Source organism: Emys orbicularis, chromosome 1, assembly GCF_028017835.1.
Source record: "Emys orbicularis isolate rEmyOrb1 chromosome 1, rEmyOrb1.hap1, whole genome shotgun sequence".
In the NCBI taxonomy this organism is placed as follows: domain Eukaryota; kingdom Metazoa; phylum Chordata; order Testudines; family Emydidae; genus Emys; species Emys orbicularis.
The window spans coordinates 130542132-130686310 of NC_088683.1; the positions used below are offsets into that span (position 1 = coordinate 130542132).

Genomic DNA, 144179 nt, shown 5'->3' on the forward strand with positions numbered 1-144179 from the left:
AGATACTAGCTGTATAACAAGGAAAACGATTCATTCTTTTGAGCAGAATTCTGGTTTAGAAGTTATTCAGTGATTCCTTAAAGTAGTCGATTGCCTTTGATAAGTAATACGGTACCTCAATCTGCACTATTCCCCATGGACACTAAGTATAGGACATATTGTTTACTGAAATAAACTTAGTAAGGGTCTGATTTAAAGCCCTTTAAAGTTAATTGGCATCTCTCAACTTACCTCACTGGGCTTTGGACCAGGCACGTACTTCCCAACCACAAAACTGGAAAGTTTTTAAGGGTGACCACAGTAGATCAATCTATTCCCCTACCCCACCCCCAGGGTACTTCAAACCACTAAGCAAAATGTTCTCTTACCCAACCATGTCATTTTACACCCTGAGAGGCAATTAAAATGCAAATTAAAAATGGTAATTAGAACAGTTTCAACATCTATTCTAATGTATGAGATTAAAAAGATGGGAATTGAGTATAGGGTACAGAGAAAGATGCATTGTTCCCGAGGCAAAATCAACTTTCCCTTCATGTGCTAGTTTGAGCAGAAAGAGCGGCTACTTTCTGAGAAACTCATTTCAACGGAAAGAACATCAAATTTGTGGGCCTGATTCCAATCTCATATACATTGGAGTAAACCCATCAAAGTCAATGGAGTTACAGTACATTGATGTTTTAATGAGATCAGAATCAAGCCCCATAAACATATTTTCACTGAAAGTGGGTGTGAAAGAATATTTACAGCACAAGGAGTATTGTGTTATCCTATTTTTTCATAGTTTATTTTTTATTGTAACCAAGCTCTAAGTGTGGTAATAAGACAGATACTAGCTAAAGCAAAACTCAAAACACATTGGACTGCAGCCATTGGATACATGATCCATATAGCTGAAGGAGCAAAGTACAGAAATCCTGCCAGACCTTAACCTCCAGAACTGACAATGCTCCATCTAAACAAGAAAGGAAGAGGCCGCTGACAGCTATAGAGCAATGACAAGCTAAGACTGAAATGCAAGTTCAAGACAGAGTGTAAGACTTTAAAACCAACAGGAACCAGGGACTAGATCGCTGTCAATATCACAAAGTAGAGGTCCTTGACACATATGACTGAATTCAACTTTGGTGTAACACTACTGAGTTCAAAGGTGTCATGTCAGGGATGAATTTGGCCAGCCTGATGGTAAGCAGTGAATCTTTCTCTCTGGATGTATTTTTCACACCAAAGTGAGATGGCCAGTGTTGTCAGTCATCAGAGGAGGTGCCACTTCCTCAAATAACAGCAATGAAAAATAGGCATTTCCAATTGCTTGCTTTGAGTAGCCTTATGGCAGCTCATTCCTTAAAAGGAAACACCCTAATGGTATAATCCCCACCTGTACTCACACAAGGCTGTTCCCTGTCACCCTTTACTCAGTGCTATGACCTCTACACACAAGCTAGCCCTCTGTTGCTCTACAGAAAGGGAAGAGGCACCTGGGAAGGCAGTTGCAAGAGATGCAAGATGACAAACATTCCCTGCTCTCCCTTAAATTGAGGCAGATTAACTAATCCTGGCTGTAAAACCCAGACACCCTCTTTACAGGCAAATAGTTTTCCATTTAGAAATACAATTTTCATACGGCATTGGCAACGGTGTCAGCCTCTGTACACACAGCGGTGTGCACACTCATCAGTGCAGTGGAGCTTTCCAGCGGCAACATGAATTAATGCTTAAAAAAGGCAAAAGTATTTGCCTTTTACATTGTAAAAGTAAGTGGTCTGGTTCACTCCCTCACAAACCTGGCTTTAAAAACCAGAGAGCTCTGCAATGGGCCAGCCAAGGCTGCAGTACCATAGTGCTGGTTGGATGGAAATCAAGGAGTGCAGCACTCTCTGTCCCTGGTATGCTTTCTGCAAGTTTCTTGTTCATTTCTGGAACCAAGGTTGCTGCCATTGGCCCCATGATGAACATTGCTGGGACGGGATGGGGTGTGCACTGGGAGCAGGTTGTGTGTATATTTCAGGTTGGAAATAATAAATCTCATGTGTTTATTTTGATTTTTCTTCTGATTTTTGATCTCTGGGTTTAACAACACTGCAATTAGCCAACGGGGCATCAGTGCTAAGGGGCTGGCTGGGGATGCATAAGTGGCTGATGCTGCAAACAGGCTCACTCATTGACAAATTCAGAGCCAATCAATCTCGTATCCTCTGCTCCTGCTACGTAGTATTTAAAACATGCCCAGTACCTTGCAAAGAAACCATAACACTGCAAAAGGATTTCACCAGCTAGCTGAGCCATCCACTTAAGTTCTGAACTAATGATAATCTATTATTGGACAATGAGAGACTCAGCTCTTCTTTGCATATATATATATATATATACATATATATACACACACACACATTAGCAGCTTGCTTTCTAGATCAGGTTAAATATGCAGCAGTTCCTCTAAAAGCTGACCTCAATACTTGTTGATATTAACAGGGATTTGTTTGTTTTCCCTGTCTTTCTATTCCTATTTAAAACTACCTGCATCAAAGGATGAAATCTGCTAGAGCAGTGCTAATAGTAAATGGATGCTTCTGGAACTGTGATAAGGTTGTTTTTACAGCTACTTGAGCGGCATGTTATACCTGCTTATTTGAAGATGATGATATTTGTGTTATTACTAAGAATTCATGCCAAGCATAATTTTTGGGGCATTGTGAAGACATCATATTTGCATATTTTAAGTATTGATATAAAAAGAATTTTGTATTGTGTCTCTTTTTCACAGCATAATAATGCTTTTTCTATTGCATGACAGCTTTTGGCATAGAAAAGTTTAGAAACTCAGAGATTTTCTTTAAAAAAAAATATTTTTGATTTGATTTTCATTCTGCAGCATTTGGAGCTTCCCTTACAACATGTGACCCAATGTATATCACTCAGCTAAAAACAGTAATTGTGTCTATATCAGCTCACCTCAGTATTTTAATCAAACAGAATTGAAATGGCTGTGTTCCAGGTACAAGATTTTAACATGCTGTATCTCCTTCTCTGTCCTTATAAGGCAGGCTTCAGGCTAAGCCTTTAGAATTAAAATTAAATAAAAGCTAATAACATAAGAGAGAAATGGGTGATCAGCATGGATTGTGTGAATTCCCTTCTCCTGCTTCTTCCTCATCCCCAATTTCCTATTTCCCTTCTAGCCCTTTCTCTTAGCCCAGAAAACCCATCCCTGCTTACCTATATTTTCCTACAGGTAGCCTTCCTGTCTTTCACTAAGGTACTGTTCTAAAAGGACTCGGGAGCCCCATATCCAGCTAAAAATAATAGTCATTAAAACTATTCCCTTGCCCCTCACTACTCCGGCCCCTGTTTACAATAGCAGCCACCTGGCCTGAGGTCAGGGTTTATAAAGAAGCAGAGCAGTGCAGGTGAACTTGAGGAAGTGCTAATGAGCAACAGATGTTTACAGTTAAATTCTTGATTTAACGGCTCCCTTGAGTTAGGAAAAGCATAAGGCAGGGGAGTGTAAAGCCCAGCCTGGCAGATTAGCTAGGAAACCTGTCTGAGGGTGATAAAAGCCCAGCTCTCCTGGACTCTTACTGTGTGTGAAATTCACCACTGGGCAGGATGATGGCTATGTTCCCACTTAGAGCTGCATAGGCCTTAAAAATGCTCAGTTTGTGTAAACTGATGTAACTCCATTGGCTTCAACAGAGCAATAGTGATATACACTAGCTGAGAAGCTGACTCCTTGTGCCGTCTGCCAACATAGAGGTGAATTTTCCCTTGTGAGAGCAGCTGATTACTGAGCATGCTCAGCCCTTCAGCCAATATTTGGGGTTTGGTTTACTGAAGTATATCTAAATATTTTTTCCTCCTGTGTGGTAGTCTTGAATAAGCAGAGACCAATCACCTTCAGCCTCTCCAATGCATGAGTCTTTTCTCTGCATTCTGTGTCTCAGCCTGTTGGGATCCTGGAAGTGTGTGGGAAGAAGCCCGCCCACTGCTAAAGGACTTCCCTCAGCCTAAGGGGAGGATCCAAAAGGTCCAGGATCTCAATTAATTACAGGGGATAACTAAAGATATAACAGGGACAGAAGTGAGGTCACAGGGCTAAACGAAGGGAACCTGACAGGGACACCGAGCAGAGAACCCTGGATAGCGCCCGCTGCTCCTCAAAGGCATCAAGGGAGCCAGCGGACACCGCCCAGAGGAACTCTGCCCAGATGCATGAGACCAGGGAGGAGTGGAAATAGGCCTTCCAGTCACAGAGCACCCCCTCGTCTAACATCCTCCTCCTGGTGGTGTAGATGGCTACTTTAGCTAGGGCCAGGAGGAGGTTGATGAGGAGATCTCTCGACTTAGTGGGGCCACGGATAGGGTGTGCAAATATACACAAGTGTGGGGGAGAAGTGCAGCCAGAACCTCAGCAGGAGGTTCTGGAGGAGCTGGTATAAGGGCTGCAACCTGGCGCACATTCAGTGCCTCAGCCTGTATTTAACAGATAAGAGAACACATCGGTAGGACAAGCGGAGGTATCTGGTGGATGGATGAGCAGTCGAACAATGGTCTGATTACGCTCCTTTGCACCGGTTATAATTTCAGTCACTTCAGCCTTCTTCAGACAATTTAGGAGACAAGAATGAGGAAAAATAAACTCATATTGATATTAAAACTATACTGCAGAGGTGGCACATTCACCCGCTGGCTGGAGGAGGGAATTCCCATCAGTTTCTAGCAGACCTTCTCTGTCCAGTTCAAGAGCAGCAGAGAGAGACTGCAGCAAATCTTCTTGGATGGTCTAGGAAGGGACTGGGTGAGGAAGAGTCAAACTGTCAATGGGGCCTGGAAAATGTCCTCTGAAAGAAAAACACATCTTAAAATCTTCTATTTGCTTTAAACCTGAATTCAGTAAATGACTTTGCAGCTTCATGTTCTGCCTGGACAAGCCTCAAAGGCTCTGTCCATCCAAGCCTTTCCTTTTTTGAAAGTCTCCTGCCCTTGGACCAGCAGTGGTGGAGTATTAGTACAGACTGGTGCCATGTCTGCTAGACCTGTCTGAGCAAGGCTAGATGTCATGGTGGTGAAAACACCAGCAGCTGCCTGAGCTTGGGCTACACTGACATTCCCACATTTGCTGCCACAGGTGGAGCTGCACCTGCAATGGTGGGAGATTTCCAAAAAGAGCCTAGAGGACACAAGTCCAGAAGTGGCTGTCAAAGAACATATCAGCCCCAGTCACTGAAATGGGCATTGCTGACTTACCTTAAGCACTTCAGAGCACCTAGCACATCATGGTTTCTTCATCCGATCAGATGTTGGATGACCATCTATTGCAAGGTAAACGTTACGGGCTAGATTGTGACGTGGACAATGTGCCCAAGCAAGTATGAGTAAGAACCCTACCACACCTATGCAGATTACCTGGGTGGGTGTAAATGCAGCTACTCACCTGCTTATTCCCTCACTGGAGAAGGCAAACTGGGAGGGGAAGGGAATGGGTGGAGCCTTTGCTCCATACCTCCCAATCACTCACGAGAGTGAGTGGTGCAACACAGAGAGCAGGGAAGGAGGTGGTAGTTTACTATTGGTGTAGGCCATCCACGGAGGAGCAAGGAAGAAACAGAGAGGGAATTGTGCCTTAGAAGAGCATCTGAGGCACTGCTACAGCCAGACTCAAGCCCTAAAACTTCAGCCTACAAACTAAGTTTGTATTTTATAGAGGGGGATACTTTAAAAAACTCATTACAATGGACAAACTACTCTGGCTGGCTGAAACACCTCAGCAAGTCAATGCAGCAGGTCAATAATAGCACAGGGAGCAATCAGTGCAGCATTATCAGGCTGATACTGGTGCTGTTAGAGTGACAGCCGATGGCATAAAAGAAGTAAAGATATTGTAACAGGCACAGGATCAATGTCTTCTGCTTTGAAAATAAATTTCTGAGCTTCGCCTTGACATTTATTTTCATAACTGCTTCGGCTTTGCCTCACCATTTACATGTAGCAGCAGGAGACCATTATCACGGGATAATGTTCACAATTCCATTGACATTATCTATCTCTTAGCGAAAACAAATGGAATCAGTGCCAGCCAATCATTGCTGAATGGCTGACCATTGTTTACTGATAATAGTTACAAAAAAACACCAAAGAAAGCAAACCCTCTTCTATTGCAAAGTTTATGTATGTAGCAGTTTACCCAGATCATTTCAAATTGCTGGCAGTGGAAATTCAGTTTGTTTTTGAGGTTGGGTAAACAGTTGGCAAATGCCATCCATGCCTTTAAGAACTCACTAAAAAAAACAGCATGATTTGATTTGTTTTTACAGCAAAAAGATTGTTCTTTAATCCCTTTGGAGTTGTTGAGTCTGATTTTCCTGCCAGTAGCACTAATGAAAAATACACCGGCATAAAGTGTCAAGAAATCCTGAGACACCCCCTCCCGGAGCCATTTCTCCTGAAGACAACAGAGATCCTGAGATGATTGGAAGCAAGGAGATGACTCCTGAATCCGACATGAATCACAGTAGCTGTGCTACATGCCATAATGCAGCACAGAGATGGAGGTGTTCGTATTGCTTTTGATCTAAAATCGCACCAAATTATCATACTCCCATCCTAGGAACACGAAAGAAAATTTACTGAACTTCTAGTTTTGTTCTTTTCTTACTAGTAATATATCCTAAAGAAACATCCCTACTTCCAAAAGAATTACTCCAAGTTTTGATTTTTATTATACTTTGTTTAGGTATACTCCAAATAGTAAATTTGGTGAAAATTGATTCTTTTACAACTGCAAACAGCATAGAAATAACAGAACTCAATACAGGTATATTGCATTTGAATTTCATTGACTGACGTACATTAAGTGTGGAAAATATTCATAAAAAAGGAATGTCTTGAGATCAGTTTTCAGAATAAAATTAAAGATAAAAAGGTTAAATGGATTTTAGATTCTTTTATTTATGTGAATCCGTATAAATTACCTGTAAATGGAACTTGGAACTTTTGCACATTGGGTTGGTAGAGGAGAACCCCTTACATCATTCTAGTTATATACCTAAGCACTAAATGCAGTTCTAATTGAATGGATTTATATGTGGCAAATACTTTTCAAAGAAAATGTAACAAAGTATCCTTTGTGTTACTATCTCAAGTGTATCAATTTTCAAGTATAATTCCTTGAATATATAACAAGTGTTCCTGAACTGTGTGTGATAAACAAAATACAGATCATATTGATATGAGAGATCAAGAACCAAAATCACCAAAGCCAAACAACCCCAAGTCTCATTAACACTTTTCATTTAAAATCCACCAAACATCTTCTTTGAAGTTTCAAATGAGATTAAGTATTTCCTCAGATAAAGCCTGTTTCAAAGCCCATTAAAGTCAGTGGGAATCTTTCAGCTGACTTAAATGGTCTTCGGATCAGACCCATAGAAATGGCTGGCAAGTTCACCAGCAATAAGAGAAATTGTTTGGATGTGCATTACCCCAGTTAGTAGTTACTCTGCTTGTATTGAAATCTTTGATGCTACTTTACCAACTCTTTTTAAGATGTTGCTGTAAATGCATTAAAAATGTTAGGTACAGAAAATGTTTGCACCTTTTATGCCTTCATTCAAACATCCTACCACAGATCACTTTCTAGACAATGACTGAAGAGACTCACTTATAAATGTAGAACTTGTTCTTTGAGAGGTTTCTTTCCCTTTTTTAAAAATAACTTTATTTTTGATTTGAAGGAAAGCAAAGAAACATGGAAAGTGACATAGAGCTCTTCAGTAGATCAGTGAAAATGACCGGGTGGCAGAGAACAGATCCAAGACGCCACAAAGAGATGTACTGACCTAATACTTACTGAATGTACCCATTTGAGTCTTGATATAAGCCCAGAAAACAGAACCTGATGATCATAAGTTCACTGTTTTCCAAAGAGACTGGCAGCCAAATTAATTATCTTTTAATTTCTCTTTTAAAATCTACATATGTCAAGACACAGCTAGTGTGTCTGTGGTATGTTATCTTTTTCCATTTAAACCTTTCCCCATAATTTTCTAATAGGTGCTCAAACTATTCACTTTCGCAAAACCAATAAATCTAACTGGATATTTTACTTTTAGTGCACTATACATTATGAAAAATAGTTTATCCATAAAAAATTCATAAAAATAAATCTCGGGTTAACATGAGGAGACACAAGTTAGAGGTATACACTTCCACATTTGCAGTGACAAATACAATAGTGAATGGCAAATTAGCTCTTTCTAATTTTATTTTTAACTTCCATTTTTATGTTAAAATATGGGAAAATTATGGGGAAAGGTTTCATTGGAAAAAGATGACACGTCAAGGCACAGCTAGTGTGTCTGTTCAGAGTATAATAGCTGTTCCATGTCAACATATAAAGCTACTGGAGATCTAAATATGTCACTGCATGATCAAGTGGGAGGAAAGACAGATTGTAAAGCAGACAATTTTCTAATAATGAAGGATAATATAATTTTCCACATGTATTATTTCTATTATATCTTATAAAAGTGAATAGTAGGCCTTTCAAATCTTTATTGAAATTAAAAAGGGGGGTTAATTAATAAAACTTTAATTACAAAAAATATTTTCTTAATTGTATTTCTTTTGCAGATGCCTGTAAGGTCTTCGGAATCATTACTATAACAACTTTAAGTGGTATCATTTTTCTCAGACAAATGGATTATGTGAATATTAATAGTTCTGTCATGTAGATTTGCTCTACAACCTATGGCCACTATATTTGTCAGAATTGTAAGTATTTTGAGATTGCTGATGCAAAAAAAGCTATAGTTGGTTAATTTATTAATTAGAAATTATAAATCAGTCATTAGCTCTGTTATCTATAGTTTCTTGCATTTGATGACACCTTCCATTTCCTATTGCAAGAATGCCCGGAGGAAATCATTATAGGAAATTTTTGAAGATAATGATTTATCATAAAATTCCAAAATGTGAAAAAACTCTTCCTCAGTCAGGTTGATGTGATACTGACGCAGCACCTGCAAAATACACAGAATGTTATAAAATCATAGCGAGGTAGGGCTGGAAGCAGGGTCGGCTCCAGCGTTTTTACCGCCCCAAGTGAAAAAAAAAAAGCCACGATTGGCAGCACTTCGGCGGCAGCTCTACCGTCGCTGCTTCATTATTCGGCGGCAGGTCTTTCCCTCCGAGAGGGACTGAGGGACCCGCTGCTGAATTGCCGCCGAAGAGCCAGATGTGCCGCCCCTTTCCGTTGGCCGCCCCAAGCACCTGCTTGCTGCGCTAGCGCCTGGACCCAGCCCTGGCTGGAAGGAACCTCAAGAAGTCATCTGCTCCATCCCCCTGGGCTCAGGCAGGATGAAGTATGCCTAGACCATCCCTGACAGGTGTTTCTCTGAACATAAAAACCTCCAGCAATGGGGATTCTACAACCTCCCAACACCCACATTGCTCACGTGAAGTTAGGAGCCAAGGGTGAAATTCAATGCTGGGCACAGGGCTTGCACAAGGCCAATGCACCACATAAGTCTCACTTAAACCCTTTGCAAAACTGCCTGAGGGTTCAGCCCCACGGTCTTGAATTTCATAAAAATTCTGCGAAGACCAGAATCTTCCTATTGCCTCCCAGCTTTCCTATGCCAGCATAGCTCCCCTGGCGGCTGCTCCTGAATCCTCCCTCGGGTAGTGATTTATTGTATGTTGGCCCAAGCAGCAGTTGCGCTCGGATGCCCTGCAGGGATCCACGTGATAGTGCCATTGAGAATAGCTAGCACCTACCCACCTTCTCACCACAGGTGGAGGTTGAGTCACATAATACACCCATGACAGGGCTTCCACATGAGCAGGAGATGATGCTAACCAGCTGTGGCTTCTCCCTTTGCACCCTGCTTGGGGGATCTGGGTCCCCTCCATCCAAAGAAGTGGAAGGAACAAGCCAGTCCAATATATCTACTCACTCCACCTGTGAGAACCCTTATGTATGGGGCGATATGCATTTCTGAAGGGGCACTTTAATGAGAGCACTACTGACCAAGTGGTACCTGATGCTACAGACATTAAGGACCAGATTTTTAAAGGTATGGAGGTGCCTAAAGCACAGACAGGTGCACAGTGGGATTTTCAGAATTAGGTGCCTAATTCCCATTGAGTTCAGTGATTGTTAGGTGCCTAGGTGATTTGAAAATCCAACCAGGCATCTATCTGCATCTTTAGACACCTAAACACCTTTAAAAATCTGGCCCTTAATGCCTTTGACACCAAGGCTAATGAGATGTTCATTTCTGAGTATTACTTTTAGTTTAACGTGCTTCTAAAGCATACATCCTTGCAGGGTACCTGTAGGTGCTGTCCACAGGCTCTGCAATAGTTTGTTGTCCAGCAGGCTCTCCACCAGCACCTGACATCTTCTGATCTGAGTAACTCCTTTTGTATTTTACTGGTTGCCACGGATTTTATGTGAAACTCAGATAAGTCTGAGCCAAGCCAGTATCTGAAATCACTATAGTGCTGGTGTTACAGTAACCACATATAAGTATGTGTGTCTACTTCAGTGCTTATGCAGAGCACTGGCATCAAAAGTGGTTGGTCTGTTCACTCCTCCCTTTCCTATATCTCCCAGCCTTGATAACTGTGAGTGCTGATAGCAGAGAGCTTTTCCCTACTATAAGTTATCCAAATATCTCTCTGCTCACTTCTTCCATCTTACAACATCTCACTTCAATCACACCTCACTGCAACCCCGTTTCTGATTTCTCCCTTCTTTTGGGGTTTATTTGACTGTCTTAACAAAACATTACCTGGCACACAAATGCTCAATGCGTATTGTTTAATACATATAAATGCACTTCGATTGCTTATGCTGCAGTTAATTCCTGACCTCATGAAATCAACTGAAATCTAAGGAGCCGCTGAAGCCAAGTACTTGCCAAGCACACCATCTTTTATGCAACACATTTATTTTGTGTCCGTAATCGCTTAAGGAAAACTTTTTAGAGTAGCACTTAAGCATTGTAGGGGAAAAATCAACTTACCTAATAGATCCTATCACAGAAATGGACTGGTTTCATTTTTCTCTTAATGTAAATAAATTGCTTGAGATAGAGCGGCTTAAGTTAAAAAGTTATTACTAAATGCTTGACAAATAAACTTGACATTACACAAAAATTAAAAAAAAAAAAAAATACAGTGGGCCAGATCCTCACCCCTATTCCAGTGACTATACACTCCTGAGATAGTACAAAGCAGCCAGAAAGCTACTCTCATATAGGGGAAACCTCAGGCCTAAAGCTGATATAGCTCTATGTATCTTGCTCCCCAACCTTCACGTAGGGGCATGTCTGAAGAACGTATATGTGGTGATGCTGGACCACACCTTGCTCTAACTGATCCCAGACAATTAGAGCAATTTCTATGGGGTCTCTGCCCTTAGGTCTTCAGTTTGCTTTAAGTTACACCTGGGGACGTTTTGGCTCCTGGCAGCTTCAGGAAGGGGGGAGCAGAACGATGGCTAACTACTCAGTGCAGTTGAGGACTGGCCCATTATTTTACCAGATGTTTTGAGTGGCAGAGACAGCAGGTGGAGAAGGTCACTGGTATCTCACTTGGACTCAATGTTAATTAAACAGCTTTATGCATCTTTTTTTTTATCCTTGCAACGTGACTGGTAAATGTAGGTAGTTACTGTAGTTCATATTATGAGTTTGATTTCTATTTACAGAAATGTCAAGGATCTTGAAACAAGAAGTAAAATGTATGCTAAGCAGCAATCAAACTCCCCAGAGGTCTGAATCCAGGAGTACAGCACTAATCCCTGGCCTCACAGTGCTATAAGGCACTGCAGGTGAGGAGCAGACTTGCAGACACTGAAAAAGGTGTGGTTCTGCTGTTTGGCGAGGTGCTGGATCAAAGAAGCCCATGCAGAGGATACGTATCTCTATGTACCACAGATCTGTGTTCTACTGGCAAGGACAGGGGCAGAAAGAGGGGATAGAGTCATTCCAACTATACAAGGATGTCTGGCTCCTGTAGTGAAGCAGATCCAGTGGCCTTGTGCCAGAACAGTTTGGCCAATTAAAGGTGTGTGGCAGCACCTGGGAGCAATAAAAGATCAGCAAGAAACCTAGTGAGTAAGAGGTAGATAGGAGAAGCCAGGAGACTGGTAGAGGTGATTTCTAGGAAAAGCTATAGTGAGTAGAAGACTCTCAGTAGGCCCTCTTGGGAAGGAGGGAGGAATTATTATGAAGTTACTGGAGAGGCTAACCTGCTGACTTTCCAGACAGGCAGAGCCAGTGCTAGGAGACATGACCAGGGCTGAGGGCTAGGAGGGGCTTCTTGACCAGGGCAGAGCCAGTGGAGGGGCTACTTAGCTGTCTATCCTGAGCCAGGGAAAGCTGGAGAGTGATGAAGGCTAAGAGCAATAGAGGGTGATACCTAAAGGCTCTTGGAGTCAGAGAACTGAAGCCACTGGGCCAGAGAGGGCTGTGCTGGAGAGCTGGGGTGTGGTGAGAAGTCCTGGTGCTGTATTTAATGTATAGCCTGGATTACAGTGTTGGGATTATGTGTATGGAGTTTTTTTTCCTGTAACAAACTAACCCACAAGGGCCATTTGCACTAAAAAAGACTCTCTGGGCTGTTTGGGGGGGGGGGGGAGGGGACTTGAAGGGGAAACTGAGACAGGTGTCCCTGTCAAACTGTGGCCTGCAACAGGATGGCACTCCAGCTAGGCTGCCTTATGATAAGGAGGAGTATGCAAGGCTACTTCCCCCTTCATAAGCGAACATACCAGCTGGTGGGTCACTGGAATCCTGAGGCTGTAGTAGTGACTGCACAGAGGCATAGTAGAAAGCATTTCTCCTCATCAACCTGCTTCCCTCTCTCCCTCCCGGGCTTGTGAAGCCCACTTTTCTCAGTTCTGGTGTGAAAGAAGTTGTGAGCTTGCATATGCATTGGAAAGAGGGTGATTATTATTATTATTAGCACTTAGTATTAATGTCACAGGAAATAAGTCTGCAAATGTACAGTTGCCATGATTTTAGAAACTGCTTCAGTAAGGTTATTTAGAGACTTTGGTTTTCAGTTTGTTAGTTTTAGATTAGTAAATGCAATTTACCTGCCTGAAATCCTGAACACTTAACAGCCCGCTCCCACTTTCATCATAGGATTTAAACGTTCGTCTCATCGGTCTCCAGCAGTGCAAGATCTGGGGTTGAATTCTTAGCATTGCATTGAAAAATGTCAGGCTCTGTGGTCCAGGACTCCTCTAGCAAAGTGGAGTGGGTGCGGGAGAAAGATGGGCAAGTGTTAATATAAAGAACATGGTAGATGAGTGCAGTCATATGCTGAAATGTAAAGGTGTTACAGTGAAATTCTGGTGCAGAATAAATGCTATTAGATTCTCTTCACCTTTTAATATTCTTCAGCAGGTGAAGTTGAAACACTTAAGCACTATCAAAGCCCAAAATCTGTGTTTGTAAAATTAATGTAATTCTTTATCAGATTTTTTTTTTTTTTTAAACAAAGGCCTCAGTGCTTTTATACATGTTAGAGAGAAGCAGCAATTAAAGTCACACAGCTGCTCCCCTTCCAAGCCTCTGTTTTCAGTTACTTAACTCTTTGGAAAATTCACTGTTCAGGTTGCAAGTTTTCATATTCAAATTTTGCCAATGAATTAGAGTACAGTAGGAGGGTAAAAAAACCACTTATACAATATTTCTTGTAACCAGGTTCTGAACAGTTCTATAGTTGAAATAGCTGGGGCAGGACAGTCAAAATCTAGTATGGGAATAACTGGGGAAGTATTTATTGCCTCTTGTTGTTTTTGACTTTGGTAGGGGCTGCTGTTTGCCCCACACCCAGCTGTTATTCCAGCCAGCGGGCAGTTGCTTCATGTATGCTGCACAGGGTACTGGAAACTCCAGTTCTATCACAGCATGCAGGGAATGCACAGACAGCACTGTACCGCTGCTATGTGGGGCTGAAGTGGTGTGGGCAGCTGGAGCAATGCCCTGAGCACCGAGCGTGAAATTCACCTTAATCTCAGGAAGTCTAGAGCTAAGGAAGGATTTGCTGTCCAATCATGACTAACTCAGCTGCCTAATGTAAACTTCTGTCAACTATTGTGAGGGCCCCTGTGGACCCTCTTACAGTATAAAGAGCCCTTCACCTTGGCTGTAGGGACCCAGACTGTTCTCTGTAGCTCAGAGTCTGCATGTCTCCACGGGAGCTAAAGGCCCAGCTTCTCATAGATTCTAAAGCCAGAAGGGACCATGGTGATAATCTGTCTGATATCCTGTATAATATAGACAGTAGAACGTCCCCAAAATAATTTCTTTTGAACTAGACGATATCGTATTTTTTTTAAAACCCACTGTTGATTTTAAGATGGCCAGTGATGCAGTATCCACCACAATCATTGGTAAATTGTGCCAATGGTTAATTACCCTCACTTAAAAATTTACACCTTTTTTCCAGTCTGAAGTGTTTAGCTTCAACTTGCAGCCATTCGCAGCTAGACTGAAGAGCCTATTATCAAATATTTATTCTCCATGTAGGTTCTTCTCTTTTAAGCTAAATAGAGTGAACTCCTTGAATCTATCATTATAAGGCATGTTTCCTAGTCCTTTAATCATTCTCATGGCTTTTCTCTGAACCTCTCCAATTTATCAATATGCTTCTGGAATTGTGGACACCACACCTGGACACTGTATTCTAGCAGTGGTCACACCAGTGCCAAATGCAAGGTTATTTTACCTTTTACTCCTACTTGATATTCCCCAGTTTATGCATCCAAGGATTGCATTAGTCCTTTTGGCCACAGCATTGCACTGATTTTCAGCATTTTCAACTGATTATCCACCCCCCCCCCAAATCTTCAGAATAACTGCTTCTGAGGACAGTGTCCCCCCATCTTGAAAATATGGCCTACATTCTTAAATTGTTGCTCAATGTATACTTTTACATTTAGCCATATTAAAAAACTCAGATTGTTTGCTTAAGACCAGTTTACCAACCAATTCAGATCACTCTGTATTAGTGACCTGTCCTTATTTACAATCCCTGAGTCTGTGTTGCCTGCAAACTTTATTTGGCTTTTGAGGAAAGGAGGGGGTTGAGACCCACAGGATATTTTTATTATTGTTCCTGGCGTGGAAAGGGTTTTATTTTTTTTATTATTATGCCTATTGGTGTGAATTTGTATACAGTGGAGTGGGTGGAGCAATCTCTTATAAAAAAATTTATTGCGAAAATTACTTTATGTAAAGGTGCCCAGAAGATGGGATGGGCACTTCATTATACTTTATAAACTTAAATGAATAAATAGAAAATACTAGACAAGGGCTCAAATTATGGCTCTATCCATCCCACGCTCTGAGACAGAATTTCACAGTTTCAAATCTGTGCATAAAGGGAACTTCATGTGAAAAATCTGAAATTGTCTGAAGCAAAAGGTGATAGTTTTGCCTTAGTTTCCCATTCTGATAATGAACGATTGATAGTTCCTATGAAGCCAGATATACCAGGGGGTGCCATTGCATGTTAAACAGCCTGTAACTTTCCTGGGGGGGATTCCCAGCTGGGAACAGCTAGATTCTATGCATCTCTCTTCCCTGTATCTGGTACAAGGGGCACGCTGGAAGCATGTGTGCTGGTGGTGGGGATGCAGGTCAGGAAGAGTAGACAGAGTGGAATGCATACTGGCTATCCCCAGCTGGCAGATTGAGACCATTGACAAGAGGCACAGATTAGAGCTGCTCTCCGCTCTGGCTGGGCTGGGGCTGAAGCAGAGACTCGGAGTAACCAGCTTCCTGACAGTACCCCCCACTTTCTGTTGCCTTCAGACAGAATCTAACCCTGAAACTCATCAGCCCAAACTGTCTTCCTCTAGGTCTTTCTTATACCCCTCAACACATTTTTAAAAAAGTTTACAGATATGGTCAATTGCTGATAATTAATCAAACTGTATCTAGATTGTACTATGAACTGGACATGCAGGGCCTGATTCTGGAGATGCTCTGACTAAAGTAAATACTACATGAATAAAATAAGTCAACTGAAGTAACTGGATTCCATGGAAAGTCACTGGGATTCTATGCATACAATGACTAAAGCCTCAGGCCCTAAAATACTCTGTTTCTGCATCAGAAACTATCCAGAAACAGTTAGACAAACCCCTGAATGTACCGGTATTCGTGGCTTCTGAATGATCATCCTTTGTAGCAATGAACTTTCTTGTGGTTTCATTAATAGGACACAGCTTTGGAGAAAGTCACAGTATGCAAATTTGTCATTGTTCTTAATGTCGTATTTTGTTGCTATTTGGCTAATCTCTTCTTTACTTAAATCCAAACTGAACTTCTCTGCTATGGCTGAAAGAAACACAGAAATAACAAATGATAGTCAATTTGCTATCCTTGCAAATAGGTGACTTTTGTATCAAAACAAAATTCGGATTGACTAGTTATTAGGGATATGTTGACAGGCCACCAGTTCCAGTGACTGTCACATAAATGGATTATCTGGATCCTGCTATACATGGGGGGGGGGGGGGGGGGTGTGGAGGAAACAATTCCCATTTAGCAGGATAACAGGTAAGTGATAAAACTTTAATTAGCTTTAAAGACAGCGCAAGAAATAAGCCCAATATTAGTGGAGCTGTAACTGTTCCTATACGAATGGTATACGAATCTATATGCTATTATTTAGGCAAAAAGTCTGTCCTGTCCATGCAGATACCCTGATTGGGGAAAGAGAGCACAGAGAATTGTCCCCCCACAACTCCACAGCAGAAGAGCAGCATACCTATCTAAGAATGAAATTCTGCTCCCATTGAAATATATAAAAGTCTTGTCATTCACTTCAATAGGACCACTTGAGGGAGCGCTAGGAAAAAGGTCCGGGGCCTGTACTTACTATCACTCCCCAGCTCCACAAGGGAGTATTCTACTGGGGAGTGTGGCCAGTCTTCCAGTACATATGCTATGCTGTGTAGCAAACACCAGCTAAAACCATGCTCTCCCTTTCAAATGAGCAGCGAAGTCTGCCTAGTAGTGCATTCCCCCAAACCTCACTCGAGCAATTCTGCATTACAGAATTGGATCGCTCATGCAGCTGATACCACTTGTTGAGGGCAGTGTTTTCCCATAGATTGGCACCTAGAAAGAAACTGGAGCACATTTTAACATGAGGGAACACAATTTTCAGATGGCAACAAACCTAAGAAATCGGATGTTGAGATTTCTCCTAGTCGGTCAACATCCTTCTCTCTACAGTCTTTCAGTATTTCTCTCCAGGAATGTTGAATGATCTTTCTTATTTTATTTTCTATTGGTTCGCAGTTCAGTAAAGGTGGGGACCATGCCATTGCAGTACGAGGCCGGCTGGACATTGGAGTCTAAAGTAACAGGCAAATTTGAATATTTAGGTAGACAAAACACTAAAAAAATCCCAGTTCTAGTGCTTCAGAACTTTAGCATACCTCATGCATCCTTATTTATGATCTGATTTGTGTCAGCATTAAAGTAAAAATGCTTCTACTTGGATGAACATATTAGTAGGCTGGAAATTGATCTACCTTGAATCTACCGAGTGTTTTTCTGTCTGTAATTTCTTGAGTCTGCTCAACTCATAGCTCAGTTGTATATATTCCCCCTTGAACCTATTGTTCCTTAAGTGGCAGATATATTTGTTTTTAAAAGATATGTAATTTGATGTCAATCTCACAATAAATAGATCGATGCACAAGTTCTTGGATAGCGACAATTTAAAGCAAGTATACTAATTTGCTTACTATAAATTTTAACAGTAAGTACAAGAACCTTATAATTAGACTTGAAAGTATTCGATTATCAGTAAGTGTCAGTAAACGACGATTTCACCATATACACATAACCCAACAAAAATATTGTCAGATTATAACTGAAATTTACAGACAGGCAAAGTAAGAAAAATGCTGCTTGAGAATTTAATAGAGTTTGATATAGGAATATTTATTTTGTAGATTTCAACATGTAGTGTTGACAATTTGTGTTTTAATGGTTATAAAACTAACTTTTAAAATCTCAATATCTACTGTCATAAATAACTGCTGTCTGACCCCTCACTTTGTATGTTCTCCCTATAATTTCCCACAACTGTGAAAATCTAAATCAATAGATGTCAAAAATGCTTAAAAATAAACATCAATATTATCTGTCAATTACAAAAAAAAACCCGAATTCTGCCAAGCCTACCTATAATGTGATCATATATTCCCCTCTCTTTAGGCAGCATGGAGAGGAACAGTAAAGCCCCATTCCAACAGAAAAGAATTGGAAGGGTGCAGAGTATGTTCCCTGTATATTCTCCAACCACCTCTTTCCCTTCAGAGATCACCACAGGGGAGCTCTCCTCAGCAGCAGAAGAGGGTGTGACCAGGAGAAGGGGAACAATTATTCTTTGTAGTAGGTTCCTTACTCAGTAGAATTTATGATTCATTCTGAGAATAAGGAGGGATTAAGCATGGGCTTGTAAGACCTCAGCCTTTAGCAGTATGGTGTGAGCTGCACTGACATTTGTGAAGGGAGCCAGAGTATAATGCAATATTCACTGGGTCTTTGCTGTGTATTCTTGCAGATCTCAGGCTTGCATCATAAATCTTGGCCATGATCCCCATACCCCTTTTATGCACAGCCATGAGGGCACTTCTAGGGAGATGCATGGTGATGAGGTTGAGCTGGGGCTGTTCCAGAGATGTGCATTTTGGGGGGCCTGTGTTCCTCTTCTATGATCTTTCTGGGTCCAGATCCAATTCCCACTGAAGTTAATGAGGAAAGTTCCGTTGACTTCAGTGGGAATTTGATCAGTCCCTTAGTCAAAAATGAAGCATGTGACCAACTGTCAGGCCTCTCCAATGCAAGGACTTACAGATCAATCATCAAGTTCACAACAGGCCAATGCTTTTAGACTTACCAACTGTGGGAAGTTTGTTGCATCTTTAAATCTATTCAATTGGCTACTGCTTTTTCAACAGCTAAACATCTAAGTATAGTCAGCAGTAATATGAATCATTTTTTCCAAGCACTGAAGAATTTATAAGCTGCTGACTAGAAGAATATACAGCCAAGAGATTCAAACTGTCAGGAGGAATATTGGCTAACTTTCATTCTTTCTCCTTTTAAGATTTTCATAATCTTCTATGAATGTTAGTGCTTGGGAGAGATGCCAGAGAGATATTCCAGGAGACTGCAGTCCTGGAAAGCTGTAGTGGAAAAACTCCCCTACATTGCCCTGTCAAGGTGCTTCTAACCAAAATGGGAGATGGGGCCAGGTTAGTCCCTCTGTCCATTCAGTCTTTGGCCTCCGTGCTGAGTCTGAAGAGAAGGCTGCCAATTGTGATGGTAGATTTTGTGACCCAAGTAAACATTCACCAAAAACTGGACTCAGACCACCAATACATTTCCTAGAGACTGCCTGTGGCGGGTTTTGTACCTCGTCAACCCCTTTGATTCAAGGGGGGGGGCAAGGTTAACCCCACCTCCCTGCATCTACGTCGGTCTTACTACCTCCCCGGTAGTCAGGGCTGTATGGCCCAATGTCCAGAGTCCCTCAAATCCACCTTCCCCAGTGGCCAGAGTCCCTATAGTGCGCTCCTAAAGCAGTGGGGCCCAATGGCCAGAGTCTCTCTACACTCTCTTCGCCCGGCGGGATAGTGCAGCCTAGTGGCCAGAGTCTCTCTAAATTCTTCCCCTCGGGGGATAGCGTGGCCCAGCGGCCAGAGTTCATCTACCTCCTTTGGGGTAAGAGAGAGGGGTCAGTGAACTATGTCATCCCCCAAAAGGGGAGGGGGGTTAGAGACCCCCAGTAGGGGAGCCCAGGCCCACCCGCCTTCACCGGGCTCTGACCCAGGGCCCTGTCAGTGATGGCGTGATCCGCCACGGGTCAGCGGGGAATCCTACCGCAACACGCTGCCCTCAGAGTGGTGGGAGATACCACTCCCTTCCCTGAGTAACTTCCTACCAGTCCTCCAAACGTAGCAGTCCTTGTGGCATCAGGGTCTCCAGGTTCCTCAGCACCCGATGCTCCCTGGGGTTCCCACAGCTGCCAGTCTCTGGGCCTGCTTCCTGGCTCCTCAGCTCCCTCCTGGAAGGGTTGCAACTGCTCCTGGGCTGGAGCTTCTGCTGGGCATCCTCCTTCCCCAGCCGCCAGCCCTGACTGAGCAGTTCTGCAGGCTTTTATGCTTGACTCCCGGTTGGAGCATGCCCAGCAGAGCCTCAGGGGCGTGGCTTCCTCTGCCAGCAGGGAAGGGTTAACTCTCTCAGTCCCAGTGCGGGGCCAGTCTGCCCCGTCACACTGCCTAACAGCTATCAGAGGTTAATAACTTTTGGTCAATACTAGCTTGGGCTGGTGACCTACAGTTAAAAATCTTACATTTTTTTATGTTGCTTTTTCAGCATCTGAGCTTTTATGGCTGGGCCTGTTTACTTTGTTCCCACAAATGTGACTGTCCTATGTTAAATAACAGGTATTTATTTGCAATATGACTCATTTGTGAGTTAGTAGGACAATGGCCAAGATCCCCAGCAGGTATAAACAGCATAACACCATTGGTTTCAATTGAGCTACTCAGTTTATATCTACCGAGGATCAAGTCCATTTTTTTTATCATCCCAAATTCTCTGCTAAGTGCCAAAGCTTCTTATCAACAAACATTTGGACCTGATCTGATGCCCAGTGAAGTCAGTGGGAATATTTTCATTTACTTCTATTGGTATTGGATCAGGCCCTTAATAAACGTGAAAACCTAGAAAAGTCCTTAAGTGATCAAACACCTACTTTTACTTGACCTAATGGAGAAGATGCTGTCTTGGGACGTGAAGGTTGAGAAGGTAACCGTGACCCAGGCTCAGCAGGGGTAGTGGGCTTGGAGGAACATGGAGCATTGTTTGTGGATGGAGTATCTGATGGCATTGTCACTACTTCGGAGTTGAACTTCTTCAAAAAATCACAGTACTTCAGTTTTCCATCGGCATCAACAGGCACTGTATTCCAGAGGTTTTCAAACTAATGGAGAAGCAAAAGACCATTTTTGTAAATGCTAGCTGGAAAAGTATATTATGTACTAAGACTGTTAAAGAAATTGTTGAAAGTGACTTGGAATCCTAGGGCCTAATTTAATAAAAAAATTTACAGCTTCTCTGCAGAAGTCTGTGTAAGTCTGGGAAAACAATGAAAAAGGGATTTCTGTAGGACATTTTTTAATTGAACTGGGCCCTTAGTGAGCTGTTTAAGACCATTAAACCTTCTGATTAGACACTGACTGAGCTACAGTATATAAGAATGCTTTAACAGAAAATGTAAATCAAATGCACGATGCACCTGCATCCTGTCTAAGTACCATGAAGCAAGTTTCTCATTCTATCAGGTGCACCTAAATTCTACTAACATCTCAACAGGCTGTTCAGATTTTTCAGTTATTGTATTTGCATCAACAATTTTATTTCACTCTGAGGGCAAAAATGTCTCATTGCAAAACTTAAATGAATGCCGTAGGAAAACTTTACAGCCTCTTACAGCCTTATATAGTTAAAATATAGTGTCATGAACTGCATCAGTATAATACACAGTATTACTTCAGAAGAGATGGGGCCAGATTCAGATACCCTTATCATAGGTGCTGGAACTAGGGGTGCTGGGGGTGCTGTTGCACACCCTAGCTTGAAGTGGTTTTTATCATATACAGGGTTTACAATTTGGTTCAGTGGCTCTCAGCACCACCACTATACAAATTATTCCAGCACCCTTGACCCTTATTATTCATGCTGAATAGCCCCTCACTGCATGAATGGTCCCATTGATTCCAATGGGATTACTGGTACAGTAAGTTAGTTGAACTACCTCTATATTCCAGACTTGTCTCTTTCTGTCAAAACTAAAATTTCAGCCTTTCTCACAAGTCCTCATGAATGTCTAGCCATCAGCTCGGGCTCACCATGGCTAAAACAGAATTCTTGATCTTTCACCTCATAGACTCCCCCATCTCCTTTCCTGATCACCGTGGATAACACCACTATCCTGCCAGTCACCAAGGACCAAAACCTGAGTGTCATCTTTGACTTGGACCTCTCTCTAGATCCTCACATCCAGGCTATATCTACATCTGGCAAATTCTCTCTGCATATCATCTCTAAGATATAGCCTTTCCTATCCATCCACACACACTCTTGTCCATCTCACCTCTTGATTACTGCAACATCCTTCTCTCTGGCATTGACCAATCAAATCTTGCCCTGCTCATATTAATTCAGAATGCTGCTGCAAAGGCCATGTTCCTAGCCTGTCACTTTACATCTTCCCACTGGTTCTGTCTTTCCTGTCATACCAAAAAATGCTATTTGTCTTCACTCTGAAGGCCCTTCACCCCACCCACCATCTCTCATTCATTATCGAGACATCACACCTGCCTTTGACAGGCCCATTAAGTCAACATCTATGGTCCATTTGTTAAATTTTCAAACAGGCAACTTGTGGTTTCTCCCATGCTGCCCCATATATTGAGAGGAGCTTCCCATAAACAGCTGCAAAACTATCCTTAAAACTTTCCATTTCTGTGATGCTGACTAAAAAAAATAACGGGCTGCTGGTATTCTGATACTATTGCCTTGCATGCTGACCAATACCGTCTCATTGTTTCCTTGTATTCTCTAGTCCAGGGGTTGGCAACGTTTGGCACGCGGCTCGCCAGGGTAAGCACCCTGGCGGGCCGGGCCAGTTTATTTACCTGCTGACGTGGCAGGTTCGGCCGATCGCGGCCCCCACTGGCCGCGGTTCGCCGTCCCGGGCCAGTGGGGGTGGTGAGAAGCCGCGGCCAGCACATCGCTCACCCGCGCCGCTTCCCACTGCCCCTATTGGCCCGGGACGGCGAACCGCGGCCAGTGGGGGCCGCAATCGGCCGAACCTGCCACGTCAGCAGGTAAATAAACTGGCCCGGCCCGCCAGGGTGCTTACCCTGGCGAGCCGTGTGCCAAACATTGCCGACCCCTGCTCTAGTCTATCTGTATTCATCTGTTGTCTCTTGTCTTATACTCAGATTGCAAGCTCTTTGCGGCAGGGCTCTTTTTGTTCTCTGATCAGACCCCAAGTTGTGAGTCCAATGGGGTCTGATCCATGACTAAGGCTCCTAGGTACTACCACAATCAAATAATAATAAAGAATCTGACCCAATGGCAACTTACAGAATTCTAAGGGCCAGACTGCAATACACTTATCCACACAGAATAGTACTTTATTCCACAAGTAGTTCCATTGACTTAAATGGGACTACTCATGGTATAAACTACTAATCAATGTAAGTAAGGGTATCACACTTCACAGTCAAATGAGTCACATTAAACCATGCTTCAGTAGGCAGTAGCACTCCTTTTAAAGCCTTCATTTCTGATTTTTTTTCTAAATATAATCAAATTGTGAAACTTAAACTGCTCTTGACTTAAATCTTTTTTTCAGCAGAAATGTAAACCCTCAAGGAAGCTAGTCACCCCTAGGGCTTTGGTGGATATGGCAAGCTTGCAGTCAAACTTCAAAGGGCAAACGTATATTTTGAACGTTCTTTCAACTTTCCCCCATTGGCCTGGCTGCTACCATGTCATGAATTATAAAAAAAAAATACTTCACATTTCATTTGAGGATCTCGAAGTGCTTTACAAACATTAAATATTACAGCCACTTTTGGGATGGCATACAGCAACAGTTGAGTTCAAGAAGAGAAGAAGCAGAATGTTCATACAATGGAAACTGTAGAAAAGGAGGGAGAGAGTTTTAGGTAGATACACTATAAATACCTGCCTGGAATTTGGCAAGAGCACCATGGCTAAGCCCTCTACTTTTACAAAACGGTCCATGACAACAGAGTCTTGATTTTTCCATTGCTTCACGAAGAATGACCAGACCATGTGAAACTTATTTTTAATATGAAATACTCCATCTATAGCAGGGGTGAGCAAACTTTTTGGCCCGAGGGCCACATTGGGGTTGCAAAACTATATGGAGGGCCGGGTAGGGAAGGCTGTGCCTCCCCAAACAGCCTGGCCCCCGCCCCCTATCCGCCCCCTCCCACTTCCCGCCTCCTGACTGCCCCCTTCAAAATCCCCGACCCATTCAACCCCCCCTGCTCCTTGTCCCCTGACCGTCCCCTCCCACGATCCCCTGCCCCTAACTGCCCCCCGGAACCCCACCTCCTATCCAACCCCCCTTTCTCCCTGTCCCCTGACTACCCCGACCCCTATCCACACCCCTGACCCCTGACAGGACCCCCGGGACTCCCACGCCTATCCAACTGCCCCCTGCTCCCTGACTGCCCCCCCAGAACCCCTGACCCATCCAACCCACCCTGCTCCCTGTCCCCTGATTGCCCCAACCCCTAGCCACACCCCTGCCCCCTGACAGGCCCCCGGGACTCCCACGCCTATCCAGCCCCCATTTGCCATTCCCTGACCGCCTCCCCAGACTCTCCGCCCCATCCAACCGCTCCCTGTCCCCTGACTGCATCCCAGTACCCCCCTTCCCGCCCCCTTACCATGCCGGAGCCAGCCACGCCGCCCCGCTGCCCAGCAGGAGTGATGTGCCAGAGCGCTGGCGGCGCAGCGAGCTGAGGCTGCGGGTGAGGGGCCGGGACCGAGCCTCCCCAGCCGGGACCTCAGGGGCCAAGCAGGACGGTCCTGCGGGTCGGATGTGGCCCGCAGGCCATAGTTTGCCCACCTCTGATCTATAGTGTTACACGGATTCCAACTGAGCCTTTCTAATGTAATTAAAAGTTGGGCATCATCCAGAAAGGGATAACGGTGAGGTCCTTTGTCTCTCTATCCTGGCAATGACCATTAGTAACACTTGAGTAAAGACTTTGAGCAATAACAGCCTTAACAGCAGGATCTTGTATTAGGAGCAGAAATTGCTGTATACAGATTGGAAAGATCTGCCATGGCAACATCATATAGATGTATGTACGCATGGCTTTGCAGGGCCTGTCAATATCAAAATATCACCTGAAGAGACAAAGCTTGATTCTTTCTTACATAATATCTGGCAGTACAAAGGGGCCTTTGTGTAAATGAGAATCAGGCCCACCCTGCTAGTTGCTATCATGGATGGCAGAGTTTCCATCCCATTATTTTTATTTTGTCATCTGCTTATTGAGCTTTATTAGCTGTAAAACAGCTACCACTCCCCTTGACTGCTTTTTTACTCTAAAGACTATGGAATCCAAGGTGGAGGACTCTTCAGGTGGAGAGGGGAGGCTTTTTGCTCCTAAAAAGGGAAAGTGAAATACTTCATACCTTGATTCTGGGCGCTGCCCATTCTCCCTCCCAACCTAGGGTCTGGTTTTAGGCCCATTCTTTAGCTGTCGTGTTGAGTGTTTTACTTGGAATGAAGAAGTGTTTTGGGTTTTCTGTCAGGACTTTCCTCTGGGGTTGATGTTCCTGGCTCATTTCATAAGTCATATTAATTTTATATCATTCTAGTTTTTTAAATCAAAATGTTGTCCAGGGCACAGTCAAATGCCTCACCGAAGTCTAAGTATTACATCAACACTATTACTTTTGTCATCCAAACTTGATATTACAAGTTGTTTCACAGAATTTATTTCCCATAAACGCATGTTGATTGGCATTAATTATATTACCCTCCTTTAATTCTTTATTAATTCAGTCTTGTATCAGCTGCTCCATTATCCTTCCTGGGATCAATGTCAGGCTGACAGGCCTATAATTAAGGCTAAGATTTTGTCACGGATATTTTTAGTAAAAGTCACAAGCAGGTCAGGGCAATAAAGAAAAATTCACAGAAGCTGTGATCTGTCCATGACTTTTACTAAAAATATCTGTGACAAAATGGGGATCTGCAGGGCAGCTGTACAGCAGCTAGGAGCTGTGGGGGTCCCCACCGCTTGCAGCAGCTGGGGGCTGCAGGATATCTCTGCTGTCCTCAGCTCCAAGGGGTCCCCCCGCCAGCTGCAGTGGCCAGGAGCTGCTGGGTACCTCCTGCAGCTCTGGGGGCCCGCAGTGGCTGGGAGCTCGGGGGTTCCCCCCCACCTGTGGCAGCTGGGAGCTCAGGGGTTCCCTCACTGCCCAGGAGCTTGGGGGTTCCCCTGCCACCCACGGCAGCCAGCAGCTCGGGGGTTCCTCTGTCACCGGCGGCAGCCAGGAGCTGTAGGGTACCCCCACCACCTGTGGTACTCTGGAGCTCCCTGCCCCCGTGTGCAGCGGGGGAAACCCCGGGCTCCCGACCATCACAGGCTGAAGTCACGGAGGTCATTGGAAGTCACGGATTCCGTGACTTCCACAACCTCTGTGATTAAATTGTAGCCTTACCTATAATTACCCAGGTCATCCCATTTATACTTTTTAAATACTGGCACAATATTAGGTTTCTTCCAGTCTTCCCCATTGTTCCAATGATTGTTATCTGGATGATAGTTACCTGCTGATTCAAACACGTCTAACGTTAGTAACTGCTGTTTAACATCCTCCTGAGATGGAATGGAAAGTGTTCTCATATGATATGACTACATCATCTGTTTTTTTCTCACATACAGAAGAAAATTATTTATTCAACACTTCTGCCTTTTCTGCATTATTATTGATAATTCTACCATTTCCATCTAGTAAAGGACCAATACCATTGTTGGGATTCTTTTTGTTCCTAGTATACTTAAAAACCTTCTTGGTGTCATCAACTCTGTTGGCCATTGATCTTCTTGTGTCCCTTTGCTTTCCTTTTCAATTGTCTATAATTCCTAGCTTCTGACTTATGTTCATTACTATCAACTTCCCCTTTCTTCCATTTATAACATATTATTTCCTCCACTGTTGGATTGTGGCTTTTGGAGCATCTAGTAAAGTGTCCGTAAACAATTCCCTCTTATCATTCACATTTTTCTGTTTAAATTCTTCCTCCCAGCTGATTTGGCTCACAATTGTTTTCAGCTTTGTGAAATTGGCCCTTTTAAAGCACCAAGTAGAGATAGTTCTGATCTGGACTTTATTCTGTTTGCACATTATAAGTATGATCAAGTCGTGATCACTCATATCTAACCTGCCATAAATTTTTAATTCTGTGATCAGTTCCTCTTTATCTGTCAAGGCAAGATCTAATATAGAATCCCCCCTTTTTGAGTTAGGAAATTGTCATCTAGAACATTTAGAAACTCCAAGGATGTTTTAGTACTGGAGGCCTGAGACATCCAGCATATGTTACTCTACCTGAAGTCCCCCAAGATCATACAGCCTTTTCCCCTATACATTATAGATAAGTGTGTGAGAAGTCAGTTTTCTTGTTTCCTAGTGTCATCTGGTGGTCTGTAGCAGACACCAACTCATTCCCATCTTGTGCTTTATCTCTAGGACATTAATCCATAAGCATTTAAGACAATTTCTTCTGAGTTACCAGTAACATGGAAACAGATAATGCCATTGTTGACATAAAGAGCCACTCCTCCTCCCATTTTTCCCACTCAATCCTTCCTAAATAGGTTATAACCATTATTTTAACATTCCAATCATCCAAGTCATCCCACTAGACTTCAATAGTACCAACTAGATCAAATTTATGCCATAGGGCCACAGTCTCGGCCACAGTTTGGAGTCTAGCTGTGAAATGCGGGGACTTGGAAATCCATGGATGTATCTGCTACGAAAAAAGTCACTCGGGACATTTTGTAGAAAGCAGTGAGGAACTCTTTATTGTTTAGAGGATCCACATTTTTCAGGTTGTCGCATCATGACATGGCTGCTCTTGTGAAGCAGGAATGTTGGACAGCTGCTGAGCTACTGAAATCTCTGCTCAGGCTGCCTTCTATTTTTCTGTCCACCCTGCCTTTGGGGCAGAAATCCCATTCTGACAGAATAACGATAACTCCAGCCAAGGAAGCTGCAGCACTATTCACATTTGGTTTAGCAGATATAGAATCTGGGAGGAGGGTGAGGGGCTGGATTCCATTGTCTCAGCACTGCAGGCTAATCAGAGTCATTCTTGCCAAATTCAAGCTGCAGTCAGGGCATAAAAAGCTCCACTGAGGCTGCAGCTGATCCAGTGGGAGCTTTAGAAATGTAGCTGAGCAGTGGAAGAGATTTCCTAGAGAGAAGCTCCAAACCACTGTCACTTCCTTTGCCCCAGGAGGATGAGAGACCAAACAGCTGCCGAGAAAGAAGATTAGTTGCTTAGCAACCAGCCAGCAACTAACTCTTATGCCTGCCTCTGTTGTTATTTATTATTTGTGTTATCATAATGCCTAGGAGGCGCAGTCATGGCTCAGGATCCCATTGTGCTAGGCACTGGACAAACACAGAACAAAAAGACAGTCCCTGTCCCAAAGAGTTTACAATCTAAAGTATATGACAAGAGACAACTGATGGATACAGACAGATCAATAGTACAAGAAAACAATCAGTCTAAAGAAGCAGCAACAGAAAACTGAAAGTACCTGCAGTACCTTTATCCTGCATGACAGCAGGATAAAGAGCACCAGTTTCAACTTCAGAGAACCAACGAACTAAGGGCACCCCAAGCAGGTGCCAAGGAACCTAGAGCAAAACCTCACACGACACCCCAGCCAATGCACCTCAGCAGAGGGGATTGAAGATCAGACATAGCAGCATACCCCATCTGCAAGGAACCCAGATCAAGACCCTTGACCAGATCTCACTGAAAACACGCTAGCTCGGGGGCCTGTATGATCAGGAACATGGCCAGCGACTAGATGGTTTTCTGTTTACAAATCACTTATCATTTCATGGGGAACATCAGTACAATCCAAAAAAGAATCTGCAGCAGTGTCCATCCAAAAGAGGTTAGCATGGAGCTGCTGAATTGTGCCAATAAGTCTTGGTATTAGAAGACTTTCAACTTTTATTTGTCTTTTCCCGATTGTTAGTTTTCTCCCTGCTAAGGGGAGCATGGAAACCAAAGCCACCAGCTTGCTGACTGATGCTGGTGAAGCTTCCTCTGGAAGCTCAGTCAGACAGTAAAGTTATTAACACAAGCAAATGACAGAAGACATTTATGAAGACTACTATAAAGAAAATGAAGGAGTCCCTGTGTACCACTGTCAGACAGCATGGATGAATTTGCTGACATAGTTTCCTCTAGCAGCTGATCTCCTAGCCAGTGCCTACAGAAGTAATCTGACTACTCTTGAGTCATTCTCAAGAACAAGAAATATGGTTATTCAGCATATCCGAATATGAAGAGTCAGAGAACTGAAAAATTGCAAGGAACTCAGCTGTCTATGAAGTGGGTGAACTGTAGTTACTTTGGCAACAGTAAGTCAGTGCAGCAGGTGGTCCTATGGAACAGAGTTCTGAATCGGGGGCTATCAAAAGCACATCTTGCACCTGAAAAAATATTCACTGAAGCAGTCAAGCAAATGTTGGAAAATACAGTGGCCAAGAGGGTATCTGTCCAAGAGAAAAAAGCCTCCTGGCAAACAAAAATCACAAATGATAGAAGGACTTTTACAGATTTCTCTGTTGATATGGAAGTACAGGACTTTAATGGAATCAAGATGGGATAAGCTCTTCAGTCAAACTGTGTGCAGGTTTTGTAGGGAGCAGGGCAGTAACTTGCCACTTGAGCAGAAACTCCTGGAGTCCTTGTGGCTCCGATAGATACAATGTATTCAATGTCCATTGGATAGCAAGGCCGTTATGCCACCCTTGCAGAGGATGAAGTCTCTGTCTCTGCATGACCAAGTCAACTCAGCTAATCCGTATGATGGCTGATGTGAGCACAGCAATACAACTGGACTTGAGAAGTCCTTGGCTCAGGGAGATGTAAAGACTACTACTGTATCCAGACACTGCACAGGGCACAAGGATGAAGGATTTCTTGCATCCTCTCCCCATCTCGTGTGCACCAATGTATAGTCTAGACCTAATAAAGTCCTTTGAATACAACACTTACAGCCAGATCCTCAGCTGGTGTAAACTGATATAGCTCCATTGCCTTAACTGGAGCTATGCCTCCTTACACCAACTGAGAATCTGACCCTTAGACCAAGCTGTTTTGACTTCCAACCTGGCTTGCAGGATCTGGCACATAGAAAGCTTTAAAAATGGTCAGAAGATGCAAAAGAAAAAAGTAGACTTGGAGCCCAATTTTCCCTTGTATAAATGTGTGTAACTTCCACTTAAATCAATAGGAGTTGTGACCATATATTTTAGGGAAAAATTGGACCCAATGGACCAAGTTCAGCTTTCAGCTACACGCATGCTATTCCCGCTGACTTCAATGAAAGCTGCACTGTATATCTGAGAACAGAATTTAACCAGTGGAGATCCTGTTGAGGGACCAGAAATGAATGGTTATGCAACAAAGACAGACAGACTCCTCATCAGGACTGTAGGCCTAAGAGTGTGCCTAAAGATTTGTGCAACTGACATTTGAATTTATTCTGCTGGTATCCTAATATAGGTATGCACTACGTACTGCTTACCTTTAGGGAGCTTGCAATTATTGTAGTTCACATACATACTCAGATATTATTGAAACAGCAATCCCTCGTAATTGCAGCAATAAATATTTATGAAATAATATTCTCCAATCCCTTTTGTTTTGCACCAAAAATATCAGGTTACTTGCATATATACACTAGCATGTATACACACATCCCTATACTCTATGCCAATCTAGTTAGTTGTACACTTAAATAATCAATACTTTTCTTACTTGTTCATCTGTCAGAAGCAGAAAGTGACGGTTGCAAATACCCCGGAAGTCCTCTTTTGATACTGTATTAACTTTCTCACAATCGATATCTTTAAACTCTTGTGCAATGGTGTTAAAGCGAGCAGTCACTACTTCTTGTATACGTGTAAGGATATCTTTCTTTGACAGCTCCTGAGAAGATTTAGGCTGAGCGACTTTCTGCCCTTCCTCAGTCTAGACAGAACATACACACAAAATCAGTGATGGATTCACAGAATAAATTATAAATCATGGTGCGGCCTTCAGCCAGTCATAGTGGGGAAAGTCTATGGAGAAGGCAGCCGTATAGTTCAATCTATTCCAAGTAATGCTCGCATATACCATGAAAGAGAAAAAGGGTCATGTTAAAAAGAACAAAAACCTAAACTGACATAACATAAAGGGTGAAACTTAAGCCAATAAAAGCAAAGAAATTCAAAGCTGAGTTTTACAGAGGTCTAAAAAAATGTCTGAGCTTAGGGTAGTATATCCCATAACCTCTGATGGAGGTGCCACTGGGTACAAACTACAACATCCCGTTATGAATTCTAAACATTCTTGATAATACTTTATCTTGAAAAAGTAACCTATAAACTTGAAACCATGTCTGCTGTAAAAAATTGGTCAAAAGAAAAATGGTATATTGCAGAATAACCCTAGATAGAGTTCCCATCTTGTATATATCATTGTATTTATTACTGTATGCTTTTGTGGGCAAACCATGGGTCAGATCCTCAGTTAATGGAGCTATACTGGTTGACATCAGCTGAGGATCTGGCCCCCACTGTAATCGAGTGATAAAATACAAGATTAAAACTTTTTATGTAACCATGGAATCTTTTAAACATAGTCCTAAAATCAAAATTTGCTATCAGATGAGGTGGAGAATGCTTTGCTGGTCATTTGAGCACTAGTACACAAGCATTTCCATCCAATTACAAGCCTAGACAGCTAACTCAGCTGCTCCCACACATCTTATTGAAAAGTACTCTTCCCACAAATTAATAGAACGATGCATTTTGTTGTAGTAACTGACAGACCAATCGTGACCCCAGTTGTCATGGATCTCTAGGGCACGTAAGACCCTCAGACTCTGTAAACTGTACAATGGTATGCTCAATGCTAGTAAAAGTTAGCTCGGTGTGCAAAGTTCATTGCCTCAGTGGTTAGGGTGAAAAGACACTGTCTTTGGCCCATACAGATTCTTTAAAGTTCCCCCAGATTCCTTTAGGAAAGCCAGTGAAGCACCCATGTCTTTCTGGACATTGGAGAGACACTGTCCATGCTCAGCACCTTCCCAGCATCTGACTGCCATATGAGACAATCATGTGGGCCCGGCTATTCCAGTATCTAGGAAAGAATTTGGCAGCCCATGTACGTGCTTCATGGGTGCCCTAGAGCGGTGCTTCCTCCTTAGGAGTTTTCTGGGCTGCAGAATCCATGCAATCTGCAGAGCTCCTGGGTCTGGGCTTGGGCTCTGAAATCCTAGAGGAGGTTCGTGAAGCAAACCGCAATTAATAGTGGCAAATCAGTATACAAAATAGTACTTGTTCCTATCTAGCACTTTTCATTAATAATCCAAAAGCATATTACTGATATGAACTATGCTGCACAGCTGCTCTCTGTTATCCCCTTTTATACAATTGGGTAAACTCAGTTACAGAAAGGTTAAGAGACTTACTGAAATCACACAAGTTAGTGGGAGAGCTAGGAAAAGTATCCAGGACTCCTGACTCCCAGTCCAATTTTTTAAGCATTGGACCACAACTCCACTGTATAAAGCATTTAGATGTGTTCAAGGTGGGACAATGAGATGTTTATTATAGATTGTCATAGCTGGTGCATTAAGTTGTAATTTTTTCAGATTTTCCAGTTGTCAGTGTGAGCTTTGCAAACAGATTTAGTAGCCCTCTTTTTTGTTGCTGTTATTCTAATTTTCCTTAACATTAAGATGGATCGAGTCTTATGTAAAACAAAATTACATGAAAGTTCTTGAAATAAATAAGGAAAGCTAGCCTTCCAAAATGTGTCATTCTCTCAAACACTCCCAAGCAGTTAGATTTTTACTAATAATGTCCTTTGCCTTATTACAATAATTAAAAACAGAAGTGCAGTGCTTTGCAGTTTTCAGAATGTTAGAAACCTAGAAAGATCTATTGTATAATGCCTGGCAGTCTTCATTCCCTAACAGCAGCATGGACTCGATTCAGTGTCTGCATGAATAATTCCACTTCTCATATTTCTTCTCTTAATAATACAGCTGTAATTCTTATCCTGCGGGTACATTTTATGTAAAGTGTGGTTAATATTGAAAAGTGTTATTTGCATCTGAAGATAGTGGTGTCTTTTCTGATTAGGTGACAGGTTTCTTGTAGTTATGGAAGAAACATATTTTCTTTTCCATTCAGTTATAATGATCATGTGAGAAGTGACAAGGAAACTAGAGTATAAGACCAAAAGCCATCTGTTCCTTTTTTTGGTATTTAGTATTGCTTAGAGTAGCAAAACTTGTACTTTTAAACTTATAAATGTATAAAATAAAATACTAACATTTAACATATTTTTAAGAAATGTCCTTGAATTAAAAATGGAAGTGTTTATAATAGCTTTTTTTTATATTAGCAGTACTTGCTTGCATAGCTATAGTAAAGACAGTTGCCATTTGTGTTATGAAAATCCTGCTTTCAAGAGTTTAAAAATTGCACTGGATTGAAGCTTGGCATGTAACCCCGAAAACAAAGTATTTCCTCTTTAAAAATAATTCAATTATTTTAACTATAACTCCATATTTTGTAGTCGCTGAAATTGAATTTATAAAGAAGACTTGACTTCATCTAAAAACTGAAGTTTGCTGCTGCTTTTTAGAGGTAAAATTTGGAAGTGTTGAATAGGATTTTAGCTGCACAGTTTTAATTAATTTTAACTTTTTGAAAATGTAACTCTTTGGCAGCAAAATGGACTTCTGTATTCTGTTGTTCATAAATAAATAACAAAACACAGCAGTTATTTACTCTGAAAACTGGCTACTCCAAATTCATGTTTGGTGCGTTTTATTACTATGCATCAGTCTTCCACTATATCTACCCCACAGTGTAGATTTTCAGCTTGCAGAATGCTACTGATCTGAATAGGAGTTTAGATATAGTAATATGTACCAAGGGTTAAGAGTGTGTCAGATTTGAAAATGATACATTGAAAATGAAAGTTTTATGCACCTCATACACTTGTTTTGAACCCAGTTGCACTGACACCCACCCACACATTCCAGCTTAGCAATGTTTAGATGCAGTATTACTACTATGGAAGATCAGATAAAAAAGAAACACAACCATTATACTACAGACTTTAAAATAGGGGAAATAATTGACTATGGGCCCAATCCTGCCCTCCATTACAGTAAATGTGTACAATCCCTTTTTAAATTAATGAGATTTACACACAATCAGCTGAGTGCCTAAAATATTTTTACATAAGAAGAACATATTAATAGGTTTGGGCTAATCAGCCCTTACCTCATTCCTCATCCTCTGATGGAGGTGTCCCTGAACTCCTCTCTCACCTGAGGTAAGAGAACCCCAAGTTCCTATAAGTTTAACTAAAATAATTATGGAATTAAATAACAATATTAGTCAAATTTTGCTCTTAATCCATTTTCAAAGCATTTACTATGGGCTAGATCATGTCACAATGATCTGCACCTGTAAAAGGAGGGGGATCAGCAACCTCTACTATGTTTTTTGACCACTAAGGGCTATCTAGAGGTTCAGGATAAGAATATGGAGGTGTTGGGCAGGCAGGGGGTGAAATTGTAGGTAGGTGGAAGATGAGCTTTGCCTCACTTAGCAGCTTGTAGGAATGCCACCGGAATGTTAATGCAGTCTGAGGTTGTACTAACTCTCCCGCAGTGGCCTCTCAGCACTGGAGAACCCCTTGGCTCTTTAAGGAGGTCTGGGGGAATGGAGGCTGCCACAATGAAGATAAACCTTGTGAGTGCCAATGTTTCCAGGAAAGGAAGCCCCAGAGCCAGTGGAGTAGCTAATTGCAGAAGCCCCGACCTGTTGGGGGTAGTAGGGAAGAATTCTGTCTTCCTAAGCACTACACAGGTCCTCTGAACAAGGGCTATTGCCCAGAGGTCAAGGTCATTTGGTCACAAAACAATATCTGAACTAACATGATAGACTAGATGGTTCTCAAATCTCATACCTTTGTGTTTATGTATGCATAGGATTAATATACCTGTTTCACCACTCCATTAACCTCGTTATACTGGTGTAACTTCCAAGTTACACCAGCATAAACCCCCTTTAAAAAAGTAGTTTTTTGGGTTTGTCCAGAGACAGTTTTTATAGCTGTGCAACTCTTCCCTCCAGATTCTCCCTCTCTTCTCCAGCATTTCTCTGTCTCCCCTCTCCGTCCATTGTGAACCCTGCTTGTTGCCCCTGAATCTCTCTTTCTAGATCTTTCATAACCTCTCTCCTCTTCTTTTCCTGCCTTATGGGTAGTGAAATCTCTTATGCGGACCCTGTCAGTCACCTCCACCTGTCCTGGAATCCTCAAGGCCCAACATTCTGCCAGCCAGCTTTAAAAGGGTCATCAAGGTAAGAGGGGTGAACTTTTAGAAATCTTCCATGCAGGTAAAAACACTGAGTGAGATGAAGGCTAGATGGACCTTTGGTCTGACCCAGTATGGCCATTCTTATATATGTTTTCACTTTTCCTCCCTGCAAATCACTTTACTAGTTCAGCAGATCTTCATATATTTTATCCAGGGCCTGATCTTGGTCAAATGAAGTTCCCATGAGGTAAATCCTGAGTGGTGCATTACTCCCTTCTTCTAATGTAGGGGAGCTCCAACCTGGCCCTATTAGCCCTGAGACTGGCAGGCCAGCACAGAAGGAGTCGTGGAGCATATCCTCAGCTGCTCCATGGTCTAGACCAGTGGTTCTCAACCCACAGCCTGCAGGCAGCCCAATCAGCACACAGCTGAGGCCCATGTGACATCCTCAGGGCTGTAACTAGGGTGGGGTGGAAGGGGCACTTGCCCCAGGCACAGAGCTGGCATGAGGGTGCAAAAATGGAGTGATGCAGGATTGGGCCCAGCATCAGCGCCCTCCCCTAGCAGGATCAGGCCCACCAGCATCAGCCCTCCCCTGGCAGGATTGGGCCCAGCAGCATTGGCAGGAGGCCAGGGTGCTCAGTGCCCCCACACTCTGCCAGTCCAGTGACCCCGGCTGGAGCAGGCTCCCAGCACTAGGACTGCAGCAGCAGGGGAGCAGGGTGGGCTGCACGGCTGATCTACCTGCAGCTGAGGTAGGAGACCAGCAGGGGAGGGGAGGGAGGTACAGGGGGCTAGGGTCATGGGGGGTGAAGGGAGGAGGTGCAGGGGGCTAGGACTGCATGGAGATGGGTGCAGCGGGTGCATGGGGCACAGATTTGGGGGGGGGATGGGACTGGTGGCAGTCCCTGGATGGGGGAACTAGATACTGGGGCAAAGTCCATGGATGGAGGGGTTGAGTGCTGGGAGCCAGTCCTTGGGGTGGGGAGGGTGCTGGGGGCAGTTGCCGGGGGGCAGTCCCTGGGTGGGGGACTGGATCCTGGAGGGGGAAGTTCCTAGGGGGGCTGTTCTGCCGTGGACAAGGTACCCTGTCTCTGCAGGGCAGGCATGTGTGCCAGCCCAGTGTTGGGGAGGTCTGGATGCTGGGGGGACAATCCCAGGGGGGTTGGGTGATGGGGGGCATTCCCTGGCTAGGGGGGCAGTCTGAGGAAGGGCTGGGAGACAGTTCCTAGCTGGGGGGATCGGAGGGGCTGGGTTCCTGGGTGTCTGGGTGCCTGGGGTAATCTCTGGCTGTGGGGATGGCACACCACAACGGGTAGGGCTCCCCATCTTTGCAGGCAGACTCCGCAGCCATGCTCTCTGGGTGCTCAGCTCAGCCACACCACCCTGGCAGCAAATTAATTAACAATTAATTAATTTTAACAGTTAATGTTTTGTCTTATTTTGCTAATTTAAAATGCTCTTGGTAGACATTTGCCAGTGTTGAAATGAAAGGTACTATATCAATTTGAATCACGTTGCTATCATATAACAAATACTAACCCTTCTTTTTTGTAGATGTTCAGGTAATATATTGTGTGGACACGGCTCACGTAACACATAGAGAGCTGCGTATGTGCCCACAGTGGTAAATAGTCCACTGGTCTGGACACTTTACTAAAGGCCCTAAGACGTGTTCTTCGTTGGTTAGCAGTATCACAACATAAAATGTGACCCCTTTCTCAGCTATTGCTGTACCATCCACTCACTTTTAGGTAGCTGCTTAGTAATATCAGAGGTAAATGGCCCAATCAGAATTCTCTCTCACCTCCTTATCTTTATCACACTTCAGTCATAGTGCTTAAAATGCTTTACATTTCTTTAATCTTATTTTTGACAGTATACTCATGCACCTCTACAGAAAACTCTAATTCAGTTGACATCTCACTCATTTACATCAGATCAGACCTATTGTTGTTTGTATTATAGAGAACTAATCAGAATATAAATCTCATTAGCATACATCAAAACCATCCAAAGACCCTAACGATGAATAAAATTTTGAAATAATTTCCCCAAGATGTTCTCACCTCCTCTTATTCAGCAGTTTTCTAAGCATAAAATATATCTTAAACCTGTATAGCTTCTGGGCTTGTAAATGTTTGCCTTTGTGGTTGAGGGTTTTATTTATGAGGTGCCATTTGAGACAAAAGTCATCCCAGGCCCATATTTTACTAGTTCAGTAAATTTTCCATACTTAATGATCAAGCTGAATACTTTACTACTTACTTTTGCATATATTTCAGTGATCAAGTTGTATAACATAATAAGATTTCATAATGTGATTGAATGAGTTGCATACCTCATTAATTTAGCTACATACTTTAAAAGTCAAAATTATTGCATATTTGGAAGAGGTGAATAGTTTAATGATCAGCCTCCCCTTGCAACTTGTGCTCCAGCCCAGATATGAATGTGGGCCCACAGCGGGATGAAATTGCAAAGGAACAGAATTTTCATTTGAACTCAAATTGAAAACATCAGATTTGATGGGATCTAGAAGCTGATACTATGGATCTGGTTCATATTACTTTTAAACAAAATTCTCCCATCTGGAGAGATTTGGAATTTTACTGATGGTTTTCTCTCATCTATCCCACACACAGCACATTCAAGTGCCAGAAAAATATTGATTCACTGAGAAAAAAATGCTGTTCAAACAGAAGCAATTTAAGGTTCAATCTTGTGAAATACTAAGCACCTCCAGCAAGATATTGAGCATCTTAATTTCCTGCCGAAGTAATTGGCTTAGCAACTTCCAGGAGTTACTCAGCATCTTGAAAGATTCAGCACTAAAGAAGTTTCTGATGCAGAATTAGTCTTGTTAAGGGCCTGATCCTGTGAGGTGCTGAGCTTTTTCAACATGAGTTAAGGAGGGTGGCCCCTTGGAGGCTCAAGATATACCAGAAACAACCCTAGGTATCAAAAATAGTTATCTAATGTTAAAGCTTGCTAAAGGACCATTATTGCTGCATACAAATACACTCGTAAAACTAATACATTATTGGGTCTGGATTAACAGAGGTGTGAATAAGGTGTTTTAATTCTATGCATACATGAACACAAATGTATCAAATCTGAGAACCAGATAGTCTATCATGTTAGTTAGGATATCATTTTGCTAATATGATGAAAATGTAAATATTTAAAAATCTTATTTTTTTAAAGAACTGTACTTAAAACTACTTTTATTCTACCCATACTTAACTAGGCTTTTCCTGCCATTACGGACAGAGTAACAGACACAATACTATAAATGTGAATGCTAAATTTACAGACAGTAAAATGTGTTAAACTATGGACACAGTTGCACTTATAATAAACCCTAGAGTGAATCTAAATATTCCTATTGACAACTGACACATACATATTACAAACATTTTGAAGCTGTTTGCGGGTTCTCCTTCATTTGAAAATTGCAGTCCTTTTCTTCCTCTTAAGAAAGAAACTAATCCTGCTATTCTTTAATGCCTAACAGATTTTTTGATTTGGAATATAAACAGACACAAAGTAGAAATCTCATTGGTTTTTCAGTTGCTACATTATGACATAATATTTAATTACCATATAGTTCTGTATGAATTTGTTTTGCACAACATTCTATTATTGCCATGGTAATAAAGTAAAAAGGCTTTTTATATGGTTTTCCATTGGATGACAATTTTTTTTTTTTTTTATTGTCCTGCAAGCATATATTTTGCAAATGAAACAGTCGCTGCTTTTTAAGGCATAAGATGCAAGTTATTCTATTTTGTTTAAGGACTACTATATTAACTGATACAAATAGTTTTTGATTCTCTTGGCCAAATTTAGAAGTGAACTGCAAAGGGGCATAATTTAGCCTCCCTTGCACTCAGTTAGACTTACTTATAGCCATTTATCATTGTGTAAGGGAGTCTATGGTAGGACATGCAACTGGAAGAAGGTGTAGGAATGTGTAAATTAAATAGAATGGAAACCTCTGTATACCGTCTTTACCTGTTCTTAATTCCTACATTTGGGTGGGGGGACAGGGAAGTTCCAAATTGTTAAGTGGGTGTGAGTGTAAATCTAAGGTCCTCATCCTATGTCTGTGTAGAGTCCCATTAACTTCAGTGGAGTCTGTGCGGGTGTAAGTGTCAGATAACATGACTGGGCCACAATTAAATGTAAGTGAATCTTAAGTAAGTCTAGAGTGAGGCTAAGTTTGTGTAACACACTCATTGAGGGTGTCAGAAGTTGTAAATTTCACCAATTGAAATTTCCTTTATATTTACTCAAACTCACCTCTCAATTTGGCCCTCTGTGGTGTATACATTTCACTCCCATTTTAATACATTTGTTCAGAGTAAAACATTGGCTTAATCATTGAAAAAATGAATGAATTAAATAAGCCTGTTCAAGACCCAAAATCAGTCATCTTTCTGTAATTCCCCCTCCTTACTAGTTACTCTATTCTAGCAAAGCCCTCTGTTCCCATGGAGTAACTTGAAGAATCAATGCCATAATTTGCTAATTCTAATGAATGTTCTTTCTTATATGAGAGACCCTATTCACTTGTCCTTACTCATTGCTTACTCAACAGAAATTCCCAACATCCCATTGACTGCAAGAGATATTTGACGGGAGAAGCTGCACCTGACCATTTATTTAGAATTAGCAAGCTTATTGAATTCATTCATCTTAAGGCATTTGAGTTCATTTTTAAAAGAAACAGCTTACAGCTTGGTAGCTAGACTTACCTCTAAGAGGAGATTAATATTTTTCAGGAAAAATTTCCAGTCTACTGTATGATTTTCATAAATCCTTAGCTTCTTGAGTAGGTGCCTGAATTGCCTGTCCGATAGTTTAAAGCAGAAATGGTCAAGTACCTGGCGGAATTCCAGTGCTTTAATTGCCCCAGTGCCTTCTTTATCAAACAGAGAAAATGCCTGAGAAAGCAAAAAGGAATGTTACTTTAAAGACACTGAATATTTCAGAAGAGATTTATCTTTAGCATGGCCGTTACTGGATGGCTACATTGTATAGATAAAGGCATATGTGATATGTATTCCTCTTATCTGCAGGTATTTTAGATGTGAAGAAATGAAAGAAGTTTACAAGGATTTTATTGAAACCCCACTGGAAATGAAAAGTTTATCATTGTATTGAGATCCAACAAGTTTAAAAATCAACCAAATTTATCCTATATTTTTGTGTATTAAATAAATAATTTTTTCTCTAATCAATAGACTCTTCCAAAAAATAAGCATTCAGTGAGAACAGATAGACATTTTATATTTGATTGCTTGGATTCCCAAATATACAGCCCAGGTACAAGTTAACATGACTTCCTATCAGCCAAACAAGAAAGGATACAAACAAAAATGTTTCAGACATCCACCCCCTGTAGAGTGCCCCCATAGAGAAAATTTGAGCTGGCTGTGCATACTAGTTTGTTTCCTTTCTCCCAGCAGATGGAAACTTTTGACTGGCTAAGCTAATGTTGCCTTTTTCCATTCTCCCCCCTCCAAAGCACTCTGTGGGAAAGATTAAAAAAAAATTTAAAAAAATAAAATAAAACAAAATTAATGGAGATATCCTATCTCCTAGAACTGGAAGGGACCTTGAAAGGTCATACAAGTCCAGCCCCCTGCCTTCACTAGCAGGACCAAGTACTGATTTTGCCCCAGATCCCTAGGTGGCCCCCTCAAGGATTGAACTCACAACCCTGGGTTTAGCAGGCCAATGCTCAAACCACTGAGCTATCCCTCCCCCCATCTCCATTCTCAGTATCTCTTGGAGATGCAGAGGTCAACCTGTGAGCAAATAACCTCTCATCTTGGTTTCCACATTCTTGCTCTTCCAGGCATTAGGGTTGCCATCTGTCCAGGTTTTCCTAGTTTCATTCCTTTTTTGAAGGTAACTGTCCTGGGAAATCTGGAAGGGTGCTCAGTACACACTGTCATCTGTCCAGTTTTATAGGCACAGGATCTTCTCGGATGTTCCAGTTTTTTGTACTTTAGAGGTGGCAACCCTATGAGTTCCCAAAGACTCTTTCCACAGGAAATGTATTAGACTGAATTCTGCTTCAGAAGCAGACACTGAAGAGAGTGCAAAGAACCAGAAGAGGCATCGAATGCTGTAAGCAACTGGTGCAGTGAGAGTGGATACTGGAGTGTAGAGGAGCCACTGTGTGTGGAGCACTGTGACTCCACTCAACTAACAACCACTTACCCAACTTTATCTTTGCCCCCTTGTTTTGTTTTACAATAGAAATATGCAGTTGAATATATAAACATTGATTTTACATATGCAAATGTTTTGTACAAATTTGAAAGGAATATAGTCCTAGTCAAAGTTCTATAGGTTCACAATTTAAACATACCTAATTCATTTGGTGGGGGCTTGTAGTCTTATTGGAAACCCGAGAGGTGGGCGGGCACAAGCCCGCCCACTTCTAAAGACCCCTCCCCCAGCCCAGCGGGAGGGACCACTGGACCCAGGGACCAAATGAACGCGGGGGACAACAAATGAGAAAACCAGGGAGTGAGGTGAAGGTCATAGGTTTAAAATGACAGTACCGGATGGGGACACCGAGCAGAGAACCCCGGACAGCGCCCACTGCTCCTCAAAGCTGTCCAGGGAGCCAGCGGACGCTGCCCAGTGAAACTCTGCCCGGATACGTGAAACTAGGGAGGAACGGAAATAGGCCCCCCAGTCGCAGAGCACCCCCTCATCCAGCATCCTCCTCCTGGTAGTATAGATGGAGAGCTTGGCCAGGACCAGGAGGAGGTTGATGAGGAGGTCTCGCAACTTCATGGGGCCACAGATAGGGTGTGCGAAAAGGAACAGGTGTGGGGAAAAGTGCAGCCAGAACCTCAACAAGAGGTTCTGGAGGAGCCAGAATAGGGGTTGCAACCTGGCGCATTCGAGATAGGCGTGCGCCAAGTTCTCCCTCACACCGCAAAAGGGGCAGGCCTCGGGTATGGGTGTGAACCGCGCCAGGTACACGCCCGTGCTCATGGCTCCGTGAAGGAGCCGCCAACCGATGTCCCCGGCGGGCCGTGGAACCAAGGTGGAATAGAGGCTGGCCCACCGGGGCTCCTCACCCTCTTTAGGTAGAAGACAGTCACGCCATTTGGTGTCTGGGCAGGACGCGAGGGTGAGGAAATGCAGCGTGTGGAGCACAAGCATGTACAGTTGGTCTCTAGGCGCGGTTCGGAACCGGACCGGCTGCAGGGTACGCAGCCGGCTTGGAGTGTGGGAACGGTGAGGCCAGGGGGGCTCGCTCGCGGAACAGGGGCCGAATAACAATGTCTGGAGGCCCAGGGTGAGGGGTGGGCAGGGAGCGCCCTCTCGCAGGGCCCGCTGCAGGAAGATGAGAGAAACGGGTGACAAGGCGGCCTCCACCTCCTGGAGTACGCGCGCAGGGGGGTCGTAAGGGTGGAGAGCCCCATGCACCCACCGAGCACATGGGGATCCACCCAGTGCCCCCGTCATAGTCCAGGAGGTCTCCGACCCTAGTGGTTTCTGCCAGGACCAACCTCCGGCGCACCAAGGGAGACTCCGCCACCTGCACACGCAGATTGGGGTTGTGTAGCTGGGGCTCCGTGAGGAGGTCCGCCCCCTCGGTGGCCACAAAGGACCTGGTCGCTGAAAAAAGCTTCCAGGTCTGGAGGAGGTCCTGGTAGGAGACCGGCAGCTCTGAGGGGTCTCGCGGAAGACCCCTCGGGTGGACAAAAAAGAGCTGCCAGTCGTATCGGAGCCCTCGGAGGCGGCAGAGAAAGGTGTGCGCCAACGTGCTCCACGCCGGACTACCTGCACCGTAAAGGAGTCACTGCAGGGCCTGGAGGCGGAAGACATGGACCTGGCTGCGAAGGCAGACTAGGCCCTGTCCTCCCTCCTCCAGGGGAAGACTCAAAACCCCTGCAGGGACCCAGTGCAGCCCCGGCCAGAAGAACTCCAGGACCGTCCTCTGGAGCCTGGCCAGGGTCCCCAGGGCCGGGCTCAGGGTGTTGAACCGGTGCCAGAGCATGGACAGGACTAGCTGGTTTAGCACTAGCGCCCTCCCTTGCAGGGAGACACCGAAGCAGTCCTGTCCATCTCCGCAGCCACTCACCCACCCTGGCCTCCAAATCCTGCCAGTTCGCCGGCAGAGAAGGATGCGTGGCGCAGAGATAAACGCCGAGATAGAGCAGCGGACCCGCGCTCCAACGGATGGATTGAAGCGCGGGTGGGAGGGAGCTCGCCTGCCACCCGTCCCCGACCACCAGGCCAGAGCTCTTGACCCAGTTGACCCGGGCGGAGGAGGCCGCCAAATAAATGGCCTGGCAGGTCTCCACCCACACCAGGTTGCCCGGGTCCTGGACCACAAGGAGCACGTCGTCGGCGTACGCCGACAGGACCAGCCGCAGCTCCAGCTCCCGAAGCACCAACCCCGTCAACCTCCGGCGGAGGAGACAGAGGAAGGGCTTGATCGCCAGAGCGTACAGCTGGCCCGAGAGGGGGCACCCCTACCGTACTCCCCGGCCGAAGCTGACTGGCTCAGTCAGGGTCCAATTGAGCCTGACCAGACACTCCGCCTCAGCGTACAGCACCTGGAGGAAGCCCACGAACTGGGGCCCGAAGCCGAACGCCCGCAGAGTGCCCAGGAGATACCTGTGGTCCATCCTGTCGAACGCCTTCTCCTGGTCCAGGGACAGGAGGGCGAACGACAGACCATCCCTATGCCTCAGCTCCAAGAGGTCCCGGACCAAATACAAGTTATGGAAAATGGTCCGGCCCGGGACGGTGTAGGTCTGGTCGGGATGGACCACGTCTGCCAGCACGGACCCCAGCCGCAGCGAGATGGCCTTCGCTACGACCTTACAGTCCGTGCTGAGGAGCGAGACGGGACGCCAATTCCGTAGGTTGCGGAGGTCCCCCTTCTTTGGCAATAAGGCAAGCACGGCTCGCCTGCATGAGAGAGGGAGGACCCCGCTTTACAAGGACTTGGCCCAGACAGTGACGAGGTCTGGGCCGAGGACGTCCCAGAACACGCGGTAGAACTCCACGGTCAACCCGTCCATGCCCAGAGATTTGTTGGTGGGCATGAGACAGAGGGCTCCCGAGAGCTCGGCCAGAGAGAGAGGCAGCTCCAGCCAGTCTTGGTCGCCCGCGCTGACCATAGGGAGCCTGGTCCAGAGCACTCTGCAGGCTTCGGCGTTGGTCGGATCCAGGGAGAAAAGGCTGGCGTAGAAGGCCCTGGCCCTTCCACGCATCTCCTCCAGATCCGTGAGGGGGGTGCCGTCCTCCGCCAGGAGGCAGGTGACATGCTTTTTAGCCCCCTTCTTTTTCTCCAGGGTGTAGAAGAAGTGGGAGCCGTGATCCATCTCCCGAAGGAGATGGATGCGGGATCGAGCGAACGCGCCCCGGGCCCGATGGTCCTCCAGGGCCCGGAGCTCCTCCCGCTTCTCCCGGTAGGCTGCGCAGAGGGGTGATCCTTGGGGCCGGAAGCCAGACGCCTCTCTAGCTCTAAGACCTCCCGCTCCAACTGCCCTATCACCACATCCCTCTGCCGGCTGCCGCCCCGGGAGTAGTGGTGGCAGAAGAGCCGTGCGCGCACCTTCCCCACATCCCACCGCCTCGCCGAGGGAAAGGCACGCCGCTGTCCCCGCCAGGCCAGCCAGAACTCCCGGAAGGACGCCACGAAGCCCACGTCCTCCAGCAAGCTGTTGTTAAAATGCCAATAGGCCGGCCCCGGCCTCTCCGAACTGAGAGAGGCCGTCACGGTCACCAGGCGGTGATCCGAGAACGGGGCTGGCCGGATGCCGGAGGCGTGGGCCCGTGCCAGATAGAAACATGAGAAATAAATGCGGTCCAACCAGGAGTGGCGTGACCGATCCTCCTCCACCCGGACATAGGTGAAGGTGGTGTCGTCGTCCGGGTGGTGGTCGAGGCAGACATCCACCAGGGAGTGATGATCCACCATCTCCCTGAGGACACCTGCGGCCGCCTGGGAATTCTCGACTCCTGAGCGGTCCTGGTCCTTGAGGGTGGTGTTGAAGTCCCCGCCCAGGACCAGGCACTCGTGAGGATTCAGGGTGCCGAGGAAGGCCGACGCCTGCCGATAGAAACGCACTCATTCCGGGCCCGTGTTCGGGGTGTAAACATTGACCAGGTTTAATATCAGCCCCTCCACACTGGCCCAGACATGCAGCAGGTGACCCAGCACAACCTCGGCGACCCCCAGCACCTCGGGCCGTAGCTCGGGGGAGAACAGGGTGGCCACCCCAGCTGAGCGGGTGCCGAGGTGGCTAAAATATACCCCGTCCCCCCACTCCAGCCGCCAGCTAGCCTTGACGGCTGGAGCCGTGTGGGTCTCCTGCAGGAAGAGCACAGAGTACCCCCCCTCCCGAAGGAAGGAGAGCACCTGGCTCCTGCGGAGACCCACCCTACAGACCCGGGTGTTTAAGGTGGCAAAGATGACGACTTTCATAGGGAGGGCTGGGGCGGATCCTCACGGGCAGGGTGATCTACAGCCTCCAGCGCTCCCCGCAACAACTCATGTTCGACCCCAAAGGTCACGAGGGAGTTGCGGAACTTGCGGGCCCGCCGGTAGGCCGCGATGTCCTGCCTCTTGGTCCCTTTCCCCTCCCCCAAAAGGGCCCTCATGGCCCGGAGGACACGATGGAAGTCCCCCCCCCAGCGCAGGAGAGCAAGTTGCACCTTGCTCTTTGAGCCACAGGTGTCCTTCAGGAAGCGGCGCAGCTCATCCCTCAGCGTAGAGGGGGATGCAGCGGCCAATCTGCTGCCGTCCTCCAGTTGGCCTCCCGAGAGATCTTTGCGGACCGCGGAGACGGGCAAACAAGGGGCTGAGCCCCTGCACTGCTGCGCCGGGCAGCCCGTCTCCATCCCCGGCAAGGAAGGGGGCAGTGGAGGGAATAGTGCAGCCCCCATAATGTCGGGAAGGGGAGACACGAAAACCGCCCCCTGAGGATTGTCCGTGGATAGCGGGAATGAGACAACCTCAGGGGTGGTAATAGAATGGGAAGTGGAGGGGAAGGGGACAGGCGATGCTTTGGGGGCAGGATCAGGGGCAGAGGCAGGATCTGGAACAAGGGCAGGAGGAGGGGCAGGAACGGGAACAGGGTCAGGGACTGGAACAGGAGTTGGGACTGGGACTGGGACAGGAGAGGGGACAGGAGCAGGGGCAGGGGCAGTAACGGGAGCGGGGACAGAAACGGACGCCGTGCCTCCTGGTCATCGAGGGGAAGGGGCCCCGGCCACCAGGGATGGTACTGGAGGTGGCAGTCGGGGCGAATGGCGCGGTGGCTCGCGGAAGGGCGGCGGCCACCTGGGCGTACGCTCTGGGGGCTTGAGATGGAACGCCCCCAGAGCTTGTGGCAGGAACGGCAGGGCAAGGAGGGGCCGCGGCAGGTGTCGGAGCCGCAGCAGGGAGGGTGGCCCTGCCAGCAGGAGGTTTCAGTTTCCGGGCGGGGCCTTTGCACTTTTTATTCCCCTGGCCCTTTCTGCCTGTGGAAGGGGCGGCCATGGCAGCGGCAGAGTCTGGGCTAGTGGTGGCCGAGAGGTCAGCCACTGGGGCGGGCAGGGGTGGTGGCAATGGGGGAACCACAGGGTCAGCAGGGGCAGGGACAGGAGCAGGGCTGAGGGTCGAAGCAGGGGTTGGGACAGGGGCAGGAGCAGGGTCCTCCTCCATGGTGGCAAGGGGAGGCCCCAACATGGGGGTGAGGCGATAGGCAGCCACTCCTCCCTGCTAAGCAACATGCAGGGGAGGAGGGTCCAGCGGTGGGGTATGCAGGGGGGATGGGGGAGAGGGAACGTGGCTAACCACTCCTCCCTGTTAGGCTGTGTACAGGGAAGGAGGGCACCAGTGGGCAGGGAACAACAGGGGGAACCGGGGGAAAGGGAAGAAGCAATCGCACCTCCCCGCTAGGCTGCAGGGGAGGAGGGCGCCAGCGGCGGGGTACGCGGGGGCAAAAGGGGGCACTGGTACTGGGTAGGGATACCGGCTCCTCCGGCTGCACTGGGAAAGGGAGGGACTACAATATCAGTGGGGAGGCTGTGAACAGTGGTGGGGGCACAACTAAAAGGGGGCAAAAGCGCTTACGGAGGGGGCATGGGCGCACGGGTAAGAAGGACCAAACTGGGAGGGGGGGGCAAGGGAGGGCAGAGGAAAAAACAAGGGGCCAGGTAAATCTCAGGGGGGAACTACAAGGATAAGGGCAGGGCAGGCAACCTAACCAAAGCCCAAAGTTTGGGGCGGGACAGGTAACAAATACTGAAGGGCTAGGGCGGGGCAGGCAAATTAACAGAAAGGATCAAAGCAGGTAGTGGGCGGGGCAGGCTGCAGGGGGGAAGGGTCAAACTAACACAGGGGGACCGGAGGGCACAGCAGGGAGGGGACCCCACCAGCCAAATGCAGCTGGGGGGATAGGGTAAGCTGGAGAGCGACGCGGGCTCAGACTCCAACCAAGGGCGAGACAATGGGCGGGACACCACCAGGAGAGGGCGCTCCACTAGACTGAGCTAATTCCCGGAGGTAACCAGCAGGAGGCGCTGGGTGGTGAGTCCCAACCCTGTCAAAGGACTCTAAGATCCTGTTTTCCCCTTTTACTCACCAACCTCTATCCTCACATGGCCATATGCTGCAGAGTTGTCATTGCTGCGTCATGTAACCACCACAGGTTGATGCTACAAAGATGCTATAGAAAGTGCTTTCTCTGATGGGGGCTGACCATGCCACTTTTATAGTTATCCCCACTCTTGCTGGCCTGGGATTGGGGAACCCCAGTTAGCAGCAGAAATGCTTCTAGACAGCTGGGCTAGCCCCCATCCAAGCATAAAGAAATGAAATGAAATGTTATGTCCACATGTAACCTACCTTGTATAACAAATCATAAGAAGATGTAACTATTTCTTTTATCTTAATTAGGGTCTTTTCTAAGCTGAGCATTGCAAAGCTTGCAGGTGGTGCAGCATGCTTTTGTCTCTGCTGGTATTTAGATGCTCTGCCATCATCAATCGCTCTCAGGAAATCAAAATAAGAGAGCTTGCTGTCATGAATACTGATTCCTAAACTAAGAGAAAAAGCAGAATAGTATATCAACATTTTGTAAAAAAGTATATCACTACTACAACTGCTACTAATGTATTATTATTTGTATTGTGGAAGTGAGACCCAGGTCTGGGTCAGGACCCCATTGTGGTAGGTGCTGTACGAACACAGAACAAAAAGATAGTCCCTGCCCCAGTTTTGCGCTTTGCAAAGTGCCTTTCATTCCAGGATCTAAAAGTGCTGTTAAAGTATAACATAAATCTCACAGTATCCCATGAAGTTTTGCTTCAGTATAGTCCCTGCCCCAGCATTACAGAAAAGGGAACTGAGGCAAAGAGAGATTACTGGACTGACTTTTAAAAGTGCTGAGTCCCTGCGGTTCCTGGTGGGCTTCCGTGGGAGTTGTGGCTGCTCAGCATCTCTGAAAATCAAGCCCTAAGGTATGTCTACACTGCTGGTGGGAGGGAGCCTCCCAGCCTAGGGACACAGATTTGTGCTAGCCCAAGCTCGGGTGCTAAACAAAGCACTGTGGGCACTAAGGCTCTAGCAAAGCCGCAGGATAGCCACCCAAGCTCGAACATAGGGGGTCAGGTGGGCTTGAGAGCATGAACCACTGCCCGAGCCGCAAAGTCCACACTGCTGCTTTTAGTATGCTAACTTGCTGCCAGCTGCTGTGTGGACATATCCTTAGTAACTTCCCCAAAATCACAGTGTGCCAGCTGCAGATGGAACTCAGAGTTCTGGTTCCTGGCCTCCTGCTATAAACACTGGATAAACTGCATTCTATTCATCACATGGTAGGAAACTAGATCAATTTCCATGCAAAGCTTTTCTTGAGTTTATAACTGAAGGGCTTGACTGTCCCCTGCATTTGCGCTCCACTGGGCATAGGGTGGCAGGCTATCAGGGAACAATTGCCACAGCTCCTGATCCTGCACGAGCCTGGCTCTGGTATCCATGAGAGCAACATAATGGCTGCTCTAACCTAAGCCACTGGCATAAGGTGTCTGGGGGATGTGGAGGACTGGTGTAATGAAGTTCCCCTTCACTATTCCTCTGATACATGCCGTTCCTCCCTTGGCACACCCACTGAGTTGAAGGGTGATATGTCTGGCCCAGCAGATGCCATCTCCAACCAGTGAAGAGTTCCCCTCCACAAGGGGAATTTGCTGCTAAGATTTCATGGTCAGGTTGCACTGGAGAGTCTGGCCTGAAGTCTCTCAAATCTCCTCTCAGACCTTTTAAATATCTGCTTGCCAACTGTAATATCTGGTAGATCACAGAGACTATGGAGTTTTGTACTTCATCATATAAGAAATTCAGTGAGCTGCACATCTAAATATAGATAGCTCCAGGTATAAACAGTGAATACATTTTTGCGTCAAATATCAGCATGGGGAAAGAGGAGTTCTAACATATGATTTTGAGGTTTTTTTGCGGAGGAATTTGTTACAAAACCAAATTCATTTTTACTCAAGGATGTTTCACCACATAAGATGAGAATTAAGTCATGATTTACATATGGAGAGAAACTGCAAAAATAAGGGTTATTTAGTACAGGAAGGAGAAGAGTCGGGGGGGAGGGAAGCAGATTGGAATTATTTTATTTATTTATTTATTTATTTATTTATTCCACTGCCCCATCAGACAAGAACATTCAATTAAATGATATCAAGTAGATTTAAAACAATCAGAGAAAAGACTTCAGACTTGTGTGGTCAACCTGTGGAATTCATTACCATAGTAAATCATAGCATCAAAGGGCAGCTTCTGCTCTCAGCTACCCCAGTGGAAATTCAGTGTAGTCAGCTTATGGAATTTATTACCATCAAAACTCAGTCAGAGAGATTCTGCTCACTTAACCTGGTGCAATCCGTTGGCTCCATTGGAATTATTCCAGATTTACACTGGGCTAATTGAGATCAGGATCTCGCTCAGAGACTGTACATGGAGTTTTAATAGGCCTAGATAATTTTATGACCAGTAATCACATTTGTAGACACTATGCATGCTTTGATAGAGGTAAGCAAATCTCATACCACAGGGGCCGGGGAGGACTTTTTCTGTCCTGCATTCAGCATTGCACCCTTGGGCTACGGAAATGTAATGGCTAACGTATGCTCTGAAGCATCAAGAACTGGCCAGTGCCAGAGTGGATTGCCCTATAGTCTGACCCAGCGTGGTGAATGAATCTTATATTCTGTATGTGAAAGTGAATTACTGTGATGTACTTTTGTCATCTTTTTTCACAGTAAATCACTGAGGACCACCCCCAATCACCAGAATACCCTCTTACTAGAATGTCTGATTATTGAGGAGAGCCAGTTAAACAAAAAGGAAGCTTTATAAAAAGAGGCTGGAACAGAAATTAACCATAGACCCAATATCCGTTACTAAGAAAAATACACGCAAGAGCCCTGGTTTTGTGTCTTGCAGCTGCACAGCACTCCCACATATTACCAATGTCAAGCTGGCTCCAATCCTGGGGACGCTGTGGAAGAGGAAATAATCAACACCACTTCAGCAGAGAAATACATTGCCAAGTTGGTATGAAAATGTTAGTAATGAAACCAAATGCAAATGCTAATCTACTCTGTATTATTTAGAAAAGTCTGTTTTGGATCTAGAAAGGAATAATCTGAGCAAAATTACAATGAATGGAGGTGTTTATCATCAAGAGGTCTTTGAAGAAGAAACAAGCAGAAGATTCTTATTAGGGTTTCCATTCATAAAAAGTTGATCACTCAACAAAAGGTGAACTGAGAAAAGATTTTGTAATTTCTTTTTAAAGAGTCTGGTCTAACAGTGTTATGAGAACATAATGCAGTGCCACATAGGGATGTCACTTCTGTGGCTTGTGAAGTGCAGAAAGCTATGGATATCTTCTACTAGATTAGGTCCTTTGTGTTCTATAGACCTTATAAAAGAGATTCTATTTCTTGATATTACTTGATGATATTAAGACACAATACAGAATGTATGCCTTTGCATAGCAGTAGCATTTGAAAATTAATACTTTTTAACCCGATATGATTCAATTTCTGGTTTTGCAGGGTTTTTCCCCCCACTCTTTTTTGTTTAATTAAATAAAACTACTAATTTAATTACAAATTTTAAAACACACTAAAAACCTGACCTATTTTCAGATCTGCTTAATTTCCTCAAATAATCAGCTTGATTTCAAAAGCCTTTAAGTTGTTACAACACTAATGTTATGAAGAAGACAGAGTAAATTAATCTGTTTTTAATTTTATCTAAAAATCAATTACCACCCTACTTATCCTCAAATCAACCCTGATCGAGCATAGCGCTTCAGCACATGGGTACCTTTAAGTATGTGTGTAATTGCATGGGCTTTAATAAGACTACTTATTTTCTTAAAGTAAAGTGCATACTTAAGTCCTTTATTGGCTTGGGACAAAAGAGAGACCTATGATATAATCATAAAAACCTGTTTAGAAGACTGGTGAACTGTTCATCATCAAGATAATAGTTGAATTCTTGCAGCATCCTGCGTAGGTCATCTACTGTTATATAGCCATCTTTATTTTTATCCAGTCTATAAAAGGCCTTGTTGAAGTCTTGGAAGTAGTCCCTAAATTTATCCCTGAAAGAGAGCAGCTGTTTGTTTTAGTTCTCCTGTTAAATATTAGAAAAATAAATACAAATATACAAAAATAAAAGGCAGAGCAAGAATCACAGTTTCCTTGCATTTGTTAACTTGGTATCATTTGTCCAAAGAGTGATACAAAAATTATTAGGATGTCTAATTTTCAAAAACCACTTTTAAATTTGCTCAAGCAATTTCAGGGCTAAAACCACCCAGATATATGTGTACAAATGACATTTGGATTTGTAAATCAATTAGTTAGATGGTTTAACTACCTGCTTTTGACCATTCAAAATTAAAGATACAAAATCTAGATCCCTCTTTGAAAACCTGGCCCTAAAGAAGATATACAATGTTTAATATAGCTGTTATGACAATTGACTTCCAGCAAATTACCCTCTGCAATATTGGGCTGATAAAACTTTAACAAGAACAGAAAGTCTTGCTGTTTAATTGGAATTATTATATCAGAGCAAGAACTATACTATTTTAGGGACAGAGCCAAAACTGACTGAAGTCAATGGAAAAACTCCCAGTGATTTCATTGGGCTTTGGATGAGTTCATTAGAGCTGCTACCAGGTATTTAAAACATCATCTGATTCTTCACAGATTAATCAATTCAGACCCAAGACTCGTTTCTCCCCCATTTATTTTGTCATTTTCATCCCAGAGAAGTTGGGGATCTTTTGAATACCTTTTGGAGCCCAGGCATCACCCCTCGCTTTCCCTTTACTCTTAGTTTACCACCAACCTGTCCATACTTTACTGCTGCCTCCACAACCTGTCACTGACTCTCAACTGGCTGGAGGAGTCACTAAAGATTAATGCAAGGTTTAAAATAAATGAGAATTATGGCCAGATGTAGATTATGAAACACTGATCAGGCATGTAGTGTCAGAATGTGACGGGCTCTTACAGAGGTGCATGGATGGAGAGCACTAAGGGTCTTTCCTGCCTTGCTTGACACGTGTTAAGGGCCAGACACAACTGCAGGCTGGATGGAGGAGGTGGGGGCATGGTCTACTTCTCCATACTGGCCTTCAAAGCAAGGTAGGTGCATCAGGGAATCCTTTAGGCTGCTGCCACCTGCTAATAAAGCCTGCACCCCCTCAAGGGTGTTCAGTGAGGAATCCCTCCCCATGAGACAGTGCGGCTCCACACTGCCCACAACGAAAGGCTGTACTTTAAAGGCACCATGAGGCCCTTAATCTATCACAACAGCACCATTATTTTGGAATCCTTTACAGGGGTATGTTACATTCCGACCCATGCTGCTAAATGATAGCTCTTCATCACCACTATTATCTTCCACTTAAACCTTCAAAATGAAAGTAAAGGAAGATGTAAAATCAAAACAGCTTTTGAGATTCATATTTTTAGAAAATTGAGGCATTCATCATTTCTTGGACTGAGTAATGGTTTCCAAGCAGTAATTATTCCACTTGCAGCAGTAAATATGTGCACTGAGTAAATGAGGATTTAAACTATGGATACAGCTATGCTGCCAAAAAATAATCTTGTCTTGCAAATGTTTTGTATTTCTCTTGAAGCGCTGGAGAGCTGCTGCTCAATGTCTGTTTCTAATTTGGGGTATTTGTTCCTGTGAGTTAAAACAAAACCAAAAAAATTATATATCCAGCATTATATTTTGAATGTTAAGATGCTCAGAGTCCTTGTCAGTTTTACTGTGTCTAATCACAGGGCACTAAAACTGCTACAAAGAATTTAGGGTGAAATTCACAACACTTTCAGAAAGCCAGAGTAAATGGGCTGTGTAAACTAGCCTGAGCCAGGCTTGGACAGATGGAAGGAATGCATTTCCCAACCCTCAGGGAGTGAGGTAAGGGCGAGGACCATTGTATACCATCTGTGTTGGATTTTGTAGCCACTGGAACCACTAAATCCTGTAGCCATTGTATCTGGCCTCCCTCCACCTTCAAATGCCTTTATGCTGACCAACATGGTGGAATGGGCATGGTACCCAGCTCTGCTGCCCATGACCCTCTCATGAATGGGAACATTGGTGGTTCTGCTGGATCACTGCCTTCCAGTGTGTCTATACACACAATGCACTTCATTTTTAAAGCAATGACTCCAACCTGTGGCTCAAGAGACACTTACAGCCTTCCTATGTAAAACTTGAGGCGTCCCAGGGGTCTGGGTTCAACTCCTCTTGCACTGCTTGCTTTCAGACAGAGCAAACTGAATGTGAAGGACCAGTGGATGTGCAGAGCAAACAGACTGGAATTGCTACCGGAGGATAACTCCCGGCAGTCAGGAAGTAGGCAAGGAAAGCGACAGAGAATAAGGACATGGTCAATGAAATTAACAGGTGTGAAACTCAAGGCTGATAAAAGGAAACACTTTTTCACACTGCTTGTGATTGAACTGTGGAACTCATTGCACACAGGGAGTCACTGAGGCCAAGAACATAACAAGATTCAAAAAGGGACTGGACATTTATATGGGTATCAAGAATATCCAGAGTTATAATAATTAATAACAAAAATTGTAGAAGGGATATTAAACCTCATGCTTCAGGTCTTAAGCCAATCTCTAGCTATTAGAAATTGGGATAAAATCTAATGAGGGAGGGGCTGCTAACATCTTCCTCTGAAGCATCTAGACCCAGATCCACAAAGATATTTAGCTGCCAAAACTCCAGATTTAGTTTTAGGCACCACTGCAACCCCCCAAACTGGTGTTTGGCTGCTGCCTGATCCTATGGACAGCTAAACTCGCTCAGCACCTAAAAGTTGGCAGTAAAGGTTCCCCAGGGGCCTATGTTTCCGCCTCTGGGCGTGCCTACTGCTGCCTCATGCTAGGCATCTGGATGCCTATCTCTTGCTCAAGCTCCACAGCAATCCATGAACTGGAGGAAAATAGATGAGAGAACCAGAGGAGAACCTGTGGGCCCAAACGAATAGGTGTACTCAGAGGCTGCCTGCCAGATCAGATCCCATTCAAAATCTGACTAGAAGATGAAGTGATCCCCACCTTGCAACTTTGATCTTGGTGGTTAGAGCATTCACGCAGGATGTGGGAGACCCAGGTTCAATCCTCCCTCTGCCTAAAACAGAGAGAGGATTTAAACAGGGGTTCCCAGCACTAAACACAAGGCTATGGGATATAGCCCTCAGTCTCTCCTGTTGAAGCTGTTCCACTGTGTATGAATAATTAAAGAGTCACTGGAGCAAGGAGACTGGACTCTAAGTCTCCCACCACTTAGGAAGGTGCCTTAATTACAAGGCTATAGAGTCATCTCTCATGACCCAGCAACTCTTTAAGTATTTATCCAAGGTGGAACAGCTTTAGCAGGAGAGATTGAGGGAGCCCCACACCAGAATATCCCATTGCTCAGTGGTTAGAGCACTCTCCTGAAAGGTGGCAGGCAGATCCCTGTTCACAGCCTTTCTCCCCACCTGGGAGAGGTGGGTCTCTCACAGCCCAGCTGAGTGCTCTAAGCCACTGGGCTAAAAGTTATAAGGTGGGCACACACCCCCAGCCATTGTGTGGTTAGGTGCCTGTTTCACTGCTTCTCACATGTCTTAGGCACCTAAGCCATCTGACTCCTGGCTGTGGATCACTAGCAAAGACAGGTGCCTCCCAGCAGCCTGGACTAAAGCACCAGTCTCCCTCAGAGGGGTGGGGTTTATGACACACCACTCTCATCAGCATCTCCCACTGGCTAACTTAGGAGGGTCCCTGCCTAGCATGCTGGCTTTTGTGGTTTGCATTCTTAGGCACCTACGTCTCCCCATTAATTGTATGGGGAGCCTGGGCACCTAACTCAGGCTTTCTGGATCACAGTGTTGTTCCTGTGATTTTCTAGGTGCCTACAAGTTAGGCATTAAAATGCTCTGCATCACAATGCCTAAGTCCCTTTGTGGATTTGGGCCCTAGTTCTGGCCACTGGCCCAGGCAGGATACTCGACTAGATGGATCTTGGGATTCCATCTAATATGGCAATTCCTATGAGAGGAGGACTAAACAACCACAGTGCAATGGCCTAGTGTGTTTTCTAACGCGAATGATATTTTTGTGATAATATCACAAAATGAGATGATTCAGAACAATGCAAATATTGCGGTGTGTGTCCAAATATCACACCCCAATTACTTTGTGGCCCTCTGTGACTTCAATCACTGTCTTGGATGGTGGACCCACACTGCAGAGCTCCTACTTGCAGCACGGGCCTCTTCATTATTAGTAGCATTTTTTTATTATTTGTATTGCAATAGCATCTAGAGGCCAAGGTCCCCTTGTGTGTGGCAAACATATAACAAAGAGACAGACCCTGACCAAAAGAGCTTGCAAGAAACAAGAGACTACAGGTGGACATGACAGAAGAACTCCAGGTAATAGTCAGACAGTCATGGACAGTGTAATAAGCAGCGATTGCAGCACATCACCTGCCAAACCACCTCTGGGGCATATTATGTAGTCTTTCCCTGATGCCAATGGGAGTTCCATTATGTAATGAGTGCACAGCATGCCTCAGAGATCCACAATGCAGGAAAGAGATCTGCAATGCAGATCAGAGAGGAGAGTTTTGCCCTTAATTTTTAAATTCCTGCTTGGGCCACAGTAAAATATATTAAAAAGGGGCAGGAAACAATAGTTTAGCTAGCATTTTTCTCCTTTTTTTCTGTTATGTTGTCGTTTACCTTCTGAGCAAAGTATGATTTCTCCCCTTTTGTCTGGAAGACAATGTGGCTCATCTTGGTTTACTTTATTGTGGGTACATCCCCTTCATTGATGATGTGAGCAGGAGGTATTACTATTAATAATAATACTTCGTTAGCACCCACAAAATGCTAGATGCTTTCCTAACCTAAATAAAGCAAGGCCTCTGCTCTCAAGAGCTTATACACACTCTCTCTCTCTCTCCAAAACAACCAATGGCTGGAGGGGAGGGGAAATGGGAAAAACAAATAAGTAATGAGGCCAGGTGGTGATTGACCATAACCTGAAAATACATAGCTTTAATGGTATTGTAAGAGGGCAACAGGATTCTCCTGTTGCCTCGTTCTGTTAACAGTACTGGAACTCTACAGGGAGCTGCAGGTTAATTCCTTCAGACTCATTGGGGCAAATGGGGATCATTAGATTCTCCTCTGAGTCCAAGGGAGATGGGAATAGCCTCCTCTAGTAGAGAGAGCTAAAACCTGAGATGGTCTTGTCCTGAGAGAAGGAGTCCGGAGCAGAGTTAGGTGGCAGTAAAGGAAGCTTAGGCTATGGCTACACTACAGAGCTTGCAGCAGCACAGTGCGCCGATGCAGCTGCACCGCTGTAGCACTACTAGTGCAGACACTCTAAGCCGACAGGAGAGAGCTCTCTCATGACTTAATTACTTCACCCCCTGCAAGCAGCAGTAGCTCTCCCGCTAACATAGCACTGTCCACACAGGCGCTGAGGTCGGTGTAACTTCCATCGCTCAGGGGGGTGGCTTATTTACACCCCTGAGTGACATAACTTATACTGAGGTAAGCTGTAGTGCGTACATAGCCTTAGGAGCAGCAGCCCAGAGGAAAAGACTTAGGCTTGGTCTACACTCACCCCCCAAATCGAACTAAGGTACGCAACTTCAGCTACGTGAATAACGTAGCTGAAGTTCGAAGTACCTTAGTTCGATCTTACCTCGGTCCACACGCGGCAGGCAGGCTCCCCCGTCGACTCCGCGGTACTCCTCTCGTCTAGCTGGAGTACCGCAGTCGACGGCGAGCACTTCCTGGTTCGACTTATCGCGTCCAGACAAGACACGATAAGTCGAACCCAGAACTTCGATTGCCAGCCGCCGAACTAGCGGCTGGGTGTAGACATACCCTTAGTCTGCAATAATGGAATCCTCCAAGCAGTCAAACCAGAGAAGATGGCATCCATTTGCTTTACCTTTTTGTTTGTCGGCCAGATCTCCCAGGACAGATGTCTTATCTCTGAGAATATAGAGTTTGATAGAAATTAAGTGGGGACTCCACCAGTTTAGAGGCAAGATGTTTGTTGTTTGCTTCTCTTATATAGGACCACATTTTGGCCCCGGCTATGGCGTTTTTTTGTGGCTGCTCCAGAGACACAACCCTGCCATAATTTTATTTTAACAAATGTATAGATTCCAAGGCCAGAAGGGATGACTGTGATCATCCTCCTGTGTAACACAGGCCATAGAACATCCCTAGAATAATTGCTAGAGCAGATCTTCTAGGAAAACATCTAATCTTGATTTTAAAATTGCCAGTGGTGACGAGTCTGGTGGAGGATTCCCAATAGCATAGCAGCTCTTATGCTTTCCACCCACCTCCATGCATTAAGCATGGTAATCGGGAAGGGTGTGTGACTAAGGTGTCCTCATGCCGCACTGATCCCAGCTACCAGAAATGCCCCTTTGGGTCAGATACAGCTGGGTAGCTGCTCTAATTTTTACTGGGACCAACCTAGTCCCAGCCACCTCTAGGATCAGAGAACTGCAAAGGAGGCTTGGCTTAAAGCTACCTTTGCTCTTCTCCCCCAATCTCTGTCAATAGTAGCTCTGACACAGCCCAGGATTGGGGCCATAAATTCTACAAAATGAATGATATACTGCCAGGGAGAATATTTTAGAATTGCCTCAAACAACTGAATGAGTCAAATTTATCCCCACTGAAATCAATGGAGTTACACTGGGTATAAATTTGGCCCAGTATCTAGTAGGATTTATCTTCAGAGAAGGATTGTAAATACATATATGTATGCTTAGCATTACGTTTTACCACAGTAACAATAAACACAGCATGAAAGTTATTCACTTAACTGATAAATAACTTACTTGATCTGCTTTTTAATCTCACTGACATGTAGGGCTTTAGTTTGCTGTTTCTGCTGCTCTTCCATCTCCAAATGCTTCTTTTGCTGATTACTGTAATGCTCCATTAAACTTGCATAATTGTCTTCCACAATATGTCTGCTTAGTCCAGTGTCAGCTGGTGCAAACTCTAACCCCAATTTCTGCAGAAATTCTTGGTGAGTAAGGTAGCCTTTTGCAACTGTATCATACCTTTTAAAAGAAATATTCTTGTAAAATGAAATATTCATATATTCATCACTGCAAGGCATTACCATAAATTTTTCAAAATGCCTAAGTCACTTAGCTGCTAAAGTCTCATTGATTTTCAGTCCTTTTAGATGCCATGCCAAAAGTGTGTAAGAGTGACTTTCAATGGGACTTGGGGTACATCTACACACTGCAAAAAACCTCCCACAACAGTGAGGCTCAGAGCCTGGGTCAACTGCCTCGGGCTCACGCCTCAGGACTAAAAATGGCAGTGTAGACATTCCCGCTCAGGCTAGAGCCTGGGCTGTAAAATCCAGAAAGTGGGGTGTGTCTCAGAGCCCAGGCTCCAGCCCAAGAGGTGAGAATGTTTCCACTGCTATTTTTAGCCCTGTAGCGCGAGCCCCATGAGTGCGAGTCAGTTGACCCAGGCTCTGAGACTCGCTGCCGCAGGGCTTTTTTTTTCCAGTGTAGACATATCCTTAGGCACTTTTGAAAATTCTACTCTAAGGACCAAGTTGACTGAAATATTCTCTACCTCATGGTACCTTATTTTTAGATGTCTGACTTGAGATACAGAGAGGCTGACTTTCAAGAGGTGCTGACCACTGATTTCAATAGGAGTTGTGACACTTCTAAAAATCAGGCCCTAAATATCAAGTTGGGCACTCAAAATAGAGGTACTCAAAATTAGAGGCCACTCTTAAAAATCTGGGCCTAACTGTATTAAAACTGTTTATGCCTTTTTGGATAGAGACCTTGCCGTAGGAGTGCTCCGTGCAACCCCTTCCTTCTCCAGTGCACCCATGCAGGGAAAGGCCTAATTTAGGCTTCGTTGTTATTCCAATTCCTTTATTCTACATACAGTCACAGAAGGTAAATAAAAGATTTTATGTCCTATAAATGCGTGATGGTTGGGAATGAAGTTGTGCAGCAGATGACTGAATGGAAGGGACATATTGTAGTGTGGCATGACATCCATAAGGAATAAGAATAGAAAGTAAAATGTAATGAAGTAGAAAATAGTCCAGAGATGAATCAGTGCTAGGAAATAAACCATATAGTTAATGCAGTTTGAAACCAAGACACTATACACCGGAGCCTTATACCATAGAGAGTCTGTGTTTTTAAAGACTTATAATGAAGGTGGATTTTATACAATGTCACATGCATCTGACATTCTTCTCCTGTTTCAGACACAATTTATAGTACTGCTGCTCTCACCTGACATAGGGCTAGTGTTTTTCCCCCTTCACAACAAATTGCTTGTCTATAAAAACGTATCATGGTATTACTCACAATTTTTACACAGCATGAAACAATCTTACTTTTCTTTGTTATGTGTTTGCTACATATCATATTTCTTTCCAGTGAATCATTTTTATTTAAGTTGAAAATTTTGTGAGTGAATTTAGTCTCATGAAAAGAAGCAGCTGATAGCATTGACTTCAGACAGACCTATAGTATAGACAAGCTTCCTTCGAAAGCTCTACCAATGCACTTCCAGTCTGATCTGGAACACTCCTGCTGTTCCAGTCCTAAGCCTCTCTGCAACTGACTGCCAACTAGGGAGAACTGGCGGGCATCTGTGTATATAAATAAGGTCCTAGCAGAAAACCAAATTTACTTCACTTGTAATGCAAGTGATCATCAGAGTTGAAAGGGTAGCTCAAATTAAAGGGGACAGGCAATACCATTAAACCCAATAGAAGTTAGACTCGCTGACTTCACTGAGAACTGATTAGGCATTTACCTTATTGTGATAGTGATCTTGGTGTGATAAAAGGCCGTATTTTGGAACACGGCATCATTATTATTATCAACATAATAAAATAAGTTTCCCTTAGAAAGTAAACAATTGTAATTCACTGTCCTCAATAAGACTCCTGTGTCAGGTTAAATAGATACATTGTTGCTGAAGAACTAATATTTAGAGCCACTTTACCTTGCCCAAAGCTTTTCAAATTCTTTTGGGGTGATTGGAATGGCAAATCTGAACAAGACAGCTCTCAAATCCTCTGGCTGCACAATGCCATTGCCTTCGCTATCAAACTCACGGAAAGTCTAGAATTTAAGAAACTTTTAATAACAAGAGCGAACAGGCTTTACAAAATAGTCTCTTTATATGCATCAGGAATAATAGGAATTAGGGAAGAATGAAAAAACATACAAAGATTAATTCCATTTTGAATGAGTTTTTGGGCCTGATTATCTCTTGGTGAAGTAAAACATATGTGTGCTGGCCAGGTGTTTTGCATATAAAACTTCTATTACCTGTGTACACTGGGATTTGAGCATTAAAAGTGTGCATACGGGTGTGGGTATGCACGACCCTTGATGCATAGAGGTGGAAGGTACTGAAAATCCACACTGAGGTGTCCAATTCTGCAGATGCTGGCTCCAGCTTATTGTGCCATAAACTAATATGAAGTATTCTTTAGTTGCAGCTGTACATGCTCATCTAGCAAATTTTAAGTAGCAGCAGTATGGACTCATTTACTGAAATTTTATAACAATGTAATGAAATAACAAAGTTTACTCTCCCCAGTCATCCTTTCATCAATCCATGACTACTGCCCTCCACTATCCTCAGAGTATACAATAATTGGTTCAGATACATGAAATTTTAATTATTTAGTTTTTATTAAGATTGTTTATAAGTTTCTCTTTATATAATTATTGGTATTTTGGCACAAACTAATTGCCTTAATGAGGACTGTGTTGCGAGTGCAATTTTCTGTGTGTATGTACAGTACCTAGCACAATGGATCCCGTGATCCATGATTGGGGCCTCTCGATACTATTACAATACATATATTTAATAATAAATAATAATAAATAACAATAGTAATATAAAGAAAATTTTAGAAACAATTCTAATAGAAACTACTAAATAATTAAATTTTTAAAAATCAAATACTCCAGCAGTTTAGTTTTCTACATATAAGTTTTTATCATTAATGAGCTACTTTACAAATGCCTTTTTTGAATATTTGTATAATCTGAAAATTGACATTGCATAATGTTCTAAAATCCATTACTGCAGCTTATTTATTTAATGAAAACGTTTTTCTTACCCTTGCTAGGTCATGCCATCTGGTCTGTGCTTTGATAACAAGATAGTAATGAGCCTGATCACAAGCTAGTTCTGCATCCATTATTGTCTGTTTTGGTCTCAGAAAGAAAAATAAAATAATAACTAACTGTGTTTTACACTTAATGGAATCTTTAATCTCTCACAAGTTTGTGGAGGTTTTTTTGTTTTAGTTTCTAAGAAACCCTTAAAGACTGCCATTTCACATCTGTGTAAACTTAATTCTTTAAATACTGCCTTATTTCCCCAGCTGCAAGTTAGGGAAGACATCTTAAATTTTTGTAATTCCCTGTTTATTTTCAGATCAATGTTGTTCAACTTGCCTGCAAACTTAATAGCAAACACGGATCATTTATCCAGCCAGAAGGAAATGTTAACTATCTTAGAAACAAAAACAATTTAGTAACATATCACAAGACCTGGAGTGACTCCACTAAAGGCATTCCTGATTTACTTCAGTAATTTAGACCAGAACCTGGCCCACTGAATCTACAAAGTTGGTAGCTTTAGAGAGACAGACTTATATAACGTTCTAGTCCACATCACTGGTAACTGGATTTCCATTATGCGAAACTACTGACCAATTAAATGAAATAAAGAGTTAACTGGAAAAGTTTCAACGTATTTTCACCTCTTCTCTAATGAGGCTGTGTCAACAGTTAGACTTTTTATAACTGGCATTTTAAAATAGTAATATCATATGATACATGATGATACCCAGTTGCCGGAGGAAAGTGGTATCGCTCTCCATTGCTAATCAATAATTGTTGCTAATCTGTTGAAAACGAGAGCATCTTTTAGCTACACTCAACATATTCCAGTGCTGACATGAAATGAAAGGGAAACATTAATTTGTCATGAGTTCTACTGTTACTAGAATCCCAGTAATGATCCCTAGAATCCCTCTTCCCTTTTCAAATGGTGTCCTTGATTTTCCCAGTTGTACAATTAAGAAAAAAAGTGGCAGATAAATATTAGTAATGTCAGAACCATCAGTAACTCTATAGCAGACAAATTAAAACTGGGAAGTAAGCCTATGTGTATATCATATCTTTGAAATCCACAGCAGAGCTGACTTGCTGATCAGAAGATTTTTTGGTTCTGCTCTGTCTTGTCATTACTTTTATTAATTTATCTCTGTTTGTGTAGCTAAACTGAGGATGGATTCTTTTCACACTGAATACTTAGAAGGAATCTTAAGTGCCTGATAGTTATTTATTTTTAAACATAAAGCCAAATTTTTAAAATGCCAAATCTTTGAGACACACAGTATTACTTTTCAGAGGGGAAAAGAAAAAGCCATCTTCCTGATGCTGCTGTAGCTCCCCTATTGCCCTTGTACGCTGTTGCAAAACAGCTTGTCTACTTAGCTAAAGTGCCATAACTGATCTATTCCATTTACAATGCTTTGGCAGCATAAAAAGGCTGGCACGCCATGGCATTCTCCAAGTGGACTTCTACTGCCCATCCCCTCAAGCAGTTCCTGGTATACAGGCATGACAGAGGTGTGATCAGAGTACTCTGCATTCAAACTATGATGGTTGCCTGGAGGTCAAATAGTGAGCCATTTCAGGTACTGTTAAGTTGGGGCAGCCCCTAGGCTGCTCTAATATATACCGAGGAACCATTCTGGCCCCTGGAACAGCACACAATTTGGGCGGCAAAAAGGAGTTTTTGGCCCCTTCTGGGCTGTCTCTCCTATTCTGGGATGTACACAAGATGCAGCTCAGAATCTGGCCTCTGACCTCTAGGGTAACTGGACTCTAAGGCTCAGTTCAGCAAGAAACTTATGTATGTTCTTAACTTTAAGCATGTCAGTAGTCCCATGGACAATTCATGTTAAGGACATGCTTAGGTACCTTGCTGAATTGGGTCCTAAATCACTGAGAACTTTATAGAACTTAACCAACCCCAGATGTCAGGAACATATTAATATACTGATTTTTTCAATACTATTTAATAGGAGCTTGCATACTACATTTTCTCAAATAGTAATAATTATCAATGGTTTCCTGTCAAACAAGGAAGATATAACTAGTGGGGTTCTGCAAGCGTCTATCCTGGGTCTAGTACTATTAAAAATTTTCATGAATGACTCGGACAGTTCATTTATAAAATTTGCGTATGACACCAAGTGGGGAGGGGTTGCAAGCACTTTGGAGGACAGGATTAGGATTCGAAATGACCTTGATAAATTGGAGAACGGGACTGAAATCAACAAGATAAAATTTAATAAAAACATGTGTAAAGTACTGTACTTAGGAAGGAAAAATCAAATGCACAATTATAAAATGGGGAATAACCAGTTAGGTAGTAGTACTGCAGAAAAAGATCAGAGGATTATAGTGAATCACAAATGAATATGAGTCAACAGTGTGATGCGGGTGCAAAAAAGGCTAATATCATTCTGGGGTATATTAACCAGAGTGTTATATGTAATGCAGAGGAGGTAATTGTTCCACTATACTCAGCACTGGTGAGGTCGCATCTGGAGTACTGGCTCCAGTTTTGGGTGCCACACTTTCAAAAAGATATAGACAAATTGGAGAAAATCCAAAGGACAGCAACCAAAACGATAAAGGTTTAGAAAACCTGACCTATGAGGAAAGGTTAAAAATATGGGTATATTTCATTTTGAGAAAAGAAGACTTGCATGGGGGGCCAGATAACAGTCTTGAAATATGTTAAGAGCTGTTATAAAGAGGACAGTGATCAATTGTTCTCCATTCTTACTGAAGGTCAGACAAGAAATAATTAACTTAATCTGCAGCAAAGGACATTTAGGTTAGATATTAGGAAAAACTTTCTAACTATATGGATATTTAAGAACTAGAATAGGTTCCCAAGGGAGACTGTGGAATCCCCATTATTTTTAAGAACAGGATAGACAAACACTAAACAAACTGTTTTAAAGAAAAGGTTACTCAAATGCCTGTCAGGGATGGTCTAGGTATATTTGGCCCTGCCTCAGCACATAGGGAGAACTCCAGCCCTACATTTCTATGATTTTAACTTCTATAAATGTATACGACCAGTATACATACTATAACATTGCTGTCCTTCTTACTTGTGAGATGGATTCAGCCAAGGATGTGCCTCTTTTGTTTCTTGGGTCTGGAACAGTTGAAGGAATTCCTGGTAATTTAATGTAGAGTTCAGGTTCATGCCCAATATACCAAGTAGGCGTGAGTACTCTTCATCTGTAAGGATGAACACAAAGCTCTCCAGGAGGTGTCGAAAATCAAGCATGTTGATGATACCATCACGGTTACTATCTGTTTTACGGAAGGCAGAGTAGGTGTCCTAACAAAGAATATTTAACTGAATGTCAATGCTTGAACTTTCAGATAAAACACATTAGTTACACATTTCAAAATACAAACACCGAATACTCATTACAGATTTATTTTGACAACAGGCAAAATATGGTAAGGCAGTTTGATGGTATATAACACCTCCTTACAAGACTCTACATTGTCAACCTACTTCACATATAAAGCTAATGTAAAATATTCTATCATTGCCCCTAAATGAACTGAAGTCCTATCCCCCCTCATTACAAATAAGTACTGAACTGATGCACCACTTGGGAGCCAATCTGCAAGCCATCTACACATATGGCCAATTGGATCCTGGCTCCCATCAACTCTATAATGAAAAAACACCTTATTTCTATTTTTTTGTCACATACTTAGATGAAACTATTATGAGAAGAGACCTTTCAAAAATGAATGTCCCTCCAGAACTGTTTCCCTCCGTTAAAATGGGTAAAAAATATATCAGAGTGAATTTAAAAGTGATAAGTTTTCAGAAATCATTTATTATAGAAAAGACAGTTACCTTTTCCGTAACTGGTGTTCTTTGAGATGTGTTACTCATGCCTATTCCACAATAGGTGTGCGTGCTCACCACATGCACCGGTGCTGGAAGTTTTTCCCCTAGCAGTACCTGGAGGGGAGCACACCTAGCGACCCCTGGAGTGGCGCCGCCATGGCGCGGTATAAGGGGGGCTGTGCGCTCCCCCCACCCTCAGTTCCTTCTTGCCAGACAACTCCGACAGAGGGGAAGGAGGGCGGGATGTGGAATAGACATGAGCAACACATCTCGAAGAACACCAGTTACGGAAAAGGTAACTGTCTTTTCTTCTTCGAGTGATTGCTCATGTGTATTCCACAACAGGTAATTCCAAGCTATATCTGTTGGAGGTGGGTAGGAGTTCACAGACTCTCGGGATGGAGCACAGCGCTGCCGAACTCAGCGTCTTCCCTGGTCTGGGAGACGATCGCATAATGCGAGATGAATGTGTGAATGGAAGACCATGTGGCAGCCCTGCAAATGTCCTGAATGGGGACACGGGCTAAAAAGGCAGCCGACGAGGCTTGTGCCCTAGTCGAGTGTGCCCTCACAATAGACAGCGGAGGGATTCCCGCCAGGTCGTAACAGGTACAGATACAAGAGGTGATCCAGTTGGAGAGTCGCTGAGTGGAGATCGGCCGACCCCTCACGCGTTCGGCCGAGGCGATGAACAGCTACGAAGACCTCCTGAATGGCTTAGTCCGCTCCAGGTAAAAGGCCAGAGCTTTGAACTCCTTCCTGTCATGCTCCTGGAGGGAGTCCTCGAATTTGGGTAGAGAGCCCCACAAATTGAACTCATACTGACCCAGGAGAGCCCAATGGTTCACCACCCTTAACTGGAAACTCGAGGACGAATAAACTTTTCTCCCAAATAAGTCCAGCCTCCTTGAGTCTTTATTTTTCGGAGTAGGGGCTGGTTGGCCCTGCCTCTCCCTGTGGTTGACCGACTCAACCACAAGGGATTTGGGGGCAGGGTGGGTGTACAGGTATTCATGCCCCTTGGCGGGCACAAAGTACTTCCGTTCTGCCCTCTTAGAGATGGGGGGCAAGGAAGCCGGGGTTTGACACAAGGCATTTGAAATTTTTGCCACCCCTTCATGGAGAGGGAGGGCCCGGTACCGAAGCCAATAGGACATTGAAGAGGGAGTCCGAGGGTTGTGGCCTGAAGGTTGAGGCTTGATGCTACCCTTTTCAATAGTTCCTGGTGGGCCTTAGAGTCCTCCTGCGGAACAGAGGAAGAAGGGGCAGTAATTGCCTCATCAAGGGAGATGAGGATGCGGGTGCGGTACTTTGCGTACCCACCGGTACCGGAGGTCCCACCACTTGGTCGCCCTCCGGGCGCGGAACCGAAGATGCACGCCCCACCGACTCCTTTCTGAGAGGCTGGGAGAGGGAGGCCGACGGTCTCTCCGAGGTTCCAGCCACCGAGCGAGCCCACACTGGGGGCTGCGTCAGCGGCCACAGGGTCCATTGGTACCACGGTGCCGGCCAAGGAGCCAGGTGCCATTGCACCTGTTGTGGCACCAGCGGAGCAGGCTGTTCAGCCTGACTAGCCTGTCCCATTGACTGACGGCTACGAAGGGAGGCCGGGCTGGCATACAACCTGCTGCTGTCCCTGGGCCGGGAGGAGCAGTGCCGTCAGGAACGGTGCCGACCACGAGACCGTGATCGCGACATAGCAGCTGCTCCGCAATTGGCTCCGGCGGGCTGATCCACGACGGCGAGGTGCCAGCAATCGACGTCCAGGACTGCAGGAGCGGTGCCACGGCAGAGTCCTGGAGCGAGACGATGAACGGGAATGGCATCGACGCCCGTATCGCGACGGGCTAGGATAGCCTCTCAGAGATGAGGACCTCCGGTGCCGTCTGTCTCAGTCTCGACGGGACCCGCTCCGCTTGTGAGGTCTATGGTCCCTCGAGGCGGAGTGGTGCCTGGAACCCCTGTCAGTCGGAACCCAGACAACCTGGTGGGGGTCGATGGGGACTGGCGCGGACTGCGCACGGGGTGGTTGCTGAGCAGTGAACGGCATCGAAAACATTCCCTCAGCCGAGAACAGTACCGACCAGCCAGTGACTGCGGAGATCCAAGCGGTGGCTTGCGTCTGGACTGGGGAGCCAACGGTAGCGGTGCCCCTGGTACCGGCAGAGACATAATGTCCCGGCGTGGAGGGCACCTGGACATCCGGGGAAGCCTGCACCGAATGGGCCGGGCTACTCCGCTCAACCTGAGTTGGAGGCCTAGAGGCCGACGGGGACTGAGAACTGCCCAACGTGGGTCTAGTCTCTCCCCAAGTCTTCCTCCGGTGCCTCGGTGGAGAAGACCTCTTCTTAGTCTTTTTGGCATGCCCCGCGGATGGGGAGTGGTGCCGACTGGTGGAAGGCACCGAAGGGTCGCTGCGCACCAACACCGTGGTACCTGGCGCCGACTTGGAGCGGCGCACTGGAGTCGGGGTCAACACTGACTCCATCAGAATGGCTCGAAGCCGAATGTCCCTTTTTTTCTTGGTCCGAGGCTTGAAAGATCTGCAAATCTTGCAGCCATCGCTGAGATGGGTTTTCCCCAGACAGTGTAAACAGTCCGCATGCGGGTCACTCACTGGCATCGGCTCCCTGCAAGCATCACACGACTTAAAGCACGGGGCACGGGGCATGCCCCGACCCAGGCACACTAAACTAAACTAATCTAAACTACTTTAACTACAGGTAATACTAACTATGAACGAACAAGAGTTCAAGAGGAAAGCTGCAGACAAGCTGGAGCAGAGCAGTTCTGATGCATCTTCACTGGCGGCAAGAAGGAGCTGAGGGTGGGGGGAGCACGCAGCTCCCTTTATACCGCGCCATAGAGGTGCCACTCCAGGAGTTGCTAGGGGCGCTCCCCTATGGATACTGCTAGGGGAAAAACTTCCGGTACCAGTGCACGTGGCGAGCACACACACCTATTGTGGAATACACATGAGCAATCACTCGAAGAATGGCCAGCCTTTAGTTGGTCTAAACATAGGATCTTTGAATGTTGGTGTGTTAGTCGTGCCAGGAGCACAGATGGAACTGAATTCAGCAAAAGGATAATGATTAAATATTCTTTTGTTTTGCAAATGCTAAAAGAAATGATCATTTCTCTTATTCTATATATGTGTATGTTAGGATTTCAACTGATAAATTTTAATGATAATTATTTAACAATTAAAAAGTATATGTAGAAAAGGAAGTAATTCTTACCACAGTAATACCATGACGGTGGGACAGATGCTAGGATGGTGTAAATGAGCACAGCTCCATTGTTTTTTGCCTGTATACACATCAGCAGAAAATCTGATTTGGCCCAGTAGTTCTGTGCTGTTGTCACAATACCCTGTCTATATTCAGTGGCTGGCCATGAGAATAGCCCTACACTCCTATCATGGCAGCAGCCAGCTCTTGATTGCATCAAGTCCTAACAAGAGGATACAATGCTGTGTTGCCACTGGTCAGTGCATCAGCCAATAATGATGGGGCAAGGTGGGCTCCTATCCAACAGGGGCACTTTTCACCAATTCACCTTTGTATTTTAATGTCATTTTAATAATACGCTGTTTGATTTCAATTCCTTGTGAGACCAGTGCTTTCTTCCAGGACCTCTAGATTTTTACTGGTGTCATCTCTGGAAAAATCTGCTTTCTTGCTTAAGGGCACTGCATTGCTCATTGAAATCTTTAGGCATCATGGGTCTGATCTTTTCTCCTGTTAGTAATCACACTAACGGGGCTACTCGCATGTCTAGGAAGTGCAGAAGAGCTGTTTACTTTTGTTGAAATGTAAATAAATATTTTCTTAAACTGTGGCTATAGCTGAAAAGGAGGGTATATAAAAAACTGCTTTTATTTTCCCAACAAAAGGTTTTTTATTTGTAGCAGTGCTAAATCAATATAGATATGGAAGATTCATCTGGACTTTGTTCTTTGGGGACCATCAACATGTCTGTTCCGATTCTGGTTGCACAGTCTTTACTACTAGTGACAATAAAAGAATTAGAAACAATATTTTGGGTTTCAGATTCCAGGAAGAGTTTGCAGGGATAGCAATTAGAAAATCAGCTTTTGAATTGTAAACTGAGTACAGTATGTTTGCTCTGGAAGTCACTGAAAGAGAATAAACATTGAACCCCAATATCATTTTTATAGAGTCACTTTTCTGACAACTCCACTTAAAAATACCTTTTAACAAATATTTTTAACATAACTAGGTATATTGTCAAAAGTAATCAACAGTTGCATTTATTTACCCCATATCCTTCCATGAGTTTATCATTAAATTGACTTAGACATTCTTCAGCAGTCATGTAGTGAAATTTAGTGCTATTTACTCGGTGGTTTGGACTGCAATATAATGTAGCTCCTGGTCCATTCAATCTGGGATCTGAAATAATTAAAGCAGAGTTAAGCAATCTGTGACTTGAATATATTTTTCTTTAGTATTAAACAAACTGGACCAATGGAGTTGTCTTATTTATTTATCATATACAATACATGGTTTTAAAAAACCCTATCACATTCTTTAGGCTTCACACATTACATACTTCCATAGTTGTATACAGTATTAGTAAATGTCCATCTGATTTACAGAAATTGCCTCAGCTCCTGCTTTATTCAATGGTACAGTGGTTTCTTCCAGTGAAAGCAAAAACAAAACGACAAAAAGACCTCCAGGCCCCTGGGGGTAAGCTCTAGTGCAGAAGGCACAGTTGAGGTGGAACTTTCTGTTATTGTTTTTTGCTTTTACTTTAGCCTTCTTTGGTTCCTAAGTGTTGCTCTGAATGAGGATGGTATCAAACTGGCGGAGAGGATGGAGTCCAGGAGAGCTGTGACTGGTCTTCATCTTGCCTGTCTGAAGGTATGTCTAGACTGGCACTGGAAGGGGTAGGTTCCAGCTCGGGTACACAGAGTCATGCTTGCTGGGATTGAGCTAGCATGCTAAAAATAGAAGTATAGCTCTGGCAGTGCAAGCGTCGGGAAGGGCTAGCTGCCTCGAGGACAAACTTAGGGGGTTTCAGAAGGGATTGTATTCAGGGCGACTAGCCTGTCTAGTTGCTCCTGCTGCGACGGCTACACTTCTGTTTTCAGCAGCATGCTAGCTCGATTGGAACTAGCATGGGTATGTTTACCTGAGATGGAAATGACACCTTACAGGTCCAGTTTAGACATACCCTGCGTGAGAAGGAACACAGGTTCTGCATTGCTGCAGACAGTGCCACAGAAATGAATTTGTGACCCATCTTCAAGTGCACCACCACCGCCCACTCACTGCACACTAACCCATCTCCCTTGAAGTCATTCTAACATACCCAAACCTTCAATAGCTTCAAACAGCCACGAGCAACTAAATAAATCTGACAGCAAAGTACTTCTTCCTTCTCAGCCCAACTGTGGAATTTCGCCCCCCCCCCCCGCGCAAATTACCCCATCTGAGGGCCAGGGCAGGTGAGATTCAATCCTGCACAAGTGCCAGCTTTTCTATGTCTATAATCTCACAGCCCTGAAAGATCACGAAGAGGAGATTGCCAGCTTCCTAGTGCGGGACACTACATTTGCTTCTAAATCCTGGAAGGGCCATGATATTTTTAGGCAATAGAAAAGCTATTTTGAGTCACTGTTACAGGTTATTACAGCTCCTTCTGTTCCCTGTGCAGCTGGACTCATGGTAACTAAGGTATCTGGTTTACGAGAGAGGGAAATGAAAAATAGTCTAAATAACATGTTTTAACTCTCTAAAGCATTTTAAAAATAGTTTTCCTGCAACATTAGTGGCATATACAGAATAGATGGCAGTGCAGTGAGGTGGAAAGGTTTTATTGGCACTTGTTTTGGAGAACAAACTCTTGTTAATTAAACCTTCCCATACCATGCTGCCATGTATTCTCTCTCTCTCTAGATATAGATACACACTGTCATCATAAATACACTCTGTATAACTGAACGTATATTTATATAATTTAATTTTGCAATTTTTTTTGTTCATGTTGATATATATATATATATACATATATATATACACACTTAGGCATTATATAATAAGCCTCAGTAAGGGACTGATCCTGTAACCCTTACTCCTATGAATAATCCTATTAAAGTCAAAAGGATTGCACACAAGTGGGGTGTTGCAGGATCACAACCTATAGGTTTTGGCCTTTCAGAAGCACAAAACCAGAAGCCCCAATGATACAAAGGTAGTTCACCCAGGAGATTAAATACTGTAGCAGACCTGTAGGTTCATCATCATCCATATGTTCAACAAATTCCTCATATGTTTTATAATTTCAAAGTATTTTTGTTTCACTTGAACTTTAAAAATGAGATAAACTTATACAGAAAAATGTACGTCCTGACATTTTTTCCCCTCAGAATTTTTCTTATTAATCAGTTAAATAAACAGAACCTCCCAACAGAGTACTTCTTTTCTTTTTAAAATCTATATGTATTTTAACCCACTGAGACACAGACATGAGGACAAAAATAACTCGGAAACATCAAAAACACTATCCTTCCCTCCCGCAAACAAAGAAACCATCAAAAGCCATCCACTGTGGGCCTTTCTGTTTCTTGGACTTGGACCTCTCAAAGTCCCTTCCAGCCCTACATTTCTATGATTCTCATTTTTATCCCCTGCTTTCCCCCTGCTTTATACACATCCAGTCTTTTGGGACCTGACCCTGCACTATTCATTTAGGCAACATTCCTACTGAAGTTATCATCTCACTAAAGTCAATGGGAGTTTTACTTACATAAAGAAAGTAGGATAATGCCAGATATCAATAGTATTTCTAACTGCAAGTGCTCAAAACCCAAGAATCATTTCCCCCAAAAAATCATGAGATTGACTTAAAATCATATTTTAATAAAATAATAAATTCATTTTTTCTCTGCCTTCTGTTTTTTAAACCTCTATGTAAAATCTGGGTAATTTTCCTCTGCAACTATGATGACTGGTAACTTTTTTAAAAAATGAAAGTAGAGATTCTCACAACTCCCAGGAACTGGGGCCTTAAGAAAAAGACCCAATACCACAATACTCCTGATTAAATCACTGCAACACTGCTCTAGCGAATATGTCCAGTTTTACTTTGATCGTACAGATGTTACCTTGCTTTCAGGCATATTTTACTAGGCTCTTTGAGCCAGTATAAGATGTTCTGACGGACAGATGGTTGGACAAGGTCAAAATTATGAATGTTAGGGCTGATACAAGGAATGCCTTAATACTGCATCAGCCAGCTACAAGTCAGTTCTTCCCCTTCTCCTGTATCTAAAGCCAGGTGAAATAATGGCAACTGCTAGCAGTGCAGAAATCAGAATTGTACACCTTTGAGAAAAATGATCAAAAGAGTCATAATACAGGTGAAACAGGCCCCACCGCAGTCAATGGCAAAACTCCCATTGACTTCAGTGTGGTCAGGATTTCACCCAGAAAATCTGGAACTAAAGCAGAAAAGTAAGACAAAAATATATAAAAGAAAGAAGGAAGGAGTAATTACCTATGACACTCATGTTTCACCTATTGCTCCTGGATCTAACTGTTGCCTGGGAAAATGAACTATATGATTGTTTCTTGTCTCTTAAGGACCAGATTCTGCTACCCTTGCTCACGTTGCCCTGAAATCAATCTGACTGCAGATGGAGTGAGGTTGTCAGGGTGACAGAGTCTATCCCTACAGTATGTAGATATTCACCTTCCCTATCTCCCTGAGAAAAGCCAATTGCCAAGAATGGCAACAAAAATCAGGTTAAAGAATGCGAAGCTAGTGATCCTAGCAGGACACATCATATTACTACTTAGATTGCAAGCTCTTTGGAGCAAGAACCATCTCCTCATGATATGTTTGTGCCATGTACATGTTGTGTACAAACACAGTGGAACCTTGATCCCTCCCTGGGGCTTCCAGGCACTACCATAGGCGCCGACTCCGTGGGTGCTCTGGGCAGGGGGGGGGCGCGAGCCCCTCCGGCGCCGGTGAAAGTTGGTGCCTATGGGCACTACAATAATAATGAATAAGGTCCTACCAAATTCACGTCCATGAAAAACTCATCACGGACCATGAAATCTGGTCTCCCCTGTGAAATCTGGTCTTTTGTATTTTACCCTATATATTATACAGATTTCACAGGGGAGACCAACGTTTCTCAAATTCAGGGCCGGCGCAACCCATTAGGCGACCCAGGTGGTCGCCTAGGGCACTAACATTTGGGAGGCCGCGACCACGGCAACCGGATCTTCGGCCGCCCCGGTCGTCGGCGGTATTTCGGGGGCAGGACCTTCCGCCGCCTCTGTCAGGGGCGGCATTTCGGGGGCGGGACCTTCCGCCGCCTCTGTCAGGGGCAGCATTTCGGGGGCGGGACCTTCCGCCGCCTAGGGCGGCAAAAAAGCTGGCGGCGCTCCTGCTCAAACTGGGGATCCCAACCCAAAAAAGGGCAGCGGGAGGGTCGCAAATTTATTGTAGGGGGGTCATAGTATTGCCACCCTTACTTCTGCGCTGCCTTCAGAGCTGGGTGGCCAGAGAGCGGTGGCTGCTGGCAGAGGACCCAGCTCTGAAGGCAGGAGCACAGAAGGATGGCAATACAGTGACCCCCCTACAATAACCCTACGACTCTCCCACAATCCCCTTTGGGGTTAGGACCCCTAGAGTTACAACACTGTGAAATTTCAGATTTAAACAGCTGAAATCATGAAATTTAAGATTTTTAAAATCCTATGACTGTGAAATTGACCAAAATGGACCATGAATTTGGTAGGGCGCTAATAATGAATGATTATTAATAATATTACTGATAAACACACTTTTTACATTAAAAAATAAACTTTAAATTTGGACAGAACAAAAGCTATACAAAATCAGTCCAAATATAGATGAAATTTTGTTAAAGTTTGTTCCTGAGCTGACAACATTTATTATAGCTGAGGTACATTATAACCCACATCAGGTAATACCGAAAGCAATGACGGATACAATCATCGCCTACACTTTACTGGTTTATTGAGATGCACACAACAAATAAAAAGGGTTGCCTCTCCAAGATTCTGGGCACCCCTGCAATAAAACAAATGAAATTAAACTCCAGCAGACTCCACATTCTGCTTCCTACTACAATTCTGATTTCCCTCAACAGCCCCCTTCTGCAGCAGCTTCTGCATATAGATGTGCCTTTCAGCATGCACTTAAGGTCAACAGATTTCGGCTATCTCAGATCAGGGGGACGCCTGTTTCAAAGCGGAGTGTTTTTCATGGCGCAAGCTCTACTTCCAGCGCCCTTTCTTTTAAATGAAGGGGGATCCAGCTGAAGCACCTCTGCTGATCACAACAGTGGCATTATGGCAGGAGAGGAGAGGAAGTCTCTCAAGTAACAAGGTCCCCAGCCATTTATGGCTTTATAAATCAAAAGCAATACCTTCAATTCAATCCACAAACCAAAAGATAGCAGTGCAGATCATGGAGCACCAGGGACATGTGCTGTCACTGAGAAGCACCACTTAATATGCAAGCCACTATATTTTGCACCAGTTTACATTTTCAGGTTGACCTGAAGTGTAGCTCCACATAGAGCAGATTGCAGTAATCCAGTCCTGAAGTGACAAAGGAATGGATCATGGTACAAAGTTCCATATCTGAAAGAAGCGGTTGCAATCTTTTGGCCAGGCTCAAGTGGTAAAAAAGCCTTCTTGGACCATACTGCTGTAAAATCATCCAACAGCAACTGGGGTGCCAATACTAAAGCTCTTAAGATTCTGAGCTCAACTAATGGATAATGGGAGCCACCCTCAATCAGAGGGGGAGAGATCAGCCTCATCTGGTTGCTTTCCACACCCCACAATTATCATCTCAGTCCTATCTGTACTGAGCTTTAACCAGCTCACCCTCATTCATGTTCCAATCTCACTCACATACTGGGTTAGATGATCAACAGCTTGGCTGGTTCAGGAGTGACAGGGATATGTAGCATCCTGACCACAACGCAGTCTATATCTTCTCAATTACCCACCTAATGGCCCTCTATAATATTGAGAGAGAAAAGTCCATGAAAGATTTGTTTTATGTAAGATTGTCATTAATGTTCATCTACCTTCAAATATTGCTACAAAATCAAGATAACTCAGCCCTCCATTTGGGAATCCTAATTTCTCAGTCAGTAGATTAAACTGGCTATCATCCATTGGCATCCCATGATCTTCCAACACCTGTCAAAGTGAAAAAAACAAAACAAAAGGGAAATAAGAAAATGTTTGTTCCTTACATGCCATCCTTTCAAATAAATGTCTGGGCTCCTTGGTGTACATTTTCAAAGGACTGTATGGGGTTTTGATTACATAGCTAAACTTGGATAGGTCTGAACATTTACCTCTTCTCTTTATATTTATGGTAACCATGGTTTATATAGAGTTGAAATTATAGTAATTAGATATAAATTTAATAAGAGGAATCACATCCTTCAGCAGGTGAGAGTTCCAAATATACCATCCAAATATTCATGAAGCCTGAATCTGCCTAGCTTATGAGATCTGATGGTAGCACAAATGGCTGCAGATATATGATTATTTTTGTTCTTTATTCTTTGTGTACTAACAACCCTTAAAAGAGGCATACGTAATCTGTAGGGTGTCAGAAGAACAGTGAGGTTAGTAAAACAGTCAGTTAAGGGCTTTCAGTGTTATACCAAAACCTTAAATCCAACTTTCACACAGACAGCTAATGCAAAGAAAAAAGCAGCAGGTAGGTGGAGTTCCCTCTGCCTACCAGTAATGTTAATCATGCTGCTGCATTAGCTCCAGGCAACAAAATAAGCCTTTTAGGTACCACATTGTAGAACACACTGCAGTAATCCAAAGCCAATGTCCCAAAGGTATGTAGCACAGATCAGCATGTGGGAGGAAAGGCTGCAATTTTATTCTTAATACATGCATTAATTATTAATTATTATTATTATTATTAACAATAAGACAAAGAAATAACATTTTACAATTACTTAGCACCTCTCATTTCAGAGCACTTCTGCAATGCACACATAGAATCACAGAAATACATCCACCGCTGGGAGGAGGAGAGCAGCCAGATGAAGAAGTGCACAGCATTCGGCACACTGATGAAAGATGAAATTTTTACTGGCAAAACAAGGTAAACCTAGTCTCATAAGAAGTCCTAAGGGAGCTGTGCTGCTATTTTTTAAAGGTCTCACTGACATGGTAAATCCTGTTTTCACCACAGCTATCTCCCCCCTGATCTTCCAAATCAGCATCTGGATAAAGACAATGCGCAGACTCTGCCCACACTAGCAGTCAGAAGTACCTCCCCTTCTAATTGGAGGAGGCCCAAGGGAATGCCTCTCCCATAATTTCTCCTGTCTGACCCAACCAAGATAATTTCCATTTTGCTGGTATTTAATCTCAGCCAGTTTCTAGCCACCCAACAGCAAACTTTGGCAATACTTTTTCTCTTTAAGTATGGAGAGAATGAAAATCTGCACCACTGCAAATTCATATCAGTCCTAAATCTCTTCAAGAGGCAACATACAGGGAGTGACAAGTAATCCCAGCTACAACAGGCCCTGAAGAACATCACATACAATCCTAGTAGTACTGAAAATTCACCAAGCAAAACCAACTGGGAGCACTCACAGGTAAAAAACTAAATCAGTTCAAGATAGCCCCAGTCGTATTAATCCTCTAGCACCCAAGTGCTGTACCCAGGTCTGCTGATCCATACTATCAAAAACTGCCAAAAAATCGAATAATCACAGGAGCATATTAGTCACTGTGGTGAGCACAATAAAATCTGATTAACTAAAGTCAGTTTTTAAGTGCACACTACAGGAGAGATTCTCCCCTCCTTCTAAGGCCTTTATATGGCCTAAAAGGTCCTTAGTTAGCCGGGGGGGAATTCCCGCAACACAGGCACTGCATGTGCAAGTCTCAGAGCAGTGGCATGCTAGGACAAAGTCAGGAGCAGGAGGGAGTGGGGCCACAGAGCTATGAGGATTCAGGCAGCACTGGTAGCCATGGGCAGTTCAGGACAGGCTGTTGTAACTTAGAGCAACCCACTGGCTGGCTGTTGCGCTGGTGGCTGTTTTGTCTCCCAAGCCAGCCCTGCATGTGAAGAGTTCAAAGGTGGCATAAAGCCATCTTTGTCCGCCCTCCCTAAGGCCTCTCAGTGGTACAGCACAAAATCTCACCCTACATTTTTATTCAGATTAATAATCAGTACATTACTGTATGTATATGGTGTTTATCAATTAAGCCTCAATTAAGGTTCATTAAGCCTTTCAGCCACAGTATTTTAGAATCTGCATACCCAATTTAAATATATATTTTCACAGCACTAATACTTGGAGTACTATGATCGTGAATGGAATAGCACAGGAAGCAACTGTGCAAGATTCCTGGATCACTTCATTAATGTACTTCAAACCTGACTTGAAGATGAGAAGGGACTTCAGCTTCTATAACCATAGAATTGTTTTATGTGCTTAATGTACTTATACAATGCTTTTTGCTATTGACACATAGCAGTGGCCTGAATGACCAGCAGCCAGCTTGGTCTTCACTTCGGAGAGGATTAAAATTTTAACAAGCAGGACCAGCACTGGAATTTTTGGTTTGCCTGCAAACAATGTTTTGCTGCCTTTCTCCACCCAAAGGTACTCAATTTCTCTCAGCTGTGATGTGTTCCCACCACAATGCATGGGGCATAAGGATTTTGGTGACGGCTAACTAAAAAACAATTTTGGGATGCACCTCAGATGTAACTAACTCATTTTGCAGAGAAGGTATGTGGTAGGTTGGAGTCTGGTTCTATAAATTCCCCAGCCACCTGCTGCAGAGATGGAGTCTAGCAGCATGTTCTTTTTGACATTAGAAATCAGTTTGGGTTTTCCAGGCAATCTCTGCAAGAAAAGGAACTAGAAATTGACTTTTTTTTCTTTCGAAATGAAAGCTGATTCTTCTTTATGCTATTAACAAGGAGCTCATGTGAGCATGCTCCAGCTCATTAATGACTGAAACAGCCCTGGAGACTTGGCTGTAGGTGTGTGAATAGGCACCACTATAAAACGATAAACCACCTTCCAGGAAAACAAAAAGATAAAGAAAAACACCTAGCATTTCCCCTACCTTCCGGAAATCATCTTTACTAATTTTTCCATTTGGTTGCTTGTTGTAGGCAAGAAAGCTGTCTTTAATAGTTGCTTCCTGTTGTATCACACTGTCCTTGAGCCTTTCAATTACTTCATCAACAGTTCTATTCTTGGTATGCTTATTGGCTTGATCTTCAATCTGTTTCATTCTAAAATTGAAAGATTGCACATGAGAACAAGTCACTTGTGTTTTCTACTTTAAAACATTTGATTCAATAATTAACTGGATTATTTTAACAATAAACAGGACAATAACACCAGAGATATTCTTTTTGTGCCTAAACAAAGTTATAGTGAGTACAAATTAAGGCCAATGCAGATTCCAAGGGCCATATTGTGCAATCAGTTGTTAAGCAGAAACCCGTGTTTAAACTGATGTTTGTAAAAACTGATTGCATGATATTGCCACAGGCTATTTATTTTTGAATTGGAGACCACTCACATCTAAATATGGGAGCTGATTACCAGTTCATTTTGGATCTTCTGATTTCCCAGCCTCTGGGGAGCCACTTTTACCCATTAACATTTTTAACCACCATCATGGGACCCAACCCAATGCCAAAAAAAGTCTGATTGACTTTAAAGGGAGATGAATCAGGCTAATGTCGTCTTACCACCTGCTGGAAAGGTGTAACAATTGGTGGCCTTTGGAAATGGCATCAGTAATATTCTGTATATCTGCCCATAGGACATAGTCATATAACATCATGATTCACAGCTTCCCACTCCTAGTAACCCAAATAAGCAACTTCCACTTTTTTTCCTTTATGTGCAATGAGTGAATTAGCATATCCTTTCTCAGTCCTTAAAAGAAAAATCCCCAGACGTAGAATATATAACCCTCCCTTTGAAATACTACAATCTTCGTCAGCTAACCATTAAAATAACTCATGATTAAATATGCAATAACTTTTGAAGATAGAGAAGATGTACAATAAAAGTGTGTGTAATATGTCCCGGTTGCACCCATTTCACATTTGTTATGGATTTACTATTGTCCATGAAAAAGTAAGTTAACACAATTATTTTTGTTAAGTCTGAAGGCATATATTTCTGTATGAGCAAAATGCAGAATATTCAGCAGTCTAATTTTTTTATAGATTTATTAAGTATATTTTATAGTACTCCCTTAACTTGATAATAACCTTAAAATTTTAACTTCTAGCACTAAAATATTTTAATGAAACACTTTCATTAACTGCTTTTAAATAAAGTATTACTAGTAGTTCACATAGAAAATTAAATCTAACATGTTTGAAATTCTGAAATGCATAATGATGAAAGTAAAGATGACTGACTTTGCTGATAAGCAAGGCTTTCTGACGCTGTACTCTATAAACTTTGCTTTTCATCCACCACCAGGACTAGAATTCAGCTTTCCTAAATTCCAGGATTGCACCTTTTCCACAGAGCCACACTGCTTCCAGCATGTCTTGTTTTCCCCAAACCCTAGGAATGGCTCACTGTACTTACCAGACAGGGCTGGAGAAAAGCAAGCATTGTCCCCACTGACACCCAATGGAATAGCCATAATCTGAATGAACTTTCCCGTACTCCTTCCTTGCTGGTGAACCCCCTTTAAGGGATGTAGCCTAGGGATTAGCAACATTTAGGGAGCCCATTGGAGTTGTGTTACCAGTGTGGAGGACCAAGGAACCTGGAGTTCTGTGCAAGATCTCAGAAGTTTTCACAGTTTTTAGGCTGAACCCACATTTTTTGGTGGAGAAATATACCCCACCCCATTATGGAAGATTTTACTGGCTCTTATACAGGTATTTCCACATAGACCAAAGCTTCAAGTAACTGAAGAGAAGTTGAATCGATGACTCAAATATCCTTGTAGCTTGAGTGCAAAAAGGCATGCAATGATGCTATAGACTGAGAAGCCTTGCACACAGAAGCTACAGCAATCAGAATCAAATCAGTCTTGATTTGTGGAACTCTGAGAATGCTCAACCGCAAAAGATGAAGTCTCAATGATTCCATAGAGATTCATAGTCTATACCTTAGATGCTGTCTAGAAAAAACAAACAAACCCTGAGAGCCTTGCTTATCAGCAAAGTCACTGATGACTTGGTGGGATGTACCCCTTTTGTAATATGTGAAGTAAGTTCAACAGTTCTTACTTGAGTCCAAAAGATTTTGATGAATAAACCATACATTTGCTCTTCTGACGCAATACTTTGAGGTCAGATTACTTAGGGATTATGCATAGACCCAGAGCTCTGCATAAGACAACACTTAGCATTTGACATATAGCGCAAATGCTCAGTCTTTTTGGAAGTTTCCTTTATAATGGTATCAATATTTTAAAATTTTAATAGGGAATCATCTGTATTAATAAAGCATTGCACAGTACCTCTCTGAAAGATCTGTTTGTCTTTTTTCTTCTCTCTGTTGACTTCCCTTTGAGATCTGTGTGCTGATACCAGTTAAGTCACCTGGTAAAACAGCAACTCCTAAGCTCTCCAAAAGCATCCTGTAAAGGATCCCATCAGGAGAAATATCTTGAAATTTATGGCATAGTCTAGATAAAATAAAGAATTGAAATTAATGTGCACAGTTGAGAGTAAGGCACAACATGCATATTTTAAGGCAAAGATTATCAAAATAATGAGCTTCCTTCCTAGATAGAGGCAGTGTGTGTCCAGTGGTTAGAGAAGGAGACTGGGGTCACTCTGCCATTGACTCACGGGGTGATCTCTCTGTGCTTCAATTTTATTCATCTGTGAAATGGGGAAACTAATACCCAGCTCACAGAGCTCAATTTAGCTTTATGAGACAATTCATGTCTGTAAAGCTTTTGGGGATTCTTAGATGAAAGAATGGAAGGGAATGAAAGTGTATTATACTGTGAATCCACAGCATTCTGTTTAGTCTACAAAATAGTTATTTTTCCCCATTTAGACTTTTATTTAAAACCAAACCAACAAACCTGTGATACAAAATGACTTGTAACTTAAGATATAACACCCCCTCAAGCAAGCACTCTCTTTGTGATAAATCCAATCAAAACAATTTTTTATTTTAATAAATCTAATCTGCTACCCTAAACCAATAACAGGAGTGGGGGGAGTGGGAGGATCATGGAGAGAAAAGGGAGTCACCATGTTGTAACACCATCCAACCAGCTCCATCCAAATAAGTTCATCCTGCACATAGAAAATGGAACTCAGACACAAACACTAAGGAACCACATCTGCCTTGGAAATGTAATCTACAAAAGGCTTCCAAATGTCCTTAAAAATTGTCCCTTCTCTTCCTCAGTCTGAATGTCAACTCACAGGAAGCCATCTGGGACAGGCATGCCAACCATTCTGCCTCAGTAAAAGCAGCATTGTCCTCAAGTGCCTCAGGATGAGTCACATCAGTGTCAAAAGCCCAATTATAACTGAAGCCCCCAACAGCAGAAGTATCATTTAAAATCAATAAGACTGATGTGGCCGAAACACTGGAATTCAGAATGTAATTTATTCTCTTCATCACCCTTGCTCAAAACCCTTGTGTAATGCAACATCCCCAAAGCATCTGAGTTAAATCCCCAGTCTGGTTATGACAACTCCGACACAGATTTGACAGTCATATGTCCAATTTGTGCATGTTTAGAGGAGTCAATTATATTTTACTTATTATTTTAAAATACTGCATCCCTAACCTCTTTAGAGCTGTGAATGAACAGTGCCATCCACTGTTTCTATGCATAATCTTTTCCCACAATATTTTCCCAGGATGGTCTTAAATCCCCATTTGAAAAATGTGTGTACTGGTGGCCTGATGTGAGTAAAAGCATCTTTTTTTAAAGAATAAGGCCCAAGTCTGGTAGAATACAAGATGAATAGCAAATTATTTGCCAAGGAAGTTTTCATCTATGGATTTCAAATTTAATCAATCCCCATTTCTTATTTAGCCCTTAAAACAAACAAACAAACAAAACCCAATCAAATAAGTCATCAATAGCAATAATTGTTGACTATAAAAATTGTTGAATATAAAACGTGCATTCATTTTAACCTCAGAATTGAATTTCTTCTTTGGTGTGATGAGGTGCACCTGGACATATACATCTCAGCAAAGGCCCTGATTCCGGATAGCCCTCAAGCATGTGCTTAAGTGCTGTCCTGAATAGAGATGCTTTCCAGAACCAGGACCAAAGTGTGGGCTGAGTGAGAGTTCATGCTCCATTAGGGTGACCAGATAGCAACTGTGAAAAAACGGGACGGGGGTAGGGGGTAATAGGCGCCTATATAAGAAAAAATCCCCCAAAATGGGACTGTCCCTATAAAAATGGGACATCTGGTCACCCTATGCTCCATGCCTATGTTTGCTGCACAAATATATTTAAACTATCCATAGCTAGTACAACTGAATATCCTTAGAAAGTGGAATTTATACAGATTCTACAAAGGCCTCATGAATGCCCTCCACAATGGAAGTCAAACACTGTTGTCAGGTATACATTGTGTCGTGTTGCGTCAGCTCCTATCAGGTCATTGCAAAATCATCCCATCTAATGCTTCTAGAAAGTCTGATCTTGCAAAGCTCTGAGCATTCTAGCCCCAATCCAACAAGCACATAAGCATGTACTCAATTTAGGCCATGTTAGCAGCGCCATCCTCTGAGTATGTAAGTAGTCCCCTTGAATGGGACTGATACCATACTAAAACGCTTTTATGTGCATTGTTGGATCATAGCCTTAGTGCTCAGCACCTTTCAGAATGAATCAGTCCTGTATCCACTGAAGACACTGGCAAAATATCTATTGACTGCAATGGTTGTGGATTAGACCCTAATGATTTTTTTCCCCTGGTTTTCTTTTCTGGGCTTTCCCTCCCCAACATCATTTTCTGATACAAGATGTTGAAACTTCAAGTAGAAATCATTTTAGAATTTAAATTCGTTGTAATTCTGGACTCCACCCTGAGCACAGCTCTCCCATTGTCACAAATAATGGTTGAAAATAATGGTAAAAACATTATCTGGAGAAGTGTGTGAATGATGAGAGCCAGTTATCCAATACTCGAAGGATAAGTAATTGCTCATGATCAGTGATCAATCTGTATATATTACACAACACTGAGCCATAAAACTGACTGATGACAAAAAGGGTATATTTTTAATACAGTGGTCAGGGAATTAGGTGCCTGACTCTTATTAACCCCATGCCTGGCACCCAAAGTTTTCTCTACAAAATTCACAGAAAGGAAAATGGATGCAGTGGAATTTTATCTCAGTGATCACACTTGTACTCGTTCATATTTCAAGATCAAAATTATTTTCTAAAAGCCATTTCCTATTCATGCTGTTGTGTTTGCTCCTCACTTATACTGATCATCAGGACACTGGGTCACAAGGTTCAGGCTGGCACGGATTTCTTTGATTTTCCTATGATGTTTTGAAAGGTAGGAAAGAATCCCACATCTTTTGGAGAATCACAGGGCTGCACGTAAAGAATGTTACAGCTTGTAGGAGAGCAAATTAGAGCCAATTATAGCCTGACTGACATGCCACGGCAATAAAATGCCTAATACAATTCACTCCTCTTTTATAAGATATAGATTTTGATTCCATACACATATGTGATTTGGGATGTTCATTGTTTTTTAGATTGAGATGTAGTTATCAATTGGCCAATGATCAAAATGAGAGCTGACTATGTCATGTCCCAGTTTACAAGGGTTCTCCTAAAATCAAGGCACTCAAATTGTTCATTACAAGATACTACTGTAGAATATTACAACAAGTTAATGTGGGTAGTTATATTAATTTCCATTTGGAAACAGTGAATACTTTTTTTTAAAGATAAATTTTCCATCACACCCAATTTTCACTTTGAGGAATGGGCTTGTTTTACCTTTTAAAATTATCCTTTGAACTATATGGCCCCAATCTTGCCAGTGTTTCATTAATGGAACTTCCATGGAAATAAAGAGGAGATTTGCAATCTGATCACTTGCAGAATAGGGGTTACTGATTGGCCTGGTGGCATTTTATTTTCTCTAAAGCTTAAGGCAAATTGAAGTATCCCAAGATTCAAAACACCACTTTTTTAGAAACATATGGAGAGAAAGTTAATAAAGTTACATAAATTAATAGTCAGATGCCAGCAGCTTACTTTGTAAATTGTTCATTGGACAAAGAGGGACAATATATATGTACAATTTTTCTTAGCTGATTTCTGCTAATAATGCCTGTACATTTAGGGTCACAGGTCTGCAAAGCCTTGTGGAAGTCTTTCCAATTTTCCGTGATTTTATCTGAAAGAATGTCTTCCACCTAAAAGGCAAATATATCAGTCATTGAAATAAAAAATGTCTGTGACGTTACATTGCCGTATGTCAGTAATCATATAGTAAAAATTAAATAAACCCCTTAATTACAGAAAATCAACACTTACTGAAGATAAACCTCATTATTACTTACAGTATCCCAAGCTAGAACAAGAGAAGGTGGCTTCTTAACTTCCTTTGTTCCATTAAGCCATTTATGACCCATCTAATTTAAAAAAAAGTTATTTGTATTAAAACTTTTTAGCACACTGTTTCCTAAGTAGTGTACAATGTCAGCCAATACATATATTCTCAGGGTTCTGTTTGAAAGTGTGGCTCTAATCTGAAAAGTGACTATGCAAAAATGGCACTTTACTACACTGATCTGCTCCTTTTGTGAATTAAAAGTTACAGCTACTGACTTTGATAACAAAACAACATATTACTGCTGGTTACTCTCCAAAGCAAAAGTCGCTAAGACTGACAGATGAGCTGCAAGTTGGATAGCTGTCTCTGAGGGAATAATCTGAAGACAATGGGATGGCACAGGTGAATGTGAGCGCAGAATCTGGTTCCCAGAACGTAGATCAGGTTCAGTTTGTGGCACTGGCAGTTAGAATAAAAGCATCTTTTTACTTGTAAACTGAGTACATTTAATACAAGAACTACTGAGATGCAACAGACACATGGAACCTTATTTTTCCAGAGTAACTGGGGTCAATACTCAGATCCAGCTGAGCTCTGTTCAGTGCAAAATCCAAGGGGAGACAAAGGTGCCTTTATGTCATTTTCAGATACCCCAGTCCTGGGGCCAGCGAGGAGCTGGTTTGGCTAGTTGGGGACCAACTTGGTTCCCAGCACTACTAGCATCTGCCTCAGAGCTGCTTTGACTTTCATCTGGCTGCAAGAGTTCCCATGGGGCCATTCCCTCAGCCAGAGAATGACAGAGCACCACAGCATTCTAGAAAAACTCCCCTCCCTTTGGGTCTGCCCCCAAAGAATTCCCCTATGCCACAGAGTGGGCAGGACAGAGTGTTACAGAGCCAACTATGCCAGCTTTATATCACCTAGGGAATGAGTGGGTGGAGCCTTTGTATTTGGCTAGACTTGCTTTGCAGCTGCTTTGCACCAACAGATTGGCACAACAGAGGTCAGAATCTGGCCCACTCTTCAGAGCAGAATCACTCTTCAAGTGTGAAGTCCTAACTAGCAAGGTTATCTCTGGTTATCAGCTGGTATCTTATCCCAGGGTGGCCATGATCCCTGTTGCTCTCTGTTTCTCTAGCCTGCCCTTCTTTATGCTAAAATTTACTTTATTTAGAACACTAAGTAGGCAGTAGAATTTCAACTCTAAAATGAACCCAAATAAGTTAATTTGAGCATCCAAATTCATTTGCATAACCCATTAGTATTTGCACTTTGACAGTATTTATATTTTTCCCCTCTGACATGTCAGTTTTATAATTATAAAAATGTGTCCCAGACTCTCAGCACAACTATTATTCAATTCAAGAATAGGTAGAAGGGACATGAACGGATGAATCAAATGTATCTATTGTTGGAGCCATCAGAACAGGATGCCGTCTATTTCAGTTCTACATCAAAGCTTTTCTCAAAGCAATACACACCATTCAAGACTATTCAGTAGGAACCTCTTTTTGTGCATCTAGTGCATCTCTTGACACTGCCAGGTTCTTTGATTCTTTCCAATGACACTAACTACACCAGCTTAAGACAAAAACTAAATAAAGATTTATTCAGATGAATAAATGTGAACCTAAAAGTGATCTAATAAAAATATTATGAACAGCTCTAATATAATAAAGCAGTTATGAAAACTATAGATTAGACTACTTCTGAGTATAATTCAGTAAGCCCAAAAAGAAACTGACATACTGACTAGATATTCCGGTCAAAAGATACAGGATATAACCTCACTATATGTATGGTAGTGGTTCTAAAGGAAGATATTAAAAGATGACTACAAAACTCCAAAAATTTCAAAGTCATACTCATGAAAACACACAATCAATGGGTATTGTAAATCTCAGAACCTATGTATTATTATCTAGTATAAATAGATAGAAAGAGCTCTTCTGCAAAATATCTGCAAAACAGTTTTGATGATTGAAAGCTGGAAAGAGATACTTCCATCCCACACCTGCTACACACATGTACATGAACTTGTGATTACATTCCAGGGGGAGTTTCCAGAAACTTGAGGTAACTGTGAAATTGGTTCTCAACCCATGCTTCAGAGGCAAAAGAATCCAAGAGTGTGAATTATGTAGGAGTTTTACACTGCTGAAAAGCATATGCATTCACTAACTTAGATGAAGATTATTCAGTGCTTAGGGTTTTATTAAGAATTGTCCTGACACCTTGCTATAGACATTATAAAAAAGAAAATCCTTAGAAAAGTATTGATAAACACTTACTAGAGATTCCTTTTCTTCAAACAAGTCTAAAAATGTATGGTAGCTGAGGTACCCAGTGTGTTCTGGATCAATTATCTTGATTAGGTCTTGGAAGTCCTTGTCTCTTATTTGAAATAAGATACAGTCCAAAACGCGACGAAGCTCATTTCTTGTGATCTTTCCATCTTGTTTCTAAAACAAATGTTTATGTGTGTGTGAAACGGAGTGAACAAATTTACTAAAAGACAATGTCTATTTTAAAACACTGTTCTGAACCTCTACGTCACACAACCCACAGTGACTGAAAGCTTTTAATATTGGTTAGCTTTTTGATAGTCTAATCAGTGGTTCTCAACCTACTTACCACTGTGGGCTGCATATGCAGCTCTCTGTGTGTTAAGTGGGCTGCATCCACTCAATATATATACTACCTGTATGGCCCTGAAGATGTCACATGGGCCACAGCTGTGTGCTGATTGGGCTGCCAGCGGCCCCCAGCTCACAGGTTGAGAACCACCAGTTTACATGATGTGAATCTGGTGGTCTCAGTCCAGTTCTCAGTGGACAAGAGGATACACCACAACGGGAGCACTTGTTGACAGTAACAGCAGAGGGACTAAGGTTATAGAAATTGAACTATCCTCTTACACTAGAAGTCAGACCCTAAGTTCAGGTTTGTAATATGTTGGTGGAGCAGTATTAGGGAGCTTACAATATAGCTGCCTGTCCTGGACCTGTTCTGTGGAGAAACAGACAAAAGTCTTTGGTCTCCAAGATTAATTCAGCACCTTTCTGCAAAAATTAAACTGATGGTTTATGTTATGTAAGCACATATAAACACACATACATACACACACACACTTTTTTAAATAAAAAGGATGTTTTTGTTACTTCCCACCAGCTCTGTTACCCTACAGTGACTTGCTGCTGCCACTGGCCCCATCCATTGCCTTGGTGAAGAAGGGGAGTCCTTTAAAGGCTATTTGTGACTCGAATGAATTCCCACACTGCTCTCAGCAGAGAACATACATACAGGAGCGCCGCCAGCTTTTTTGCCGCCCTAGGCAGCAGAAGGTCCCGCCCCCGAAATGCCGCCCCCGACAGAGGCGGCGGAAGGTCCCGCCCCCGAATTGCCGCCCCCGACAGAGGCGGCGGAAGGTTCCGCCCCCGAAATACCGCTGATGACCGGGGCGGCCGAAGATCCGGCCGCTGCGGTCGCCGCCCCCCAAATGCTAGCGCCCTAGGCGACTGCCTAGGTCGCCTAATGGGTTGCGCCGGCCCTGCATACATATATACATGCACCCTGGGTTAGTATCCCAAATTCACCCCCTATCAGGGGATTTCCTTTATTCTTAATATCAGAACAATAAAATACAAACTCCAACCTAAGCTTTTTTCTTGAGCTTATCTTTTCCTAGGGTTTTTTCCTTCTTGATCTCTCTGTCTTTGCACACAGGTCTCTCTGCCTTAGAGAGTAATGCTAAGCTTTTTATATTCCTGGGTTGGAGCCAATAGGAACCACTGGGTCTGACAGTGAGAGTGACTTAGTAGAAATAATTCTGCATTTCTGTACAGAGTCCCAGCATGTGACACTCTATCATACTATCATATAAATATGCACTTTTTAAAGCATTTTATGCAATAAACAATGGAATGGGCTCATACAACAGTACTATTATATTTATGTATTGTTACAGTTAAGGCATGATTTTTGTTTCAGTCCCCATGACATATCTCCATAAGGTTTGAGAGAGAGTTTTAAATAGAGGTTAGTCTGTTTTTATCACAGTCTATTAGATCTTAGAATTTTATATTTTTGCTTGGACTTTTATTATATTTTGCTTCCCTTAAAAAAAACAGTGGAAAAAGGAAGAAATGTAAGGAATAAATGCCTGGGAACAATAAAAGAAAAATGAATGGTAAACAGTTTCTCCAGTGATTCATTTCTGCCTAAGCATGAGACAAATATTTTGCTGCTCATAAACCTCACACCAAGAAAAATTCTGTTTCCCTTTAGTCCCCTATAGAGATCCAGGGTGGCAGTAGTAATATACAGGATGAGCAATTATTTACTTCATCAGCTGGTTTGGGAAACACTTTGAAGTTTTGTAATCAAAAGATAATGGTCTTGTGAAACTGCTTTTCTGCCATCTGAATTTTCTTTAGAGACTGTTGTCAGTGCATTAAATCATACGGAAAAGAAACTTGATAATATATCTACCTCAGTGAATGTGTTAAGAAATTTGGTACAGGAGATACAAAAATTAGTTCTACTTTACATGAAAATATGTACCGTATAAGTGGAAGCATCTTCTCCACAAAGCTTAAACACAAAGATAACTTGTTTTTTAGTCATTGCTTTGATAATATTGAAAAAATAATATATATTATATTAGCCTTCAATCAGTGAACTTTTTGATTGTTTATTTGACACCTAAAATCTCTAAAATGTTTTCATTTATGAGCTAGATTGTCACCTGGTGTAAATTAGCATAGCTCCAATGACCTCACTGGGGCTACAGTTATTTACAACAGCTGAAAATCTGTATGTATCTCTATATGTGTAACAGTTTTGGATGTTAAGGATGAAGCTGTTCCTCCTGCAGCCAGAGTTCTCTTTCTGCTGTCTCAAACATCGGTATCTGTGTAAATAATTTCATTCATTGATGACCACTACAATAAAGCGCATAAGCATGTGCTTGAGTTCGTGATTAAGTGCTTTGCTGAATCAGGGCCCTAATGCTGGTATGTGTTATTACTATCTACTGCAATGTAGGAAACTAAACTCTCTTCTTTGTAAATTGCTAGGCAAATTGCTAGGCAAATTCTTTCTTTTGTAGTGATTGTGTGTGTATATATACACAATCACTACAAAAGAAAGAATTTGCCTAGCAATTTGCCTAGCAATTTACAAAGAAGAGAGTTTAGTTTATATACACACACAAACATATATATACACACATATATATACACACACAAACATATATGTAAAAACAACAAGGAGTACTTGTGGCACCTTAGAGACTAACAAATTTATTTGGGCATAAGCTTTCATGGGCTAAAACCCACTTCATCAGATGCATGGAGTGACAGGTATATATACACAGTACATGAAAAGATGGGAGTTGCCTTACCAATGGGGGGGGGGTCAGTGCTAACGAGACAATTCAATTAAAGTGGAAGTGGGCTATTCTCAACAGTAGAATACCAAGGGAGGAAAATCACTTTTGTAGTGGTAATGAGGCTAATGTAATCAGGGTGGCCCATTTCAAACAGTTGACAAGAAGGTGTGAGTAACAGTAGGGGAAAATTAGTATGGGGAAATTAGTTTTTGTAGTGACCCATCCACTTCCAGTTTTTATTCAGGCCTAATTTGATGGTGTCCAGTCTGCAAATTAATTCCAGTTCTGCAGTTTCATGTTGGAGTCTGCTTTTGAAGTTTTTTTGTTGAAGAATTGCCACTTTTAAGTCTGTTATTGAGTGTCCAGGGAGATTCAAGTGTTCTCCGACTAGTTTTTGAATGTTATAATTCTTGACATCTGATTTGTGTCCATTTATTCTTTTGCATAGAGACTGTCCGGTTTGGCCAATGTACATGGCAGAGGGGCATTGCTGGCATATGATGGCATATATCACATTGTAGATGTGCAGGTGAACGAGCCCCTGATGGTGTGGCTGATGTGGTTAGGTCCTATGATGTCCCTTGAATAGATATGTGGACAGAGTTAGCAACAAACCCAATGGGGCTCGCTGAGAAACTGCAGAACTGGAATTAATTTGCAAACTGGACACCATCAAATTAGGCCTGAATAAAGACTGGGAGTGTATGGGTCACTACAAAACCTAGTTTCCCCTACTGTTACTCACACCTTCTTGTCAACTGTTTGAAATGGACCACCCAGATTACATTAGCCTCATTATCCGGGCCGTCCCTACTCATACGCAAAGTACGCAGCTGCGTAGGGCACCAGGAAATTTGGGAAAATTTCCTGGTGCCCTGCGCAGCTGTGTGCTGCTCCAGCCCTTGCCCCACCTCTTCCCCATGGCCCCCGCCCCTGCTCCGCCCCCGCCCCGCCACCACTCCTCTGAGGACTGCACCAGGGCCGGGCCTGCACTCACTGGTGGCGGGAAGTGCAGCGACCCAGCCACGCCGCCGGTTAGTGCTGGGGGGTGGGTGTTCCCTCCTGCCCCCCAAGCCAGACCCCCCCACAGAGGCCTGGGGTCAGCTCTCCCTGCGGTCCCCCTGCGGAGGCCTGCCTCCCCCCTCCGCAGGGGGACTGCGTAGGGCCCCAGAATAGCTAGGGACGGCCCTGCTCATTACTACTACAAAAGTGATTTTTCCTCCCTTGGTATTCTACTGTTGAGAATAGCCCACTTCCACTTTAATTGAATTGTCTAGTTAACACTGACCCCCCACTTGGTAAGGCAACTCCCATCTTTTCATGTACTGTGTATATATACCTGCCTACTGTATTTTCCATTCCATGCATCTGATGAAGTGGGTTTTAGCCCATGAAAGCTTATGCCCAAATACATTTGTTAGTCTCTAAGGTGCCACAATGACTCCTCATTGTTTTTGCTGATACAGACTAACACAGCTACCACTCTGAAACATATATGTGTGTAATTTATACTGCAGAGCGGGAAAGAGCAATTTTTATGTAATTATATTAGAAAGGAATTGTGATATATCATCTATATAAAAATTTGTAATAAAAAATGCCAGCAGTACCTCTGAAGATATGCCCAGTGCTCATTTTGCTTGTGTCAACCAGACTGAAAGCTTTAATTTTTTCAGTCTATTATTTGCTCATCCAATCCAAAAATATAGACTGTACAATTTAAGAAGAGCAATCTGTAGCAAATCAAAGTAATAAAAAAATTCCATCTGTCCATTAAAGCAACGATCACACAGCCCAGTGTATGGATCATATATATCATGACATTCCATCAAAAATGACAAGAATGCTTTTTTTAACATAGTTCAGTACATCATGAAAGCCATAGAACAGAATAGACTGACAGTTCTTTATTAAGAGTGCATTCATTCTAGAGCTAGACATAAAAAGCATGCCCAAATTCTGTTAAAAAAATCAGATTAAAATATTGCTGCAGATAAAGTGAGTGATGCAATGGAATGATCCTGGTCAATCTCACAGCTCTGACATTATTCTGTCAGATTATAGACCACAAACAAGAAATGTTTTACAAGTTCCACATTTTCTATTTATATTGTATAGCATGGGGCTGTGATAATGACTCTGTAGTTGAGGTTCAAACTTACTTTACATTATCATACTGATTTTAATCCCTTCCCTCACTTCACTAAAATGCAATAATTCTGCCTATAATATCTCATGTGCGGTCATGTGCCAAGGGATATTTATTTATTTAAGTTTGGGAATAACTGGATAAGGCAGTTGAGAAATTTGAGAAGTTGCATATTTGCATTTGTGAAATTTTCCAAACTTCTTTGAAACATTTTCCAGAGTGGCTTGGTATAGAATTTGAGTCTACAAACATTTATGCGTGTCTTTAATGTCAATTGCAGTCAAAATCAATGGGACTTCTCCTGTGTAATATTAAGCATGTGCATAAATCTTTGCAGGATCACGGTGTAATTTTGGAGCTACCTACAGTTCTTTTGAACCTATGACAACTTCAGGAGCACTCTGAGATGTTTATAAATTCCATAGGCTGTCTGGTTTCATGGGTGGCTAGAAAACACTTTAACTTCTTTTCTTGGGCCTTGGTGTCTTCATTTAGGAGACTTCTACACACAGCTTGCATTGCTTGCCCAGAGAAGCATCACAAACTATCCTTTTTAAAAGGGTTTTACAAATAAAAGTAATGCTCATGAAAGATCCCAGACTGAATTTCTAAATTTATCCACACAACAGGAAATGCAGCAACATGGAACTCTGGAAGTCTGAGGTGGACATTTTAAGTTTGTACTTTAGCAATCCTTTAAGCAACTGGGACACAACAGACAATCAATACTAAAAACTAACATAAACAATGTGGAGATTAACAAAAACAGTACAGCAACAAACTAAAATTATTCTAACAATAGAAACGCATTACAATTTATGGAATTTAGTTGCACATAAGTTTACAAGATGAAAAAAGAATAATAAAATATAATTAACTCAACTGAAAGGTTAAAAACTATATAGAGTAAATGGAATAAGTGTACGGAGAGTTTCCAACCCCAAATATAAAAAAATGAATGATACTAAAAAAAAATCAAAACATTCCCACCTGTGGCTTTTCACGGGGGGAGGGGACTATTTAGCCTCATGTATGTAATATTCCCCTCCTATATATAGGACTTGATTAATAAAGAAATGAAGTAGGATAATATCATTAATGCCAATCAAGATAGGTGTTTGGAAAAAATAGATCTTGTCAAGTGAACTTGATATCTTTTTTATGACATTTTGATTAAGACAAGAATGATACGAAATTGAATATGGCACACATTAAATGGATTCAAAATTGGCTAACTAACAGGTTTTAAAATGTAACTGTAAATGGGGAATCACTATCAAGGGTCTGTGTTTCCAGTAGGGTCCTGCAAGGAATTGGTTGTTGGCCCCAAGTTACATAATATTTTTATCAATGACCTAGAAGAAAACAAAATCATCACTAATAAGTTTGTAGATGACACAAAGGGCTGGTCCACACTAACCCCCCAGTTCGAACCAAGATACGCAACTTCAGCTACGTGAATAACGTAGCTGAAGTCGAAGTACCTTAGTTCGAACTACAAGGTACTTACCGCGGGTCCACACGCGGCAGGCAGGCTCCCCCGTCGACTCCGCGTACTCCTCTCGCGGAGCAGGAGTACCGGCGTCTATGGCGAGCACTTCCGGGATCGATTTATCGCGTCTAGACAAGACGCGATAAATCGATCCCAGAAGATCGATTGCTTACCGCCGAACCCGGAGGTAAGTATAGACGTACCCAAAGATTGGGGGAAGAGGTAAATTACTGATACAGAGAGATCTGAATCACTTGGTAAACTAAGCGCAAGCAAACAATGTATTTCAATACCGCCAAATGTAAAGTCCTGCATGTAGGAACAAAAAATGCGGGCCGTTCATACAAGATCGGGCTTTGCCATGAGCCCTGTGTATGAGGCAGCATGTTGTTGTGTTGCCCCCAGGAGCAGCCAAGAAGCAGATTGTGACTCAGCCACAATCTGCCTCCCAGTTTCCTCTTTCTCTGGTGGGAACATGCCCTTGTATCTGGCATAGCATACATCCTTTGGCATGCTTTCAAAGCTGCGCTGCCTGGCATATTGTGAGGATGGATTGTTAGGAGTTGAGGGAGGGGCAAAGTCAGATTTATGACGAGAGGGTAGCAAGAGGGAAGTGGCAGTTGGATCAGGGCTTGAGTCTTGGTGAAGCACATTTGTTCCAGCACTTGCTATGAGTGTAAGTGGTCATGGCTTTTTTTATTAGGGTGGAGGACAGAAGGCAAGGGAAGGCAGCAACACCTGAAAGCAAGTAATTCATTGGAGGAAGGTATAGGATGTTTGGGAGAGGGTTAGGAAACCAGATGAAGGGAAAGACTTGCTTGGCAGGAGGGTTGGGATCTGAGAGGTTGCTGGGTACTTGTCAAGAGGGTAGCTTGAGAGGTTAAAAACTGCATCAGTTTGTGAATGTGTTAAGTCATCCACAGAATCTCAGCATTGTAAGAGTTAAAAATAAGGTCTCTTACTGTATCAATCATGAGAAATGCCTGCTTCAGTGATGGATATGCATTTTGGATGTGTCTGCGCAGCTTTAGAAGGACACTGTTACTTGAGAAAGCTTCATCCATTCCTCTGATTGGGTTTACTCTACAACAGGAAAACATGGTTGACACAACGTTCTCATCTCTCATCCTCTTACTTTTCAGAGTAGGGAGAAAATGTAAACTCATTAAGGCCAAAAGCTTAGTAGGACTCAAAAATATGCTTAGACATTTATATGGATAATGAGAATATCCCCAAAAGATTATCTGAAGTAAATTTAATCAACAATTATTTCAGTAGATATAATTTTCCATCAAGTTCAAGTACACCTCGAACAAAAAAAATGTAATTTTCTACTTACCTGTGGTTTTTTCTTATAGGAAGTGTCTGTCCATTTTCATATGTCACAGGGTCCTGAAATTTCTCTAAAAATTGATGCCAGGCAATTTTACCTGTGGCTTTAAATCCAAATCTGGTCAAACAAAGATGTAAGAACTGTTTAAAAAGACTTCCTTTTGTAACACTGCTATAACTACATTTTCCAGAGAGAATTTTGGCTTGTGACAGAAATTTATGCAATCTAGTCTGAGTTTACAAAGCTTAAAATTTTACAAAAAGTATGTGGCAAATTTCAACGATAAAAAAAGTTGGGCCAAATTCCCTTCTGAGTTCCACCAGTCTAACAGAAGAAAGAACTAGACCTGATCAGAACTAGACCTGATCAGATGGTTCTGGTTTTATCCGAACTGAAAACCCTTCAATTTAGAAGTGTTAGAATGCATTTATAAGGCATTAATGGCCAGATTCTGTCAACTTCACTCATGTTGAGTAGTATTTTACTCTGTGAATAATCCCTTTGAAATCAGTGAGGGCTTGATTTTGCTCCCCTTGAAGTCAGTGGCATAGCTCCCATTTAACTTCAGTGGTGCAGGATGAAGCCCTAAGTAAGTGTGGCAAAACACGTTCCTAAATTAGATGGTGTCTTTTAAGCACTGTCACCAACTTATTTAGAAAAAATGTGATGACTCACTGCTTTACTCATTTCAACAAAGTTTTAAATATCTATTCCTGAAGCCTGTTAGAATGGTGTTATGCTGTGTTTAGAGCATGACTACCAAGGTGAGGTTTAAACAACAATAAAATGTAATAAGGGGTTAACAGGACAACAAATAGTGGAAAGACTTTTGTGGAGCTCCCACAAAAAACCTCCATCCTCAGAAGTTCATTAAGTTTATCAAGCTCAGCCAATGAAATTCCAAGTTGGAAGAATTACACCATCAGAACAATCATTCATTGGCTGATCAAAACCTGAGGGTAGAACAGTTTTTCTATCCGGTTCTTGTTAAAACTGACTTTTTTTCAAAATTAACCCACTTACAGGTGTAACATACACACCACAGTTCACTGGCTTGAGTGAAAGTTTATTAAAAAAACTGGGGGAAACAGTTTCATAATCATATTTGTCTGAAACAATAATCAAATATGAAGTAACAGATTATCTTTAAAATTAAGACCCAGCCAACTGGTATTTTCAACCCCTAACTGAGATCTTTCCCATGTCACATTTCTGTGGTTCTATAAATCACTCAAAAGTACACTGTAGGGAACAATTCTGCACCGGCAACAAGCAAACAGATGGATCTTGGTCTGCATTATTGTCCCCAAGATCCTCACAAACAGAGGCCCTTTCCATGTGTCTGACTACCCCCTTCTTCAGCTACCTCAACAGCACCTCAGAGGGCAACTGCCATGGTGCCAGGGAGCTGGGGAGAGCACAGCATGGCTACTAGGGGCCAGAGCTGATGTAGCAGCACAGGGAATCAGCATGGATCCCTGAGGATCCACACAGTTTGACGGCAGGCTCCCTTTTCTGCAGGATAGAGAATTTCCACCCCAATTAGATGATGTAGTAGAATCGTTGAAAAACAATCATCACTGATTTCAGAGTAGCAGCCGTGTTAGTCTGTATCCGCAAAAAGAACAGGAGTACTTGTGGCACCTTAGAGACTAACAAATTTATTTGAGCATAAGCTTTCGTGGGCTACATCCCACTTCTTTGGATGCATAGAATGGAACATATATTGAGGAGATATATATACACACACATACAGAGAGCATGAACAGGTGGGAGTTGTCTTACCAACTCTGAGAAGCCAATTAAGTAAGAGAAAAAAGAAAAAAAAAACTTTTGAAGTGATAATCAAGATAGCCCAGTACAGACAGGTTGATAAGAAGTGTGAGAGTACTTACATGGGGTGATAGATTCAATGTTTGTAATGGCTCAGCCATTCCCAGTCTTTATTCAAACCTAAATTGATTGTGTCTAATTTGCATATCAATTCGAGTTCAGCAGTTTCTCGTTGGAGTCTCTTTTTGAAGCTTTTCTGTTGTAAAATTGCCACCCACTGGTCTGTCATTGAATGACCAGACAGGTTAAAGTGTTCTCCCACTGGTTTTTGAGTATTATGATTCCTGATGTCAGATTTGTGTCCATTAATTCTTTTGCGTAGAGACTGTCTGGTTTGACCAATGTACATGGCAGAGGGGCATTGCTGGCACATGATGGCATATATCACATTGGTAGATGTGCAGGTGAACGAGCCCCTGATGGTATGGCTGATGTGATTAGGTCCTATGATGATGTCACTTGAATAGATATGTGGACAGAGTCGGCATCGGGCTTTGTTGCAAGGATAGGTTCCTGGGTCAGTGTTTTTGTTCAGTGATGTGTGGTTGCTGGTGAGTATTTGCTTCAGGTTGGGGGGTTGTCTGTAAGCGAGGACAGGTCTGTCTCCCAAGATCTGTGAGAGTGAGGGATCATCTTTCAGGATAGGTTGTAGATCTTTGATGATGCGCTGGAGAGGTTTTAGTTGGGGACTGAAGGTGACAGCTAGTGGTATTCTGTTATTTTCTTTGTTGGGCCTGTCTTGTAGGAGGTGACTTCTGGGTACTCGTCTGGCTCTGTCAATCTGTTTTTTCACTTCAGCAGGTGGGTACTGTAGTTTTAAGAATGCTTGATAGAGATCTTGTAGGTGCTTGTCTCTGTCTGAGGGATTGGAGCAAATGCAGTTGTATCTTAGAGGTTGGCTGTAGACAATGGATCTTGTGGTGTGTCCTGGATGGAAGCTAGAGACATGTAGGTAAGTATAGCGGTCAGTAGGTTTCCGGTATAGGGTGGTATTTATGTGACCATCGCTTATTAGCACAGTAGTGTCCAGGAAATGGACCGCTTGTGTGGATTGATCTAGGCTGAGGTTAATGGTGGGATGGAAATTATTGAAATCATGGTGGAATTCTTCAAGGGCCTCCTTTCCATGGGTCCAGATGATGAAGATGTCATCAATGTAGCGCAAGTAGAGTAGGGGCATTAGGGGACGAGAGCTAAGGAAGTGTTGTTCTAAGTCAGCCATAAAAATGTTGGCATACTGTGGGGCCATGCGGGTACCCATAGCAGTGCCGCTGACTTGAAGGTATATATTGTCCCCAAATGTGAAATAGTTGTGGGTGAGAACAAGGTCACAAAGTTCATCCACCAGGTTAGCTGTGACATGATGTAGCCCACGAAAGCTTATGCTCAAATAAATTTGTTAATCATCATTGAGATTGTCTCCCACAAAGCCTCTTCCCATGGGTTTTATCATGGGAGGGGATGAATAAGATCCAAGATGTACTTAGCACCTGGAACTCCCACACACCTCAATGGGAACTGCACATGCTCAGCACTTCTCAGTACTGGGCTCTGCCTATTCCATCCTTAATTTTCATGGGTGAAATCCAGAAATCTTACATATGCAAAACACTCATTGAATTCACTGGGAGTAAAACCTGAGTGAAGACTTCAGGATTTTGTGATTCCAAAGCAATTCTATGTCTAGTAGAAAATAGTTAGTTCTTATATAGCACTTTTCATCTATAGATCTCAAAGTGCTTTACAAAGAAGGTAAGAGGAAGTTAAGGGTGCTCTATTGTAGGTGTATCTGCGCCCCACACCTTTAATTGGAGATTGTAGGTAGCAGTGTCCATTCAGCCATTTGAGCTCATCCACTACCCTATTAACAAGGTCTTGAAAGTATCTAAAATCATCAGCTAGCGATAGAGGAGGGGGCATCACAGCCGCATCTGGTGATGACGAGGAAATGTTTGCTGGTGGGTAGCCTCCATTTTGAGCCTTTCCTCCTGTCCCTCCAAAGTTTTCTCCTCTGGTTCTGGGGTTCTGGACACCGAAGCCGTAGGACAAAGTCTGGTGGACTCTCTATGAGAGACACTGGATGCTCGAGAAGCGTGCGGTCTGTACATTGCCCAAGGATTCCAATATGGCCACTGGTGGGGGGATGCCTGGGTTGGGGGGTGCCCAGGGAGGACCATACCAGGATTGAAGGGCGGCATGAGGGTGTAGTTGGGGAGGTCCCTGATATTGTGACGGTGGACCACAGTAAGAGGCCAGGGAAATAACATCATCCTGGTCACCGTCAGACTTCTCAATGGGTAGGGGAGGTGCTGACCGGGGTGCTGGTGGCAAATGTCCTGGTGCCATTGGTGATTCTAGATGTCGAGACGTGCATGGTACTGGGGCCCCGCTACTGAGTAATGGGGATTCTGGAGCGTCCCTGCTGTTTCTGGGTACCATGCTTCAAAGAGCTGGTGCTGTTGGACCAATGTGGCCGAGCATGCCGGGGAACCCCTCTGGCTGGCCAAAGACTCTGTTTGCGGGCTTGAAGCCCTTTTTTTCAAATCTCTGCGGCGGGAATCTGCTGAGCTTTTTTGTGAGTCTATCCCTTTGGAGGTTGAAGGCTCCAGGGACAATCTGTGTCCTTGAGAAGCTTCAGCACCAGAGTCAGCTGGTGATCAAAGCGCACCCTCCACCAGAAGTTTTAACTTCAGCTCCTGGTTCATGCGAGATCTCATCTTTAGCTGGTGGCAGAAGGTGCACTTCTGTGGGATGCATGCCTCTTCAAGGCACCAGATACAGTGAGATTGTCCATCTGTTACTGGAACTGGTTCCTTGCAGGAGAGGAAGCTTTTAAAACTGGGGGAATTGGTCATGCCCCGGGTGGAGATATCACCCTCAAAAAGGCTAGGAATGCAGAAGAAAGTTTTTTTGTTTCTTCTTTATTTTTTATTTATTTATTTTTTAACTGGGAAAACGGAAACTCTAGACTACTAAGTGCCCCTGTAAGGGTGATCCCCCACAAAAAGAGCAGGAAACATGACACAAAAAGTTATTTTTCTTTTTCCCTCCCAACTGGAAAATGAAAACTTAACTATTAAAAGAAACTAAAAGACTAAGAATAACTACTACTTATACTAATGACGCAGAGAAGGAAGAGACAACTGCTCGCTCAGTTTGAGGCCAAAGGTGGTTGAGAAGGAACTGAGGGTGGTTCGCTCGCGCAGTGCTAAATAGCCTTGAGGCAAACCAGGAGGCAGAGAGGGCACATGGGCAGGCCAAACGGACACTGCTACCTAACATCTCAGATTAGAGGCACAGGGGCGCAGATACACTTACAGTGGAGCACCCAGAGGGACATTACTCGAAGAAGTACTCACCTTGTGCAGTAACAATGGTTCTTCAAGATGCGTGCCCCTCTGGGTGCTCCATGGTAGGTGTGCTTGCATCCCTAGGGGGAGGGATAGCTCAGTGGTTTGAGCATTGGCCTGCTAAGCCCAGGGTTATGAGTTCAATCCTTGAGGGGGCCATTTGGGGATCTGGGGCAAAATCAGTACTTGGTCCTGCTAGTGAAGGCAGGGGGCTGGACTCGATGACCTTTCAAGGTCCCTTCCAGTTCTAGAAGATGGGATATCTCCATTAATTTCAATTTCCTACGCTACTGATGGGAGACCTTTGGTAGCAGTGTCCTTTAGGCCCACACATGTGCTGTCTCTTCTTGGGCCCCGTCACAAGGCTAGTCAGCACACGCAGGTTAACCCCCCTCAGTTCCTTCTCTACCAAAGAGTCATTGACAAGAACTGTGAAGTAGCGGAGAGGAGGGTGGCTTGTAGAGCACTCATAGGGACACATCTCGAAGACTGAATCTGAGGAATCGTCTGTAAGATGGTAGGATTGAGATATGAAAGTAGGCATCCTGAAGGTCGAGGGCCAAAAACAAGCCTCCCTGTTCCAACATTGGAATGATCACTGAGCTGGGTGTTGGGAGGTGCGTGGTTTGTGCTGGAGCTGCAGACTGAATTTTCTCTTTTTTTGTCCCAGTGTGTAGACGCCCAGTGAACAGAGTGGCCCTAGAATCCTTCAGGATGTGAAGAGAAGCATCAGTCTTCTCTACGAAGAGCTTACTGTCTTCTAAGAGAAGGTCTTCCACAGTCGACTGTATTGCCTTCAGGAAGCCCAAAACATGGAGTCATGATGCACATCGCATCTCCACTGCCAGGGAGATGGACCTGGCCACTGTGTCGGCTGTGTTGAGAGCAGACTGCAGCGTTGTCTTGGCCACTAGCTGTCCCTCTTGAATAATGGCCTTAAATTGCTCACAGTACAACTCAGGCAGCTGCTCAATAAAATCGTTCAGTTTCAAATAATTTATGTAGTCATATTTCGCAGTCAGGGCTTGGTAATTGGTAATCTGAAACTGAAGAATGGACAAGGAATATGCCTTCTTCCGAAAAGGTACAAATGCTTTCAGTCCCTATTGTAGGGAGTGGACCTCATCTGGTATTGGCGGCCATGGGAATGAAAAGCATCCATCACGATGGAGTTGGGTGGAGGGTGGGAGAAGAGGAATTCAATCTCCCTCACTGGGACATAATACTTTTTGTCCGCCTGCTTTCAGGTAGGTACCACTGATGCTGGGGTTTGCCAAATGGTTTTTGCAGGGTCCAAAATGACCTCGTTAATAGAAGGGTGATTTTTAAGGATGAAGATGAATGAAGTATGTCAAGGAGACAATGGTGGGTGTCTTTGACTTCTTCTGGTGGTATCTGAAGAGTGTCTGCCACTCTCTTTCCTAGGTCTTGGAAGAGGCGAAAGTCATCAGCCAGAGATGGTGGGGGAGGCATGATGGCCTCATCCGGGGAGGAGGAGGATATGGTTCTCTGTGTCACCTCTTCCTTAATACCACCTTCCTGTTCCTCCATGATTACTTCTGGAGGTTCTGAAGCCCTGGATACCACAGCTGAAGAGATGTGCCTCAAGGGTTCTCGGTTGGGGCTAGAATCTTGAGAGGCATGGTGGCAATATGCAGCCCAAGGATCCCAGTATGGCCACTGGGCTGATGGTGGTATAGAGGTCGGTAGTGGTGCCCAGGGGTGGCCATATCAAGATGGCGATGGTGGGGCCGTCTGAGGGTATGCTTGGGGGCCCTGTTGATATTGGGAGCCATAAGGAGCTTGGGAGGAGTACTGTGATGCCACATCCTCCAGTTTGCTATCCAAGCCCTCACTAGAGAGCAGGGGAGTGTGGTAAGGCAGCAGGGAAGACTCCTGTGCAGGGCAAAGACTCAGTGAGGCAGTCCCAGTACCAAAAGGAGGTGCCTCCAGTGCATCAGGTACATGGAGGTCTCTTGAGTGCCAGAATTCCAGCAGTACCAACCGATTTGGTGCCGTTGGCGGTACCGGGGGGGATGGGGATCTTGCCGGTACCGGTCGCTTTGGTGCTGGATGAGGTGTTGATGATGGTACCGATGGAGCACTGCATACCGGTAATGCCTTCTCAGCAGAGTGCTTCCTCCTATCCTTGTCCCTCGGTGCCATTGACTTGCTGCCCATGCCCATTGGCTACGTAGGCTTGTCAATGATAACTGAGCTGAGACTGTCTTGGTGCCAATGGTACCGAGGACACTATGCATGCCGGAGATCATTTGCAGCTATCTTGGGGCTCACTGTGGGGAGTTCCCACTACCTTTTACGACAATTTATGAGAGGGGTCAGTAGCTTGTTTCTTCAACCCACAGGCTTTGGATGTTGAGGGCTGTGGGGAAGACTCAGGTCTGCCAAGTGACTTGTGGCATGGGTCCAGAGAGGGTTGGAGAGCTGCCTCCATGAAAATGACCTTCTGCCTGAGCTCTCTATCCTTATGGGACCTGGGCTGGAGTTGCTGGCAAAGACCACACTTTTGTTGAATGTGGCCTTCCCCGAGGCAGCGTTTGCACTGGAAGTGCTTGTCTGCAACAGGGATCACCTCTTTGCAACAGAGGCACTGCTTGAAGCCTGGTGAACTGGGCATAACCAGTTGGGGGAAGGGTCCCCAACGAGGAAAATAACAGAAAAAAAATAAAGTCTCTCTTTTTTTTTTTAGGGAGAAAAGATAAAAAAGAGAAAAAAACTACAACTAGAACTACAACTAAGTACTATAAGGCTAACTATAGAAATGCAAAATGAAAAGTAATGGTCCTAACGGACTTCAAATAGCTCTGTCTCTAGCCAGGGGCAGCTGAGAAGAAACTGAGGGGGGTTAACCCATGCGCACTGAATAGCCTCGTGGTGCAGCACAAGTAGAGACAGGGCATGTGCGGGCCTAAAGGACACTGATCCGATCAGCAGCGCAGGGATGCTAGCACAGCTACAGTGTATCACCCATAGGGACATGACTCAGGGTATGTCTACACTACGAAATTAGGTCGAATTTATAGAAGCCGGTTTTATAGAAATCGGTTGCATACAGCCGATTGTGTGTGTCCCCACATAAAATGCTCTAAGTGCTCTAGTCGGCGGACCGCATCCACAGTACCGAGGCTAGCGTCGACTTCCGGAGCATTGCACTATGGGTAGCTATCCCACAGTTCCCGCAGTCTCCACCGCCCATTGGAATTCTGGGTTGAGATCCCAATGCCCGAATGATGCAAAACAGTGTCGCGGGGGGTTCTGGGTACGTGTCGTGAGGCCCCTCCCCCTCCGTCAGAGCAATGGCAGACAATAGATTCGCGCCTTTTTACCTGGGTTACCTGTGCAGACAACATACCACGGCAAGCATGGAGCCCGCTCAGCTCAGCTCACCGTCACCATATGTCATCTGGGTGCCAGCAGACATGGGACTGCATTGCTACACAGCAGCAGCAGCTAACTGCCTTTTGGCGGTAAACGGTGCAGCATGACTGGTAGCCGTGGGGCTGGCAGCCGTAGGGCTGCATTGCACCAGCCCCTTGCCTTTTGGTAGAAGATGGTATATTACGATTGGTATCCGTCGTCATCGTACTGCAGTGGCTGTCGATCATGGGCACCTGGGCAGACATGCTCAGTCCTATTGAACTGTCTTGACGATGATGGCTATCAGTCGTAGTATGCTATTTTCTGCCAAGCGCCCAGTATTTTCTGCTAAGCACCCAGAAGAGGCCGAGGGCGATCTGGGTGCTGGCAGACGTGGGGCTGGCAGACGTGGAGCTGCATTGCTACACAGCAGCAGCCCCTTGCCTTTTGGTAGAAGATGGTATATTACGACTGGTATCCATCGTCATCATACTGCAGTGGCTATCAGTCATGCTGCACTGTCGGCTGCCAGCTTAAGATGTAAAAAATAGATTTGTTCTGTATTCATTAGCTTCCCCCTCCCTCCGTGAAATCAATGGCCTGCTAAACCCAGGGTTTTGAGTTCAATCTTTGGGGGGGGCCATTCTGTGTGACAGTTGTTTGTGTTTCTCCCTGATGCACAGCCACCTTTGTTGATTTTAATTCCCTGTACCTGTACGCCATGTCGTCACTCGCCCCTCCCTCCCTCCCTCCTTCCCCTGGTCCGTCAGATACTAGTTTCGCGCCTTTTTTCAGACCAGGCGCCATAGCTAGCACTGGGATCATGGAGCCCGCTCAGATCACCGCGGCAATTATGAGCACTATGAACACCACGCGCATTGTCCTGGAGTATATGCAGAGCCAGGACATGCCAAAGCAAAACCAGGACCAGCCGAGGAGGCGATTGCAGCGCGGCGACGAGAGTGATGAGGAAATTGACATGGACATAGACTTCTCACAAGGCACAGGCCCCAGCAATGTGGAAATCATGGTGTTCCTGGGGCAGGTTCATGCCGTGGAACGCCGATTCTGGGCCCGGGAAACAAGCACAGACTGGTGGGACCACATCGTGATGCAGGTGTGGGACGATTCCCAGTGGCTGCGAAACTTTCGCATGCGTAAGGTCACTTTCATGGAACTTTGTGACTTGCTTTCCCCTGCCATGAAGCGCCAGAATACCAGGATGAGAGCAGCCCTCACAGTTGAGAAGCGAGTGGCGATAGCCCTGTGGAAGCTTGCAACGCCAGACAGCTACCGGTCAGTCGGGAATCAATTTGGAGTGGGCAAATCTACTGTGGGGGCTGCTGTGATCCAAGTTGCCAGGGCAATCAAAGACCTGGTGATATCAAGGGTAGTGACTCTGGGAAACGTGCAGGCCATAGTGGATGGCTTTGCTGCAATGGGATTCCCAAACTGTGGTGGGGCCATAGACGGAACCCATATCCCTATCTTGGCACCGGAGCACCAAGCCACCGAGTACATAAACCGCAAGGGGTACTTTTCAATGCTGCTGCAAGCCCTGGTGGATCACAAGGGACGTTTCACCAACATCAACGTGGGATGGCCGGGAAAGGTACATGATGCTCGCGTCTTCAGGCACTCTGCTCTGTTTCGAAAGCTGGAGGAAGGGACTTTCTTCCCGGACCAGAAAATAACCGTTGGGGATGTTGAAATGCCTATCGTGATCCTTGGGGACCCAGCCTACCCCTTAATGCCATGACTCATGAAGCCGTACACAGGCAGCCTGGACAGGAGTCAGGACCTGTTCAACTACAGGCTGAGCAAGTGCCGAATGGTGGTGGAATGTGCATTTGGACGTTTAAAAGCGCGCTGGCGCAGCTTACTGACTCGCTCAGACCTTAGCGAAAAGAATATCCCCATTGTTATTGCTGCTTGCTGTGCGCTCCACAATATCTGTGAGAGTAAGGGGGAGACATTTAGGGCGGGGTGGGAGGTTGAGGCAAATCGCCTGGCCGCTGATTACGCGCAGCCAGACACCAGGGCGGTTAGAGGAGCACAGCAGGGCGCGGTGCGCATCAGAGAAGCTTTGAAAACGAGTTTTGTGACTGGCCAGGCTACAGTGTGAAACTTCTGTTTGTTTCTCCTTGATGAACCCTCCGCCCCCCCCCCCACCCCACCCGGTTCACTCTACTTCCCTGTAAGCCAACCACCCCACCCTCCCCTCCCCCCTTCGAGCACCGCTTGCAGAGGCAATAAAGTCATTGTTACTTCACATTCATGCATTCTTTATTAATTCATCACACAACTAGGGGGATAATTGCAAAGGTAGCCCGGGATGGGTGGGGGAGGAGGGAAGGAAAAGGACACACTGCAGTTTAAAACTTTAACTCTTATTGAAGGCCAGCCTTCTGATGCTAGGGCAATCATCTGGGGTGGAGTGACTGGGTGGCCGTGTTCTTGGGCATCTGGGTGAGGAGGCTATGGAACTTGGGGAGGAGGGCTGTTGGTTACACAGGGGCTGTAGCGGCAGTCTCTGCTCCTGCTGCCTTTCCTGCAGCTCAACCATACACTGGAGCATATCAGTTTGATGCTCCAGCAGCCGGAGCATCGACTCTTGCCTTCTGTCTGCAAGCTGACGCCACCTATCATCTTCAGCCCGCAACTTGCTCTGTTCATGCCGCGATTCAGCACGCCACCTCTCCTCTCGTTCATATTGTGCTTTTCTGTAATCAGTCATTGACTGCCTCCACGCATTCTACTGTGCTCTGTCAGCATGGGAGGACATCTGGAGCTCTGTGAACATGTCATCCCGTGTCCTCCGTTTTCTCTTTCTAATCTTCACTAGCCTCTGTGAAGGAGAAACATTTGCAGCTGGTGGAGGAGAAGGGAGAGGTGGTTAAAAAAGACACATTTTAGAGAACAATGGGTACACTCTTTCACGTTAAATTTTGCTGTTCACATTATACAGCACATGTGCTTTCGTTACAAGGTCGCATTTTTCCTCTTATATTGAGGGCCTGCCGGTTTGGTGTGAGAGATCACTCACGCAGTGCCAGGACACAGATTTCGGCTTGCAGGCAGCCATGGTAAGACACAGTCTTTTGGCTTTTTTAACCTTCTTAACATGTGGGAATGGTTTCAAACAGTAGTCCTCTCATTTCCCATACCAAGCACCCATTGGGTTGGCCATTTAAAATGGGTTTGCAATGTAAAAGGAGGGGCTGCGGTTTCAGGGTTAACATGCAGCACAAACCCAACTAACTCCCCTCCCCCCCACACCCAATTCTCTGGGATGATCACTTCACCCCTCCCCCTCCCCCCACCGCGTGGCTAACAGCGGGGAATATTTCTGTTCAGCAGAGCAGGAACGGGCACCTCTGAATATCCCCTTAATAAAATCGCCCCATTTCAACCAGGTGACCGTGAATGATATCACTCTCCTGAGGATAACAAAGAGCGATAAGGAATGGATGTTGTCTGCATGCCAGCAAACACCGGGACCATACGCTGCCATGCTTTGTTATGCAATGATTCCAGACTACGTGCTACTGGCCTGGCGTGGTAAAGTGTCCTACCATGGCGGACGGGATAAGGCAGCCCACCCCAGAAACCTTTTGCAAAGGCTTTGGGAGTACATCCAGGAGAGTTTTCTGGAGATGTCCCTGGAGGATTTCCGCTCCATCCCCATACACGTTAACAGACTTTTCCAGTAGCTGTACTGGCCGCGATTGCCAGGGCAAATTAATCATTAATCATTAAACACGCTTGCTTTTAAACCATGTGTAATATTTACAAAGGTACACTCACCAGAGGTCCCCTGTGTGCCCTCAGGGTCTGGGAGCACGCCTTGGGTGAGTTCGGGGGTTACTGGTTCCAGGTCCAGGGTGATAAACATATCCTGGCTGTTGGGGAAACCGGTTTCTCTGCTTCCTTGCTGCTGTGAGCTATCTACATTATCTCCATCCTCATCTTCCTCGTACCCCGAACCTGCTTCCCTGTGTGTTTCTCCATTAATGGAGTCAAAGCACAGGGTTGGGGTAGTGGTGGCTGCACCCCCTAGAATGGCATGCAGCTCCGCGTAGAAGCGACATGTTTGCGGCTCTGCCCCGGACCTTCCGTTTGCTTCTCTGGCTTTGTGGTAGGCTTGCCTTAGCTCCTTAATTTTCATGCGGCACTGCTGTGTGTCCCTGTTATGGCCTCTGTCCTTCATGGCCTTGGAGACCTTTTCTAATATTTTGCCATTTCGTTTACTGCTTCGGAGTTCAGCTAGCACTGATTCATCTCCCCATATGGCAAGCAGATCCCGTACCTCCCGTTCTGTCCATGCTGGAGCTCTTTTGCGATCCTGGGACTCCATCACGGTTACCTGTGCTGATGAGCTCTGCGTGGTCACCTGTGCTCTCCACGCTGAGCAAACAGGAAATGAAATTCAAACGTTCACGGGGCTTTTCCTGTCTACCTGGCCAGTGCATCTGAGTTGAGAGTGCTGTCCAGAGCGGTCACAATGAAGCACTGTGGGATAGCTCCCGGAGGCCAATAACGTCGAATTCCATCCACACTACCCCAATTCCGACCCCCTAAGGCCGATTTTATCGCTAATCCCCTCGTCGGAGGTGGAGTAAAGAAACCGGTTTAAAAGGCCCTTTAAGTCGAAAGAAAGGGCTTCGTCGTGTGAACGTTTCCAGGCTTAATTTGATTTAACGCTGCTAAAGTCGACCTAAACACGTAGTGTAGACCAGGCCTCAAAGAAGAAAAAGAAGTTTATCTTACTGATCGGAAACTGAGAGGTAAAATGACTTGCCCAAGGTTACCCAGCAGGCCAGTGGCAGAGCTAGGAACAGAACCCAGGTCTCCAGAGTCTCAGTATAGTGTTCTATCCAGTGGGCCTTATATATTAAACTAATTTTGTTTTAAAAATTTTCATAATTTTACAGGACTTTTAGAAATTCATCTTCCATTATGTCCTCTTTTAATTACCTAGAATATAAATATTATAAAAAGGGGGACATTGTTTGATGAAGATTGTAATAGTATGAGTATTGGGTAAAACCAGATGATTTATGGTCTATTAGTCATCCGTTACAAAATACCATATATTTAAAAGTGTTTAAGAATTTTTAAGCACCATTGCCTAGCATCTGGAATCTTTACAAAAATATTAAATCATGGAAATCAGACACCAAGCTAACCAAAAAGGGTAGCTTAAAACTACAAACACTATTGTCAGGACCAGGAAATATCTGCAACCAAATTGCCCTCACTCTTTCAAACAGATATTAAGTTCACTGAAAGCCTGACCAAGTAAGCATGGTTTCCATCATGACCTGAGTGAAAGTTGCCAAATTGGGGTCTGGCATCTCACCAGAGGAGCGAGTTGCATAAAAGAAGGCCCCGCACTGGGAAAGTGCTCGTTCTGGTCATGGAACGTTTGGTCTTTGGAACAGACAACAAGAGTATCCTTCACTCATACTTCTCCACCTGTCAAGGGACATGCGTGGCAAAGACCCACAATAAACATAAGACAAAAAAGTATTATTCATGCAGGAAAATTAAAATGTGGTGGGATTCCTTTGTTCAGCATAAATAGCTCTTCCTGTAATCTTTGTTCCATTCATTTTTATTTCTGATGCAAAGGAGTTTCAAAAGTAAAAATGATGGGACACCGAATTTGTGTGAAATGTAGGGAATTTGGGACTAACGAGTGATATCCTTTGAAATTAAGTAAATATGAATGGTGTGTTTACAATATATTTGATCTTGCTGCAAGGGCACATATTGTGAGAGATGAATTCTTAGGTTCAGGGGTGAAATTCTAGCCCCATTAAAGTCAATGACAAAAACGCCATTGACATCAATGGACCCAGGATTTCACCCCTGAGGTTTAAGACATGCAGATATCTAGAAGAATCATAAAACACTGTCATGTGTTGTTATCTATAAATAGTTCCCTGCCCCATCTAATGTGGACAAGGCCTGAGCAGATTAAAAAGGGACAATTAAATTTATATGCTTCACCTGGAGGAGAGCCAGGGACAGATAAAGTCTAACTGAAAATGAAGCCCAGCTGGGGAGGGGCAAGCTGGACTTGTACAAAGCCAGGAAGTTGAGAGCGAGAGGCCGGTCAGGGATGAGCTCTGTGGTCACTGTTTAGCGAGAAAAGGAATTGGCCACGGACCAGGAGGAGTTCTAGGAGGAAAGTAAGCCCTGGGATCCTACCCTGAACTACAGAGTCAGGCAAGAAACCAAGCGTGGTGGAGTAGCCACTGGGAGGAAAGGAAGCTCAAGTTGGCAAATTCAGAAATGAGCCAGGAGATAGAGAAGTGAGGTAGGAAGGAACCCAGGGAAATAGCAACAGGGTCTGAGATTGACTAGACGGTGGTTGCTAGGCATAGGGTCCCTCAGCTGGAACCCGGAGTAATGGGTGGGTCTGGGTTACCCTGCCAGCCACTGGGAAAGTGGCCCTGGACCTGGACTTAGACCAGAAAACTGCCTGGCAGGGCATATGGATAGCTTGTCTAGTGGGATTTTGACCCCCAGAAGGGGAAGCCTAACTAGTGACTTAGTCCTCTGGGCAGGTCATGAAGAGGGAGCACCCCAAGTCCCAGAAAGAGAGAAAGCCCATGAAGTGAGAAACCAATAGAAAGGAGGACCAGATCAGGCAAGAGCTGATCCCCAGATCCAGTCACAAGTTGTCCCAGTAGTGAGTGAACCCTGTTACAACAATATTTAAATATCATTTTAATCTTTACATCATACAACATTCCCTATTAGTGATTGTTATATTCATTATCAGCCTACATGAAGCCATATATACATTACTACAGCAACATAACTATGAGAAAGCTCTGTGGTTGTTTTCACACTGGTGCATCTTTTGAATTACCTTATCTGAGAAATATCACCTGAAAGATATGGTATATGTAGGTTGGAATATTTCTGTTTATAGCATGATTAAAGTGACACTATATTTTGTCAATGTCTAGAGAAAACTCCAATGGAAAAATGCATGTAGAAATCTTTCCATTATGTGCTTGTGTTTAAGAGCAAGATTTACTTTAAGATTTAATACTAGCGAATGACATGAACTGAAGAAACTATAATAGCAATATTTTTGACAAAGTAATAGTTGATCATTGTTATGTCGCATTGTGAATGACTAGAAGCAAATCAGATTTATCTGTTGAATGCACAAAGCAATATAGTTACTGCAGATGATACTCTCATACAGCACCTGCTGCTATAAAATGTATATCTGCAGTGAGGCCTTTAAAGTTAACTAGTACATACAAGAAAAAAATCCAACTGATTATTTTCAGGGATGATCTTACTTTCACATAAATGAGTTTAATTATATAAACTATGTTATGGAATCTTTAAATAGTAACACATGATCTGGTTTCTGCTTCGCTCACATTCTCAGTAAGAACTGACTTGTGTGCCTTGCACCACTATTTAAGACTCAAGCAATCTCCGTTTTTGTTAAAGAGCTAGTTAAAAAGTTAAGTTGTTCTTCTCCCCTTCCTCTTTGATTTTCCATATGCTCTTAGCACTGCTGCCTGTGAATATAGGCTATCTTCTGGCTATTTTCCTCTTGCGGGTTTTGGTCTCTGTGTATAAGTGTGGGTCCAGATTGAACCAAAATACCGAAGAATGTCCATTTTCTGGCTTTAAATGGGAAATGTGGGCTTGGGGAGTTGGCTAGCTCCATTTGAACTCAAATCAGGTCCAAAGAAATTAGATTTTGAAAAATTTCCTTTAACCTAACTCAGATCCCTGAGGGCAGGTTGAGTCCCAAAAATCCTTTTGTATCCATCTATCACTTCTATATCATCCTTATCACCACAGTATCTGAATTCTGGCCATAATGCTGCAGTGTCTGGTTAACCTGAACTAGTACCTGGGTTTTAATCTAGGAGCTGGCCTGATTTGCCCTTCTCTCAGTCCAGTTCAGGTTCTAGTTTTGCAATGCCCCCCCAAATTCAGAAGAGTTTTGTCTTAATTTTGTTTAAATTCAGTTGTCCAGAAGTGACATCACTACATCATCTAGCTCCCCAGTGTTCCTATAGTTAATCCTATAGTGATTACTGATGACCACTACATAGTCAAAGTGGTTAGCATTAGTAAGTTCCATTGAAGGTATGCTGTACTTCACACTTTCATTTAACCCTTTAAACAGAAGTACACTTAAAAAGTGCAAGCTTGAAGCACACAAACATGGTAATAAAGTGGTAATACTGGTCGAGCTGCTCTTCCAGTAATTCACCCCATCCCTTGTTTCTGGGATAAAGTAAGTAGCACATTTTTTTACATTTAAAAGTAAGTTTCAAATGCCTTTTGCCAAGATGTAGCCCAGCCAAGATCAAAATCTTTTTCAGGAACCAGCAGCCACCAGCCTCTCAGTCAACACAGGTAACTGCCATTGGTGTCAAGGTACTATCATACTGCCCTCAATCCACAGTGGTTGTCCTAAATTTGACTAAATCCTATAAGTAAAATGTATGCTCTTCAGGGCAGAGACTGTCTTCAATTGTTTTCTTATATAATGCTGACCACATAGTTAACGTCTAACAAAGAAATAATTAATAAAAGTAATAATAATAATTAGTAATAATGATCTGAACCTAAAAGGCATTTTGGAAAAAAACAAATATTGAAATTTGAGTATTAGGTTCTGAACATGCCCAGGATTAAACTTTAGTTATTTTTCAGTTCTGATTATTTTTATACAGTAAATTCCTCTTAAAGTACCAGTATTTACTTGAATGAAAGTGAGTACCCTTCCCACTAGGAAACTAAATATAAAATGACAAACAAATAGAAGGCAATTCTGAGTGAAGGCTGTCACTCTATTGTGCCTGCCTACCTTACTGCTGCAAACATGGCCCTCTAGCTCAGTGGTTCTCAAACTTTTGTACTGGTGACCCCTTTCACATAGCAAGCCACAGAGTGTGACCCCCCCTTATAAATGAAAAACTCTTTTTTATATATTTAACACCATTATAAACGCTGGAGGCAAAGCGGGGTTTCGGGTGGAGGTTGACAGCTCATAACCCCCCATGTAATAACCTCGCAATCCCCTGAGGGGTCCCAACCCCCAGTTTGAGAACCCCTGATCTAGCTAGTTCTATCAGATTTTACATACTGTTCCATACACGTTGCAACACAGGCACAAATGAGGCAAATTAACGAAGGAAGTCACAAAAAGCAATAATCAAGTTATGAGGCTGCAATGCTAAAAAATGTCTCTAAAGAAAACAATATGACTCTTACCTATTCATTAGCTCTTGAAAAGTTCCATTTGGTAATGGAAATATAAAGCCATTTATGACTGACTTTAAGTAATCCAAAGACACAAATCCACTCTGACTGACATCAAATGCTCTGAAGGCTTTTTCAATGTCCTGATAGGTTGAGTACAGCTGAAATGAATACAATTTACAGTGTTTTGTTCAGAAAATTCAAGCTCATGAAGTTTTTAAAACAATAATGTATTTTTTACAAGACCTTTTCAAATGTTCTTCTCTGTAAACTGATCAAATAGGTTACCATGGCAAGCTCTGTCAGATGTTTAATTAATATGCTCACTACAAAACAGTATTGCCCAATCACAGAGACTCAAGTGACAAGGCAGACAAGTTTCTCACAGAAAGATAGCACATATAATAACTCTACCTCAAAATTCAGGGCTAAAAATATTGGTGGATCTGCCTGCTTGATACATCTGTTTTAATATACTTTTAAAGACAACCCTATTGTAACTCAGAAGAAATGTTATAAGAAACAGAATCGTTAATATACCTATTATATAAACATATTGCACATTTCTTTGGTTATTCTTTTAGTTCATGGGCTGTTGCATAGAAACTAGGGGAGTGTGGTTTTGCTTATGGGACTTACTGCAAATTTCAGTAAGGATAATAAAACAGCAGGAAGATTGGTTTTATTCACCAAAAGTTCAGTCAGTACTGTGTGTTGAATAGTACAAACATTCCTGGGGCTTTCCATCACCCTTTTTGGTGCTTTACCCTACCTTTTTCTAATCTGTTTACTGCTAAATGAAAACTGCAGACATCACAGGGCAGAGATAATGTATGGAGAGACTTCAGGAAGTCCAAAATAAATATCATGGGCTGATAGGGTTTACAGGGTGATGAGATGTACCCAGCCACCAACCCAGGCATCAATCTGTGTGGCTCAGGAGGACCTACTCTGACTTCAGAATCAAGAACTAAAGGGGAAAGAAGGTCAGGTGATGTCCCTGCAGCCTTAGTGCCTGCTGACCTCCAGCCTGCTAGAACTCTCCAATCACTTCAAGGCTGAGGAAGTACAGTTATAGGCTTGCAAGCTGGATTTGTACTAAAACACTAACTCTGGTCCATAGTCCCGTCCCCTTACTTTCACTATAGCCTTCTGAGAGCGGAGAGAGCTTCTTGAGGTTAAAGGACAGAACTGACTCTCAGAAGATTTGGATTCTATTCCTCTATCCACAAAATAGGTAGAACATATGTATGGAAGTGGTAGTGCAAGATCCCCTATGTTGTCCCTCTACCATGCTCTGGAAGGATCCCCTCAAGGCATAAGGAGTTAATTCCTTCTCCATGCCCATTCGACCCTTAACCTCTGTGTTCAAACTTCCCACATGGGTGCCATTTATGAGCTTCACACATATCGAACTAGGGACTGCACTTAGGCCACTAGCTTATTTCATGTAGCTCATGAAATAATTGCCAAATGATGACAACTTTTAATCATTCCGGAGCTGGGTTGGGATTCAGGCAAGTGATCTAGCAGTGAGAAGTGACAGATTCATGTATGATTTGCCTGACCCATCCAGTTTCAATATTTTTATTTTGTTTTCATCTAGAAAAGTGGTGTTTTCCTAGTTATTTATATACATTTTTTAAAGCTATGAACCTGACAAACAAGATATGAGACCTTTAGAAAGTGCGATGAAAAACAAAACTGCCATTTCTATTAAGGGCTTTTTAAAAAAACAACATAATTATTATTAATTTGTATGTTGAACACCAAAACTTTCTGTGTAATCTCCTTTCTGTGTGACGCCTGGCTCAACCCCTCCATATTTCAGAGTATTCAGACACATTAAGGACTCTCTTACCTTTTTCCTAAAAGCCATCTCAATGTCATCTAGTGTGCATTCTATCAAACTACCCTCAGCTGTTGAAGTCTGTAGTGACAGCTTATTCTGTTTTGGCATCTTATCCTGTGTCTCCTCCCAGTTCGATGCTGGTAAGGAAAACTTAATTTTAGCAAAGTCACTGCTATTGGCATCTTCAAAGAAATAAAAGTAACTGGATTTCTTTTTGAAGACCATTTCTTGTTAAATCATTAGAGAAGTCTTTATGTAAAATATTAAGATAAGTCCAAAATACAACTGATTTGTATTTCTCAGACTGGATTTCTAGGGAAGAATAATAGGCACAAAGCTTAGCATTTATAATAGTGCTTTTTATCTTCACTTTTCTTTAGGAGAATTAATTCATGTAGCATACAATCTTAACAAATACTCTTATTTGCATGTAATATCACAGGGTATTCTGATAGTTTTATCTCTTTACCAATATTGTTACAGAGCAATTAGGCCCTTGAAAACACATTTTCAGTATATGGATGACAACCCACCCACAGATCTCGGACAGCAAACATGCCTGCTAACTTTGAAAGACACTGGTTTCTCTTGACTGCTCCCTTTGTTTCTTTCACATATTCCTAAATTTGTGCTCTTTCATACTGCCCACAGCCCTTGAAAGAGCCTTTAGTTAATATATGCCAAGTGCCCTCCCCATCAAAAAACTTTCCTGTGAAGCATTCGAGCTAGAACAATCACCATCCCACTTTGTGCTTTCTCTGAACTGTATTGTGCTCTATATTATCCACACTGTGCTTTTAGAATGTAAATTCTTCAAGGCAAGAGCTCTGCTATATGTCTGGCATATTTTGATCATTGTATAGCACCAAGTGTGATCACTGTGCTAGACATGGCCCAGATTCTGACACCCCTTCTCACACTGAGTAGCATCTTACTCCTGGAGTACTCCATTTCAATAGGACAACTCATGAAGTAAGGTGCTTTTCAACATGAGCAAAGAAGTCAGGACCAGTCGGGCGCCCAGGTCTTCTAGCGGCTCCAGGGGGACGAACACGCCCCCCACCGCCAGGCCCTTCTCCACCCCCCCCTTTTGGACTGACCCCCTCCCCCCTGCAGCAAGCCCCCAGCTTTGCCCCTGCTGCCTACCCATTTGCCCCTTACTGCCTTTTGCCCCTCCCCCTTGCACCAGCCCCTCGCTAGCTCCAGTTTGTTTGCCTGCCCCGCCCTTTCCCTCTGCAGCCTTTGTTTGACCCACCCCAGCCTCTGAAGCTAGCCCCGTGGTTGCTCCGCCCCATTTCCCGCCTGGTTGCTCCCTTCCCCCTGTGGTCCCCTTGCCCTGATTAGCCCCTCCCCTCGTGCGCCCATGTCCCCTCCTATGCGCTTGTACCCCTCCCCGTTTTAGTTTGATTCTGTCTCACTGCACCCCCCAATGCTGTTATATCCTCCCTTCCTTGGTGCAACAAGAGGAGCCGGAAACCTTCCCTGAGTCGGTGACTGACCCCTAGCCCTTGATAGCCCCCCCATCCACACCCCCTTTTTTTTGGCGCCCTCCTCCCCTGCCTACAGCCTAGCGGGGAGGAGTGGTCGACCTGCTTCCCCCTTCCCTACCCCCCCTCCAGTGTTTGCTCTCCCCCCGTCCTCATTATGGCAGAGGACGAGGAGAGTGAGACCCTTCGGGCAGACCCTGCTGCCCCTCCTCCACCCGCCCCACCATCGTCCCCCCTGGCCTCTACCTCAACCGCCGCTGCCGAGCCACCTACTACCACCCCTGCTGGAACACCGGCAGCGGCGGGTAACAAGGTGACCTCCGCTGCTGCCACGTCCCTCGCCCCCTCTGACTCTGGGGGAGTCCCCCCAGCCGGCAGGAAGGGCCAGGGCACAAAGAAAGGTAAAGGCCCCGCTAAAAAAGCCAGACCCTCCATGGCAGGGGCTGCCCCCACTGCCACGGCCCCGCCATTGGCCGCGGCATCCCTCCCCGCTGTTCCCTCCACCAGCTCTGTAGGTGTCCCTCCCCCGGCCCCCAGGGCATATGCCCAGATAGCGGCGGCCCCCCCGCCTGCCGCTGCATCATCATCTCAATCAACCACCGCCTCTGCTACCATCTATAGTGGCCGGGGCCCCTTCCCCACCTTGACTAGGAAGCACGGCGTCCGTTGCCTCCTGGTACCCGCCTCGCCCCACGTGGAAACTTACGTGCGGGCGTTGGCGAGGGTGGTGGGGCCCACGGCCATTGTGGCGGCCTCCAAGATGTACGGAAAGGTCGTCTTCTTCCTAGCATCGGAGGCCGCCGCCCAGGAGGCGGTGGAGAAGGGCCTGGCGGTGGGGGGCGTGTTCGTCCCCCTGGAGCCGCTAGAAGACCTGGGCGCCCGACTGGTCCTGACTTCTGTCCCTCCCTTCCTTCCTAATGCCGCCCTGTTACCTGCCCTCTCTACCCTGGGGAGGCCGATCTCCGTGGTCAGCCCTCTCCCGTTGGGCTGCAAAGACCCCGCCCTCCGTCATGTCCTCTTGTTCCGCCGGCAGGTACAGTTACAACTGCCGCCGGCGGCACGTGACGGTGAAGCGCTCGAGGGGTCCTTCTTGGTCCCCTACCAGGGGGCCCGCTACCAGGTGCATTATTCAACGGGGGAGACCCGGTGCTACCTCTGCCGGGCGATGGGGCACGTCCGGAGGGACTGCCCCTTGGCCCGGCACGGAGGGGCATCCGGGACCCCCGAGCCCCGGCAGGGCGCCGGCCCCATCATCGCCGGTGCCCCTGGCTGCCTGGCGCCCGAAGCCGCCCCTCCTCCTTTCCGGCCCAACAACGCTCCCGCTCGGGCCCAAGGGGTATCTCCCCTAGTGTGCCCAGACGAGCGGGAGGGCCCCGCCTCTGCCGCCTGCGATCTGGCGGGGCCTGTGGAGGAGGGTGAGGTAGGGATACCGCCGGGCATAGAAAAGGGCATGCCCCAGGATGGCTCCTCCCTCCTACATGCTGCCCCACCATTGCCTCCCCAAGTCCCTGAGCCTTCGCCCTTGCTCCCTGACCCGACCCCAGTTAGCCAACCCCCGGATGATGCCATGGAGGGCTGGTCCTTAGTACAGGGGAAGCGGGGCAAGCGGAAGGCTCGAGCTCCACTCCTTCCATATGATGCGGTAGCCCCCCGGAAGACCAGGAAGGGGGGCACCGATGCTGAGCCTTCCGCTTTGCCCCCGGGTGGGTTTTGTCCACCATTACCGGCTAGGGAAGACGTGGCAGCATCAGAGGAAAGCACTACCCCTCCTCCACTGTCCCTTCCTATGGAAGCCCCTGATGGAGCCCCTCTCGCCCCCTTACAATCTGAAGCCCCTGCATGCACCAAGGCGAGCGTCGCTTCGGGTGCAGGCGGGGAGAGCCCTGGGGTGGTGGAAGGTGATCTCCCCTCCATTTATGAGGAGATCGAGGCCCTGGGTCTGACCCCGGTTATCCAGGGGGAGGACGACCCTCTGCCAGCGGGCCTCGATCTGAGCGACCTCGCCTCGGCCCCCCTTTCCCCATGTTCTGTCTCCTTACCCACTGCTTCTGCTCCCGCCTCCGAGGAGCCCCTGGACTCTTCCACCAACCCGGCTGCAGATGGCACCCCGCTAGCGGCCGCCGAGCCTCTTGAGGCGACGGCCAGTGCCATGCAACCGGGACCCGAGTCGCCAGGGGACTCCCTCGTGGCTGAGGGGCAGCCGACCTCCTCCCTGGGTGGGGGCCCCGTCGTTGATTCTCCACCTATGGATGCCGTGGCCTTACCATCTGCCTTGGAGCACGAGCCCGGCATCACGGAGGGCCCACCTCCCTCCCCGCAAATCCCTGAGCCCATTTGCGGGGTGCCACCCCCCCCCCACCCAGGAGCCTGGCTGCTGGGGCCCCCGATCCCACTATCGCCCCTTCCCCTTTCCCTATTCCTGACTCCGACCCTGCCCCTGACACCGACCCAGTCTCTATCCCATCCACTTCCTGTGATGCTATTGCCGCCCCTGGGGCTGTCTCCTTCCATATCCCAGAGGACGACCCCCAAGGAGCGGCCTTTGTTTTTCCTTGTCCCGACCCACCAGGGGCTGCTATTTTCCCTCCGCCGCCCCCCATTGAGCCAGGGTCTGAGGCGGGCCATGTGGCGCCAGCCCATCGGACGCCACGTCGAGGGTCTGCCCCCTGCTTGCCCGTCTCGGTGGGCCACGGGGCTGTGACAGGGGCCCCGCTGGGGGATAGCCATAGATCGGTAACCCCACCCCCCCATACGCTGAGAGAGGAGCTACGAGAGTTCCTTGAGGACGTCCGTGGCTCCCGCAACAAGGTACAGCTTGCACTCCAGCGATGGGGGGATTTTCATCAGATCCTCCGGGCCACGAGGGCCCTCATGGGGGAGGGTAAGAGGACCGGGAGGCAGGCCGCCGCGGCCTACCAATGGGTCCGCCTCTTCCGTGACTCCTTAATCGCCTACGGAGTAGGTCATGGATTGTTGCGCGGCCCGACGGAGGCCGTGGGCATCTCTGCCGGCGAGGATCCCCCCCAGCCCTCCTCATGGCACCGATCATCTTCGCAACATTGAACACCCGGGGCTGTAGGATGGGTCTCCGCAGGAGCCAGGTGCTCTCCTTCCTTCGGGAGGGGGGGTACTCTGTGATTTTCCTGCAGGAGACCCATACGGATCCGGCCGCTGAAGCTAGCTGGCGGCTGGAGTGGGGGGACAGGGTCTATTTTAGCCACCTCACAGTTCGTACGGCTGGAGTGGCGACCCTGTTCTCCCCCGACCTACGGCCCGAGGTGCTGGGGGTCGCCGAGGCTGTGCCAGGCCGCCTGCTACACCTCCGGGTCCGCATGGAGGGGCTTGCGGTTAATCTCGTCAACGTTTACGCCCCGACATTGGGCCCGGAGAGGTTGTGTTTTTATCAGCAGGCATCCGCCTTCCTCAGCACCTTGGATCCTCGCGAGTGCCTGGTCCTGGGCGGGGACTTTAACGCCACCCTTGAGGAACGGGACCGCTCGGGGACCGAGCAGCACCCGGCCGCCGCGGATGTCCTCCGGGATATCGTCGAACATCACTCCCTGGTAGACGTCTGGCACGACCACCACCCGGATGACGTTTCGACATTCACTTTTGTCCGGGTGGAGGTCCATCGGTCGTACCACTCCCGGTTGGACCGCATCTATATGTCACGCTTCCATCATTCCCGGGCCCACTCCTCCAGCGTCCGGCCGGCCCCTTTTTCAGATCACCATCTAGCCACCGTGACAGCCTCTCTCTGCGTGGAGAGGCCGGGGCCGACCTATTGGCACTTTAATAATAGCTTGTTGGAGGATGTGGGCTTCGTGGCGTCCTTCCGGGAGTTCTGGCTGGCCTGGCGAGGGCAGCGGCGTGCTTTTCCCTCAGCGCGGCGGTGGTGGGACCTGGGGAAGGTGCGCGCCCGGCTCTTCTGCCGTGACTACACCCGGGGCGCCAGCCGACGGAGGGATGCGGCGATAGGGCAGTTGGAACGGGAGGTCTTAGAGCTGGAGAGGCGTCTGGCCGCCAGCCCCGGTGATCCATCCCTCTGCGGATGGCTCCCTTGACGCCTTTGAGGAGCAGTGGGCGCTGTCCGGGGTTCTCTGCTCGGTGTCCCCGTCTGGTTCGCTTCGTTTGACCCTTTGACCTCACTCCTGTCCCTGTTCTTTTATTAGTTGTCCCCCGTAATTTTTTGGTCTCCAGGTCCTAATATATGGAGATATACCTATCTCATAGAGCCAGAAGGAACCCTGAAAGGTCATCGAGTCTAGCCCCCTGCCTTCACTAGCAGGACCAAGTACTGATTTTGCCCTAGATCCCTCAGTGGCCCCCTCAAGGATTGAACTCACAACTCTGGGTTTAGCAGGCCAATGCTCAAACCACTGAGCCATCCCTCCTTTCTAAGAGGAATAGAATCATAGAATATCAAGGTTGGAAGGGACCTCAGGAGGTCATCTAGTCCATCCCCCTGCTCAAAGCAGGACCAATTCCCAGACAGATTTTTGCCCCAGATCCCTAAGTGGCCCCCTCAAGGATTGAACTCACAACCCTGGGCTTATCAGGCCAATGCTCAAACCACTGAGCTATCCCTCCCCCCTTAGGCTGGGGGGGATCCTTTAGTAGTGGGCGAAGCCCGCCCACTTCCTGGATCCCAATAGGTCTGGTCACTCAGGGAACAGAAAACTACTCATCCAGTGACCAGTATATTTGCCCTCTACCAGACTCCTGTACCCCACTGGTCTGGGTCTGTCACACCAGGCTTTTCTAGACAACTGTGAAAGGTTAATTAGTTCTTTTGTGACTCTTTGTGAAGTATTAAGTCTGAGTAGTAGAAATGAAAGGGGCAATGTTTCAAGTTGGTAGGCTCAAAATTTAGCTTACGGTCTTTTCTTCGGGTTGCAAAGTCTGTGTAATTCTTTATTGGCTTTTCCCCCCCGGTATAACGTTTAAATGCTTTTTTTTTTTTAAACAAAGAGAAATGAAAACTCACTTGGCAGAAAGGCCAGCACTTGCAAGTAACCCTACAACAACAAACCCATCTGCATATATGATGTAGAAAAATAGGTTTTTAAAGAAACAGATTTTAGTTACAAGCTTCTAAGGGGTTAATGCAAACATAATTATTATTTTTAAATGATAAAAAACATACTGACAGTATCCTTTTCTTAAAATGCATTCAAAAATCCATAGACTCTGATATACATTATGGGACATATTTTCAAAAATGAAGGCCAGAAGGTGATGCACAAAAAACATGACCGAGTGTGCAGCCCTTTGATTGTACATACAACCACATTAAGCACAGTACTCCAATAGTTATTTGTACATGAACTCTTACAATCTAAATGCATAATTGCAGCAAATGAGTTTCAACTGTGACTGTACTTTTTACACATGCACTTGGGTGTCACTTTTTGAAACCTTGGCCTATGAGCAATGTTGATACACTGTGGGTAAGCTTTTCAAACCACTCTAAGAGAGACCGTCACCTAAATGGCACATAGTTGTCTTGGGCTTCTTTGAAAATTCCAGACTAAAGTTGCCATGTAATGGCCCGATCCAACTCTCATTGAAAGACTCCCATTGATTTCAGCAGGAGTAAGATCAGGCCCCAAGTGAAAACTTCGCTTTCCCAAAGCCTACACTATATATTCTCCTTGTGAGCACCTACCTAGGCATTGGTTTTCTGTTGCATTTTTCTTAACTGTACCCATATTTATACCAAGGTTCTTCAGAAATTCTTTATAATCCAATGTATTCGCTTTACCAACACAGGAATGATTCCACAGTCTGGAAAAAAAAAGCAACTCCTTTCAGTGAACAACATTATTCTCTGCCAAATCTGTAGTGAAACATTGGGAAATAAACATATATGATCTTTACAGAATATTATGTAAAAATTAAGAGAGGGAAGGTGGCATTTTTTGCATATACATATTGTATTATTTCCCCCAGAGTTTATATATGTGGTGTGTGAGTTGTCTGCATACTATTACTCAATGCCACACTACCATGTGATTTGGCTGACCATGTACCTGAATATAAATTTTAATAGATGTGCACAGAAATTCTTTCAATTACGTAAGAAAACTATGGAAATTCTTAATCAAATCCCAGTGTAATCTATGGCAAACGGAACCTAAATTCTGTTACAATGTGCCTGGGTTCTGCAGCAGTCAGATCCAATGGGCTGGACATTCTGCAGCAGATTTATTTGAATTAAAATTTTGAATTTTTTTAATTAAATATGGAAATGAATATTACAATTAGAACCATATCCCCAGTGTAATTTATTTTTATATTGAATTTTCCAGTTTGAGAAACAATTGGGATTGGGATGAGCATATTTGCTAAATATTTGTGCTAATCAATGGTGAAATAGTTAATAGAATGAACAGTTAGGTTGTCCTCTTTAGATTTAAGTCAATCCGTTGAAACCAATGGGTAGTTCACACCTTTCAGAACTATTGTTTCAAGTTGTCTGAAGGTTTATGTGAGACAACACTCACTTGATGTTTCCAAATTTATCTTCCTAATCACTAGAAATATGTAATGTTTTTTAAATGAAAGCAGAGATTTTGTAGTACAATTCAGAGATGCATAGAGTTTAAGGCCTAAATATACCACTAGATCATCTAGTCTGACCTCCTGTATATCACAGGCCAGTTGTCCCTGTATTGAGACCAATAACTCATGGTTGACTAAAGCATATCTTCCAAAAAGGCATCCAGTCTTTTTGGAAGACAACAAAAAATCCAGACAACAAAAAATGACAAATCCACCACTTTGCTTGGTAGTTTGTTCCCATGGTTAATCACACTCATGGTTAAAACTTTGTGCCTAATTTCTAATTTGAATGCCTCTGGCTTCAGCTTCCAGTCATTGGTTCTTGTTATACCCTTCTCCATTAAATTAAAGAGCCTGTACTATTCTCTCCCTATGGATAGAGACTCTAAATTAAGTCACCTCTCAATCTCCTTTTTGATAAGCAACTTGGGCAAGTCACTTAACCTCCTTTTACCTCAGTTTTCCCATCTATAAAAGTGGGATATAGTGCCTACATGCCCAAAGAATAACTAGTTAATATTTGTACTGTACAGTGCTTTGAAATCTGTAAAGAATGACAGAAAAACTTATTAATAATAACATGGATAGACCATCTTCCAATTTGAAGCAAACTTACCTGTACAAATTCAAAATAAAGGAGATACTTCACAAACATTGTGTGACTGGCTTATTTGAACAGTGACAGTCAAGTCATGACAAAAAAAGCCATGTTAAAGATCAGGTTAATGCTATATCTTGGCATAAATAACATGTCACTCATGATATATCTGTTTGACATTCATACTTTTTTGGAGCTCAGTTTTTGTAACATTCAAATACTGTTAAATCCAGATATACATACAAATTATCAAAAATGAACACTTCATTCATTATCTACCACTAAAAACAATAGTGACAGTTTTCATCGACACATGGATACTCCAATTTCTAACACCTGAAAAGCTCTTTCCCCCATAAGCTGTATTGTTACTGCTATCAGACAGTGTCTGGTGATTGAACAAGAAGGCTTTTTCTGGATTTTCATATGTCAAAGGTAAAAAATCAATCCCGTCAACCCCAAAAAGGAACTACAGCACTAATTATTTGTTCAGAACATCATTATGCATTACGAGCTGCTCTTAGCATTGGACCATTGAAAGGGAACCAAAAAACCCAAGCCATAAGTGTGGATCAGAATCATATGTTGCATGCTTTATGTAGTGAGGCGGACAGGCCTCCCTCCTCCGGGGTAAGTGAGGGAGTGTTACATGCCCCTTGGAGGGCGGAGCCTAGGTCACCCCACCCCCCTCGCCAGAAGGACAGGGGCATGGCCGGAAGTATAAAAGACCAGGCCCACAGCCCATTCGGGGGGAAGCCTGCAGAGGGGAAGGACGTCCCGCTGGTTCTGGAGCAGCACGGAGCGGATTCCCCGCCTAGCTCAGCCCACGGCCCGGACGGGGATGACGACTGGCTCGGAGTGCCCGCTGCCGCTTACCCGGAGGAGCCAGACCACGACTGGACATCAGAGGAGGCAGGAAGTGGCCCAGGGGCACCCAAGGGGAGGCAGGAAGTGGCCCAGGGGCAGCTGCCATAGGGCTGGCTGCAAAGCCCAGAACCCCAGCGTCGGCGTGTTGCGGCTGGATCTCCGCCAACCTCAGGGAAGCTGATTCTGCCCCTGCCAGGGCCCTGGGCTGGGACGCGGTGGAGTAGGGAGGGCCCGCGTCCCCCTGCCCCCGGGTGGCTGACCCTCATTCCTCTGGAAGGTGCTCTCGCTCTGAAGAGGAGTGGCCCCAGCCCCCGGAGACTGTTGTCTGCTGGCTGCCTGAGCCCTGCAAGCCCAGGCCCCAGCCTACCTGTAAGACTGTGTTGTTTGCTGGCTGCCTGAGCCCCGCCCAGGCTATAGCCAGCCCCCTGAGACTGTTGTTTGCTGGCTGCCTGAGTCCCGCCCAGGCTAGAGCCAGCCCCTTAAGACTATTGGCCGCCGGCTGCCTGAGCCCAGGCCAGCCCAGGCCCGGTTAAACGGAGACAAGTGTGGAGGCAGGCTACCGCCAGCCTTCAGCAACCTCCCTCCTCCGGAGTGAGTGAGGGAGTGTCACACTTTATCACTACCTTAGGTTACTATAAAAAGGACATGGTGCAACTTGAAGATATAGTAAATGGAGAGTGGGCTTTTCTTTACGGCATCCACAAACAATGGTTCAAATCCTTCTCCCACTGAAATCAATAGGAGTTTTGCCATCGTCTTCACTGGAAGTAGAACTGATCCTTGTATTTACTGAAGGAAACAAATAATGAAACATTCATTCCTGAGGGGGGGAAACCATGTTTATATGCTTTAAAATTGGGCAGAATTATCATGATGGATAGACTGCTTTTAGAATTGAAATCACTAAGTGGCATTCCTATTTATTCCAGTCTCCAAGTGGAAAAATAATAAATAGTCTCACTGAGGTTTACCATATTGTGATATTTATAGTACAGTACTCATAATTATTTACATAACTTCTTTAATCCTAAAGGTACTATGAATTATACTGGCTCCTCATAACTGTAGTGGTGGTGATGCTGGAAATGAAAAAATAGATTAGATTAGAATGGATAGATAAATTAGGGTGGCAATCCACTGATGCACAGCACAATGAACATACTCAGAAATTTTGTCCAAGGACACAAGGGCAAACCCCTACTTAAACAAAAAGTGCCATCTTTAAAGGGATCTGTTTCCTGTGCCTTGTATGTAGTAATATTTCAGGTTACTACAACTGAAAAATGTTAGCTGACAAATAAAAAACCTGTATTATTTGTGTGTTTACTTTGTATATTTGACAGCACCATGTGTAGTTACTTTCACTGTTTCCCCTGTATTTTCAGTAATCCAAAGCCAGTTAAAGTCAATGGAAAGTCATTGTCTTAAATAGGCTTTGGATCAGACCCCTAATTAAATGCTGTTGCTGCAAACACATATGTGCTTAATTTTGAGCATATAAATCCCAAATCAGGAAAGTACTAAGGCCCTGACCCTTAAACACTTATGCACATGCATAACTTTAATACTATCATTGATTTAATGGGATTTAAGCACGTGTTTAAGCATCCTTCCTGAATATGGATGCTTTTTCTGAATCAGAGCCATGAGTAGTCCCATTGAAATCAACAGGACTATTGACTTCCTTAAAGGTAAGCCTGTTCCTAAGGGTCTGGGCTGTAATTATTTTTCCACTACTGAAAAGACCTTTACACAAACATAAACAAGGGAGCAAAAATATCCTTGTACATATTTTAAAGTGTGCATTTTTTTTAATTTCAGCACATTATTTAAAGAGCACCCAATCACTCCCTACCCTTTTAAAAAAAATAGCCAGTTTCAGAAGATTCAAATTAAATTTAATGTGGACATAAGGCAGTGCTCGTTTTCTAAATATCAAAATTTTGTCATTATCACTAGAATTATTTTATTTTTCTACTTTCTATTTTTAACAAATATGAATGCTATTTATTCATTAAAATTCAAAACAAACAAATGTACCCATTATCCTTTCCAGCCCATTGTTTAAGAACATTTCATTCTTTACATAAAGATTTGCTCTGAAATGCTGCCAAAGAAAATAACCTTGAATTATTTGCTGCATAACTGCCAGATGACTACACTAAAGCTGCCAGGGGACAGCTTCATCTCGAGCATCTGACTTTTAAGAAAAATCTTTTACGTGTGGTATTTAAGAATTGGTGCTGTATCCCCGTCCTACAATATCTGAACACCCCTTCTCCAATATATGAGAAGAGATTGTCTTGTTGCTCTGAGACAAATCCAGGATACCAATGGGAGAGTCAAGGTCCATTGCTTTTTATTGAAATAGCCATTCCAAAACAGGGAAGTGTCAGGCTTGGATGAGTCCACTAGGACCACTGGACTGTATAACTGTGAAAGCCTGAAGGTCTAAGTACTGGGTACAGGAGAATGGCATTTGTCAGGTAGGCATATAGATCTATGGATGGGAGGGAGAAAGCTAGGGACCATTCTTTCCAGGCAAGATTGTGCCAGCACAGATCAACTGAGAGCTGGTTTGCCTTTTTCTGCGAGAGGACAAGACTTCAGAGCTGCCAGACTTTTTCTCTCATTGGCAGGTTCTTAGTGTCATTTTAACTATTCTACAAACTACTGATTTGTCTGTCTGGCCTATCTGAGAGAAAGTTCCTGAGGCCAAATGGTGTCCTTCACAGGGCTCTTGGATCTCACGCATTTATGTAGAGCCTGATCATTGACTATAACCATTTTCCCAAAACCACACAGCTCCTTTTGTGTCTCCTACCCTAAAGATTGACATTTGTGGTCAGAGAAAGCCCTCTTTATAATTATAGGCCTGATCCAAAGACCGTTAAAGTCAAGGGAGAAATTCAACAGAGTGCCAGAATACCATAAGAGAAGTTTTGTCATGGGGAGAAACATTTATCAAACGCTCCAAGTCAAATATTCAATGGGCTTGGGCTTGAATCAGAAACAGCCGCAGAGTCCCGAGTGCAGAGTAGAAGTGAACACAGGAAACCACCTTGAAGGAGAACACCAGAAGGCAGAGTAGCAGCAGACTCCGGTAAATAGGACAACACTGAAGACACTGAAACACCTGTATAGCTGTCTTGTCATTCCAAGTTGGTCTGGTCTGGAAGTGACCTCTCAGGTGGATTAGGCTCTGCTGTAGTTTAGAACTAACTCCAGAGACAAAAAGGATGGTAAGAGCCAGGAACCTGTTAACTGGGAGTATTGGAAAAAGTTTCAGGTCCTCCAAAGCAAAATTTCAGAACTAGTTTGTTCTGACAAATGCAGCCTTCATCTGAAAAACCCACGCCATTTAAATCTATATTGCCCAGAGCTATTAAAGAGATACAGTGTAGCAGCCAATTGAGATTCTAATGTTCTCGTTCCTCTATGGGTTCATGTCACTGAAAGTGAGGCTCCTAATATCTAAGGAAACATCACTGGGAACCTCAGGAACAGAAGCCATTTAAACTAGACTAGCAGTCCAGAGGATCCTCTTTTCTTTTTAATGCAGCTGGATTTTTAGGCTCTTTGGTGAGGCAGGAGCCTCCAGCTAGGCTCTGGCTTTAACAAATAGGAATGAAAAAACAGGAAGACGAGAGGGAGGAATTATAATATTCTTAAAGAAAAGAAGACCTCTTGGCCTACCTGATTTCAGACACTGGGATGCTAAAGAAGAGTGAAAGTTGTCCATGGACTTTAGTTAGAGAGCGGCTGTGGATTTTTGTTGGGGACCTCCACAGATAACTGCTCAGAGACATGGACTGTTAGGCAAAGAAATATAGAAAGTGCAGCTTTTGGTGTCTTGCTGCAAGAGTTACATTTGCTCAGTTTCCTGCTAGCCTCTCATGGCAACACCTTTTTTTTTTGTTTTTTGGAGCAGCCTAGCTAGTCAGTGAAATTTCTGGAATGTGAAAGTGGAGGCGTTTCCCTTGTGCTCATCACTCCTGGGAAGTCAGAAAATGAGTAGGGCACTTAGGAAATATATGAGGACACCTGGACTTTGCCATTTTATTTGTTGCTCCTTCCTATTTACCTATGATGTTATATGCCAAAGCCCATTAATAAGTGAACTAAGTTTATGCACTTGGACAATATTCACTTAGGACATGCTGGGTCAGGGGACGGGTGACTTATGAGGATGGAGTATGGAGGTGGAGACAGAGAACCAAATTTACTGGCATGCTCCATTCCTTTGTGCTGCCCTGGTGATGCAAACAACCATAAACCCATCTTAACTGGAGCAGTCCAAAACTGCTGGTGTAGCAGTGAATCTGGCCCATGATTTTAACTGCCCTCAAAAAGTTAAAGCCTTCTCATCCCTGGAATAGGGCACTAATATCTTTCCCTCAATGCACTATTATCATTAATGATGTCACGCATGTACTTTCAGTGGAGAATTCACTCCAAGATGCTTAATGGTCCATCCAAATAAGGAATTCAGGTACAGTTTGGTTACATATAAAATCTCTCAAGTTTAATAGGCTTCTTTAAGAGAACGTGACTGTAGTTTTGTGATTTTTACTAAGCAAGATAGGATGGAAGTAATTTTTAAAAGAAGTAATGCATTATTTCTGATCTTCTGTTCTCCAATATAAAGGTGAATCTGTATCATTATTTTATATGTTAAGCTTCAGTAGTTTTATCTGAAACATCGTCATTGTTGAGCATTAAAAAACCCCCAAATAAAAATTTGTGATCTTTTTTATTATTCAGTACTTATGGAGATGTAGTAACATTTTTTATAGATTTACTACCTTTCAGATAGCAATGCCAAACACAAGGTTTATTGTCAAATAAAGCATTGTTTTGTTTGTTGATTGCTGGCTTTAAAAGAGTATTGCTTCTGTTCTATAATTGCATGTACAAAATTATTTAATTGGTTTTGTTGGGATGTAATTCTGGAGAGTGTCCCAGCCAGAAAAGATATAAAAATTGAAACAGTGAGCCCAGACAGCAAAGACAGGCTAAAAATTATTTTGGAGATTGCTTGTAGAAGGGGAAAAAACCCAACAACAAAAGAACTGCCCATCCTAATTTATTTAATTTTCCTTTAGGCCCTTATCCAACAGAAAACAGCCTCCAAGATTGCTGCTGACAAAAGCTCCATGGACCTTATGGAGTATGCATCCGTGAAAGCAGCTCCAAATTCCAAGAGGATACATCATCCTTGGAAACCGCCATGTGGTAAACACACAGCTAGATTCTCCTATATTCGTGGTGTTAATTACACCTACCTTCACCAGCTGATATTCCTGAACTCCAGGGGCAATTCACCTGCCCTCTTTCAAAATTTCCACCAAAGAGGAGCAGCTTTAAATCACAGCCAGGGCTCCACAGGAGTTCACTAGCAAAGAATGCTCAAGAGATGCATGGAATTAGTGTATCCTCCAGTTGCCTTGGACACCCATCCTCCTGGGGCAGTTTAGCCCACCTTAGGGATGCAGGCACTGCCTTTTGCAGACCCCCAGTAGAATAGAGGCAGTGGCCACTTTTCACTTCCAACTGCCCTCTGAGAGAGGTGCCTCTGCTAGGGTTTATGAGAGTAAAAGCTGGCAGGGACCCTGGATTCATAATGCCAAAAGTATCAAGTGGACTTCTAATTAATACTTAGCACTTACAGGGCAGAGCGTATTATATTTTAAACTCCTGTACAATCATTAATTAATCCTCATATCAACCCAGTGAGGTAAGTATAATTATCCCCTTATACAGGCTGGGAAACTAAGCACAGAAAGGTTAAGTGATTTGCCTGAGGTTACCAAGCAAATCAGTGCTGATCTGGGATTACTCAGTGTTCCTGAATCAAAGGCCCATGCTCTGTCTGCTGACTCATATTCCCTCTCTGACTGCCCCCTTCCCAGAGACAGAATCTGTGTTTCCAGCTCAGTTAATTACCATGCTTGGCAATCAGGCTTGGGGCATGATGTCAAAGCTCCAAGCTTTCCCTGACATCCCAGTGGGGAGGGTATGTTCTGCCCTGCTTGACTAACATTGTGAAGAGAACTCATAGTTCAAATATCTCCCATGACTCAGCCAAGGAAAGCTAGAGGATTGAGCAAAAGATTGTTTCTTTCTCCTCCAGTGACTGGAGCAAGGAAGGCATCTCCACTGCTCATCACTTCTCTCCCTAGCACAGGTTCAGGTGGGTCTCACTGTTATCACCATTCAGCATGTAATCAGGATGGGGTGAGAAGGCACCAGCAGTACCATTCCCGGAACTGATGTGAAGGGGGGAAGGAATGTCTCCTCTGACAATCTTTTGGAGATCAAGGCAAAGAGGTTCTACCCCAAACACCAATCTCTTTGAGACTGTGTGGGTGAGACCCCCATTCCCACCCCCAACAATCAAGCTGCTTGAAGCTAGAAGGAGTTAAGATGCTAAGACCCATTCCTTTAGCAACTAGACCATGGAATTACTACCTCCATCAGGCTATAGGAAGTTTCAGAGGCTAAAGTGTGCATGTGGGTGATTAAAGTGATGGGTCCACAATAAGGAGCAAGGCTCTTGGCAGCCAGCCAGCTTTTATCCTAATAAGTCAGCCTATTACCAAGCCACTCTCCAGAACCTGACAGCCTGTGCAGGTCAGAAGGCCATATAGGCCCCTTAACTTATTAATCTCAAGCACCATACAGAAATCTTTGACTATTTATTTACTTACTTTTCATACTCTGCATCCTTCATCCTGAAACAACTGATCTCAAGAATCCGTCTTAGCTCATGCCGCTGTATTTGTCCTGTTCGGTTATAGTCAAAAAGTCTACAGGTCTTGATGATGCTTTTCAAATTCTTTGAAATCTATAAATTAAACAAGAAACAAACACCGATGCAACGTGAAACACAGGCACTGGACAGCTTTGTTAATATAAAAAATGGCATTTTATACCTTTTCCAACAATGCAAAAAAACAAAACAAAAACAAAAAAACAACCTTTTTGAGCACAGTGGGAAGTGTTACAAAATGACTATAAGACATGAATACTGCGCAGTTACTGGATGTTTTGAAGGCAATTTCCTCAGTAAACGGTGTTGGTAAAGTTAAAAAACGTTTAGGCAAAGTAATGAGTTTCAAATACAACTCATTCCTTCTAAGAAGTAGATAAAAGATATCTTCCTCCAATGACTGAAACCTAGAGATTTGCTAGAAACCAAATACTTCAAGATTGTGTATTTATGTATATAAGTCATTCACTCATGCAATTTTACAATTAATATGTAGACAGGCTTGTTAATGTATTACTTTAATCAGTTACTTAACACTATAACTCTAAAGTAGTAATTCAGTTTCATGGGTATTGATGTGTGGAAGTGGAAAAAGGGATAAAGGGAATTTGGACGCAGACATCTTAGTTTTCAACAGACTAGAGCAAGAGTCAGGCTAACTCCAACTTTAATAACGCGAGACTTCAAGGCAGGGCCTGAGCGAGTGGGAAGCGAGTGGGAAAAACTGTAAGAGATACTGGTTTTCGACCTTGTGTTAGATAAGAATGGAATACAGACTGTAGCAGGAACTGCTGAGAAAAGTAAGATATCAGAAGGAATATGTATAAACAAGATGCGGTGTTCATCACCATTGTCTGTAACAAAAGGTATAAATGCTTGCCCTAATTGTTTATCTAACGGAGACCTGCCTGGGGTGGGGGAACCCCAGTCTGGGTATACTCTCCCCTTGCAAGTGTCAGGAAAATAAACTGTCTCTGACATGTTGCAAACAACCTAAGAGTGAAGACTCTGTTTTCTTCCACATATGTTTATTAGAAATCAACAAACGATTAGTGTTCCGAATAAAGTGGAGTGAATCTCTTTTTTATTCAATTCAAATATTTACCAAAAATAAGAGGGTATGTTTGAGGACAAAAAAAAAGGAAACATGGGGTTTTGCTAGTGAAGGTGTGACATTTGCAACTGCAGCCCTTTCCTCTGACCCTGTTAAAAATCTGTGCAAGTCTGAACCTGAAAATGCAGTCATACACTAAAACATGACACTGTGGGGTTCTGAGCTTACTGTTTTTCAATTACTTCTATGTTGAATTTTGCTGTTTACAAGTAAGAAAAGTTTTCTTAAAAATACTGCTCTTTTTAACTACTGTTCCTAAAAATTCAAGCTGGGAATTGAAAGTCAAGTGTGTTCTTTCTGGTTCACACAACAGGAGCAACAATATAGATTCTACAACTGGAACTAAGCTGCCTGTTTTGATGAAGGTACATGAGCCAAAATAGAATCCTGTAGGCTACGCAGTGCTAGCAGGAGTATAAAGTAGCAAAACCTTGGGTGAAATCCTGCTCCCATTTAAGTCAATAGGAGCTTTGCCATTGTGAACTCCTTATTCCCACTGCTGAGCAGTTAATCCCATGAGTAGTTTATTTGACTGCAATGGCACAATCTATGGTTATACCTGCCCACCAATGTAAGTAAAGGGCCCACAATCTAGTCCAAAGTAAGCAGAATTGAGGCATACGGTCAGGTTATGACTGGTCCTTGGCAGGTATGCACAGACCAGGATGATGGAAGGGGGCAATTTTTTTTTGTTTTGGATGGAGACAAGGAGGAGGGAAAGCTGGTTTTACTCATAAAAATTGCCTTTTGCTACTATGAACAGTTAAGACAACACAATAAAGTTCTAATATAAACAGGACTGTCAAAAAGGCAGAAATTTCCCAGTTTCACTGGACTGGAAAAACATTTCCACACATCTAGTCCCACACAACCTCAAGGTTTTCATGAGAAATCAAATGTTAATAAATAGTCTATCTTTTGGTAATCAGATTTTGTTAAAGAGGATCACTGTATGGTCAAAGAATCAAGCTTTTAATTCTTCAGTCCCCCCAGAATCAGAGATTCATTTCCTAGAAGGTTGAACTCAACTTTTCATCCTTATAAGTCAAATTGAGTACCATGCAGTTTACTACTGTGGCACTCTGTACCTCAAAGCAACACCCTGGAAACCCCATATTCACCACTGTCATGATATGATTTGTACAACGTATGCCTTGTGAGGTATCATTTTAAAGGTCATGATCTGCTGAAACCTGTTGTTCTGTCAAAATACGTATATCATTAGTGTTTATGAAGTGATTTTGCTGTATGGTTGTTATTGAAATATGTTGTAAATTTGGGAGTCGTCCATTGTTAGTTCTCCAGTGACAACAAAGGTGGTGATCCACATCCAGGCTGCCATTAAACAACCATTAATCAGCAGGGGAGTTGTAAACAAGGGATTTGCAATTCTGTAAGAGAAACACCACACAATGGGGATTGCTCAACCCTGTGACTCAGCAAGCCCCACCAGGCATGCCTGGGCTAGTTTCTTTCCAGGGACATGGATTAAGAGTATAAAATAAGGATCAGTGGTATCTTGAGGGCACCTTTCTCCTCCCCACCTACACTGGAAGCAACAAGAATGCAGGGAAAACAAATACCTGAACTGAGGAGACTGGTCCCAGACTTAAAGGGAAAGCCTGTCTATTAAGGACTGTAACCTACCTGCAACATCCAGTGGGGTGAGAAAAACTGCTTGATCCAAATATTGTTCAGTCTAATACAGTGGTTCTCAAACTTTTGTACTGGTGACCCCTTTCACATAGCAAGCCTCTGAGTGTGACCCCCCCTTATAAATTAAAAACACTTTTAAATATATTTAACACCATTACAAATGCTGGAGGCAAAGCAGGGTTTGGGGTGGAGGCTGACAGCTCGCAACCCCCCATGTAATAACCTTGCAACCCCCTAAGGGGTCCCGACCCCCAGTTTGAGAACCCCTGGTCTAATAAAGTCTAGGATTTAGACCACATGCTTACCCAGGGCCGGCTCCAGGCACCAGCCGAGCAAGCTGGTGCTTGGGGCGGCAACTTGTAGAGGCGGCATTCCGCCTAATCCTAGGGCGGCACGGCCGCTTTTTTGTTGTTGTTGTTGTTCCGCTCCGGCCGCCCTGTAGGGGGCAGCAGTGTGGAGGACGGGAGCGCCCTGCAGCAAGCCCGGCAGGGCAGCCCGCGTCCTTCCCTCCCCGCCGACCGGAGTAGTGCGGAGCCCTCCCGGCAGGGGGCACGGTGGCAGGGGCCGCGTGGCAGCGCCCCGCTGAAGCCTGGCCGCCCCCCTTTTCTCTCTCCCCCCGCTAGCTGGGGCACATCTGCAGGGCAGGGAGTCCCCCTGCACCCTGGCTCCGGCTGCGCCGCAGGTTGTTTTTTTTTTTTTTTGCTTTGCTGTTCTGGCCGCCACGGGGTTTTTGTTTGTTTGTTTGTTTGTTTTGCTTGGGGCGGCCAGAAAGCCAGAGCCGGCCCTGTGCTTACCTTTTATTTTCTTTGGTAACTATCTCTGACTTCTTTTGCCTACCACTTAGAATCACTTAAAATCAATCTTTCTGTAGTTAATAAACCTGTTTTATATTTTACTTAAAACAGTGTGTTTTGGATGAAGTGCTTGGGAAATCTCATCTCAGGTTACAAAGGCTAGTGTGTATCCTCTCCACATCAAGGGAGGGGTAGACTGGGAATGAATTTATACAGGCCAGGCTTCTGACCAGGGCAAGACAGTACAGTTCTGTGGTGCAAGTCTGGGGGCTTGGGAGATTTGCTGGTGCCTTTCTCTGTGTGATTTGTGAGTGGCTCAGGGAGCACTCATGCAATTTAGCTGGATGGGGGGCTGCTGTACTGAGTGATAAACAGCAAACCCCCCAGGTGCTGTTGTCACTAGCAAAGCATTGTGAGAGAGAGCCTGGGCTGGAGAGATAAGGGGGCATAACAGTACCCCAGTTTCAGGTTGTACCCCAGGGATCCTGTCACAACTACATAAAGATATTTCAGCTGATCATTGAACATGATCAGCTGTTTCAACATTAGAAACGTTAGTCCTGTTTGATCTCAATAGACATGGATGAGTCAATCACACTTTTCATTATAGTAGGACCTTGTCTTGGTATCTGGCCATATTGTCCTCTCTTACTACTGTTGTGTGCCAGTTGGCTACTACGTTCCACCCCAGAAGTAACTGCATTTCAGCAGTGTTACAAGAAGGTAGTTTGTGTAGCACTGGGGGATCCCTCAAGATCAAAAACTAGGTGTTTAAAGTATTTTCTTACACTTTGATGTGTAAAGAAAATTCAGTGCAAATCACATCCAGCACCAGACACAGGGAGTTCTAAATACAGTTTTTATGCAGACCACAGATTACCCTTCAAAGACTGAAGTACTCTACCTCCAAATACGAGGCTACCCACCCAACTGTATTTCACTAGCAACATAATTATTAATGATCCCCATACTTCACACAACATATGCATTCCAAAGAGCCTGCACCCATGGATCTGAGCTTGTGGGGTACCACCTACATAATATTCTCCTTCCTGCTCCCTTATTCTGTGGAATCCTCTCTGCATAGAGAACACAAAGTTTCACTTCTGAATGTTTGACAGGGCAAGCAGAGGAAGGTGGAGAGGGTTCACTGGTCTGCACTGCATCACTTCATTCTCCCCACCCCAAACCTTCTGATTCTGTCTATACTAACTTACACGGCCTTCCCCCCATGTGGTGTGGAACAACCCTGAGAGGGGTTTCAGGGGAATCCACAGGACGAGTGAGCCCCCTGTAGCACAATTCATAGAGGAATCATGTTGTTCAAGGGAGGCAAAATAATGGAGTAGGGAGGCAAGAGACCTCTGTGCAGATTTGCTGAGATTCCCTTGCATAGTTTGGGGGATATAGGGAGGGAGGAGGCTGAAACCCATGGCTTCTGCAGGGAGAATCTGAAGGAAATTCTGCAAGTGTAAACTAACAGTTGCTGCTCCTCTTTATAGCAGACACCCTAGTAATGTTGGGAGTACTGCAAGTACTGAACTATTTATCTGAAGTAAAAATGGCAAAAATTTAAGGGTGGCAACTGTTCATTCTACAGAACTATACACTGAGGAATGAGTTGATGGCAGGACTGGGATTTAAATCCAGGTCTCCTGACTGCCAGCCCACTATTCAAACCAGCAGAACATTCTGCCTCTCTCATTTTAGTGAAAAGGTGTCAAAAATCCCACCGTCACATTGTCATTCTTGGTGGCAAAAGAATGAGAAGTCAGTTGTGCCTTTTAAGTCACAGCCTGCAGCAGGGCATAACTTGGAAGCACACTGCCTCTGCAGCAGTTCCCAGAGAAGCACAGCTTGTGCATCACACTTTTACAGGGTGCAAGATGTGCTTTCCTCCACACACGGCAAAGTCTGCTGGTCTGTACAGGGCAAGAAAGGGAGAAAGGCCATAACCTTTCCATTTCCACAGCCCTTCTGGGGAGGCTACCATTGCTGGACTGAAGCAATCCTGGCTCCTGGCATCCTCTTTCCGTCAGCCTGCACCCACATGCAGAAATTTTCACATTCTACCCTGGAATGGGCTTGGAGAATGAACCACCTTCTCATCCCTAGAGGGTGGCCTCTCCAGAGCAGGGTACCAGGTATACAGGAAGGGCAGGGTGAGCAAGCTTGCACACCCAGAGCTCAATTTGGCGCCTGTGCTGTAAACAAACAGAAAACTTCAGCCTGCAAGGTTGTCAATCCAGCACATTTCATGCACACTTTTTTTTTTTTGCTTTGTTTAAAAAAAAAGGAAAAATAAATGCATGAAAAAATATTCCTTGTGCAATAAACACATCAATGCTCATTTTCCCTATATTCTACTTTGGGCCATTTTGTGTAAAATCTTTAATTAAAGTTTTTCTTTGAAATTGTCATCATCAAACCAGAAGAAAGAAAGTAAAAAACGGAAGGACACAGCTGTGCATATATGAAGTGCTATTCAGTACCAAATGAATTGGAACAAAATAAGTATCGTGACTGTTATGCTCTTAGTTTTGGCTCTGTATTCTCAGTAGCACAGTCTAACTTGTCACTTTATATTGATTCCATCTGTTTACACTCTGCAGAGTATTGGCTTCCTACGGTGAACATTTCCTATTTACCAGCTGGTAGAGATAGGCCAAACCAGATAGAAAAGAATTAGACTATTTTCAGAGCCTCATAAACATAAAATCAAAAATTTGTGGGGGAAGGGAAGTAGGAAAGTGGGGAGTGAGGAAGAGATACTGGGCCTAATTCTCATTTACACTAAGGCCCTTTATACATTCTAGCAATTTAGAGGGACCTTAAAATTGGTGTAATATATTTATGCGCACTTAAAGGCCTCTTTACACCACCACACTTTACTGGAGTATAAAGGCGGCTTAGTGTAAATCAGGCTCAGTATGTTGCTTACCTTTAAAGAGACACTAGCCGTTTAGGTCCAAAACTAAGGATTAGTTAGTATAAATACTTATGCACAAACATCTCCATACAACAGCTAGAAGTGAAATGCCTAAATGTAAACCCTGATGCGTAAGTGCATTATGGAGCCATCATTGTATCCTCACAAGCCTTCTTATAAATTTGCTTTTTCTAGTGGTTGGTTCTCTTCTTTTTCTTCTTTGCTGAGGCGGTTTCAATCCCACAGCTGCTAGCTCCTCAGGTGAATATTTTTGCTGCTTTTGTTGAAAGCTGTTTCAGGTGGCCAGTCTTACCTGAATCTAACTTTTTTTTTAATGTTTGGAGACACTTCACTGTTTGAATCAATATTTCCTTCCTTGCTTTTCTGTGCTTTTGGATAAGTAATCAAGGAGAAAATCCTGCCCCTGACTCTGAGGCTATGGAGGCTCTCTTAGCAGCAAACCCAGTGAACTTCCATTGTGCAAAGGGACCCCTTTCCCTTTGCGCAGTGCTTTGACCCTCTGTATTCTCAGGATTTGGGTACAGGGGATGAGCACCCTGTGGGGCACAGAGCCCTGCTCTGCTGGAGCACCCAGTGCAGTAGCATGCAGACAGTGCATGGAGTGGGCAGGGGAGAGGAAGGACCAGAAGATCTGCTGCTATACAAACCCTCTAGTCTTCCCCTTCCGACAGTGAGGGGAGCGCAGAAAGGACTGCACAGGCTACTCCAGCCACTGGGCTGTCTTAACTTCTTCAGATTGGCTCTTAAGCCACTCACTAAGTAGACGGAGATGATTCATTTTCATCATCTTTATATACATCTGCTTAGCATCTGGCCAGCTTCTTGCGCTGAGTGCTGTATTTAGGATGTGCCACAAAAAATCCAGAATGTAATGGCCATTCTCCCCATACGGTATTACTTCCCTCCCATGGTCAAGTCTTCACCAACTCTTCTGATAGTGGCCTACTGGAAAACTGTTATTGCAAGTGGCTAGAAAGAAAAGAATCCCCTGTTCAGATCTAGCTTCATAGCTTTGATCTTGCATTTGAAATATTCCAAAGCTTTTCCTAGCTTTTCTTTGCATTTCTAAATATTTAAGAATTATTATGAAGGTGGGAATGCTTACTTATGGCAAATAAAAGTGGTGATTGTTATGTCACAAAATCACTTGGACTAGATGGGACATCAAGTGGGTCATGTAGTCCATCCTCTTGCACTGTAGCTGCATGTATTTCATTATAACAACACTCTGCACTTCTATAGAATCTTCCATCTGAGTATCTCAAAGTGTTTTCCAAGAATGAATGAGTTTAACCCTTGTGAGGTGAGAATTATTATCCTCTATTTTACAGATAAAGAAAAAATGGCGTTAAAGACCCAATTTTTAGAAATGTGTGTGCACAATTTCCCATACAATCACAGTAATTAACACAAACGTGTCCCTGTTACATGGATGAAGGGCATATTGGAGGAGCAGAGTAAAGTTTGGTTTGGGAATAATCAATGTGCCATTTTACAGGTGAATATTTATTTAAGAGATTATATGAATGAAGTATATCTGAACATTTATTTATTTCGCTGGTTAATTTCCATAGTTTGAAATGCTTGGGGTTTTTAACTAAAATTTTCCTGGAATATATAGGTAGCAGTAACCTTACTTTTAAGTTGATAGCTTTTTCTATTAATGTACTTGAATATACATATCACCGCTGTTTCAGAATGTCCTTAAAAAAATAACACAGAACCTGGGAAATTAAGTGTACCAGAACCCTAATTAGGACTTTGGGGGATATTTTCAATTAATAAATTTTGTAATAAGAAGATATCTAAGCTGTTTCTTTTGTGATATGACATACTGAACATGAAAATGTAAATGTTACTCTCCAGTTAGTTGCATATAGCCAAATGAATAAAAGCTATGACATTAATAATAACTATATTCAGCTATGATTGATAGGCTTTTCTGCAGTGAGGAAAGATTGTCTTGGGTACAATCTGTCCTAACAGCTCTGCGATATGTTAATATTTTACTCAGACTAGAGAAAAGATATATTCAGATGTCCACCATATAAGAGGGGCTGAGGATGCTACTGCAGCCTTGAGGTTGCAAAAGAAGCTGTAAAATAGGAAGGATTTTATTGTCTCCTCCCAATATATGTGCCAAGCCTGTGCCAAACAGTGTAGGGAGCAGGATTTGCATGAGGTTATGTCCTAGGATGCCTTTTTGCTTACATGAAAATCTTGGGGTGTGGTGGGACATGACACATGATGCTCCAGAGGGCACAGAACATTCTTCTGGTGAGCTCTGCGCCATGGCAAATATTTGCTATGATCTCTGGTTGGCTTAACTGATGTCCACGTATAATAAAAGATTACTACATTGATGCTGGATATTTTTTTACTCCATCAGAGAAAAATCTATCTTACACATAGCCATTTCACTATTACCTGAATCCTCAGAAGAAGGTACTAGAGTTTTTTCCATACAACATGGTGCCAGAGATCTTAGGCTGGATTCTCCACAGCCTGCCCCTTGTGTTGCTGTTTACTTTCATGCAAAGTGAAGGGCTTAAAATGCTGTTGTTCTGACTTGGTAGCATTTTTTTTTACCAACTTTGCACAATTTAACTGATTACCCAAGATGCACTAAAGTGAAGAATCAGGCCCCTTAAATGAATCCGGCCTTTTATTCAAGCCAGCAACATCTAGAACTAAGAGTACCAGTACCATTTATGAAATGCCAGAACTTAACTTATAAAGTAAATAACCATTTTAGCAATCAGTTTCTGTTACTATCCACCTCTACGGTACCTTTTCCTTTAAGAGGGACTCCAGCTGACTTAATGTCATGGTTTGGCTGCCTTGGCTATCATTCCATCTAAAAATAAATAATATGAACAAAAGGATTAGACATAAGGCAAATGCATTACATTACTGTTGTAGACCAACAATGGCCCAATTATTGATATCAGTGAGAGTTTTGCCTAAGTATGGAATGAGTAAAGACTGCAGGAATGGGCCTCCACAGTGATCCTGCACACGGCTCTGGGCCCGGCTGCACTGCCCTGCTGCACTGGCATAAAGTGACACTGAATCTGGTGGATCCAGCTCCCGGATGATCTCCCCGTGCAAGTGGATTCTTGAGCAATGTAGAGACATTGTAGCTCCTACACCTTGCACACCATGGCTGACAATGTGGAGGATGTGGCTGGAGGACAATAGCATAGCTTCCCAGTGCCTAAGCAATCCCCAGCTGTTTTAACAGCCACTGGGGCCATTGGCAGCTGATACTGATGTGTGGCTGGGCCAGGGAACAAGACTGACACACACAGGAGTCCTAGAATCAGGTGAATACAAAGGACACCTCTGTACCTCAATGCCCAGCTGCATCAAGTGCTCCTCAGCCATAAATGAGGATCTAGCCCTTTGTATTTATAAGATCATTGTCAATGATCTTTTAACATGTGAGGTTTTTTAGAAAAAAAATGGCCCTACTCTCACCCATTTACTTACATCAAAACCAGAGACCAAGTCATTTTCACAGTTAACAATTAACAAGTTTTATTTTTCTCAACGGATCTGACAGATTCTAAATTCCTGTTTTCCCAGGCTCTTCCCCTAACTAAGGGCTTGACCCTGAAAATACTTATGCAAGAAAGTACTCGTGTGTATTTGCAGGATCGAGTGCTAAAGACCAAATTCTGCCCTGACTTACAGCCCATTGGGTTCACTGAGATTGTGTGGGCTTTAAATCAGGGCAGAAACCAGCCCTAAGCTCCCTCTTACAAAATTTTCTCTGGAAAAACAGCACCTGCACTGCCCTCCTGTGGCAAACTCCTGTAAGTTAAGCTACAACTATCCCACATTTATTTTTGCTTCACAACATTTTCTGACTTACATTGCATATAGTTTTAATACATGTCTACAAGTATTTGGTTGGTCAAAATGCAGCATTTTTTAATTATAGGTTTGATTCTGTTCTCTTTCACCAGTATAAACCAAGAATTTATGAACTAAACTCATTCAGATTCCATGTGAAAGTGAGAGGAAAATCAGGCCCCACATGTTTAACCTATTCATTATTTTTTCCATGATATAAAAAGGGATTAAGCTTTCATTTTGTGCATGATCCTTCATTCTCTAATTAATTAATTTTTGCTAATTAATCACAAGTTTTGTAAAGCTCCCTTGTTTCTCTGGAAGACAGCAGCCTTAAATTCCCTCCTCCCATTTTCTGCCTCCCTTCCTCTCCTCCTCTCCCTTCCTCCTGCTTCCTTTCAGTGAACTACTCCCACTGTTGTTTCCCCCTCATTCTCTGGGAGGTTTGTTAACTTTACACTTGATGGTAAAAGAGCTGGGTCAGAATCTGTAGAATAATTTCTAAGGCAACTGTCTGTTAGAGCCTGGATCATCTGCTCCCACAATCAAACCTGCAGGAGAGGGAATCTATGAAAGGAAATCTCCATGAGGATCCCATTGCAGAGTCCCTAACCAGTCATCCCAGAAGGGAGAGGAAAGGGGGAGGGAGGGGAGGGAGGTTAAATTATATAGTGCTTTTGGACCAAAGCTACTAGGTAAATGTAGGATTAGTTTTACAGTATAATATACAGTATGGTACTCAGAGAATGCTTTGCATTATACCTCTCAGATGTCCCTCATGTGAAGGGAAGGCACTCATTTTAATCCCAAAGTTACCTACCTACCACACAAAATTGGTACCTCCACACTTTAATTGCTGAAAGTAATTTACATCAGAAGTAAAGAAGGATTTAAAAGTGAAGCTCCAGAGAGGAGAAAGTTACTCACCTTGTGTAGTAACTGAGGTTCTTCGAGAGATGTCCCTGTGGGTGCTCCACTTCAGGTGAAGGTATGTCCCTGCGCCTTTGCTTGGAGAGTTTTGCAGCAGTGTCTGTATGGGTCGCGCGCACGCAGTGCCTACCTCGCGTGCCATTGGCGCCTCAATAGCGTGCACAACCTGGACTCCTCAGTTCCTTCTCTATCCCGGAGCCTGCTCCAAACTCTGAAGTAGAGGGGAGGAGATTGGGTAGTGGAGCACCCACAGGGACACTCATCTTGAAGAACCTCAGTTACCGCACAAGGTGAGTAACCTTCTCTTCGAGAGAGATATGTCCCTGTGGGTCCTCCACTCCAGATGACTGAAGAGCAGTGCCGACCTCAGACGGTAGGGGCTTCGGAATTGGTAAAATAGCCGTTGATAGTACAACTCAGCCAAGTCAAGTATCCACCTGAGGACCTTGTGTAACAGCATAATGTTTAGCAAAGGTGTGTTCAGAGGCCCAGGGGGCAGCTTTGCAAATGTCTATAAGGGGAATGTTGTTTAGAAATGCCACTGCCGTCAATATTGATCTGGTAGAATGCATCTTGATTCCCGTTGGAGGTTGTATGCCTCTTAATTGATAGCATAGGTGAATGCATTGGGATGTCCATTTAGATATTCTTTGAATGAATATGGAGTTACCCTTAGAGCATTCTGTGATAGAGATAAAAAGTTTCGGTGAGACTTTAAATGGCTTGGTCCTGTCAAGGTAAAAAGACAATGCTCTTCTAACATCCAGGGTGTGCATTGTGGCTTCAAAAGTGTTGGTGTGTGGTTTAGGAAAGAAAGTAGGTAGCTGTATTGGTTGATTGATGTGAAGGACGAATATACTTTGGGAAGGATTTGGGATGGGTTGGCAAAGTGACTCTATCTTTAAAAAAGATAGTAGATGGTGGGTCTGCCAGGAGCACCCCGATTTCTCCCACACGTCTAGATGATGTGATTGCTATTAGAAACGCCACTTTCATGGACAGGTGTAGTAGGGAACAGGTTGCTAAAGGTTTGAACAGTTTATGCATCAGGGCTGTTAGGACCAAGTTTAAGTCCCATGGTT

General features: G+C 44.0%; 1 protein-coding gene across 1 annotated transcript; it reads right to left on the reverse strand.

Moving 5' to 3' along the window:
* Positions 1 to 8894: 8894 nt before the first annotated feature.
* Positions 8895 to 115732, reverse strand: EFCAB6 (EF-hand calcium binding domain 6). Its single transcript, XM_065421650.1, has 24 exons — positions 115517 to 115732; positions 113668 to 113816; positions 95843 to 95953; positions 95466 to 95586; positions 87762 to 87932; positions 85478 to 85549; positions 85170 to 85330; positions 81417 to 81584; positions 79035 to 79206; positions 75995 to 76109; positions 70168 to 70301; positions 65117 to 65352; positions 62033 to 62129; positions 60901 to 61019; positions 58734 to 58961; positions 51772 to 51927; positions 48147 to 48342; positions 40024 to 40212; positions 30691 to 30903; positions 20806 to 21033; positions 17209 to 17386; positions 16177 to 16361; positions 13106 to 13255; positions 8895 to 9017 (listed from the first exon to the last, which is right to left on the reverse strand). The coding sequence occupies exons 1-24, from the start codon at positions 115730 to 115732 to the stop codon at positions 8895 to 8897; spliced, it is 3888 nt and encodes a 1295-aa protein (XP_065277722.1).
* Between the last annotated feature and the right edge of the window lie 28447 nt (positions 115733 to 144179).

Coding starts and splice junctions, on each gene's coding strand:
- EFCAB6 (XM_065421650.1), bottom strand. CDS start 115,732: ATGGTCTTCAAAAAGAAATCCAGTTACTTTTATTTCTTTGAAGATGCC. Junction 65,353..70,167: donor AACTCATGGAAGGATATGGG/GTAAATAAATGC, acceptor ATTCTTTGTTAG/GACACCTACTCTGCCTTCCG. Junction 61,020..62,032: donor GATGGCATGACCTAGCAAGG/GTAAGAAAAACG, acceptor CTTAAATTCTAG/ACTTTCCGTGAGTTTGATAG.